Here is a 122,612-nt window from a genome sequence, read left to right as displayed (position 1 = left end):
TCCTCTCTCATGCCCGCCCCTCATGAACTTAAAGTACCTGGGTTGTTACTTATAGTTTGTTACAATGGCGAGCAGGAAAACTCTTTTCACGCACATGCTGGTATGCAAAGGGGAGAACACTTAACCCGTCTTGTTTGCTACAGAGGGAAAGAGGAAGTTGGTTGACTTTAATATGTCTGGAGCTCCACTTAGCATTAAACTGCCCCCTGTAGGACTCATTACAACATCACCTGATTTAATATCTTCAGAAGGTGTCAAAAGAAGATGCTGTTGGCATTTGTTGGAGGATTCTCTGGGTTGTCACATGCACGAATTCTTAAACCTAAACATGACCCTATTTCCAACCCCAATGGAGAAAAATGTGCAACAGAAATTATTTTCTAGTTGTGCATTTTATCGTCAGAGTACTGACTCAGTAAGCACAGTTTTAAAATGACTTCCCAGAGCAGTAAACATAGGAGCAGAGCAGATATTCCCAAACAAATCGACATAGCAGGGTAGTCCGAGTGGCGGCCATCTTTGTGATTGCTGTTGTTATAGCGGGCTAACGTCTGTTTAAACTAAACCTCACCTCAGCGAGTCGCGTACTCACTGAGGTGAGGTTTCGCAGTGACCATTTAAAACAGTAACATTACACTATTTTTATTAATTTTTTTGGAAACACTGTAGCATTAAAGCATGATAGAGTTGACTAGCTAACTAGCGAGTAGCTGGTTTGTTGGCTAGCTTGCTAATTTCCCCATGTTTTAATGCGACACTGGTTCCAGTAAGCGTCCTCTCTCTCTCTCTTCCCAGCGAGCTGCGACAACACTTTGCGGCCCCACTTATGTGTGTTGTCACTTACCAATTTACAACAGTCGCCATTTTCTTTTGCACAAATGTGTACAGCCTCAATGTAGGAATTACAGGGTCCTGTGTTTAATGTCCAGGATAATGCTGCTGTACCTACGATTATAGACTATAGATTACATTACATTACATTAGATTTAGCTGACGCTTTTATCCAAAGAAAGTACAATTTCTTCAATAGACTATTATAGACTTTCCAATTAAGGGTCTACTTTTGCCCTTTACCCTGCTGTTGAAATACCTTGTCTATAACACACAAGCATTTACAGACACATGTACAGCATCCTATTAAAAAGCCTGGCTGCTGCCTTAACAAACATGAAGGCTGCTGCTACTGCACCCAGGAAACTCCACACAAAGTAAGTCAAATGGATTTTAAAGAACCATTCGGCCGGACACGCTGTTTGCGGTTTCGGGATTCGACATCTTTTGTGCGATATTCAGATTGTAATAATTGTAGAAGCTTAATTTCACAGCTCACCAGTACTAAAGATTGAATTTAGTGTGTGCTGATTTATTGAAACAGATAGTCCGGGACCCATCCGATATTTCCATAATTTTTCCTCGATGCTCTTATTCCGCCGTCGTTAGGAAACTCGCACACACGGTACACCATTGTGACGAATAAACGTAATCATGTTTCCTTACAGAAAATGACACACAATAGTCTTTTATTCATCAGCAGGGTGGAAAACGGCGACGACAGCGATGCCCTTTTTCTTTTTTTCCTCCTGATCCAGGGATGTTTTTGCTGACTTGGTTTATACTGCAGGTTTGCCATTTAACTTTCTTTTTGGGGATGCAGGGGCGAGGTATTAATTATTTAGATTAGACATTCTGAACAATAGTGAGGAGAGTGGGTTCGTATCAGGCAGTTAGAGAGGCTCTCTGCTGTCTTGACCGGAATCCTTCGGGGAACTGCTGTTGATAGATTAGCTGACTGAATCCGGGGCCCCCTCCTTGTCTCCACTACCCTCAATCCAGACCTTTTGAATTCGCCCACTCAATCTCGCTGATAATTCTCTCATATCGGCCAGTGTCTCCACAGAAACAGACAAAAGAATCATATCCGTGTAAATGTAATGCACTGTATATAGTACAGCCTTGTTTTTACACATTCCGGTTTAATCCGCATTGAGGCTGCGTCTGCACAGCGGCATTAATTCTGTTGTTCTCAAGAAGCCTAAAGAAGTGTGAAGAATACGTTCTTGTGCCTTGAGGTGTAATTTTAAACTCATGTTAAGTGTCGCTCTGTGAATTCCCACCTATATTCAGCTCCTGTGGGGAATTACCGGCACTTCTCATGAAGTGTACTCTTTTTGTTTCTTTTTTTTTACATCGCCCTTCTCTACTGAAAAAGGAAACGATCTAACAAAGTCATTAATGCTTAATCAAATTGCATTTTATTTAATTGTGTAAGTGTAGACCTATTCTTTTCAGGTAAGACTGTTGAACTCTTATAACAGGTGCTAAGAGGAAAGACAAAGGGAGAACGTTACACTGGAGTATGAGTGTGGTGTTTCTGGATGAGAAGTCACAGTGTGCAGTCGAGGGTCCGCACATTAAGGGGACGGAGGGTGAGGGAACCTCCACCGCAGAATGGCTCCGTCGGCGCTGGTGCTGAGCAAGGTGCGGTTATTGGAGCAGATCTTGATGCTGGTGATGCTGCCACTGTGAGCTATTCCTACGTGGGTTACCGCGCCTGCCATGTAGTCCCACACCTTCACCAGCTTGTCATCTCCACCTGTCACGGAGAGGTGAAAAACATGCCAATAACCTCAGAGACGTTTGAGCAGAGCGTGCATTGTAGTGTCAGTGGAGATGAAAACGACGGCTGCAAAGGGACGAGAACACTGTCGACTATATATGAGAGTGAAACAACAAACAAAAAAACAACAAACAAAAAAACAAATGGAAAGTCACACTAGAATGCCACGACCGATACAAATCTAAAGCATTTCATGATACAGTTTTGTGAGAAATTGTCATAATTAGCTTCATGAATTCTTGAGCAAAAACGTGTTTTGTGAGGTCATGGTGACCTTGACTTTTGACCACCAAATTCTAATCAGTTCATGTTTATGTCCAAGTGGACGTTTCTGCCAGATGTAATAAAATGCTCTCAGTGTTCATGAGAATAAGACGGACAGACTAATGCGTTCACTAGAATGGGACGGATGTGAGATCACAGTGACATTTGACCCCCGAATCAAATCAGTTCATCCTTGAGTGGACGTTCATGCCGAAATTGAAGAAATTCCCTCCAAGCGTTCCTGAGTTGTTGCTTTCACGACAATAGGACGGATGGACTTGTGTAAAATGTATATATCGATCGCTCATGCGCGTCGAGACCTTTCAGATGTGGACTTTCTACATTCTCGCTTGCACATAAAACAAGCAGAGGGGGCCACACCTGTCACAAAGTGCCGGCCGTCCTGCGAGATGTGCATGCCGTTGATGGCCCCGGACTGCGAGCCCTCCAGTTCTCTGATGGCGGCGCCGTCGAACACGTCCCAGTAGGCCACCTGAGAAGGAAGTTAACACATTACATGATATTAGCTCATCACCGGCAGCGTAAATGTGAGACCCCCCCCACCCTCGTGTCCAACAGGGGAGGGTTATATTGTGGGAGTCTCTTTTCCTCATCATGAATGACACATCGCCTTGTGATCTCTTTGCTGCTGTTTGAATTATAGTAGTGATTGCTTTTGAAGATTGAAGCGGGCGGACTATTGACTCATGCAGATGATGCCGGCAACGGCATCTCTTTGTAGTTGTGCTATTATTCCTTTACATTATCATTATATTTCCTATTATGGTGAGATATATATATATATATATATGGCAATATTCTGTATGGAAATGAATAAGTCTGTGGTGAGATTCCATCACACACAGACACACACACACACACACACATCGATTGAAACCATGCGTGCTGATCTAAATGAGATTTAATAACCCCCTCCAGAGCTTTATATCTGTCAAAGTATCAAGTCTCACAAAAGGAATTTGTTAGCCGAAGTTATTTATAGCGTGGGCGGCAAAAAAAAACATCACAGTACCGCACGACAACAAGGGTCCTTTCTTGTTATTTATATGATTATATGAGCGAGCTGATTACGTCTTTAAAAGTTAAGCACTGTAAATGAGAGGCCGAGTGGATTTGATCGTGGGCTGAACCGATTGCGCCTCAAAGTCAATCAAGTGTTCAAGGCACTGAGAATCTGTGCACATTGTTGCCGTAATGCTGCTAATGAACAATACACAGATTATTGACTAAATTAAATTAAATCAAGTCATGCGCAGCGGTGCGCAGGGAGGGCTGTTTGTAAAAGGAAAATTCCCTGTTGCACGGAGCTGCGCAGAATAAGCCCAACACTTATGAAAATAGCCTCTGAGATAGGATTTCATTTCTCTGCACAAGACCGTGCCCGCAATGCATTACAGGAGGGGAAATGCAATCTAACACACGGACATATCAGGAGGCTGTTGGTTATTATGGAACGAAGGAGGAACAAAAGGCCTGGACTTATTTATAGTTTCAGGACTACAGAGTGATTCTCAAAGCAATAAGCTGCCCTTACGAGTCACAGGAACATTTTGTGTGTGTGTGTGTGTGTGTGTGTGTGTGTGTGTGTGTGTGTGGGGGGGGGGGGGGGGGGGGGGGGGGGAGGGGGGAGGGGGGGATGCAGATTGCCTCACTCAGACGGAAATGGCTTGCTGATATTAATATTCCTACAAAGTATTTTCGCAAAATCGGAGGGGGAAACGCTTCATTGTAAGCACGAACACCAAGTGAGGTGTGTGTTTCTGATGTGACATAACAGCAAACAAAGCAGTACAGCGCTAGATACCACTAATGTTCATACACCTTTCTGTATGAGATCAAAGTTAATGTGACGCTCCTCCTTTTTCTCCTCCCCCCCTTTCATTGCTTCCTCCGTTGCCACCGTCTTGACCTCTCCCTCTGTCATGATCTCATTTCGGCAGCTTATTAGAGACTCACACCTGTGTGAGTTGTCTCAGCCCATCTGTGTCCCCTCCACCTCAGCCTGCATTGGGAAACTTGCTCATAGCCACCACACATGAATCAAGTGCAGCAAGCAGGGTCAGTGGGAAACGTCAGGCCTACTGCTGGAAATGCTCCCGGTATAACCAGGAAAGACCTCGTGGGAGGGACGGGGTTAAAGGGGAGACATTAAACCAAAACATTGTTTTCTCTTTTTCTCCTAAATTCACCAGAAGTTAGAATTAGCTACTACCCTCATTTGTATATTCGAACACACCATTTCTAGAAAAGGTGTAATACAAAATAAGTTATTGTCTTAATGTAACCGGGAAGTTTCATGGTGATACATGTCATTTAATTTATCGACCCGTTCACCTGTCCTGGCTTTAAAATAAATTCTATGACACATCTATAAAGGCCATTTTCTCAAAATAAGTTTTTTCCTCATACTGTGAGCCAGAAGTCTACACTTCACAGAGGGGTTTGTTCATATATTTCATTAATATATCCATGCCCTCAAAACCTCCGACTTGACTACTGCAACAGCATCCTCTATGGCTCTCCCAACAAAATCCTCAATAAACTCCAATATGTCCAAAACTCTGCCGCTCGACTGCTCACCTCCACCTGCCGCTATGAACATATCAGCCCGGTCCTACGCAACCTCCACTGGCTCCCGGTCAAGTACAGGATAGACTTTAAATTATTACTCACCACCTACAAAGCCCTTAACAACCTGGCCCCTCCCTAACCCTCCACGCCCCAACCCGTTGCCTCAGGTCCGCCGGTACAAACACTCTGAAGACCAAGAGCTGGACCTGGGGTGACAGGGCCTTCTCTCTGCTGCACCCTCTGGAACGCCCTCCCCATCCACATCCGTCAGGCTCCCACCCTATCATCATTCAAGCAAGCCCTCAAAATACACCTCTTCAAACTCGCCTTCACCTGCTAACCCCTGCAACCTTCCCTCCACTACATGACTCATTCCACACAGCTTCTCCAGTTTTTTTTTGTTTGTTTTTACCAAAAATGTTCTCTTTGTTTGTTTTGTTTGCGTCTTTCTTTTTTTATTTTGTTCTGTTTGTCTCAATGTAAAGTGTCTTTGGGTATTATTATTATAATAGATCATTCATAGCCTGATTTATTGAATATTACATTTCTAAAAACATGGCTAAAATAGATTTGCTTTATGGATGTTGACAATATTTTTTGATCGTATGGAGTGAAACAAAGACATATCCAAAATACCCTCAAATAAAACCTCAACAAAATGAAACAAGAATTTTTAACCTGGCTTCATCCAATGTATGAATGTTCTGAAATGAGCACATATTTAATAAGGAAATGCCTTATCTGCATATTTAAACATTGATTTCAGAAAAACTTGTAATACAAAAAAGTATTGTCTTAATGTAGGTAGTAATCAACTGGGGAAGGCTCATAATTATATCTGTTCAACTATTTATTTTTAAACCTTATTCACCTGTAGTGTCTCCCCTTAAAAGTGCATATCATGTAATCCAACTTTCCCATTGTGCTGCAAAAGTACTATCCCATTTCAATAATGTGAGGCATCGAGGCTGCACCCTCTCATTACACGGCAACGTTAACCGGACCAAATATACAAGACCCTCCACACGCCCCGTCTAGTTTAATTTTCTTCTTCTTTCTCTTGACCACTGTCTTTCTCTCCACGCCTTTTCCTCACTTCCATTGGTTTCCATTGATTTTTACCCACCGAGGCATGCCGGGACACGATGAAGGGTCAGAGTGAGGAGAGGAGAAGAGAGGAGAGGGAGCGAGAGAGAGAGAGAAAGTGCGTCGGTATTTCTTCCCCCAGACAGAGCGCCTGTGTCTTGGGATGAGCAGATGGTGGATCTGGCTGGCACTTGGGTGGCACAGGCACATCCGCAGGAAGCCACGGACTCCACAGCGCTCCCCTCTCTCGATCTCTTCCTTCTCTCTGCCTTTTCCCCTGAATCCCTCCCTCCTCTTTTTCTCTCTCCCTTTCTCTCTGCTCACTCAGCACATCCACAGCGCTGCGTTAATCAACACAACTTGTGCTCGCCTCTCTGCCCCGCAGGGTGTGGGGGGGGGGGGGGGGGGGGCACTGACATGGGTCTAGTGTGCGGCCGAGGGGTTCAAGGGGTGCGGATGAAGCGCTCAATCAAAGGAAACGAGCATTCCATTCTGCCGCCGTGAACTTCTGACCCGTGTAAATAAGCGGTCGACGAGTTAATCCAAATGACTCACGAAATCACAGACTCGAAGGGCTGAGTACCTTTGTCTCTGCGACTAGTGGCCAATGCAAAGGCTTAATTACGTTCAGCTGAGAAACAAATTACAAGCTTTTCAAACTAATCAGTAGACATGCGAGCATGTGTGTGTGTGTGTGTGTGTGTGTGTGTGTGTGTGTGTGTGTGACTGTGGAAGTCCTCTCTATGCTGATCTTACCAGAGCGGTGGGCCTTTTTCCTCTCATGCGCACTGAGTGGAGATTATAATAACAATAACAGCACAATTAACATCTACATTATGACTGCGTGAGTTCCCGTCTCTTCCCACCCTGAGGGATTTTCAATCATTACAATCATTCTGTTTTTTTTCTTCTTCTTTCCCCTGTGAGGTGTGACTGCTGAGTCGTGTCCCAGGGAATTCTTTGTTAACCCACTCTTACATACCAGCGCAAATAAAACCAACCAAAACAAGTCGTAAAGATACCTGAACAGACATCAGCAATAGGATATGCTGTACTGGTTGGGATATACATTAAGTAAATAATATATATATTTAAATGTCTACTGGAATTGTCTTAAAATGCATCCATACTTTAAATGAAGTGCCGTACTTCAGTCGAAATCAGAGGTACTATTTTGAGATTTCCATTTTATGCAACTTTATACTTCTCAACTTTATAGGTTGGTACCATTCTCCTTCTTCTTAAACACAAAAAAACTACTCAAAAGTAAATTTAGCAGATAATACTAATACCAATCATTTTCCCAATGTGATATTAGCACTTGCACTTCTGAATAATTCTTCCACCACTGACGCACCTTTCTGTCAGTCCCGCTGGTGATGAGCTGGTATTCCTCTGGGTGGTAGCACACCGTCCGGAACAGTGTGTTGGCAATCACCATCTGAAGACTCACAAACCGCCTGCAGCAGGAAGATGCAGACGATGGTCCAGAAGATGAAAGGGAAGAAGAAGAAGAAGAAGAAGAAGAAGAAGAAGAAGAAGAAGAAGAAGAAGAAGAAGAAGAAGAAGAAACAAGAGGCGAGAGAAGGCTTTCGCTAGTGCAGCAGTGGTGTAGAAAAGGTCAAACGTGGTGAAAGTGCTCTCACATTGCGAGCTGCCAAGTGCAGTTTTTAAAGAGAGACAGCAGCGAAGATCTATTTGCTCTGTGAAGACACAGCGGAGTTATTTCCCTCTCCCTCTGTGTGTGTGTGTGCTTTGTTTACGTGGCGCGTCCAGCAACGCGCTCCGGTGTGTGGTTCGCTAATCACGAACCACGACACCATCGGTTTCCCTCAGGTGCAAGCTGTAAGCTCTGTTAGCTCTGTCAGCACAGTTAGCTCTGTTAGCTCTGTCAGCACTGTCAGCACTGTTAGCACTGTTAGCTCTGTTAGCTCTATTAGCCCTGTTAGCCCTGTTAGCTCTGTCAGCACAGTTAGCTCTGTTAGCTCTGTCAGCACTGTCAGCATTGTTAGATATGTCAGCTATGTTAGTTCTGTTAGCACTGTTAGCACTGTTAGCTCTGTTAGCACTGTCAGCACTGTTAGCTCTGTTAGCTCTATTAGCCCTGTTAGCACTGTTAGCACTGTTAGCTCTGTTAGCACTGTCAGCACTGTTAGCTCTGTTAGCTCTATTAGCCCTGTTAGCCCTGTCAGCACTGTTAGTTCTGTTAGCACTGTCAGCACTGTTAGCTCTGTTAGCTCTATTAGCCCTGTTAGCCCTGTTAGCACTGTTAGCTCTGTCTGCACTGTTATCGTCACCTTGTTGAGAGCTGCGTATCGAGTCAGTCGCTCTGAATTTGGAATTTAGCACCTTTCTTGTGACCAAAAAATGTTTAGTTCTTTTCTGTATAGTTCAAATCTGCAAAACCAAACTGTGCATTTCAAATGAAACATGCATGAACCACTTCCTCTGGCCGGACAGGGTGCCAATCTACAATAATTAAGGCTAACGGCTCTTGTCAGACTAATATTCTCTTCAACAACAGCTTGCTATTCATCATCCAAAAAATATATCTATGCCACACTTGATGCATATAGTCTGGAAGCCTTTAATCCACAGACTTGTTCATTGAAGAGGCTAGATAGGGGAAAAACACGACGGATTTAAAAAAAGGTTTTATTCTCCTCACAGAAGAAGCCCGCAGATTAAAGGATTTGAACATTTCTTCATAAAGAATGCACTGGATTCCTTTCTATTCCCTCTGTGCCCGCCAGACGCCGATGAAGGACTTCAGCACTTCGCTCTCATTACGACGCGGACCTGAAAGCAGCACACTCTTTTTTCTGTAATTTTCTCTCTTGTGGCTGTGTATATCATTAGCTATTATGTATCGCATTATTCTATATTTTTTTACTGGATAATGTGATTAACATATCCACTAATGAGTCTTTCTTTCCACTTAGCAAAATTGAGAATTAATTCATTTCAAATGTTACTTTGTGAAGCGGCTGTGCTGTCTATGTCATTACTACGACCCAGGAACGTGTTTGGATGTGCAGGTGAGGTACTCACACTATGTCCCAGATGATGCAGGCGCCATCAGCGCTGGCAGTGACACACTCTTTGCTGTCGCTCTTGATTTTGATACAAGTGATGCTGTCTTTGTGCTCTTTCATGATCTCCAGCAGCCGATGGCCGTGTGGCTGCAGCTCCCAAACGCGGACCTGCAAAGGGTGAGCCCCAGCTCATTTATCAGTCATCAGATATGACACTTTCCTCTTTGTTTCTATGCCAACTATGGATTAAAAAAAAAAAAAAGTTGCCTTTTCCCCCCCTCTCTACATCTGTCAAACTGCAATCACGTTGTATGCCACTGTGCTCATCTGCATATAACATAACATGTGGTATGTGTATTTGCAGGGTGTGTATCATGGATGCATAATGGATTCATGTGACCATTTGCATGCAAGCATTTTTATCTTCAATTAAAATAATTCAAAGCTTCACATTTTGGAAGAAAAAACAAGACAAAAGTACAAATTCAAATTTTAAGACTTCCCTTAGGGTGTACTCATTTTCATCCTCAGATTAATTTCATCAGTTTGAGAAAGAATTCCAGAATAAATAATGGAAGTGCACAAACAGGAGGAGGAGTCTGGACATATAGCTATGGCAGGAACATTCCATTTTGAAGCATATGGCTTCTTCATTTAAAAAAAACCTGGGTCCAAAAAATGGTGAGATCCTTTCCTGCACCCGGGTCTCTGCTGTGAAGAAGACACGGCTCTGATATCTTGGGAGGTATTAGGGGGCACTGCAATTCTACAACGTGACATTGTCGCTATATATTTTTGCACCTGTCCCTCTCCTCCTCCGCTGACGATCCTCTTGCAGTCCCTGGTGCCGGCGATGGCCGCCACGCCCATCCTGTGCGCGTCGTGGATGATGAGCATGAGCCGGCCACTTTCTGGCGCGAACACGCGGATCTTGCCATCGTTCCAAGCTGGAAGAGAGTGAAAGATGCTGCACTACGGCTCATGCTCAGAAACGAAACGGCGGATTATTCTTTGTGGGGACTTGTTAGCGGATGTTTTCTCTCCCATGATTCCCACCACTGATGATGCTGTGTCCGTCGGCCATGAAGTCCAGGGAGTTGCAGGTCATGTTGGGTACGGTGATGCGCAGCAGCTCTTTGGGCTTGTCTATGTGCCACAACCTGATGTCCTCCTCAGAACAGGTTGCAAACAATTCAGATGTTCCGCTAGGAAAAAACACACACAAAGAAAAAGAAATGTGGAATTATAGTTCTCTTATAACAGAGTGCTACTTGAGTTCAAGAAACCATATGGAAACGGATACAATGTATGTTACTAAAACCTAAACTATGTCATCTTAAAACTGACATGGATGAGGCAAGCTTATGTCGCCCTCTAGTGAGCACAAAGCGGGACTGAACCTGTGCATTATGAGAGATTACAGTAATGGAGTATACTCTTGTGTGATACTTTTGGTAGCAGAGGAAATTTGTATTGTTATTACACGGATGTCAATTCATTTAAGATAAACTATATATTATTTGCCATGGCCTTTTGCCTTTTTGACCCCGGATTGCCTGTGTGCCACTCACAAACATATGGCCACGTCCTTAACGGCGCTGTTGTGGCTTGTGGAAATGAGTTCCGCTTGAAAGTCGTCATAACCGAAGCGATACATCTGAGCCGCCTCCGTCCCAACATAGAACTGCTGGCCCTCTCCTCTAATAGCGATGGAGGTCACACCCTTCTTCAGCTGGACTTTCCTAATGAAGGAGAAGAGGGCGGAAAAGAAGGAGCTAATAATGAGCACTGTGAAAGAAACACAGTAACTGTTGACATCAAAGAGGTACGCTACACATGTATTCTAATGTACAAGATATGCACACCATTACCAAATGTAAGTATCTTTTTAATGCGGATGATTCAAACGACACAGTTGTTGGGACTCACTTAAGGATTTTGAAGTTAACACTGGAACACAGAGCGAAGGTACCGGATCCAGAGCCCACAAGCAGGTTCCCGCACCTCAGAACCCTTAGGACATTGACACCCTGCGCAGTAAAGCCACGAGCACTGAGATTTAAGATATATAGTCAATACACCCGGTACCTTTTAGACAGACTCCCCGACCTACCATTCTGTATTTTTCTTTAGTTGGACCAACACTGCTCAGAAGCCCCGTCTTCAGGTTGATTTTCATGATGTCTCCACTTGTGGTGCCACAGAAAATGAACTGATCGTCCTCTGAGATCTGGGTAATATAAACATGTCAAGATGACAAAAACGCCATCTAGTATCACTGTGTACTGGTTGACTGGTTACAGCATGTTTATGGAACAATTGAAAATGTCAGGAAAACCACGGGATGATATTACATTGAGTTGCTCTCCGTGTTCACAGATCATTAGTTATCTCCCCGAATGCATCCGCTGCAACTCCTCCACCAATCATTGAGTGACTTTCAACGGTAATAGCCTTTTGGCAAAACTCAGATGGACCTTTAAAAATGGCAAGCCAGTGAAACAAACCGGGCGAACAAACCGATGTGAACCAAAGACTCTAATGGCCTCGTACCTGTACACATTTCACAATCCTCTTCAGCATGCCTTTCTGACACTCTGTGGGCCTGATCTTCCTGTTGGGGAGGTCCAGCTCCCAGACTCGCACCGTTCCGCTGACCAAAAAAAAAACACACCACCAAGGATTTTAACAGACAGAATGAAGAATAGTCAGAATGACGCTGGTTGGTTTACAGAATGCCAGCAGACGGCACTCACTCACCTCCCGGCAGAAACAAAGACGTTGTCGTTGGTGTTGGAGTACTGCACAGTGAGGCAGTGACCGGCGCTCTGCGCTGAAGCCAGGCTCCCACAGATGGCCTGCTTTGTCTCAATGTTCCACACCACTATGCTGGAGGCACACAGAAAACACCCCCCCACACACACTAAATAAATATGAATACGGAATTCATTCATTTTTTCTCTCTTATTAAAATAACTTATTTTTAGGAAAGTACTGTATTCATTAAGTGTTACTAACTGATAATGTGCCATGAGAAGAGTCTTGATTTGCACAAAGATGGCCACTGCAGTAAACATCATTTCTGAATGTTACTCCTGCTAACTGTGGAGATCGGTACGGGGATAAAATGTTTTTGTGTGTGTGGCAATTGGATTGTGTTTACTCTCACAAAAGCATTGACGTTGAAGTCATGTTGTAGGTTCAGTAAGTAACAGTTAAAAACGAGCATGGTTCACTCCGGTCCGCATCCCTCCAAACGTGATGCTTATACCTGCCATCGTCCTGACCTCCAAGGGACACCAGGTACTTTTCGTTAGGAGAGAAGGCAAGTGCCTCTACTTTGGCCTTGTGAAGCGGCAGTTGGGCATAGATTGCTCTCTGAGCATAGTCCCAGATGATAACCTCAGCCTGGGGAAAACAAATGTATACATACATGATTATAATATATATATATATATATATATATATATATATATATATATATATATATATATATATATATATATATATATATGTTGCATGTGAAATTAAACAGGTAAGTACTGGTGATATTAGAAATGACAATGCATAGCTATTGCCTACCTTAAAGCCCATAAAGGTGACCTGTCCAGAGGCAATATATGATCCACTTCTGGACACTGCAACACAGGACACATTGTTCGTGTGTCCATGCAGGAACTCCTGCTTGCCATCTTTGATCTTCTTCAGAATGACGGAGCATCCCAGCGGGTAGATCAGGTGCTCTCTGTCCGGATGGACTCTCAGACCGGCAGACACGTGCGCTGACGAGGCATATATAATAATAATAATAATAACAACAATAATAATAATAATAGGTATACATGAGCAGACAGCAATGATAATGTGCAACCTTTCCCAGTTTTAATCCAACCAAGTAGTTTTGCTAGCTAACATAGTAGGATATCATTTAACCTTGGTGATTTAACTGGTGGCTTACTTTCACGCTCACACATGCACACACATGCACACACACACACACACACACGCACATACACGCGCGCACACACACACACACACACACACACACACACACAGACTCAACATACTTACATTATTTTTCATGCTTTTCTTTCATTCTTTTGTTGTTTATCTTATGCATATTTCAATTTATGTTTGTAATTTTGTAAAATTTTAAATATTATATAGGTCGAGGCTTCAAATAAGCCCAGTTGGCTTTTTGTCTCTTCCTGCACTGTGATATTCATTTTCTGTCATGATTTTTTATTTTATTGTTTGAATTGTGCAATATAAATATATATATATATATATATATATATATATATATATATATATATATATATATATATATATATATATAGCTTATAATAATTAGCAAGATTTTGTGGTAAAAAAAGTTTAGCACAAAATGTAGTATTCACTTAAAAAAGTCAAAAAACATTTTTTGAAAAGTTTCATGTGTGCAGGTTTGCGTGCTAACGTGAGCTTAGCGAGCGGTGTGCTAGTTAGCTAACCTAGTTAGGTTAGTGGTGTTAAAGTGAGCAGGACAACTTACCATTAAACCCAATAACAGCCTCCAGTTCAAGTTGAGGCATCCCCTCTGTTTCAAGAGCCATGGCTGAAAAAACGATTTTATCCTGTAAAGTGTTAAGATAAGGGGCCGCGCTTCTTTTATCAACACATTTGCTACAATTAACCTACAAAAAAAAAAGAGAAACTGTTTTCTCCAACGTTACCTACACCAAACAAACGTTACCTAGCGACCGCTGGGATTCTATTGGTCATTGCCATTGGCCGGTGAAACGTCTTCGTTGCCTTCAGGTGCCCTCGGAAATGTTTCAGGATACTTTGAAATGAGTGCACGTACAACAATTAAGGTAAATCGGTACACCTGTTTTTTTCATGTAATCCCTAGTTAGTAATGTTGAGGGACAAATCTACAGGGAAAAAATAAATATGTTAAAATGTATAAAAACTCCATGCCATATTTTGACTGTCTTTGCCACTGGAAGAGACACATCAACTATTTATCCTGGGACCCAACATTACACTAAACATCTTGAAGGCAACATGCAGAATAATTGTTTGGTACACCGCAACAAAGGTCATATGCAATAATAAGAACAAATGTTCTAACTGCAATAGCTGTTATGAAGACAGTTTATTGGGTGACTATATTTTTGATAAAATAGCTCTCCAGAGAGACGTATGAAGCTCAAAGGAATTCACATCTCAGCGGACAACTGAAAGTACATTTTAGATAATGTGTGACACATAATATATAAAGTTGGAGAAAAAAGTATATTCATTTCAATTTTACGCTGCTCATACCAGACGAAATTGTTGCTCTTATGTTGTGAAGGTTTAAAAAAAAAAATGTTTTTTAAGATTTTGACATGAGAGTAAAAAAACAGATTTTTTTATTTTTGGCATTTCAGTTGTATTGTAATTTTAAAAACAATTTTTTGTGAGGTAGCAGAAAAAATCAGATGGACTGTTGGGGAGGCAGACGTTTACTCTGATTCAGTTAAGACTTCACACTGACGTCTCCATCGATCATACAGTCGCAGAGACGTCGCCAATATCGTTTCTGGCATCGGTTTGTTTGCATGTCAAATACAAAGTTCAGGTCTTGGACTCTACTTTGGTTGTGACACATCTTTTGGTTGATAACAAATAGGAATTCATTCCGGGACATTCTTCCACACGCGCTCCCAATCTGTCATGAAGGAAGATGTAGACAGGGCTTTACCACATACAGCAGTGGACTGAAGTAGCCACATGATCTGCCTTCACCCAATTCACAGAACAGAACTCGGATCAATAGAAATATTGAGATTAAAAAAATTTAAAAAATCTGGAGGCCTGTACTAAGAATACCTAATGGATATTTTGTGGCAAAATAAGGCAGTCAGCGAGGTGAATAGTCACAAAGCTTCAAAATGAGTTCTCAATGCGCAACAAAATACTACAAATGACTGTTTGATCTCGACTGAGGCTCGCTCGAACGATGAAATGTCCCTCAGCTCTCAGCTGCTGGGGTTCTCCGAGGGTCCTTCAAAACTCTGTCTGTCTTTTGACGTGTCCGCAGACATCTGTCTGTGTGCGTGCGTCCTCCGGTGTCTGCTGAGAGAGTGGCTCCAGGAGAACCTGCGACCGCAGGTGAGGCACAGATAGGGCCGCTCGCCCGTGTGCGTCCTCTGGTGCTTCGTCAGCGACTTGTACCGCGTGAAGGTCGCCCCGCACTCGTTGCAGATGTACTTCTCGGACTTGATGTGGACATTTTGCTCGTGCTCCTTCATGTTGCCAAGCTGCGAGAAGCCCTTGCCGCACACGGGGCAGAGGTGCGGTTTCTCCCCCGAGTGGGTCAACCCGTGAATATTCATATCCTGGCGGGAATAAAAACCCTTGGCACAGATGATGCACTTGTAGGGTCTCTCCCCCGTGTGGCTCCTCATGTGCCTTTTGAGTCCTTCGGAGCGGGAGAAGCAGCTCTCGCACAGCGTGCACCGGAAGGGCTTCTCCCCCGTGTGGGAGCGGAAGTGCCGGCGGAGCTCCGAGGCCTTGAAGAAGGACATGCCGCAGTCGGCGCAGCAGTGAGGCTTCTCCGGCTGATCCTCGTGCGTCTTCTCGTGCGCCTTGCAGTGTCCCGACTCGGAGAAGCCTTTGCCGCAGACCGAGCAGGTGAAGGGCTTCTCCCCGGTGTGCATCCGCCTGTGGCGGACGAGCTTGTTCAGCTTACTGAACGTCTTCATGCAGTACGAACACTGGTGGGGCACCTTGGGCTTCTTCGCGTGGGTGCGCTTGTGCCTCTCGAGCTTCGACGGCCTGTTGAACACCTTCCCGCAGTCGGGGCAGGGGTGCTTGTTCGTCCGGTTGTGGCAACTCTGGTGCCGGAGCAGCTTCTCGTGCTGCACGAAACTCTTGTCGCAGTGCTGACACTGGTGCAGGGTCTTGGGTTTCCTCATGTGCACAGGTCTATGCCTCTCCAGCTTCGACGGCCTGTCGAAGGTCTTGCCGCAGACGGAGCAAGGGTAACTCTTGTCCGACGCGCCACTCTCGGGCTGTTTCTCGCCATTGGAACTCGATTCCGAGATCTCCCTCGCGCCGGCTTCTCCGGGACCTGAGGGACAGTCACATCAAATAAATGACCTTTTTTTTGACCTGATATTAATAAAAATGATTAGCGAGGACTCAAATACAAAGAGGGCGCCGACACTCACTTTCCTCTGAGGACCCTGCTTTGGGGACAGACGCAGCGCCTGGGCCCATGGCGGCAGCCTATACACGTACGCAGGAGGAAAAAACAGACATAAACGGAGGAATTGCAAATTGACATCGGTATTTCATGTAAAGAAATGTCATGATATATTGTTAAAACATTCTGTATGGCAATGTCCTGTTACTTATTGGCATACACAAACACTGCATCGAACCTTTTAACTTTCACGATTCATGAATGGAATTGTCATGAATACAGCAAAGTACAACTGCACACCACTTTTGATGACAGGTACTTCCCGAAACCCTGCATCTGTTTAGCAGCAACGCAACAATGTATCTTTCACGACCGAGATCACAACTTTTTAACACGTCTCCGACCACAGACCCGAGAGCTGCTGTCACGTGACGAAGATGTGTAAACATGCACGAGCACATGATGAAAGCAGGAGAGATAACAAGATGTTCAATGTATGGCTGGGTCAAGCAGTGATGGGCTTTATCATTCAAATGTAGCTGCCAGCTGACGTGTAATCAACTAGAAGCTTCTCCTTCTTTACCCAGCACTCCCTGAAGCAGGGTTAAGATATCACCATGGTCTCATTGTTGGGCTTATTATTTGTTTTATTGCACCATCGTTTGACGAGACTATATTTATACAGCATTAACCTACTGACCAGCTTTATAGCTTATATATCAGCGCTGATTCAAGGGGAAACACCACACCTGTATGGGATGGATGCAACATCTGGAAACATGCATGCAGGGCAACGAACGCAGAGCCTAAATGTTTTTTAAATGAGTTTAGCAAGAGCCCGTGTCATGACCCCAGCACACACGCACGCTCGCGCGCATGCTCGCGCACACACATCCATGGTTAGCCCAAACTATTTTATTGCTTTAGTGGCTGTATGAAAAAAAAAAGACTTTGGGTGGTTGTTTATCTGGGACACACATGCGCACACGCACGCACACACAAAAGTCAACGTTAGCTGTCGGCTAACTTAGCCGAAAGCTAACGTTGTTGCCGCGTCGGCTAGCATAACAACGGCGGCTACGGTTCAGCAGGGGGCATACAAGATCGAGTCCCACCTCTCTAATAATCCTCACAACCGCAGGTGGGTCGCATCTTTGTCTCCGCGACGTTTTAAAGTCAACCCACTTCACATTTAAAGGCAGCTCGTCGCCACAGCTTGCAGAACAAGCTGTAGCACTGGCGGGGCTGTTGATGCCCGCAGCCCGGTCCTTGCGCGATGCCTTCAAAAGCCGGACGTAAAAGTCGGAAGTTGAACGATTATTGTCAATTCATTATTTTGGTTTCACTGCTCGTGCGCCTCGTAGGCCACCTGCTTTGTGCTGTGGCGTCGGAATGATGAGATGATAGTATGCATCGTGTGCAGCGTAACGTTTTATTTAAAAGAGAAACGTGTCAACTGAGGTGAAGCAAGTTTACAGGCGATTAATCATGCACTGGTGTACAACGGAATCCAAACCAACGGGTTGTTTACATCGTTTTTATTGTCCGGTCAATATGTGGTATTGTCTTTTATTGCAGAAACAAACAAACAAACAAACAATCCCAAAAACCCCAGTTCATATCAGGTTCAGCTGTATCATTTTACCACTTAACGATAGTTTCAGCAGCACTAGAACGCAGCACGTGTCTCATCTTATTTCTGGTAGATGAGACCAGGTGCCCATCGCCCAAGGCTAGTCTAATTTGGTGCACTATTGTACAAGTTATTTTTACTGTAAAGGATATTATAAACCCTTCAGCTTATTTTAACAGCAAATAAGCAAGCATACCCCCCTACACACACATATGTATATACCTCCTCCCCTTATTGGTAATAGCCTTCATATGTTGACAACTCAGAACTCAAACAGGTTAAACAGAAAGTAAAAAAAGAAAAAATACAAATTCAGTATGAAACGCATTTGCTTTTGACCCCATTACACCGTAAAAAAAGTTCACAATAGGTCAATATCTGAATAAGTTATTAGACATAGATAAAGTCACTGATCACAACATGTGTAAAAAGGGCATGAAGTTTAATTGTGTATCAAACGCAATTAAACAGCTAAATAAAATTTAAAAGTATATACATCTTAGTAAAGTACTTCATTACAGCATTCATTACAGCAGATGGCGTTGCATGCTATAGCTTTCGTAGCTACACTGTGATAAGATGAGTACGTTTTTGTTTTTCGCTTGGATATTTTCCTTATGTTTTACGAGAGCTTCCCTGTGAGAGGAACCATTATTTATTTGAGCTTGTAAAGCCAAATAAGCATGACTTGACACGTGGACATCAAACTCAAGTAAATTATCCATCAATTGCTTCACAATATGCCACATGCACACATGTGCATTTCGCAAAAGAAATATTGAAAAATGTACATACAAATTTGTGTTTGTACCAAAAATGTCTCTCTCTCCCCCATTAGTCTACTGAGAGGGAAAGCATTCAGAAAAGGAAATAGAGTTCTGGATGCCCCACACTTCCAGGGCCTGGATCTTGAAATGCCCCTTGCAGAGTTGGGAGCTCTTGAATGTGTCACAAGGCTCTGAGCGCCCCACCTCCAGGTCTTCCTGTAGGTAGAGTGCGTGGCCCCCGTCACCACCTAAGAGAGGACATACATCAGCACTGCATACGAACCAGAACATTTTATGACACAACAAATAAGACCTGACAATGTGTTCCCCTGCCGTACCAATGATGAGCTGACTGTCGCTGCCTGCGATGAACATGGACGCTTCCTGTTCCTTGGGTCTCCTCGGCTCTTTGACTGTCGTGGGCTCCTCTGATGGGACGGTGTAGGGGATCGTCAGGTAGCTGGGGTCCTGCGGGGTTCCAGCGGGACAGGTCAGAGTGGTCGGGGAGCAGCCGCTGTTGGACACCGGAGAGGAGGCGAAGCCGCCGTCTCGAGCCTGCTGAGGGGAAGCTGCTCTGGTCATTATGTTGACCATAGCCTGCTGGTAGCGCTCCATGCTGGGACGCAGCTGATGTGGGATGGGGAAAGACAAACGTCTGGTTTATTGAACGGTAATGAAGCAAAGTTGACACAAAATCCGACCCGATAAGGCATGTTGCAGAAATATGGCAGGAATATGTCTCACCGTAAAAACAAAACATTCCCCGGTTCCAAAGTATGTGAGTCCGTCCGAGTTGTGCTTTTTCCTTTGTATCATGTCTGTTGACAGGAAGGCACCGAAGACCTGGGAAATGAGAATGATTTCAGTACAAAATCCATAAACTAAGTATTTTCAGTAGTGGCTTTAAGACACATTGGGTTCAAATCTATGAAATAAAAAAAGAAAAGCATATGGAGCAAAATATCCCACTATTCATCGTCTATTACCTCTTCACACATAGTTTTGATAATCAAGACCGCTGGTTCGTGTCCCTCCACATGTGAATAGAATCTACAGAGAGAGAAAGAAAAAACATGATTTAGTGTTGTTTTTAATATCTATATCCCGACACTTCTTAAAATAACAGACTGGTCGTTTCAACTGAAGGTATTTCTTTCGTAAACAGCGTGAACTGAACTGTGAGTCGCTTGACTTTCACACTCAAAGCAAACATGTTGATAGTGAAAACACGCCGGCCTCTTTCTGTTATGTAACTAGACCTGAGAATCAGCTTTTCACTGCTGGCACATGGTGCTCAGCAGTTATTGATCCATGATGACCTCATTTAAAGAGACAGTTCACCCCAGAGTCAAAACAATACACATATTTAAGGTTGATATCTCTAAAACTATAGGTTACTCACACTAAAACTAACTAGACCCATACCCATAGAGGAAAAATATGTGTTTTTTATTTTACTGTGCCTTTAATAGTACAAGTATAAGGAGACAGAATTAAAAGACATGACGGCTTTCGACATATGAAAGAAAGGCTTCTCGCCATAATTCATCAGTGTTTTTTTCTCGATGGCGCGTGGAACGAAGGTGACTCACGAAGCGAGGCTTCTTCCGTGTTCCGCCGTGCTGAACAGCCTGATGGGGCTGAAAAGGGAGAAGCGCTCAGGTATCCAGGCCCAGACGACTCTCATCTCGGTCCTAGTCACAACACTGGAGGCGAAGTTGCTGAAGTTCACCGTCTCGACCGACTGCCTTTAGGGACATAAAAATGATGAGAATATGAAACTGAAACAAGATAAATGTGGGCATTTCTTTCCAGCACTTACACATAATGAAAAGTATTTTTTCTTACTATGAACATATTCCTTTTGTTCTAAATCAAACCTCTGACCTCTGACTTACCTCTTCTGGTGCGTGCCGACGCCTTTTTGCATGAGGGCGTCCTTGTTGGCATTGAACAGGAGGTTGAGCTCCCTCCGCGTGGCCATCGGGATCATGAAGGCCCTCTCCAGGAGGTTCTCAGCCGTGCAGTGGCGAGCCACACTCTGCACGAAGCGCTTCATGTCCGTGCGGAAGTCCTCCACGTCTGCAACTCTGGACGACACCGACACCTTGTAGAGGCTGAGCAGAGCCAGCGCCACCCTACGCAAAGAAGGACACGGTTACGCCGTCGCTCCAGAAGTAACGGCCATGTGGTGAGAAATCACCCGCTCAAAGACTGTTGTTTCCATGTGAAGCGCCAACAAACCTGTAGAGGACCTTGTAGCCTTCCAGGATGTAGACATCCAGCACTCTGATGGCGTACGTGAACGGGAGGTCGGCGAATATCCACATGATCCAGTCGGAGTAGAACTCAAAGAGGTTCTGGTGAGAGCTGGCGATCAGCTTGCGGATGCCTCTGCAGCACCGGTTGGCGAGGTCTCCGAAGGTCATGCAGGAGGCGCGGTAGGTGAGGAAGGTCTGGTCGATGTAGCGCTTGTTGGGGTCGGTGTAGCAGATGAGCCGGGACACGCTGTGGAAGCACTCGGCCTCGTCCTCACTGAAGTGGAGAATGAGGGAGACCAGTTCCGGCAGGATGGGGCAGAAGTTCATGTCCGGGAAGCATTTGCCGAGGCATATGAGAATCTTTTTCACAGAGTTCAGGCCCGCTTTGTTGAGACAGTATCTGGATAAGGAGAAGATGAAGAACAGGATTTACTTGGGGGTACTTTAATGTAAAAGTGCGCATGCTAACTCAACATTTAAAGCAGTCTTGCATCACATCTTTTTTTTTCCAGGTAAAAGCCAACATTTTACATCCACCAGAGGTCACTCAAAAACTTGACCAAATGAACTGACATGCTTAAAGCTACTCAGTAATGTATCTGGTTCTCCTGTCTATGACACATGATCCAACATTATCCCACAAAAGTACCTGGGTATTTCCCCTGCCTCCATGTACTCTGGGACCGGGTGGGTGCTGATTTTCTGTTCTCCAAAGTGCTGCTTGGTCAGTTCATAGTGGGCATTTCTGTCTGGAGTGACGCACCTGCTGCAGATTTGAACAGCAATGCATTTGGATTTAGATTAAAAAGCACGCTCAGATTTTGCAAACAGATCAATGCACGTGTGCTCCATGACATCGTTCAAAAAATTCAATGTGACAATCTTAACCTGGAGTTGATGCTGTGGATGATGTGGTAGTAGGCTTTGGCCCTGAGCGTGTGCGGCATAGCCCAGAATCCCTCTCGGCCCATGGTTTTCAGCTGCTGGTGGTCACTCTGCAGGATCTGCTGGTATCGTCTCGCAGCTTCGGGGTCAATCTTCTCCCAGTCCACAAACTGCCCATACTTCATCCCCGAGCAGGAGTTAATCTCCCACTTGTCAGACTCAGAGATGGTCATCATGAGATTGCCTTTACTGCCTGAGCAAAGCAAACACACACACATTTAAGTTTACATTTATGCAAATAGACTTTGAAAGAAGAATACATGCTGTTATGAAGAGAAAAGAAAGAAGCATAATTTCAGTACCGTTATGTTCTCTTGTTTGTGAGTGCTTGCTTCGTTTAGACTTGGACTTCTTGGAGCTGACTCGAACACCGGCCCCATCCCCTTCTCTCTTTTCCTTTTTGTTCACTTGATACTGGAGGAGGGAGCTCGCCCTCTGCCTCAGCGGATCGGACCGTAAGAAGTTTGATGCATCAAATTCGGAGTTTATCTCTGTCGTCTCACAATTGTAAAAGGACCTGGAAAGCAGGGGAATCAGTATTAACTCTGTGTTCAGTCATGATTATGACCCTTTTTTTCTTGTGTTTTCCCACAATATTCAAACCCAAATCCACAAACGTATAGGTGCCTGATCATTAAAAAAAGCAGCACATACCTGGAGCGAGGCCTGAGGAAGGCCTCCTCTGTCTGCGCGCCGTGGTTCTTGCTTTCCTCTGGATCGTAGTAGGAGTGAGACCTTTGCCGACCTCTGCCCCCGGCCACGGCTCCCAGGTCCTGGTCTGAGGTTGCGTCGCACACCGAGATGGAATTCATGTTTCCGCAGTTGGAGAACTCCGGCGTTCTTGAAATGTCGATCATCGTCTCAGGTCGTGTGATGCGATCCGGAGAGTTAAAGTGCCACTAAGCTACACGTTTCCGAGGGCCGGGGCGTTATATACAGGCCTGTGGGCTGCGGTCATGTGAGACAGGTGGTAGGGTTTGTTTGTGGTGACTCCAGCCGGTGAAAAACAAAAACAAACAACTGTGCAGATTTTCCTGTTTCACTACTAGCAACGTGCAGTGTGTCATTCTGAGAAGTGATTAGTCCGACTGGAATGTCCCCTCGGTGCCCCCAAAATCAGAAGCGTCACCCTTAAGGAATTAAATCCTCCAGATCACATGACATCGCATGACATAACACACTTTAATTCCACTCACGCCTCAAGAGATCTTTCGTCGCTTTTGCAATTGTTACAGATGAGCTTTTAATAGTATTCGTTTATCGGGAAACCTGTCGAAGAATTAAAAAAGCATAATAAGGTCATCAGAAACAGGAGGGTGGTCATGTTCCTTTCTCTGAAACTGCCTTGTGTCTAATGTCAAGTCGAGTCTATTCCAAGAAGTCCTCCAAAGGTTATTATTCCACACAACAGATGTATGTTTTGATCCAAACACAACTACTGTTTGGCCATGACACATAAAACCTCGACGAGTACTTATCTCACATGTGGGCTCCACATGTAACCCAGTTGAAAAACAAACTCTCCGGCCCCCGCGGGGCGGAGAAAGGCACGCTGTCGGCCCTTCGTGTCAATTTCCATGAAGGCTGGCATACTAGCACGTCATGCTTGTAAGAATTTGGGGGCAATGTGACTGAGTGAACAACACACTCGTCATTCAGCCTGCATACTATCCAGTCTATGGAAACCCATATTGTCACAAGGGCCGTGCTGTTTACGTCTCTTTAGGTCGTCTCTTTAGGTCCATGTGAACGTACGTATGTGAACGCACATACGTGAATAACATGTACAGAATGCACAATGCAGATGGGAAGGGGGGTTGTTTTTGGGTACCAACACTCAGTGTGTGTCAGTAAAAGAAATGTGGCAAAATACATCTGGAGAAGAAAAGAAGGGGGAGTGTTGTATTATGCAACACAGAAAACAATGTAAAAAGCAAATATTATCACCAGGTTAACAATAAAAAGTTGGCTCCTCAGCATTTAATTAATTTGTGGGATGAAAACTGAATGAATGTTGTTGTTTTTTTAAGATGTATTTATGTATTATTCAAGATGTAAACTCACAGGATAAGGGAACGGTGAAGAAGTGAACACACGTTCCCTTCCCTCTCTGCTAAACAGCATTATTCTGCATTCGAAAAATAATACAAAACAACCAAGAGCTATAAGGCAGACAGATTTTGTCAGAAAAAGAAGAAAGAAGCCTCTCCAGTCTGCACGATTGTTAAAAATCAAATATAATATATCTATTATACAAAGAATTGTATTAACAACACTAAAAACAGGGAGCTTTCAAAAGAAAAAGTATTTGTATACGCTTGTATGTTGTTGTATGTTGTTGTATGTTGCTGTATACTGTGTGTTTCCGGCGTTGTATACATCGCACTGGGCATTGGTGTTCACAGTGTCTGTCCTGTATCTTGTGGGCTGGCTTTCTTTGGGATCATCACAGAGTAAATCTTATGAAGTCAACGTAATGCTCCAATTCGCACATATTCTGTTGCACTACATAGTTCACTTTGATTTGGCAATCACAGTTTAATTCATTACTACATGACATGATTAGCTCAGTGAGCTCAGAGAAGACAATGCTTTGTAGTAAACAACTAAATCACAGTTGAGGTGCATAATAGAATCACAAATAACATAAATGTAGTCGCAGATGCCAACAAGCGGAGAGCTTCAATTTCTCGGTCTAGTGCATTGCAGTCAATCATTTTCCCCATTAGATTAAATAACACATTCTTAGGTATCTTAAGATTTCTCACTCAATATAGAGTTATAATGCACAGGAAGTGCATTGATGTTGATGTTGTATGCAAAAGGTTTTTCTCTGCAATAATAATTTCAGTTAAACCACAAGGCTGTCTGGATGTCTGCAGTGCACTTTGTAGAAGTGTCTGTAGCCATCATGGTGATCCAAAGGAGCGTATCTGATTGCACACTCAATGTCTTTTATTCTTAATGGGTCTCAGAATATACCTATAAATGATGTGTAATTTGCTATATTTGGGATTGTACATAATCTATCTGAGGATTTATATATTGACTGCTGACTTCTGAATGTGATAATGATATATTTATTGATATTATGCACATGTACTATAATTATATTTTAATTGATCTAACTATCTATCTATACTTATTGTCAATATGGCCTCTCTGTTTTACGTTTTTCCACATTGTTCGATATCATCCATTTTTTTAAGCTTGTCCCTCGCAGCGTGCCGTCGTGACGTCACACCAAAACAAGGAAGCGTTTGCTGGTGATTACTGCCGGATGGTTCAAACTAAGTGGATTTTCTCGTCGTAGCTAACTGTTATCACAATGTCGCAGGACCCGTGGTAAGCAATGTGTTCGGAGGCGACCGTAAATGATCTCAAATGTATTATTAACTACAACAAAAGGTTTTATTATCATAACTCAGCTCGGTTGCTCTCTGCATCGCTACCCTCTGCTAGCTAAACGGGTCGCGAGCTCTTCCCTGTCAAGATGAATGTTGAACAAATACAACACTCACACTTCTTCAATAAGCCATTAAGACGAGTTATGGACTGAATGTAACGTCAGTGTGAAAGTGTCTTTTTTTTAAGCAATATACCTGAATTTAGTATTCAGACGGAAGCTTGGTCCCGTCAACAGAACCGAAAGAGGAAAAAGGCAATGCTAAACAATGTCACATGATGAATGCGGCTGTGTGTTGGGCTCATTCTCGGACGTTTTACCCCATAATACTAAACGTTAATGACTATAACACACTACAGTGCAATGCATTTGCTCTGTATTGAATACTGTCAGTCAGTCAGTCAGTCAGTGGTGCTTCATCCTTTTCGGTCATATTTGCAACAACATTAAAAAGTCCAGCATCAAAAACAACTAACGAGTTCCACGCAGCCCTGCGGCAGTCTGAGAGCTGGATATCATGAGCTAGAAAAAGGCCAAAGTAGCTCGTGTTAGACTGCACTTTATTGAAATACATATTTGTCGTAGGTTGCACAACATTAGGAAACAGACAAGTCAATTGTCTTCACCCTGTCCACATCCAATGATCGGTGATTGACCATTTAGTTTTTTTACATCACACATAACTCATGTGGCTCTGTCATTTATCTATATTTATTCCAGGTCAATTTACACGTTTTCCTAATTTTTTTTAGGTGCAGATGTCAGCCATATTCTCTGCCGTGTTTACATTCCTTATGATGCAAATCAAAAAAATGCACTACAGGAATGCACAACTGTTTTTGTTTTGTTTTGTTTGCCATGTATTATAAATGAGCTTCAACTGGATTTGGTTGTGGATCCCTGTGTTGAATGATTAGAATAAATGATCCTCGTATGACATCTCTATCCCGCTCATTGATCTACAGGTTACAGAATTATGACGCCACTTGTCGATTGGCACAGGAAACGGCAGAAAACATTCATGAGCGCAACAGGCAGCAGAGAACAGGGGGGAACCCTGCAAAGGTACGTTGTTACGTTCACAAACAAAGATGCATCTCCAGATAGTCAGGTTTCTCTGGTAGTGAGTCGGTGTGAATATCTTCTGTCTTTTCAGATGAACATGACGCTGCGGGCATCACTGCAGAAGCTCAAGCAGAATATTGCCCAGCTTAAGGAGGGTTTGTTGCGAGCATCATCAAGCCGGCGCCTGTATCCTTTCTTTTGAGAATGTTCCACGCAGTGGGAGTCATGCGCTTGAGATTACATTTTTGTGCTGGAGGGTTCCCCTTGCTTGCAGTAGCAGTTGTCTTCCCATAGAGGGCGGTAGAGTGTTACGTAAAAGCTCTGCCCCGACTTAGAAAATTAAACGGTTTCTGTGCTCATGGGTTAATTCCAAACTCGACCAACGAAAAGTGTCAGGGGCATCCAAGGTGATTTTAGGGATGTTGACCTTTGTGCATGACCTTGACATGGCTTCATCAGAATGCAGTCCGAAGCTGATAGGAGGCAGAACCTTATCGACGACCTGCTAACCAGAGAGAAGCAGCTCAATGCCACCTTCAAGGGAGACTTCATGGAACCTGAATCTTCCAGGTACTTAAGATTCCCTCTGTACACTGGGCAAGCTATAATAATACAAGGTTACACAGATATTCTTCTATATTTCTCACATCAAATTTTCACAGACAAGTTTACTAGATTTTGGGTGAATACACTTTGGCAACACACGTTTCTCACTGGTTTCCCCTCGGTTTCGTTGTTGTCTGTTCTTACACTCATAGCTCTGTCGATTGGCTGAAGTCCCTGTCGCACTGGGAAGCATTTATGCTTTTCACAATAGTTGTGCAGAACAACAACAAAAAAGCCTTGATAAGCAAAGGAAGATCCTTCGTTTTGTGCCCGTCGGCCTCCTCAAAGCCGTAAACCGGGACTTTAAACATCCGCTCCTGAGAGCTCATAATGCCGCTGGACACAACAACAGCTTGCTTCCTTCACATGTCGGCCGTAGTAGAATAATTAAATGCAGAATAGTTTGAATGTAGCCGAAGACAATCAGCCAATTAGATCCACATTTCAAAGGTTTGGGTGAATCTAAACACATCTTTGACCAATGTAGTGATTTTGTGGTGCCTTTTAGCGCACATTCATTTTGAAAAATATTCCGGGACGGCCAGCTTGTTGCTTAAGTAGTTCAAGAAAATTGCGGGATATTTCTCCACCCTGAGTCTCCGTCAGTCAGTGTCAGAAGGCTGGACGCCCAATTAAAAATAATGAATCCTCGTTCTCTTGTCTGTGTCCTTGACCAGAGAGGTCATGGGCTCTGTTCTCCGCTTTGATGAGACGTCACCGGTCACTGACTCTCTCCGAGAGTCTTTGTACATCCGGTGCCGTGACCTCTCTCTGTGCTATCACTCGGAAGGAAGTCCGTCTGTCTGCCATTTTGACAGGCCGCTTAACTTCACGCCTAATTCTTTTTCATGAAGAGAAATATCTCGCTTCGCACTGCTGATCACACCTCCTGAGACGGACACACACACACACACACATACTCAGAGGAATGCACGTGTGGGTCTTGATGAACAAAGACGGACGGAGCGGGTTTACGGTCTCAAACTCCCCGCTGAGCATCTTCCGTCATGTCAACATGACAGCGGTCATTACTTTGGTTAATGTCTGACCTGGTCTGGTCCGCGTGATATTTGTTTGGACAGGAAGAGGAAACTGTGTCACGTTGTTCACATCCCGGCAGCTTCTCGCGGCTGCCTCGTAAATGTGTGTTTTCTGGAATGCTGTTTTTACGTCGTACAGTGCAGCGTGTCTACTTTGTGCGAGGACTTTTGATGGGCGGCCGAAACGAGTGTTGAATGAAACCAACCGTCACCGTTCCATTAGATCAGTGGAACCAGATTAGAAAAAAACCTTTCACTTGACGATAAAACTGCCTTTTCCCAGATAACTCTCACAAGCTTTGGGTTTTTGGGGATTGATCTACTTGGCGGTGCTTTGCACGCGCTTTCATCTTTTCAACAGACCACACACCCAATTACATAAAAGGCCCAGTAAAAAAAAAAAAGAAATCTCGAATGACATTAGCTAATATATATTAGCTCTGCAAAATGCAATCATGTGGTCATATGTTTAAAAAAAATGTTTTTCCCTCAGGACCTAATTTTAATAGTGATATGTGGTAGGTAATTTGGATTTGTGGGTCGGACCCTTTCCCACTGTGTGGTCCCCGAGGACGGAGTGAGGGAGGGGGTGGATTGGCCATGCTTGGATAATCTAAGCCGCTCTTTTTTTATGTGAGAACTTTGGGTAGAAGAAAAGGGATAGAGGTTACAGAGGAGACTTTAATCTATCCCTGAAACAATACATTCTCAGCATCTCCATTTCAGACGAGGCAAAAGAAGGACATGGCGCCTACGTTTGAAGGCTCTGTTCGCCCTGTCACCCACCTCTCCATCATTGTTCACTAACCTTTCCTTCGCATCTGATTGCACTGGAAATAGTTGCAATTAGTTAAATCTCCCCTGTCCAAGTCATTCAAGTCAGGACCCGGGTGCTCGGGCCCCGGTGGCGGCAGTCTTAGGGCCTCGCGGCTGCCAAGAGATGTGCCCGACTGATTTCGGCGCTCCCCCACCGGCTGGTTAATTGGATCTTCACACACTGGGCACTTTTTTTTTTGCGAGAGGAAGTGGCTGGCTGGCACATAGGAGACGCATTGTAATCAAACATGTCGGAGAGATTAGACCAGATGCCATGCCGTGTCTCACCTACGCCCCTGATGGTATCGAGCTCTGAGCTAGCTAGCGTTGTGAATGGTCTGACGATGCTGTACAACGTGAGATGTACACGTTGAGAGGGGGGGATAAAAGTATGCAGTGCACGTGCACAGAAAATAAAAGAATTGTAGAGATTAACCGAAACGGCTTTCACTTTTGAATTTGAAAGATTGGGTTCAACTGAGCCAACAAAAGACGTAATTATGTCTCGCACAGTTCAGCAGTGGCACGACATGTGGCTCAGGTCACTTTTCCCGAGCTTAGCCAGCAGGCCACTTGCTCCCAGCGTACGTGGTTAAATCCGACCTCACGCAGAGATTGTGAACCCCGTCACGGCACGACGGGTTGAAAGCTGAAACGCAGCTTTAAGCTATTAGCAGAAGAATAGCTTTCTAAACCGCACGGCTGTGTTGAGCACCGCATAGTACAGGACGGAGAGCTCTCGCCGGTCTGTCACTTCGTCAGGGCCAAACCTCCCCAGCAGTCCACAGTTCTGTGAAAGATTAACACGCCGGCTAACCTGGTCCTTTTCAATCATTCAAGAAACTTAAAAGACAAAGTGGGTAAATACATTCCGCTGTGATCTGAAGGGTTTCGTTGTCATAAAATGCTCAAAAGAGTAAAAGTATCGGAGAAGGAACATGCCTTGTACAGATGTGTTTGCTGCGAGAGGTTGTGCAGATGTGCTTTGCACTCCTGTCCCACCCGGCCATATTGACCGTGTTTACTTGCGCAGCTAAAAGTCGCTTATGCTCGATGAGTGTTTTGGACTTGTGTGCTAGAATGGTGATTGTCAGCAAAACAAAAGTAATTTTGTCATTTACTTTACAGGTCTTTGTTACTTTAAAAGCTGCCGCTCTGCTTTTTGGTAGGAACAATAAGTTCATAGGCACCAGAACGAATTAGAAGAAAAATCAAATACATTTTTTATTCAACCCGAAGTATTGAGTATTGTTATCATGACGTTTCCCAGGTCGACGTTGATGGGCGCCGGGGCGGGATCGAGCGCCGGCGTTGCGGCCAACCCCTGGCTGGTCAACGAATCGGAGGAGACCCAAGGGCTGACCTTCGGAGAGATCAAGCAGCAGCAACAACGGGTCATCGAAGGTAACACCTAGCTTGCCTAGCGATCTTCTACTTCTCAAAACCAGAATAAGCTCCATTGCACGACTGTATCAAGTCTGCTGTTTTTCGTTTCTTTTCAATTTAGTTGGCATCAAGACCAAATATGGGCATTGCAACCACTCATAGCAATAACTTATTCATTCCTCTCCAACAAGTACAAGTGTGTTCAAATGATAACGTTATCCTTTTAAAATATTACACAATAAAGGCGTTTGAGAGCTGTATTATGTCTTCAACTAGTACTGGCTCTGCTGGCGTGTGTTAACATATAAAAAGATGATGATCATAATTCACGTCTCGAAGACATATTGAAAGCCCACGCCTGCTTTTTCCCCCGAACGGCTCTGACGTGACTTGACATCAGTTCACCTGACTCCGAGTGACACTTCATTGCTCCGTCTCCCTCGCGGCTCTGGTTCTTGTCAATGTGGGATCACAGATTCCTCATAAGACGGTGAGAACCGAACCACATGGAGGTTGTTCTGCTCCCCCGTGGGGATTTCTGGTGGAGCTGGGTAATGGTGAGCGCCTGAACCTGCGGTCATAAAAAAAAAGCGATTCCAGTGGAAGAGAGCGTGTCAAACTAGCAGGCTAGGACTGTTCTTTGCTTTCAGCTTCAGTGTTTTTGCCCACCGCAGTTACAATAACAGGAGCACGGCTGAGTGGGGCAAAGTGCTGAATGACTCGCATGAGGCTCCGTGAGCCGAGCTGGACCCCAACAACCCGTCATTCCTATTTCCCAAATAGTTGCCTCATCATATCACAAGTGCAGTGCACTGTTATTACATGGCTCCCTTCTGTCAATTTGCCTTTTCCAAACGTTTACTTTATCGTTTGTCCTACTCCACCGCTTTCCCCCCCCTCTTGCTGCTCCTCTTTCATCGTCTTTTGTTCTAAGTTTCTATTTTCTGTCTCTGTCCTCAGTCCAGGATGCGGGCTTGGATGCGCTAGCAGCCGTCATCAGCAGACAGAAGATAATGGGCCAGGAGATTGGCAACGAGCTGGATGAACAGAATGGTAAAGTTTAATGTGCGTGTGCGTCTGTACATATTCGTCTTAAAAAAATAAATAAAAAGCATTCCATACACATGACACAGCGCTTTGTGAATCAGACATACTTGTTCTGCGACGGAATGGACGGCGATACTCCCTCACACCACCGCAACACTGACATAGTTCAAACCAAGCGCGCACATACACACGCACACACACACACACACACACACACACACACGCCCTCACACTTCCATGTGACCTCACATTCAGGTCAAGACCCATAAAGAATCTCCATGCTGCTTAAATGCATTAAAAAAACGTGTTCTGGAATCAGATCTGCTCGGAGATAATGGTGCTTTTTAGTTATTTCTGACTAAATGCTCTTCAGTCCATAAATACCTTCCATCGCAAGTAGAACGCGCCGCACAGAACGGAGTGCATTTCCTTTAACGCTCAGACAGGCGGCACTCGAGACACAAGACTTATGGGACGATCATCTGTCAACCGGTGGACAATTAGATCCTTTAATGCATCTCACCCTCAGAAGACTACACCAGTTGAAAGGCCGAGGCCCGAGAGTGTTGCCTTACTAAGAGGATGCGCACATGTATTCCTATCGTTTAACTTCTCTAATGTTTATAACAGCGAGGCGGGAAGGTGCATTAGTCTGTCAGCTTGTTGTCTGACAATCGGGGGAAAGAAACTTCACAGTTCCGGAACTGCCGGTCGATAAAAGGAGAGGGGAGTGGATGAATTAGCTCGCAGCAGTAATAAAGTAGTGGTGAGGCTGAGTGGCACTGCGGAGGAGGGATCTGTGTCTTCAGAGGGAACTCTAGACTTGATATTGCTCCATCAGCCTCAGGGCTTTGGCAATTAGTGGACTCTGCTGCTATTCGGAGAAAGACATCTCAACAGAGGGATTGTTTGGCTTGATAAAACAAATTCTGAGAGTGTTCACATCAACCTCAGAGGAGGTCCCTGACAAGCAGTTGTCTCACACACCTACAGCACAGTTATTGTCTCTTTCTACCCGGCTTCCCGGCCTCCAGTTGGGGAAAGAAGGCGTTGCACCGTCCTGTAATATCCTGTCTGAGCAGTTGTACCCAAACAAGCCCACGAGGTTGTGTAACCGATTGATCTCGGCATGGAAACAAACGACCAGCCCTTTGTGCTGGGAAGGAATGGCAGATGTTTCCGTCGACACTGATGGGGGAATGGAAGAGAAAGAAAGGGAAGGCGGCTTGTTTTAGCCCCGCTCTCCCGTTACCGTATCGAAGTAGAGACGGATCACCGCTCCAACGCCCCTGCCGGCGTGTTTTTCTTCGCGTTCTTTCAGCTTGATGTCAGTGTTTCCAATAATATGGACCTGAATGGGCGATGGGAGAGCCGTAACCGGGAATTACACTGCAAGTCAGCGAGACAAGGCAAATGGCTTTGGCCCTGGAAACAATGGCTGGTTACTGCTCCCGTGTTCAGAGCCCACATGACTCTTAAATATGAGTTTGATGGGAACTCAAGTTTTTTCGGTAATGGCCAAAAATATCGAAGCCACCTGGCTCCATTTGGTGAAATCCAAACCGTACAAATTTGTAGAAGCCCGCACAAGTTTTTTTGATTATGATATAACCATATCTATGTGTGCACGTGTGTGTGTATATATATATATATATTTACTGTACATGTACACTACGTTTTAGTTTGTTCCAAAAGACATTTGTGGCGCATGCAGTGTAACGCTCGCTGTGTCCACCAGACTCTTGATAAAGTGTAGGCGTAGAGTTTCCTCGCAGTCTCGCCACAATTTATGGTCAAACTTCAGGTTCACGAGGCTCGCTGACACCAGCCAATGATTAACAGGGCCTACAGCTCTGGCCTTCCACAGATTGTCTTTACCTCCCTCTGCTTCTTCCCGTTTGTGGGACCTTTGCTGCCCCTCCATCTCTCATCTCACTCCCCGCTCTCCCGTGCCTCTTTTCAACAGTCCCTTGTTTTATAAACCCCTTTCCCGCTTCTCCCATCTCCGTGTCTCTTCTGCATCCTCTCATGCTGAGTTATGGGAGACGTTCCTTCTTGTTTCTCTGGCTGGAGAGTGATATATCGCACGTGTAGATGAGGAGCTAGTGACCTCTGGTGTAGTCCTTAAGCCTGATTTAGGGTTCTTTGGAGTAACTCGCACGTTTTGATGAAGGAGAGCGACGAACTTTGCACACACTCTAAAATACTTTAGTGTATTTATTCCTGTGTTTTTAAGAAGTTTTTACTGACAAAGTACTGACTCGTCTTGACAGAATGCTGCACCCATGTGTGAGTACATTGTGTTAGTGTTTAACTCTGCATGTTATCAGTCCAACAGTATGATCATCCCCTCACCAAATAAGAAAACGGCAAACTAGAAACCGAATTATTTTTATTTCTTGAGCGCACCGCATCATTCTCTGAAGACCACGGCCACCCGAGGAAAAAAATTATGCCAACATATGCAACTAAGGGCTTAAACGCTAACAAAAAATGTCTGTAGCTAGCTAAAAAAAAACATCACAATTTAGCATATCAAAGGATTATATTAGCGCACGACAACTTCCAGGGGTGCAGCGGATAACCAACAATGGGGATGGACAAGTTAGTAAGTTACTGCGATTAGCAAACTTTGCAGACACAATCGTGCATTGCTTTTCTGATATATGTCATACTGTCAAGATGCTTTAACTTAACCTACAGGAATAAAGTTAGCCTAAAATCAGCATTTGGACCGAATGCTTTCCTCACAAATCCTCCGGCTGTAGCCTCACGTCTAATTGCCTTTTCCCTCCGTTTTTCAGTTTGGCAGCCTATAAATACGTTGTTCTGGGTTCTTCACGCTGTTGGCATCCCACCACACAGCAGCTTTTAGGCGTGTTTCTGTTGTTTGACTTGCAGACGGAAAGTGACAAGGAGGCGGCCTCGCACAATACAAGGTCAACGGACAGCGATGGATTGTTTTCCCCTCTGGTGTTGGCGGGACTTGAATGCGCTCTGTCTCTATTCCTACTGGGCATACCAAGTTACTGTGTAGTAGTACTGTTGCTATAGCAGTTGTATTTATTGCATATAATTCAAGTATGAAGAGAGGGTGCTGTGGCTTCTCCGTTGAACGCCTTCAGGCGAGGCCATAAAGACGCAGCGCTCCAGCTCTCTCTTTCTCCGGTAGTTAATCGAGTATGTGAGGAACGTGGCTTTTGTATTCTTAGGTTTTATGTCCTTGTTATTACAGCATTAACTCTGCATAGATTCAAATGTAAGTGCGGCCTGTCCCAAGTGTGTTTTTTTTTCCTAATGTGAGACATTGAATCGCATCAATTCACATTTTCTGCATTCAACAGAAATTAAAAATGACTGTTTTTCTTCGAGACTTAGTGCCTAAACGAGTTGTTAATATTATTGCATGAGACAGCTTTGTGGGTGCTGCATTTCTTACTCGTATTAAATGTCAAAATCGACAATGTCAAAGGTAATGGGATAGTTTAATGTTTTCGGAGAGGCAGGGAAAATAGATTTAAGTTATAAAGCAGGGGAATGGCACGGCCCCTTGTTGATCTTGACAGTTGGCGCGTAACCTTGGCGTCCGACTGTCTTTCTGTCTCGCAGGGTTCCTTTCCCCCTGATCACTGTACTGTAGCAGTGTTTTCCTATAAATAGATTAAGCTCTTTGTAGTTTGGCTCCCTCAAGTTTAGCTCATGACCCAAGTGCAGTGGAGGTTGCAGTCATTTCCTTTTTCGGGAAGCAAATCCGGCCGAGGTCAGCGAGGAAGATGACCCTTTTCAGAGGTTTAGCGATGAACCCAAAGCCCCCAGTCACTCTCGTCCCAGTCTCATCTGGGTCAGAACGGGCTGAGACGTAGAAAACCAGGAAGCAGGCCGATTACCTCCATCTCGGTCTGCTTTTATGGCTGAAGATTTTCCCAATTTTACTCGCCAGTCATAACAACGAGAGAAATTCCGTCATGATTGTTAGTGTGTTCAAAAGAAAATGAGTTAAATGATGTGCGGCCATCAAGTGAGAAATTGTATCTTCATATTTCTTACCAAACATAGTATATTTTCATTTCCAAATTAAATGTTGCAGAAAATAGTCCGCCGCCACCAGCTGCTTGCCTCGGCAGTCGTCTCCCTTCCCACCCGAGAGAGATCAACATCTATTTCACTTTACTGGTGTTGATATTTCTCCGATTGTGTGCGGGAACAATTACCTCAGTCCACGTCGATGTCTTGCGCTTTTGAGTGACAGCCGGTGGCCAGCTTATTAAAAGTACCGTTGTTGTTTTTTTAACTGGGTGGCTGGAGTTCGAGGCTTCTTCTTGATTGGTCACTGTTTGTGGTGAGGTGCTGCAGCTGTGACGTCCTCCATGTACTGTGAAAACCTCCAATCTGCGGTATCCGTTTTCAGGTGTGTCTCTGCGCTCACGGCTCCATCAAGACCATGCGTCACTGCACACTAGACCAATCGCATGAACGATGAGTTCATCTGTTTTCCACCACCTCTCGGCGCGTCCGAAGGAGTTTCCAGCAAAACAAAATCCGCTCCTCAGAGTTCACCACACACGAAGCACTCAAACGAATCAAGCTCGTTCCGTGTGTTTGTCTCCACAACCAGGCTTTATTTTTTAATAGTCCTCAAGACCCCTGACAGCTCTAGCAGATGTGTTCTCGCATTAACGATCGCACATTATTCAGACTGCTTGGTATTACTCCTATCTATACGGAGAACCCAGTAATAGCCACAAAGTGTACAGTGTATCCGGTGACAGACAGACCCTCATTTGGATGGAGACCTTCTGGAACACATTTTAGATAGAGCCTTTGCTTATTTAACAACTTTACCTTTCACTCACTCGCCTTTCTCTATTATCCAGAGGGATCTAGCATGGAATTAACTTTTACCATAAGTCCACAAAACCCTGTAAATACTACAGCCCGCAACAACTACTCTCCTCTTATAAAAATCGTGAATTCTGGGATCTCATCTGAGGACCGATACCAGGACAGTGATGTCGTCCCACTCGTACTCTTGTAAAACTGTTCCGATACAACCGCACCCGATACCACCGCCTGCATCGGCGTGGTCGCGTGCAGCCACTCTCCCAGTGAGCCAGCACCACATCAATTAGCTTAGCTGTGAGGTGGTCAGCTGTGTGCCTGCCAGACATAATCGGTCAGGGTTTAGCCCCGCAGCTAGCGACGACAACGGCAGCGGGCCAGGCTCACTTGGTCTGACCTTTTCATGGCGGAGCAGCTGTAGTCCTTTACGTGACAAGCTTTTCTAATAATAATTGTTAAGTACTTGTATCAGTACTTGGCATTGGCAGGCACCTATTTGTAAGTACTTGTACTTGGTCTGAAAGAAGTGGCATTGTGCATCCCGAGTAAATGCATTTACTTTTTGTAAAAAAAGACACAGTAGATTCAACAAATGTAAATGATGTATGGATTTATTATCACCTTTTTCTATAGGGAATATAATGCGGTTCGGCAACCAAGGTTACAAACAGTTACTGCAAAAAAAAACCTATTATCTATTTGCAATATTACATAGTGTCAGTAAAGCATATATAATCAACTCTTTTATAATGGGTTGAAAATGTTTGTCACTGCCAATGGGAGCTTTTTGTTGCAAAAAAAAGTACAAAGCACAATCTGTTACTTTATTAAGCTAAAGTTGTTTCCATTATTATGCACCATTGAGGGATTTAATATAATTCATGGGACCCTTAAACAGAACATATGGCTGCTGCAGTGACCTTTTTGTAATGGGAGTGTTTCTAAAGCACTTTGTCCTCCATTTATTCTCAAGGTAAAAGTTTGTTACCTGCCAAGCGTCCTCTCTGTTAGTGAGCCAGCCGCTTAAGAAAGGCTTAGCTCCAATGATGGACTCCTTGCTAATAATTAGATCACCGATTTTTGCGTCAGCAGAGCACGTATCGGGCCCAGGCTGGGCGGCACTAATGACTTCCAAATAAACAGTCGGGCGAGAGACGAGAGAGGCACTCGCTGCTGCAGCACGGTGACATCAGCCACCAGAGAACGCAGCCCCTGCGCTCGCTTCTGCTTTTAGAAACAGCTCGGTGAGCAAATAAACCACACTAATGATGGCACTGGGCAGAAAGTCGGCGTGGTTAGAGTTGCAGATTGATTTATTGTTTGTTTGATTCGCTCCGTTTGAAAGTGAGGCTGGTAGTAGTGAGTAGTGTTTTCCAGACGGCATGGAAATGCGCAGGATCGTGATGTGATGTTCGAAAGAGTGTTGTCATCGGAGGAATGTCAAGCTTGCAATGAGCCGCGAAAGAGGGCATCATTTTGTGTCACCACCAGGTCGGCTGGCTGGTGTTTGACTTTGGGAGTTATTGAGAACCATACGTGATGGAGGGATAACACATTTTACATCAGAACATGCCAACTTCAGGCTGCTCTCGACATGCCGCTGAGAATATCCTTTTTTTTTTGCCTTATGCTACAATTTTTATGTCAGGCTGCAACTAAGGATCTTTGTGCATATTTTTGTATTCTAATTTTATTGATTCATTCATAATTTATTCTAAATATACCAAAAGATGGTGACAAATGCCCATGATCAAGTAATCAAAGTCCAACAACCAATTGCTAATTTTTGCAAATCAAAAGTAAAAAAAATAAAACGTAACTCAATACAAAGGTAAATCTTTTCAATACTGTTATAGGTATACATATGGATATGAACATTTACTTGATGCCGTGCCTTTAATTGACCCTCTGCTAGTTCCCGCCCTTGAACACAGACCGGCTCCTCATAGCGTAGCATTGACCAGCTCTGCCCTGTGCTTTTGCTTCCTAAAAATTGCAACCTACCCGGCTTTACAGGAACAGTGTTGTTCCTTTATTTCATTGTCTTCCGTCTCAGTCGCCAGGTGACGTAGTAATTCACTTTTACAATGTGATCTGTAGGCTTTAGCTTCTATCTTTATCTTTCTAACCTATTTTCCCTCTTGAATCAGTTTGACATTGTGGTTTTATCCTTCAAAAGCATATTGTAGAGCTTTCTGTCTGCTTCTCCCTGAAATTGCTTTTTTCGTTTTCCCCCCAAAAAATTAGATAACATTAATTCAGCAAGTGCAGTTAGTGACAGTGTGGGCTCCATGGTAACGTAGCTCTGACAGCTTGATGGAGTAGCGGCGGGGGGGACTCCATCCTATTCTGTTGAATCCCATCGTGTGCAGCATATTTTTATTCCCCTCATTTCCATTGTGGGACATGTCCACTGGTATCGATATTATAAAGCCACAAGTTCGGTTCTCTATGATTTTCTGAGCAGGTAAATAACAACAAGTTTCCAATTTGTTCTGGGATGTTTCCAGATGCAACTACTTGTGGATTTAAGGAATGCATAAAGTAGCGTTTTAACCAGATAATGATATACTACAATCTATCGCATAGATCAAATTGTTTTATATTTATACTCGTTGAAGATTCAATCTGTTTTCAGAGGGTTTGGGATTCCCAAAAGGCAAGGAGTTGGAAAGATGGCCAAATGAAGAGTCACCAGGCCAAGCCTCCTGTGCCACGCATCCCAACCAGGCTACAATCAATCATGAGCCCTTGTGTCCTCATTTCTCTATCTATCCATCCCGGCATCCATCTCTGTCTGGGGCCTGTTGGTGTCTCACTGATAGAGTTGCGAAGAAGAGGGAGCTAACAATGAGATGAGGGACTTGGGTCACATCAGCCACAGCCAAGTGATGAATAATCCCGTTTAGCAAAGAAATTAACATTTTTGGACGCCAAAGAAAAACATCTTAAGACATTTCATCAATCACGCCTTCTTTTGTCCCCCTCAGTGGATTGATGCCCCCTTTTTATCACTCAGAAAGTGTGATTTTAGACTTTGTGTTTCTTCATTGTCTGAAAATGCAACCTGTTGTACCTTTTTTAATGCCCCTGATTGGTTTCAGGAGTCAGAAAAAAAGAGATTCTTTAGCGATTCCACTGGCTTTCATTGTGCAGGATTTCTTCGTGGTCATGTAATGGTACCACAATCAGTCACTGATCTGAATGTGAACGTCTTTGGTGGATTGAGTGAAAAATCCATACATAAAACAGTTGTCTGAATGTTTCCTGATGTGGTTTTTCTGACAAAGTGTCTCAGTGCCAGGAGCTTATTTTCCATCACACTCACTTCTGATTTTAAAAGAAATGTTATTCAGTGACAATGGAGAGAACGTAGTCTTTCCTGGCTTTGATTATTAAAGCAACCCCATATGTTATAAGCATTAGGTCTCATTTTTGACATAGTTGTTGCCTGTGTAAAGCATTTCACAGTCACTCAAGATATCACTGATATTTTCCGTGCCTGTATCATAGAGGGAAAGCTTGTACACCGTGTTTGCCCAGGAAGCAGCAGCAATTTACAATACCCCTATCTCTAGCAAACGCTTTAACATAGTTTTGAATATAGATACATTCATCTTTACATTTTGTATTTTCAAGCTTAACTAACTATTATAACACAAAGCTGGAGTACTTTAATGTGTACTTTGTGTGCTTCCAGTAAAATATTTGCCTCTCAACAGAGAACTAAGAATGGGTTCGTCATTCTTATGTCATTTGTTATTAATAGATGCCAACATGTAGGAGGCATTCGCACTAGGAGGTTTCCCTCCTTCATGCTTTCTGCTTTACAAGCTGAAAGCTTTGTTGCCGTATGAAGGCTTTGATTTATCTTGATCCATCTGGAACAAATGTGTGCTGGTAACAGTCGTATGCAGGAAAGGCCCCATATTAAAAAGCCAGTGGCAGAAAGTCTCAGACTACAGGAATAGAAAACTGTCTGGGAATGGGGCAGTAGTCCTCGCTGGTTGTGTGTCCCTAACAACTGTTGCATTATTGATTTATTTAATGAATGATATCAACCAAAGCTTAACAAGCTCCTTAAGAACTGATATTTTGTTTAGGTAAATCCTGGTTATTTGGGGCCCAATAGATGACAGATTAAAGCAAGGAGTGTGGAAAGAATAGAAAATATTGGAATGTGGCCCATGCCATCGCGTTGGAGAATACTCCACCAACGTTTATCACATTTCTGGATGTTTCTCTGTACTGTTGTGTAAGGGATTCTTTAGTACATTATGACCTATCCACCCCACAGCTCTATGGATCAAATGATCCTGACTCAGCATGTTTATCGTAGCTAATGTTTCTTTGTTTTATTATTATTTTGAATTGGCAAGGAGAAATCTCTCATTTGCCTCTATTAAACTCAAGTGTTGCCTGTTTAGCTCTGGTTCCAACACACTCCTCTCACAAACAATTTAAAATGCAGTCTGTCCTGCTAACATAGATCTTTCTTGTTCAGCAAATAAATTAGACAAATTATAGCTTTGAATTCGGTTTCGAGTAAAGTCGTCAGCGTCAGCTTTCAGAATATGTGCTGCGGAGTAGGAGCATGGAAATAGAACAGGAGCCGGACAGACATTCCCATTCAAAGCAACTTTGCAGGATGCCTCAGAGCGGCGGCCATTTTTACGTGTCCCCTAACCTGCGTATGAACTAAACCGACATGCATTGACATTAGTGACGCGAGGATTTGCCATAACGACTAAACAACCTAATGCTTCATTCTCTCACTCTTGGTGAGTGACAGATGAGTGACTTTGTTCGGCTCATTCCCTGTAAGCAGTGTAGCATCAAAGCACGGTGGATTTACCAAGCCGGCTAGCTTACTAGTGGACAGCTGGCGCGTTAGCTAGCTCGCTAATTCCACCATGCTTTACTGCTACACGGGTTACAGAAAACTAGTCTGCTGGTCAGCAGCAGCGCAGAACAATCTACCTAGCTAGCGTGTGTTGTCACCATAACAACAAACCACTACCGCCATTTTCTTTTGAACCAGTCAAATGACCTCTGAAAACAGGTCAAAGACCGTTCCACGCTGATTCTATTTCTGTGGGTCGAAGATTACCTTGCCTTCTCTTTTTCTCTCTCACCTGCACACGCGCATATGTTCGCACACCACAGTCATTACGTATATAATGGAGAGAGGCACCTAGAGAAGCCCAATTAACGGTATGACGCAGGAATGAGGTGTGGCCGGTTCTGCTCAGCTCATCTGCAGACACGGATCACAACCAGATGTCCACCAACGGGCTCGTACATAGACTGGGCGAGGTTGTTTCCCCTTCTCCTCCCTACTCCATCCATCCTTCACAGCACGCACAGCCACCATGCTGGCAGCTGCGAGCTTTCTCACAAACTATCACTTGTCTCAGAAAACACATACGCTAATAAGGAAGGGAAAAAAAGGAATCCAGGACGGTATGATTTCACCGGTTCTTTCCCATCACCATCTTTAAAAGCAGATGATGACACAACACTTGGAAACAAACACCTATTAGGCTGTGTGTGTGTTCTTTGAAGGGCTTGGTCTCATTACCATGTCTTTGTGTAGTCCGTCTTTTTAATACTGTCTTAGTGGACATTAGAGAGGATTTAGCTGGCATTATGGGTTTTATTGTAATGCTAATACTGTGATTCTGCAATCTTTATGCCGTAATTTATTATATAAATGTATTAACCATGCATGATTTCATTCGTCATAAACAGGTTATGTTCAATAACCTTTTTACCATTTTACTTACTATTATTTAAAGGGAACCTTTGCTGGTAGTGAGGAGAAGTCCTGCCCCTTCTGGTGGTCTGCCATGGGACCGTATTTGATGAGACAAATATTTGTTTTGATCTCGGTTGAATTACACATAAGATGATTTATCATCCATAATAATTTAGCAAGTCTAGAAGTTGCAGTTTGTCTTAAAACTGGATAAGATAATACGTTATTATTAGACAATACAGTTCATTCATTTGGAGAGGCTGAGTTGGGCGGCAGCCTCACTGCACTGAAGCAACGGGAGGGGACTGCGAACCATCAATCACCTTTAAATTATTGCTCTGAAGCTTTTCCAAAACAAAATAAATATCAATGTTCCATACAGGTGTCAGCATATAAGCAAACTTGAACGTACCTTGTTTTTTTGCTATGATGCTGCGCTGTTAATATTGTCCTCCATAAGAATAATCTGGAAAACCCCACAATATAACTGTGAAAGGGATAAGAACTTTCTTTCTTTTTTGCTTTATTTATTCAAGAAAGCTTCACCGAGAGGAATCCTCTCTGTTGCAGGAACGCCCTGATCATATTTGCACACACACACAGACACACACACACACACACACACACACACACCTTAGCCATCGGCCATCACTGTGTACCGCTGAATGTGTGGTAATACATCAATCATAATATGAAGAACATGAAGTCATCATTATGTGGATATTACTGGATTACCTGCTCAAAAGGATTTGCCCGCGTTATGTTTGCACAGCCAAGACACTGCTATGTTTAGTTTTGTGTGGTTGGGGGTGCAGAGCCTAGTGCGTGTGGTATGTGTACAATTTAACGGCAAACTGATGTTGATGCTTTGCTGTAATTTTTCCCTGGAGAGCTCTTGCGGGCGGATTGTCCAGGGGAAGCACATTAGCCGTATGTGTTGGTGGTATTGGTGGTTGGGAGCCTCTGCTGAATTTCTGCTGCCAGTTCCTTTGGCTCTGGGCGAAGGATTCCCTGCCATTTAACGGTACCTTAGACTGACTCGGGCTTGGCCCAGCAGGTTCCCTTTTTGGCGAACGCAAGTGACAGTGGGAACAAATCCTCCTCTTCTGTTTATTTAATTGCTAACCGCTCCGGTTTGGAGGCCACGTTCAAAGGGGCCGGCGAGCCGAGAGCCGCCTTCGCGTTCTCCTCAGCCTCGGGGAAGCATGGGTCATCCCACATAATGAGTGGAAGGACTTACTTTACCGGGGTCTGCCTCGACCCAAAGCCAGCACGTGGTTCCCATTTAAGCACAAGGTGGGGTGGGAAGGGTGGGGGGGGGACTGCACCTTCATCTGCTGGGCATTTTTATGTGTTTATGTGTGTGTATACATCTGTTCTTCAGCACTCGGCGTGTGTGTGTGTGTGTGTGTGTGTGTGTGTTTGAGAGTTGTAAGTGCCTCGTCTGAGTGTGAGGTCATTGTGTTTGTGTGTTGAAAGTCGACACCACATGTCCAGCACATTGTCGGGGTTGATGCTGGCACACAGACCACATGTGCCACCGGCCGGCCCGAGATGGGATGGGGTCTGAGGTAGCCCTCGCACACGAGCACACAGACGCACACACAGACGCGCACACACACACACACACACACACACACACACACACACACACGGCGTGCGGTAGAGAGCAGGGTGGGCTAATCTTCTAGTTGCACTGTGCAAAGACGGGAAGACTGAGAGTGAGGGGGCGAGATGGAAGGAGGGCGATGTAGAAAAACAAATGCTAAGGAGAGCGTAAGAAATGGAGAGAGCAAAAAAGAAAGTAAGACACTTAGAGAAATTATTCTTTAAAAGGCAAACTTGTGAGGAACTGATTTCAAGTTTTTATTATCATAAGTATTGCAACGTTAAAAAAAAGGTATGTACTCAGTATTTTACTGATAATTTGCACTGAAATATCAGCACAACGTAACATAGACATAACATTACTGCTCTGTTATTGCATACGAGAGGTATTTGACGAGAGGTACATTTAAGCGATGGCTATCGCCTCACCTTCAAAGCGATACTGTTATCTGTCCCATTAGACACCGTTGCAAGTCTTTGCAACGACAACAAAAGTCACCTTCCTAGAACAACACCTTTCAAGTGGGAAGCACCTTTCATCCGTTTCATGTTTTATCTGATAACCCCGCATGTGTGCCGTCAGACACAATCTACAGGCCATGCTGCGGATGAGAATGCCCCCGCTTAGACAAAAGATGAAAAACTAAGTGTGCCTCACAATTTAAATAAGAGGCCCTTTATTGGTCTCTATTTTTCGCGTAAAATGTTGACGTCCGTTTACCGTGTTATGAACACTTCACAGAGCTGTGCCGCTCGAGCGAGCAAGGCCCCCTAGAAAAAGAAAAAGGCTTTTGATCTGTTATCTAATCATTCTCATCTGTTTCCAAGCTGCTGTTGTTACACATTCGAGACTGTAAGTGTTTTAGTGTGGGCATAAACCTGCACTGTCCAAACTAAAGAGGACAAACCTACACGCAAAAAACACGTTCAACTTCTTTTTGGGAATTACTAGTCTAGTTTGTTATAACTAAACCGTTTTAATACAGTGTTCCAAGGCAATCCACAAGTAAAACACTTATTATTATTCAGTATTTATTTTTGTTATTGTTTCGATTTGACATATTAAACTATTTGTTGGCCTTAAAATAAGTATTTAAATTAGTTGTAAAACTGTAAGCTTTCCATACAATTTCTGAACCCCAAAAATGTGTCCTGTGGCCTACAAATATAGTATATATACATACATTTGTAGTGATTAGAAAAAACATAATAATCTTAATGCTGCTGTTGAGTCATTTCAACTTTCAAATGAGATTAAAATGGAAAGAGACAATCATGAGCCATCCGTCTCTGCTCCCTCGTGGACCCACTAGTGGGCAGTAGAGGCGGCGGCCCACAGTTCTAGTCCTGGTTCTGGTGTGGAGGGATTCACGGCTCTGTGCTTTCCCCTCCGTGGGATGGAAGTGTTTCTGGGCGGACGCGGAGGGTAGTCACAGAATCTCGCACAGGATTTGCTCTTTAGTTTAATTCCTCCTCCGAGGTTTCATCTCCTCCTCTCTTTCAGCTCGGAGGAGCTGGGTAGTTCCACGGCAGCTGTAGGTGCAGCTGTTTGAACGGCTGCAGCTATTATTTCCCAGAAGGACCTCAGAGCCACTGGACGACGACGACGACGACGACAACGGGACACCGTGCCGTTCATTAATGTGTGTCATTCATCCATGGGTCTCGTGTGCGACGTGGTTTTGCCTCCATGTCTTCACTGTCTGTGCATCCAGCCGCGGTCTCGTTGCGTCATGTATTTTCTTGTCTGCTTGCTCAGTGCCCCACTCCGCTCCTGTGCACTATGTGGGAAGCTGTTTCCTCTCTGGATGGGAAGTTGTTCCAGCCGCGCTGTTGGCCAAACATTTACTCTGGCCTCCACGAGGGCGCAATTACCCAAAATCCATCGCATACTCGCTATGATTTTCAGCAATTACGTGCATCTGATGTGCCACCCACTGGTATGCCTATAGCACTGCCTCTGTCAGGTCCAGAGTCACGCACACACACAGCTATTAGTATCAGCGTGTTAAAGCGCAGTACGTCGGGTTGTCTGCGTCATGTAAGGCCCTCGTCAGTTTGAATTTAACTTTGTTTGTCTTTGGTTCCCGTCCTCATGTGGCCACGTTGTGTTTTGTCCCCCGTCCTGCACCTGTTGTACTTCAGGGAGTGTCTCCCTCGTCTCCCTCGTCTCCCTCGTTTTCTCTCACCTCTAAATGATGTGCTCCCCCTCCATTTCCCACCACGCTCTCACTCTCTCACTCTCTCACTCTCTCCCTCTCTCTCTCTCTCTCTCTCTCTCTCGCCTCTGATTGTTTTCGAGCCACCGGTGGACTCCCCTATCAGAAGCGCCACTTATTAGGACTTTGAACCTAAGATCCATATTGAAAGATGCTCACGCACAGTGCACGCTCCAAAGTAAAGTCCACCGATCCCGTCCTTATCTGAGAGTATTTCAGGCCGAACAACAACTCTGTGATGTTTCATGTTCCGCGCTCCCCATTGATCTTTAGCCGATAAACACCAACTGGCCCTGAACGGTCTTTTCCACAGTAAAACATCTCTATCAGGGGTGATAGAGCTCTGTGTTTCTCTCCGCTCCCGTTCTCCCTCTGAACGAGATGACTCCTCTTCCTTCCGGGGACGGGAAAGTTTGTCGGAAGCGTGTCACGTCCGGGAAGTTGAAGTCTGTATGCTGCTCATAGACCAGTGCGCACACACACACACAAACACACACACACACACACACGTGTTTGTGTCAGCGTCTGTGCATGGGAGCACATGTGTCTCCATGCGTGTGAGTGCATTATGAGTGAAACGGGGTCTGGCATTGAGATCAAAGTCCCTCCATAACTCCTCAGTCGGTCGGTCGGTCGGCCAGCCGACGTATTGCCAGGAAGCTCCACTCACCGCGGGGGATGTTGAGTTATTAGACTCAGATCATTTCAATTACAACACCGTTGTTCAGCCAGTGAGAAACTCTCTCTCTCTCTTTTGTCTTTTTCTTACTTTGTTTACAACTCGGTCATGATTAGGACAACTACTATGGCTCGTTTTTGGGGAAGAAAACCACTTGGAGACTTTTCAGAAATGTCAGCAGAAGTTGTTTTATTTGTTTCTTTATTTGCACATGTGTACATATATAAAAAGACAGTAAACATTAAACAAGTTCAAATGCTGTGCAGGATGGGTTGGAAGCCAGAAATGGCTAATGAAGGTACCTCTCCTGTTAAATAGCAATACTTGAAAAGAGGATAAAGGATGAAGTGCCATTCCACTTTGAACCTTGCCAAGCCTCCATTGTAGATAGTTTATATTTCTTTTCCAATTTCTAGCTTACAAATCATAACACGTCACTGCCCAACAAACAACACATTCATCTCGTAGTTTATCCAAGGCTCCGGACTGCGACCAAAATAGTGGCACATGCATTTGTGAGCGTGCAAGTTAAGACTTCACGGGGTCACATTCATGCAAGTGCATGATGATCATTATCATTGGTCATCCGGCAATTGGCGGCCTACGTACAGCGTCACCTGTGTCTCGCAGCGGCAAATACCGCATGATGTACAAGGACACAAGGACACACATGGACACACAGGACTCGACCAAACAATCCATTGAACTGTTGTCGGTTCCAAATGTAAAACTGTCTGTAGCTGTTAAAAAAAGAAGAAGCTGCGAAACAAGGAAGGAGAGACAGCGAGAGGTTTGGACTTCGACGCCACTGAAGGCGAAAGTGGTGTCAGGGAGCGACCGGTCAGACCGGCCTCATACTGCGCTGTACCAGGAAAAACGAAAAAGGGTGCTGCTGCGACCAATGGAGAAACTTTGTAGCACCGGTACTACCAGTGGAAAAGTTAGTCTGGAGCCCGCAGTTAATCAAAAGTATGCAACCTTCAAATAACCCACACTGTCATCAATCATTAGGATTACCTAATATTACAAATACACAAGTATTTCATTTGCGTTCATAATATCTACTGGTTTGCTTCATCCAATCAAACCTATTCCGTTTCATTCAAGCTCAATATACCCCCCCCCCCCCCCCCCCCCCCCCCCCTCCTCCTGGGTGTCCTTGCTAATGAAGTGTGACGGTAGTGATGAAGTGTAACAGCGGCTGGTTTGGAGGTGCTGTGCCAGTGACAGGGTGGTCCCTGCCTCACGCTGCCGCCGCTGCCGCTGCTGCTGCTGCTGCTGCTGCTGCTGCTGCTGCTGCTGCTGCTGCTGCTGCTGGCACCCTCATGCTCATCATGCAAACATTGTTCGGTGGCACCTGGCCATAAGAGGGGTGTTGGCGTAAAGCCTGGTAATGATCAGACTTCTCCTCCATGCTGTCGGTCTTTGAATGTGTTCTGAATGTGTACATCCTTGTTTCCCATTAATCCTAAAATGACGGAGCCGATCACGTGCGTGTTAATCGTATGCAACGCACCGGTCGCCTCAATTCATTGTCGTTGCATTCACCGCCCGCCCAAATAAGATGAGGGATGCTGGTGAATCTGGCAGCCCTACACAGAAATAGTTGAGCGTGAAAGGCTGATAAAGTGGTCCAAGTTCTCCTCGTTGCTCTTACGCCTTTTTTTTTTACGCTCTGTTTATTTTTTTGATCTGTGGATGACATTATGGGTTTGATCTTAATTCATTACATGCATTATATAGATGGTTTCCAGCTGTCTTGGACAGCCCAAGCTCCGAATTGTTAAAAACTAATTTCAGCCAACGACACTTGCCCGACATCTCTTATTCTGCCTCCGAGGTTTTGTTTTTATTCAGCCGGTATCCTAAAATGACGGCATGACTAAACTTGTTTTATGTTTTGTTCATGTGCACAGTGCTGATCATTTCCAGTTTCCTGGAGTGCTATTCTAGTCATGCGATGCACCTGAAAAGGCCCAGATATCCGAATCCTGTCTGAAGGCAGCAGTGCGTTGGAGCGTCATAGGATGGGCAACTGTTGGAAGGAAGGAAACGCATGTTGAGAGAATGAATGAAGATGGAAGGAATCTTAAATGTCATAATAGTTGTACAAATGCTGCAAAGTGATGAATGAATATGTACAAGCCTATCACCCTAACTCGCCTGACCAACGTCCTAACTTTGGTGACATGCTTAAGATAGCAATAGCATGAGAAACCTGATGTTCTCCTCGCACATAACTTTGGTGCGTTCCCATAATTCACACGGACTTTGTCTTTGGAGTCGAGCACGCACAAACCCAATGGTCTGTGCGTGCTAAAACTGAACTAGTGCCGAGGCTTTTTCTCAATTTATGTGCCTTTTTTTTTTTTTTCTTCTTTTGAAGTGTGCTCTTTCAAATGGAGGTTCAACTCCGAGAAATTCATTCATCAGCGGGTCGTTCGTTTTTTCGGCGTCCATCATGTGCGCTGATGGATCTCGGGGTGAACCCAGCAGGGTCAGGGAGGTGAAACTGTCCGTGGACACACAGCCGGTTTCAGTTTCAAACTGGCACACAAGTGGTTGGGATTAAGGCTGGAAATGTGGAGGCCACATATGTAATGGTTGTCAAAGTGGTGGGTCACTGCTGATCCAGGCTTTTGGTTTATTGGTACCGCTTTCCACCCTCTTCAGATTCAGTTTGGATTTTAAAAATGTTTTGTCATTTGAAAAAAACAAGAACAAGTCCTCGTTGGACTACATGAGTGTCTTCACAATGTGCCAGTGGCTCTCTTTATACCGTTGTCATGAGAATACTTGATTCTGATTCATTGGAGAGCGCTCCACTGTTTGAAGTGAATATTTAGAGGTCATTGGGCTACAACCTCGCCTGTTGGAGTAGTGAAGTTACATTTATTCCAAGGTTGACAAAGACGGTTCCAACACAAAGTTTTCATTGAAAGAGCGTGCTGCCCCACAACATGAATAAACAACGCTGTGTTTTGATCACTGGCAACTGAGGCCGTGGCTGCTTGAGCTGCTTGAAGCAAGACGTTTATCATCACTCAGCTTGCCAATGCCCTAAACGGGGGGGAAAGAAAGTCTAATGATGCAATAAAGGATATGTTACCCCCAAAAGTGTTGACCGGGGGAGCCTGTCAGTCCTTTTGGAGGGACTCAGAGATTCATTGGGGCCGGGGGCCGTGATGATATCCAGCAGTGAGACTAATCTGTACACATGTGGCCCGGCACTTCAGAAGGCCAGATGTTGAAAGGGCGAATTGTTTGCATGGCGATGCCCTCAGAAGCCCCACCAACATATGTGTACCAGTCCGTTCAGAAAGACACTAAAACAGGGTAGATACTAAACAGAGTGGAGTTACCGCAATCTAAATAAGTGCATGCGTTCTGTTCCCACCTGAGGACATCGGCTCTTTTGGGGATTTATTAAAGGCGGGCAAAATAAATCAGCGCAGCGCCGGCCATTCTCGTGAACGCGATATCTCAGGAAAACCTGGATGGGAGGTTCTTTTAAATTTGGCACAAATGTCCACCTACACTCCAGGATGAACTGATTTGAATTTGGAGGTCAAAGGTCACTACGAACTCAAGTCCATCCCATTTATTGAATGCGATATATTCGGAACGCCTCGAGGGAATTTCTTCAAATTTGGCACAAGCGTCCACTTGGACTCGAGGATGAACTGATTCCCTGATTCTAGGTACATGTACAGAATGTCCCTTGTAGTAGCCTGCATTGTTTTTCACAGCAATAATATCGCTCATATCCTAAATATCATTTATTTCCCATCTTTGTTGCTCAAGTGGGAAGTTCTTTGCATCATATTTCAGAGAAATGTTACTTAATATTCATTGGTTTTTGATGTGTTGGCCCCCGGGTGAAAAATGTCGTGGCTTTTTCCTAAAACCGCAGATATCAAGTCATTAACTATCCATCACCAGTGTGAATATGTATACAATAATGAAAAGCCCATTACATATAAATACACTGGCTTTTTTATTGTCATGCTAGGGGATTTTTAGGAAAAGAAAGTGGCTGTGTTTATGAGTCCTCGCTTCTCACGTGTCACATTTTTAGGATTATTTCTATACCACGGCTCATCTTTGCACATTTCGGCCTTTTTTTCGTTCTTTTTTTTTCTTTTGTTGGCCGGCATTCAAATGATTTGTTGGGGTTTAAAACTAGTAAAACTGAGGTTTTGAGTGAAACTCCCCCTAATCCTCACTCCCCACAGATCCTCAGGGTGAGTTTGTTTACAATAAGCAGCCGAGAGAAAGAGAGAACGAGAGAGAGAGAGAGAGAGAGAGAGCGAGAGAGAGAGGAAGAAAAAAAAAGGGAGAAGTTGAAAGAAACTCTTCCAAGACTGTGCAACTTCTTGTAAATACCATAATTGCCCTGAGTTGTATCATCATGCTGAGTGCCCCGTGTGTGCCAAGTGAAGTTCCAGTTACATCCAGGGGTGTGTGTGTGTGTGTGTGTGTGTGTGTGTGTGTGTGTGTGTGTGTGTGTGTGTGTGTGTGTGTGTGTGTGTGTGTGTTGGCAACGAAGCACTACTCTCTATACACAGTCAGTCACACCAGGGCCAATTGGTAACAGTTGTGGTCAGACCCCCTTGCTCTACAACAAGGGATACAAGAGGAGGGGTTGAATGGGGGGAGAAAACTAAACCTGCTTCACTTCCCTCTTTCTCCTTATCCTCAGGAGAAATCATCTCCTGAATAAGCACAACAGAATTAGCCCCACTGAGTCAGATTGCGTTTTAAATCGGTGAGAGAAAACAAACCTTTTCTCTGTGCGCTGTGCCCTCTCTGGGAACGAGTCCTACAATAACACACAGAGTTAATACAGCACATCCTGGAGCCACGCTGGGGTGTCACTGTTTATGGCAGTACACACACACACACACACACGCACACGCACCAAAACCACTACTGCTTTCGCCTCTGCGAAGATGAGTCAGCAACAATTTCCCGAGGTTCGGGCCGAGGATAGATCTGCGATGCAGGAATTTGATCATTAAAATAGAGAGTGTCACCCACGCTTCTCACCACGCTCCTGCGTGTGAGTGTCATATTTGCCGTCTGACTTGAATTAGGCTTTGTGATATCATGCGGTGATTGTTTTTGAAATGGATGTTTAGGCTTTGCATCCACCCAGTGTGATATCCAATGACTTTCCGTGCAGCACTGGGTGAGGATCCTTAACTGTCTTGATTGCGTACTCGCGGTCCTCGCAGTGCTACATGACTCGGGGTTCTGGCAGAGTCACATCCTACAAGATGTGACCTGAGGAAATTCCACACAGGATGCTACATTTCCGAATCCCTGCCCTTAAACCTAAAGTGCACACACGAGTACTGTAAATCTCTCTGATCTGTCCTTTTCCCCATCTCTGCTTCTTTTGAGATGTTCAGAACGACTAATTTCCCGGATGCTTAAAATTGAAGTTTAAACTCAGACGAGTCGACTCGTCTAAAAGTAAGAAAACAGTCAAAATTGAGCATGATTTAATCCACAAGGCTAAACATTGTGAATCACATTCTTCTATAACCAAGTCCAGCCCAGTATTTATAATGCTGCTGAAATCAATATGTCCCCGGTGTCTGCTCCGTTGACCCAGTTAGGAATGTTATTTGATGAAACGCTAGCGGGGACTGTGGTCAAAGAAGACTCATGTTTGGCATCAGTTGTGCCATTAATTTGTATGTTAGCGTGCAAGTTTTTATTACCTTCCACCTTTTCTACACTTCTTTCTTTCCCTCTCAAACATACACGCAGCTAGTGACGCGCTGCTCAGCCCTCGCCTCTGTAACGTCGATCGTCTCAGTCCAAAAGTCAAAATGTATTAAAAATGATGGATATAAAAATGTCACGACCTGTTTTTATCGAACAAACCATTCTGCTTCAATCCTCATGTGTTGGTGTTTAGCCTTTAAAAAACTAGATTTTAACTGAATCAGAATACTGTTTACTCTCTCGCCTGTGTTAACGGGTAGTTTAATCTAACCGCTTCAGAGATTATATTAATGTAACCAAAATAACACACAATTAGTTTTCTTGTTAAGGTGATACACGCCCCAAAATGTGACCACAGATATTTAAAGCTTCGTTAGAAGACCTCACTCATAGCTTTGCATGTAAGGAGCGGCGGTGACTTTCCACAGTAACGACCACCGCAGTCAATATGTCATTTTAATCTGGACATTAATAAAATAGTTATAATTTTAAACCCTCAAGTATTTCTGGGCCCGACCACAAGCAACGTTTAACCGACTAGTCAACTAATCACGCACATCCATATCTTCTTTGAATGTTTCCCACTCTCTGCAATAATCTCTGTGAACAATAATCAAGATCGAATGAGCAACATTCTTTTGCAAGTGGTATCTTGGCCTGCTTGTTGTCCGTGCTTTGGCTTGACAATTATTTTCCTGTCATCCCGTATTTTTTTCCCTTGCCCCCCCCCCCAGTTGCCTTTGCAGGTCTGGGTAATGTATCACAGCTCTGCAGTTCTTTAGTGAACTTGCATCTGGGTGGCTTTGTTGTTAAGTTGAATCAAACGGTCCACTAATTGCTCGGTGAGTTGGTGTATCATCATTTTGGGTTCTGTTGAAAGAACTTGGCTGCCGGATTCGGGCGTACTCCTGCAGGAGAGTTCAGCTGGTTAGCGCCGTCAAGTCAGGCCGTGTTTCTCCCCTTTGGTCTGGAAGTGAGTCACTGTCCTACGAGAAGGAAGTATCTTGGGGTCACGTTGAGGTCAGCAGCTGGACTGTCATCGGGAAAAGCTCCAGATTTACTGCTTGATCTACGTCCAATCCTCAGGCATCGTCATGAGCTTTGGTACCAAGTGTCCAAAAGGAATTTCCTCCTCAAGGTGTTTGGGACCACCCTGTAGAGGTGGCGTAAGAAGCTCAGACATCCGGAAGGCCCCGCTGGTCCTTTGCATTGAAGGGAGTCAGTTGAGGTGGTCCGGGCCTCTGATGTGGATGCCTCTTGTAGAGGTGTCCCAAGCACAGGCAGCAGAACTGGAGAATTAGCTTGATAGAAGGAAGTATGGGCTACCTCACCAATGTGACCTGGACCCAAATAAGAGGGCAAAAGATGGACATTTCCAGTTTGAAAATGCTGTTGGACCAATGTCCACCATTGTCCTGCGAGTGATCCTTCGACGGGGCAGCAGTAGCTGAGGACCGCCTCTAGGCCCACAGAGTCGAAACTTCACTCATTGAAGATGGAGCCCAGTTCCAAAGTGCAAGTAATTATAAATCCAAACCAGGTTTATATGGAGTCTCTCTACTTTTGCTACACTATTCTGGACTATTTGTAACTGAGTCACAGCCTCTTAAATAGATTGCAAGAGGTCAGCTCAGAGAACACAACAAGCTGGAGGGGTTTATTGTGACTCCCTCCGTCAACTCAGTGATGGGCGGATGTGCTGTAAACACCCAGGAATGAAGTGGCAACGCTACATCTTCCCTGTGCACTGGGACTGGTGGTATACTTCAACTAGAAGAGACTTGGCCCTCGAAGCATTCCCCCTTCAGTTCGTGCCTTGGCCACATAATCATTTAGCACAGGGTGACCAGCAGCAGCCAATCCTGAGAATAGTAGGTGTCCGTGGTGGATTCCAGATGACGCTGACAGCCGTGGTAGAAACAGACCTGTTAACTAGTTAGCCCCCAGAGGGCGGGATGTCCACAGCGAGAGGCTGTTTATATATAAAAGCTGCCGAGCACTGGAACAGAGACGTAATGGCGTTGAGATTGCGCAGAGAGTCGGCAGCACAAGGGAGCGGGTGACGTCATGCGAGGGCCGCATCTGTCTCCTATTGGTCTGTGTGCTCCAGGGCCCTCGTGCCGCCACACAGAAGGGCCAGATTCTACGTACATTGTTTTTTTTTGTGTGAATAAAAAAAAGCACTGATGGTAGCAGAGGAACAGAGAAGAGAGCTGGCATTCCTGTCGCTTTCAGCCGAAGTATTTAGACGTGACTGCAGGCTCACAGGCTCCCGCAACATCTGTCTTTTTTATGCTAATTGTTGCATATTTACAATGTAATCAACCTGGGTACTTTACGTTGTAAATTACCGGTTACTTTAAGTGTTTTTTTTAATTTATTTTTGTATTCAACGTTATACACCAACTGAGGTAATACACACCATATGTGGAATCTATATTCTAAGCCTCATTTTATGCAGCAGCACCTGCAGAGGGCTCTAAAAATGTTGCTGAATGTCTCACTGATTTCTAAAAGGGAGAAAGCCTCTTCCATGTTTTAAGGTGGCTGCTAACAATAGTTCCTCATATTGACAAGAAATAGTTGTCAGTCAATATATTGATATTATATATTCTCTGCAGCCAAACCATTGTTCCCGTTTTAACAATGACTGTTCACATAACCATCACATGTCTGTATATATATTGTGAAAAGAGCACAACAGAGACGAGTGATGAGTCCCGGATGGCCTCTTGTTGTACATATAAATCAAAAAAGGGCATAATTGAGCATTCCCACAGTGAAAAGAAATGATGATCACAATGCAATTCAAAGTTTCTCTGTATGGACACTAATTCATCTCCAAGTAGTGGATCACTTACGCAGTGATTGTTTTGTGTAAAGTTGTATATTTTTCTTAATTTGATTACATCACTTTGGGGGGGGGGGGGGGGGTTGTTATAGGTTCTAAATTCAATATTCAGAGCAACAACTATTTGGCTCTGGAAACGTTTCAAGGAGTAATGTCTGCTTGAGCAGAGAATGCAGTCGCTCTCCCTCTGTGCGCTGCTGTCCCAGCTTTGTTGACGTGGCCGTGAGCGTGAGCCTCACTGGATGGCTCGCGGCCGCCGCTCTGCACAGCGCTCATGTGGCGGTGATTGCTGGTAACTGCATCCCGACAGAGGTGCAATATGTAGCGCCCACCAGTCAGGTAAAGGCTGTTTGCTCCGTTAGCACTTTTGCTGTAGTTTCCATGTTGAGAGGAAATAGAGATGCTCCCGATCTCGTATATAGAACCTTTAAATACATAATATACTTCAGCATCGCCTATAGGATTAACTTCAATCCAGATCCATTTCCAAATGATCTGAGGTACAGCATTTATGAATATTGGCTTAAAGGTTATTGCACACTGTCCATTGGGCTTTAGTGGCTAAACAAGCATAAATGAATGCGTCTTAAAGCAACTGCCGTTTGTGTTCGGGCCATGCGCTCCCACTCTGCGGCTTTGGAGGTTTATCCAGTGGGAAAGCGTTCGCAACTAACGAGCCTGGCCTGAAACAGGGTTTTCTTTGTGGTCTGGCACATCCAAGTCGCGGCCAGCAGCTGTCATAGCGCACATGGAAGCAAAAGTCACACAAGGAAATTGAGAATGACGTGGTTAGAAACGTGACTTGATAACAGGGCCGAGTTGAAGGGATATGCACGTGAAAAGCTCGCACCTTGAAAGTTCGAGTCGAAGGTCACGGGTCGAGAATCCATCGATGGATTGAGACGTTCTTGCAGAGGCCAGAAGTGAATCAGGAATCTTGGCAGCGGCGAACCCAAAACATCCTTTATGAGCAGTCGGAGTGGCACGCGGCACGAATGGTTACCCCCCTCCACCCCCCCCTCTCCAAATTGTTGCCTGATGCGGCGGCGATGATGTGGCCGTCCCCGGGGACACTGTGCATGCGGCGCCCTCACGTCTCCCGTCTCCTCGGCCTTGCCCCCCCCTTCACGCTCTGGCCCCTCCAGAACTGTCATGCTTCTTTTTTTTTTTACTTTCCTTCCTTGAATTATCGGTGCAACTTAATTATCTGATGTCAGCCCCAAAAAAAAAAAAACGAAACGCAGACCGTCTTGTCAAGCCGTGATTGCTCCTCGGAGGAAAACGTGTTCTCTCACCAATCAGAGCTGAAGACGAATGCTGCAGATGACCCTGAGCACTCACCTGCGGGAATTTGGTCACGGTTTGAGAAAAACAAGAGAAAAAAGAAGCTTAGATCGCACTGACTGTAGTAGTATTTTTCCATATTGCAACAGCAGCAGCAGCAATAAAAAGGTAGTTCCCTCCCTGGAAGGGTTAGTCTGTTTAACTTGGCACTGGACTGTGGTTTGAGGATGAGTCTAGCTTCCCATTCCTGTAAAACCTCCATTTATCAGAGGCTCATGCAAGTCTGTGACGACCTTCCCTTTCTTCCAGTCGACCTTGGTTTCTGTTTTCTTTACTTTCATCCACGTGTGTTCTGTTTTTACTGTTGGAGAGGACACGTCTAGATCACCATGTACACGGGTGTAAGTTGCAACGGCCGATTTGAGTTCTGTTTATTTCTAACGATTTCTAATGAAGGATATGGGCCGTGTTGTTTTCAGTGTTTTTGCTCACATATTTCTTAAAGGAGACTTATTGCGCTCATTTCAAAGTCAGCTTTATTGTCAATTCTGTGCAAACATACTGAAGAGTTGTAAAAACGTTTCTCTCCTGTCCAACATATAAAGTGAATACAGATAATAATAATAATAATAAAGTGGAAATAGATTAAAAAAAGAACATTGAGACCACATATATATTTCCGCATTGTTTCATTTTTGCGTTTCCACCAACAGTTTACATGCTTTAATGTTCATGAAACTCTTCATCTTTCTTTTCATCTGTGCAACCGGAGGGAAACCGGACAGACCTTTATACAGACCTGCTTTATGATGAAAAATATATGAGGACTATGTGGGACCTTTAATGTATTTATTCATAGTGTTGTTATTGTGGCAGTTGGAATAATGAGAGAGACCTGAAACAGGACGAGAAGATGTTCCTCTGCAGATTAGATCTGAAGTTATACTTTGTATTTGTTTCAGCCACTTTAAGGCAGTCGTGGGTCCCCTCTAAGTTAACATCATCTCTAACCAGTGTCTCATTGCAATGCCTAACCGTAACAAATCAAGAATCTGGAAATATTTCAGCAGTTATCTGTTTTTGTTGTTGGGCCGGACCCTCTGGAGATGCCATGTCAACACTCTTGACAAATCACACAGGCTTCCATCTGGACGGCCTTCGAGTCAGGAACTCCTACCGAAGGACCCGAGCCGCGCTGCCAAACACACGCACGCACACACACGGAACACACTCGCTCTTTGGACGCCCAGGCATGGTCCCTGAAGCCCGGGCCTACGTCTTTAAAACTCGTGAACAATGAGCGCCTGATTGAATCCAGAAAGGATTCAGGAAGTAGTGAAAGCGTTTGAAAGCGCTCACACAGCCCGCCCCCTCCATCACCGCCACGCACGGCTGTGCGTTGGCAGCCTCGGACGGTTTTGAGGTTGTTGACTACTCTGATGTCAAGTTCCTCAGAACCTGTCACTTTTTCATTTCGGGTAATTTCTTTTATGACACTAAACATATTGGGAGGTCTTTTGTGTAATGAAAAGAGAGAAAGAAAAAAGAAAAACGCTATAAAGTCTTTGAAATTGCAGATAGCAACATAATACGAAGCCAAAATTGACTTTATTGACCTTCTCGCCTCTCCTTTTTCTCTCTCTGTCTCCGTCTCTCAGAAATCATTGACGACCTCTCGCATCTTGTGGACAAGACGGACGACAGGATTCGTAACGAGACCCGAAGGGTGAAGCTCGTGGAGACGAAGTCAGCCTCCTGTGGTGAGCCGTCCTTTGTTTTCCTTCGCTGGGGAGCATCTCGGCCCAAAGCGGGCCCGATATCTGATCTGTGTCCTTGAAAACAAATCACAATTAATCTGTTTATTTATATGAACGAGTGCTCGGCTTCAGGTTTCTCCTGTTTTTTCCCCTCTTCATGCAGTTCACAGAGCAGATGTCGAACAGACTAGAGCTTTTATAGAGTTGGACTAAATAATAACACACGTAATATAATTTGACAACATTTTAAATACACAGTTTTCATCTTCAGCATTCAGGAACTGAGCAAAGTCGGCCTTCGTCTCCAGAAAGAATTAAAATCTCTGAATGAAAATCCCTCTGAGCTGGTGAACGGTCGCTGGAGGCGACGTAGCCGCACTTCAACTCTTATTTCCTTCTGTTTTTTTACGTGCATCGCTAAAGCGATTGTGTTTGTGTCGGTGGGATTTGCGGCCTCCAACTCAATACTGTGCCTGAATGCGTCCCGGGTCGACGCACGCGGAGCCTGGAGGCCGTAAACGCGCCGCCGCGTAGACGCTACTTCTGTTGTCTCAGCTCCAGATTTGGACGAGTCCTTGTGAGTGCTCGGCCCTCCCCGTGGCGTCGCCGTTACCTCGGATCTGCTTCACGTTGTTCAACCTTTGTTTCGCCAAATACTTTTGTATTTTCTCAGCCAATAATGCTTTTTCAGAGGGAACCGGCGGCCATGAGAGGTGTGTCGGCTGGCTGAAGCCGGTCCGTGGAATGCGAGCGCTTCAGTTTGCCCAGAGAAAAAGTTGTGTGTCAAAAGGGCTGCATTGTTGCGTGCTGGGAGACGCGGCCAACGGGCGGTCGCAGACAGGAGCCGAGCCGGCAGAAGGGAGGTCAGCCCTTCGGGATGCCTCGTTCTGTGGGCCGTGTCCCCATGGTGCCCGAGCGCCCGTTTGTTTGAAGATCCCAGAGCTCATATTGTGTTAGAATCAGGACTCTTTTCTTTCCGCCTTTCCATTTGTTTATCTTGTTCTTTTCGCCACCCCAAACTCCCTCCTCCCTCTCCTCCGTTCCAGGCTGAAGAATATGCATGGGTGTGTGTGTGTGTGTGTGTGTGTGTGCATATTGCATGTTCATATGCATTGCATGGTGCGTACGGTGTATATTTTTCTGGAATGCACTGGAAAGTGTGTGCAACTGTATTTTTCAATGTATGTTAGTGTGTGTGTGTGTGTGTGTGTGTGTGTGTGTGTGTCTTCTCTGTGAATGGAAAATTCCCCCATGTCTTCTTCCCTCTCACCTCAACGCTCTCTTTCTTTTTTCTCTTTTCTCTTCTTTGCCCCATTCCTCTCTGTCATCCCCCTGTTCGTCTCCAGAGTTGTTTGACACTCGTCTTTGTGTCAAGCCGAGAAAGAATTGAAAATACCACATGCCACAAATTGTTTGGAGGGTTTTCCCTCTCTCTCTCTCGCTCTCTCTCTCTCTCTCTCTCTTTCTCTCTCTATGTAAGTGTGTTTATAATTCCTCAGCTCTAAGGCTTTATTTATTTTTCAAACCACCTCTCATCCAAAGCCGGCGTTCGGGTGTTATGTCTCAGCCGAGTCCTTGTAGAGCTGCAAGCGTCTGGCTCTGACAGGCGGGAGCATGCTTAACATAACTGTTGGGACGACCTCGTTGTCAAAGAAGCATCTTTGTTTTGCAGCGGAAAAAGTTGCGCGAAGAGCTGGAGACATTTCAAGAAATTTGTTCTTCACTTTAGGATTATCAAAAGAAATCAGCAGACATTTGCACCCAGTTAGGGAGAGGGGGGAGGGGAGGGGAGGCATCCACCATAGATCTCCAAAAAGCAGCTGAAAACTGAGCTATGGGACGGGTCATCTCACACAAAATAAAATAAAAGAGAAGCACCCACATTTTGCTCGGGCTTGGTTCTTGTGGCAGACAAGTGCATGAAGTGTTGTGAAACATTCTGGATTCTTCCACAGCACGTCTCCTGAATGTACTCAAGATTTAGACTTCATTTCAACACTTTAGAGCGCTTCCCAAGTTGAAACACGTCATTTCTGAGGAGGCACGTTTATTAACTGTGGTATTTAAAAAGTTCACATGGAAATGCCGTACTAATTCAAATCAGTTTACTAATTGGAAACTGTATTTTTATTAAAACTAAAAACAATAAATCAAACACTTTTGTGAATTCTGTTATTTTGTTACACTCATAAAAGGAATTTGATCATAGAAATACAATTATATTCTATAAGTCAGTGGAAAAAACTGATTGTATTAGAGCTGAAACTCAGATATCAATTGGCAGTTGGCACAAAGACAATGGCTGTCTGTAAATACCTTCTTTCTTTAGCACTGGTCCAAGGCTGTCACTTAAAGGAGCTAAGCCTGATTCACAGAGTCATTACCACTTGTTTTAGATGATGTTGGTGGGAATTGAGGAGTGGAGGCTTTGAGTTTGCTTGGATTAGTGTGGCAGATTAGTCCACGGGACCAAAGGCGCTCTTGCAGAGCGGTGTGCGTTCCCCCCAGAGCTTAGGCATCTCCGTCGGGCAGCACCAGGGCCTCGGAGGCCCTTCATAACGCGGCTAATCCACAGTGTGCTGAGGGCCACTTCTGCAACGCCGGGACTCCCGCAGGTGGCTCGCATCTCAAGTAGGTTTGCACTGTTTGGACTAGAGGGGCTGCCTGAGGAGGCTGTGGGTGAGGGGCGCCGTTTGACAGCGTTGGAAGAAGAGCATGTCTGTAGTTGTCAAGGAAACACTCATTTTGGTCAATAGGGAGGTCCGACTTTTAAAACGCCTCCTTTAATCAGCTCCATCTTTCTTTCCAGCGCTTGGTCCTTCCATTGTCCCAACATGGTAAACTGTTGGAAACTAGAAATGGCAATTGAATATGTTTCACTATAACATTGCAGGACTGGGCTCATTTGAAGCCTCCACCTATATAATATTACAATTTCCCAATATTATAGAGAACATACAATTAATATGCATAATATATGACACAAGCCCACGCAATATTTTTGTTAAAACATATTGCGTGGGCTTGTGTCATATATTATGTCATATATTATTATGCATATTAATTGGGCTTGTGTTTATATCATATAAACCCTAAAACAGGGAAAACATGGACAGTAATACGTAAAGAAAGCCATTACAAAACAGCAATTAAATTGTCTTTTAAACATCCTTTAAAACATTTTATAGAGTTGTTTGTTAAGTGGGGAAAGCATTCCATAAATATAAGGTTCCCCTAAATCTTATTGATAATGGACCCCTCGTAAGTCATTTAGGAGGATGAAGATCTGAAGATTGACGAGTGGAGTAAGAGTGAACCTGTGAATTGGTCTTGAAATGTTCAGGAATATTCCCTTCACTGGAAAGTATCTTATAAATACAAACACAATATTGATATAAATAGTAACAATCTGAAGTTTCTGAAATAGGAGCAGATGAGATGTGTGACTCTGTCTAATGAGATGTTTCTTAGCGAGTGGCAAGTCAAAGTAAACTTCCCTCTGGAAAGCTCATTAATGTATATTCCCTCAACAGTGAGGCAAAACGCATGGCTGCAAGACAGTATTCTAAAACAAAAAATACATGAATGTTATCAAAGTAGACTCTAAAGCAATGTTAGCGCCGCGCCAAGTGGAATCACACCTGACTTTTGATTTGCCGTCATCAACGGATCAAATGTTTTTATTTGCTGTCAATCAAACCCCGGTGAGGACCGAAACAGAAAACATGTACTCAAACCATCCAACCATCAGGATGTATCAATAGCAGATATGTGACTTTTTAGCCTGATCTCAAAAGCTAAACTACCAATAAATCATCTGCGTTCTTATAATTGATGTGTATTTAAGGCCTGATGTTGTCGCTGATTAATAGCTCAAAAGCTGTTCTCCATTAAGAAGTGTGTGACAGCGATCCCAGAGTAATAACCCCAGATGTTCGCATCTGGAAGCGCGGAAAGGAGCTTTTGAACAGCCGTGTTTCTACCATTGTTCAGCCCAACATGTGGTCCTTACTGCAGTTTAAAGATACGCATAATGAGCTACTGATCAAAAAGCATAAACATCGGAAGCATTCAAATGTTGCTGAAAACTTCAGTTGCTGGAATTTAATTTCCTCACATGAGTCCTGATGACTGTCAGTCCATCTAGCTTCATGTTTATTCCCTTTGGTGTGCTCGTAAAAAAGGCTGAAGTCATCTACAGGTGTGTTAAAGCCCCTTAGATCTCATTAAGTTCAGACTCATTCTCGCACTATTTCTGTTGTTGCATCAGAAACACTCATAAAATACATGTTTCATGTTTCATAGATGTGTATCCAACACTTGAAGTGTCAAGTTTTTGTCCTCTATTGTGCGGCGGGAAAAACGATGAGCATCACCCTGATCTTGTTAACACAAACGATTCCCCTTTTCCCCTCTCTATAGGTCACCCTCGGCCTTTCGTGGCCCAAAAAGATCTTTGAACCATAAGCGGGGGGCGTTCGGGGGAGCTCTCGCCAATTATTATTCGTCTCACCGATTTGCGTCTGAAAAATCGTCCAAGATGGGTATGAACCCAGACTTGGGGGGGAGGGGCCTCCCGGACCCTCCTGGGTGGTCAGTCTATCAGCAGGCAGCGACTATCTCCCTCAGCATCAGTGTCACGCCGGAGCCCTAATCTATTTGGCAAGCAAACGCCATTATTGTCATTAGTCTGCGGAGGCCTCCCCGGGGGTCAGGAGCAGCTTGTTTAGGCAGACGGGGCCAGTCCGAGGGGAGCGCGAGGGCGAGGGTCATCGCGGGTGTCTCAACGCGGCTTTATGACATTCGGAGGGGTGTGAGAGCCTCGGCGTATAACACACGCACATTATGCGTGTGTTATACGCCCTTTATCGCTATTGTTGCTGCGGCGGCGGCAAACGGAGTCACTGACAGATGTTGGACACGGCTGAATGAAATTCTGACGTCTGAATCTCACGTGGACTGGTTGTCGTTTACAACCAAACAAAGATTGTGTGTGTGTGTGTGTGTGTGTGTGTGTGTGTGTGTGTGTGTTTGTGTGTATTTCCTTTTAAGCACGAGGCTTTTAAAAAGCCATTGCGGAAAAAAACATGCGTGTGTTTCTCACTTTTCCCGTTTCATACTTTACGCTCACATGTGCAAGTTATCAGGAGGAGTTATCCCGCCTGGCCCGCTGCTAACTTCTGACACGCACGCCCCGCGGACCTTCACGCGGACACCCCGCCCCTCGAGGGGGAACGCACAAAGAATGAGCTCTGCGGAGAAAGAGTCTATCCGCCATAAATACCTAAAGGAAACAAAGGAATGGCACAATGAGTCAAAGACATCTGGACCCCTTGCAGCCACAACCCCGGCTGCTGGCGAAGAAACCATCGTCGGCCTTGCATTTCATCAGACCACCACCACCTCCACCACCACTACCACGCCGCCGCCGCCGCTACCACCACCACCGCGAGCAATTAGTTCAGCATGGCTTATATCTCGGCCCGTCTCTCTCTCCCTGTGGGAATGACGGCCAATTAGGCCGCGCAGGGGGAACGCGGGAGCAGAGAGCCAAAGAATGAGAGCAATGTAAACCCAAAGGGAAAGGCCGGGGGGGAAACACCAGCCCGGCGCTCCGAAACAATGGACGGGTTGAGTCGGGGAAGAAGGGGACCGGCGGGCGGAGCAGCCGGAGAAGCAGTTGTTTAAGATCTTCACTGCCGTCCCACTCTGGATGGGACGAACGGGGGGAGGAGAGAGAAGAGTGTGGGACCGCACCCTCAGAGAAAGTTCCCCGTGTGTGTGTGTGTGTGTGTGTGTGTGTGTGTGTGTGATAGATGAAAGAGTACATGTAATATGCTCCACTGAGTGCTCGTCCACCACATCCTAAAAGACATTCACGCGTTTACGAAGCGCACGATGGAAGCCGCCACTTCTCTTTTATTTCCCCGAGAAAACTTCTTTCAGATTTTAATATATTTGACCGAGCCCGCTCTGTAAAACCCCATAAATGCCGCGGTATCGTCACCGTGACAGATGTTACCAAGACAAGTTTTTAGGGTTTTGGTTTCCATAGCTACTTCTGTTTTTAAGATTCAGTATAAAAGCCCGACCAATATTGGATTTTCTTTTTTAGAGATTGGTATCCGAGAGTTGAAAATAACCTGGTAACAATATATTCGCTGATTTTGATTTCCCTTGAAGGGGAAAAACATTTTTGAAACGGATAAAAAAGACAAATGCACTGAGCCAACATTTACAATCAAAGGAGTCTATTGTAGACACTAATTAAAAATATTTGGCATTTCTCTACTAGATTTACGTGTTGCTTATTGGCCTCTAAGATACTGATATAACTAATATATATATATATAAATAAATAATTAATATCGGCCAAAAAGATCAGCGATTTATCGGTTGGACTCTAGCTTCACTTCACCAAATTGGTAACATTATTAACCATAAAAGGTGTTCTCAAAAGACAATTACTCTTTTATATATAAAGAGAATGGACATTCCACCTGTAATTGTGTTTTTTTTTTAACAACAGAAAGTTTTTTGTATTTTTTTGGGTGGTGGCTATCATAAAAACGTGTAATATTTTCATGTCCTGGGGGTAAAGTGCTTTGATGAAGTGTGAGTGAGCGTTTGCACATTTCTTCTCTGCTTCCATGGTATCAGTGAAAAACAATGATTATCCTCTCCGGGCGGAATCAGAAACATATGCCTATCACAGTGTGCAATCTGTGGCAATAAAGGTTTTTTTTCTTCTCCTCGTGGCTGTTGAACGCATGTAAATTGCATTAAGTCATCAGGAGAAGAATGGCGACACGCTGCGAGGGCATAAGCACTTGGGACTTGCGTCAGATCAAGGATGTTGGAAATGAGTGGTGAGGTATGTCGGCCTCTACCTCTTCCAAGTGTATTCCCTTGAGTCTACTGCATTCCCTTCCTCCTCCTCCTCCTCCTCCTCTTCCTCGTCTCTGAGATCTTTCTCACGTCATGTTTGGAGTTCCTCAGCTGCTCCACTGTTTGAATTCTCAACAAGTTAGAGTGGATTGTTGGAAACCGCAAAGGTTTTATCACAGTGAAGTAAATCTCAGAATTTAAATAGTCAGAATTTGTATTTTGTTTTTGTTTCTGGGCACTGCACTTTTTTAGCAAATTAGACTCAAACATGAGTAGGTCGTGTACATTTGTACATAATACACATTTGGTGCTCCAGTGCAGTTTCCCAAATTTATATTCTGGGGACCCACTTTAAAAAAATGACTAACATCTTATCTATGAATGGACATCCGGACTTGTATTGCCATTTCCACATCACCTTATATTATCTTGAAAAGGTCAACCAGCCATTTAGAAGGGATATACGTTTAATAAAAGCCAGCTTTGTTTTAGGCACGCGTCATTGAAAACATGTCAATATGAAATAATCTGTAAAGGAGACGAATCACATGCGTTGAGATGCAATCAACAGGCTACCTGGTCCTTTTCATCTCCTCTCACATATATATGTAACAAGTGGGCTGCGACTATCAGAGCGGCGCTAACAGCCGGGCTTCCTCATGTGGCTGAAAGTAGTACTGCAACTTTAAACGTTAGATTAAAAAAAACAAGACAATGGAAGAAATTCTGCAAACTTTATTTGGCGACCCAAGTAAAACCCCCGTGCGGCCCTCCTGTGGGTCCCGCCCCCCGTCTTTAGCAGCGGCCGTTGTGGTGCGCATCTCCAGAGGAGAACAGTGGCCACGTTCATGGCGTTGAATGAACCTGTCACCCAGTGTGCAACAAGTGTGACACATTGACAACAATGCGGCTCTGTTGCAGCGCAGAGTGAGCTGTATCGCGCTTTGGATACATTTTACTTTGTTAGCGGGATCAACTCATTGTTGTGTTTTGTGTGTTTTTTTTTTTAACTGGTTCTGCCTTTGTCCTCTGATGCCCCTTGTTTCTCTCCCGTTGCTCCTCCAGGGATGCTGGTGGTGATCGTGCTGCTCCTCATAGCCATCATCGTGATCGCCGTGTGGCCCGTGTAGCTTCGAGGAGCCGCTGAGACCTTTCTGCATCAAGTACAGCCGCATAAACACGCCCAACTAGCCAATGTGAAATGAAGACTTTTTTAATAGAATATTTGCTTGTTCTGTTTAACAGTTGTTAATTAAAGTGTCTGTCTCGCTAAACTCGCAGTGTATCAAACGGTTAAATTATTTTGGGGGTTTGTCAGCACATTGAAAACATGTTCTCCTCCCGGACTGCGGCAGCAGGACGTCCTGCAGGAGCCTCGCTCTGAACGCTGCATGTTCCCAATGCGTCGCCGTAGCAGCTGCAGTGTTATCGCTTGTCTCGGGGTTTTATAACGTTCAGCCGAACGAGTCGGCTGCTTTTCCTTCCTTGTAAATCAACTCTCCTTGTAATTTCTAATAAATGGCGTTTCCAGTTAACGGCCCCCAGACTCCTGTCTGTCTGTTGAGGCTCTGGGCTCGGCCCGGAGGATCGCCGTGGTTTGTCACATGATATTTAGACGAACACTCGTACCACGCTGCCCTTGTTTCCATTGCGAAATCCGCTCACTATTTTGTCTCCTGTACTTGTAGTGTTACGAGCAGGCAGCCAGTAAATGGAGAAAAGACGACTCACAAATAAAACATAATCATTAAACTCAACAGCAAATGTTTTTTCCATGTAACAAGAGTTTATTTCAACTGAAAATCTGAATGTAGTTCTACCAGGTTGGTGTGTTCAGTAGTTATTATTTCCTTCTTTAGTGGCAACAATCTAAACAACCACAAACAAGTAAAAAAAAAAAAAAAAAGTTGAAAAAGACAATAAAATCCACAATGTCTTGTGTCATTAAATATATTCATATATAATAACCATAATATATTAGTACGCATTGTAAAACAACATTGCAAAAAAAAAAAAGAAGGAAAAAGTCTTGGCAATGGTAACAACATTTACAATTTCATAGTATGAACACAAAGCAATGCTTTGACAGGTGTGTGTGAAGCGTTTCATCAGGAAGCTTGTCAGAACCATCGCCCCGGGAGACGGATGTAAAATGTACAGCATGAGGCCGCCGAGACCAGAGAGGCGGGATTACAGGTTATTACAATGTGCAGAACGGAGACACAAACACACACATGGAGGGTTACGTCGTGGGGTTAACAATGAGCGGCGGGAACATGTGAATACACCGTGTGTGTGTGTGTGTGTGTTGTCGTCGGTACAATCCCAATCAGCTGATTGATTGTACATTAAAAAACTAAAAACTCTCCATCAAACCCTTAATGTAAATACTGAGACGTACTCCAGCAGCAGTCTGTTCATCTAGTGTTACCGCTGAGCCCAGGTGACTTTGATTTCTCGTGGTTTTAAAAAGCCTTCCAGGAGGCATTGGAGTCAAATCAGAAAGATTCCTGAACAAGTGAGATCTTGGAGTCAGAAACTGTTACCGTCTTGAACAGAGGACGTATAAATCCATGAGAGTAAAACCACCTGTCTTCAAATGATCTCAAACAGTTACTTTGGAGCGCATTAAAAGCATTAAAAGGTGCTAAATGTGATTTTGTGACCCAACAAATACTTTGGGCAACGGGAAACATGTTGCTCAAGGTGTTTTGGGATGGATGGACTAAAAGGAACTCCAGTTTATGATACGTCAAACACACCGTGTGTGTGTGTGTGTGTGTGTTGTTTTTTTGTTTCTTACCAAACCGGACTGCGCTCCTCGCTCCTTGCTACTCCGAAATGGAGCAGCGAGGAGCGATAGTAACTCCCCGTTCCTCCCTGTGCTCCAAGAGAATGTGAAGCGGGCCGACGGGAGGCGGTGGCTTCTGACGGGTCGCACAGTGAATGTACAGTCAGGCATTGTGTTTGCAAAAGAGAGCGTTGGACAGAAATCCATCCCACCACCCAGAATGTTTCATCTTTTCCTTTTTTCAAGGTGCAGTCTGCACTGAAGTGTTTTTCTGCTCCTGGGTTAAAGTTACGGTAAGGACACTGTTTTCCTTTCTTTATGCCCTTTTACATTACATCGCATTCTAATGTCTGCATCAGTTGAGTTTAATCGGATATTTTACCAGTATAATCTGACAACATCCACTTACTAAACACATGTAATGAGTTCAAACTTAACCACAAAAAAATGATCTTTTAACTGAACGACTCCTGATTCATGTGAACGGGCCAAGTTATTGAATTGAACATTAATGTTAATGGTCTGAGATGCATTCACATGCAGGTTTGTACAAATACTGAACCACCAACATGTAACCAGTAGGGGAGAAAAAAATACTGTGTTTTATACCTTGTTCCTCTTCGATGGGGGTCGAATGTTTAATGCATTTCTGTGGCTTTTTTTTATTTTTATGGCACAATTCTGAACAGAGGAAATATTATTACCCCTCAATCATTTCCGTGAAGACTTTTGATGAAACAAGCTCGCCTCTTCGCCAAGAATACAACAAGGAAACCATGCAGAGGCAGTGGCGTTTTTTTTTTTTTGCTTTTTGTTTTCTGTCATTTTTGCACCAGCAGGAAATGTCCATCAAATTTAAACATAAAATATAATGATTTCATACTCGGATAAAAAAAAAAAAAAAAGGGAAAACAAACACAAATAACTTTATATGCTGGTAATAGGTGCAAATTCGGCAAATCCACAAGAGAGAAATCTCAAAGTAAAAAAACCATAAAAACCAAATCTGCGAGGTGAGCTCCTTCAACAAAAGTTCACTAGAAAAGAAACAAATCATCCTAAATAATTCTCTTCATGCTTCTACACGAAAGGAAAAAAAAGCAGCGACATAAACAGTCTTTTGTCTGTCCGTGGTCCTCCGTCTGCCTCTCTTTTTTATTTTTTTAACTTGTATTTAACTTTTTTAATCGCCCGCTCAGCTCTCCTCTTGAATTCCTCTCCTCTCCGGCATCCTCTCCATCTTTTTTCTTTTCTTTTTCCCCGCGCCTATGGCTTCTTGCACTTGCCTTTCTTCTCGCGCTGCTGGAACTTCCTGAGGCGGCGCGCCCACGTGTCCCTCCACTGGATAACCAGGCTGCCCTTGTCCGCCACCACGCCGCTCTGGCCGGGGGAGTCCTCGTCGTTGCCCAGCAGCAGGTACTTCTTCCCGGGTTTGATCTTGGGACACTTGCAGGCCACGTCCTTGGCGCGGACCCACAGGAACTGGTCGCCGCGGCGGATGCGGCTCTCGCCCTGCTTGTAGACGGAGATGATGTTGACGGTGAACTTCCACCACTCGTCGGCCTTGTCCGCCTTCAGGATGTGCACCTGGACCGCTGAAGAGTGAAGAAAGAGATGACGCGTTACGCAAACATACAAAGTGGAAAATAACCGCTTCAGCACACGGCTACAGCCCAGCTTTACGGCCCTTTTAAGGGATCAGCCAATCTGAAGGTGACTAATCAGTGCTGTAAATCCATTTATCTTTGTGTTGACTTGTTTAGTTTAGTCACTGAGGCTAGCCAATAATTTACCGCAACTTCGCCATCAGGTCTTGGTTGCTTGGTAACAGCAGGCGCAACAGGAGCGCAAACCTCCCAAACACCTTGGGGTAAAAACCTAAAGCGGCATGGCTGGTGTCTTCCATTTTTTCCCATTTTTAGACGCAAGAGTTGTAGACGCAAAAGCAGGCGGGTCAGATTGAGCTGCAGCTGTCCTTTATATATATATCAGATACATATTGAACTAACATTAAAGTAAATGTACCTAATAAACATGAGATTATGAAAACAACTTGGATGAAGGCATCCCTACAAGTTGGATGTTTTTAACAGCGCTTTCATTGTGATGTATAGACGGCATTATTATAATCAACAAAATAAACATCCAGCCCTTGTTTGTCATCATTTTTTAACATCTAGTTAGTATGAGCTGCATTGACAGATCAACCGGCGACTAATGAAGTGATAAATAAGAGAAGTGCTAAACACAGATACACCTTTAGTGAACGAGCCCTCCTGTACTGTAAACCCCAATAATAACTTGTGCTATGAATACCATCTGGTCTAAGGTCTGGTCTATGGTCTGGTCTATGGTCTGGTCTATGGTCTGGTCTATAATACACAGCCACACATGCATTATGCCCATTACTACTGGCAGAGCAGTGTGATTTGTAATGTGATTAGGAGGCCGGGTCGGGCTATTAGAGACGTGAGCCGGAAAGACACTCAGTGATATCACATGATGAATCAACCGGTATGTCCTCGGAGAGAGGGAGGGAACCTAACCCGGCATGTATCGATATGTAATACATTGACCAGAGCTCTATTAACTTCCACTATACTTCTCCCGTCCTCATGGGACAGCTTTTGAAATGTGTTACAGAGTCACTGGTTTCCCTTTCAGTGTTGAGCGAATGGAGCTGATGTAAACTGCACGTGTTGGATCGCCGCCTTGGGAGCTCAGACTGTGTCGAAGACGTGGACTGCTGTTTAGAAGCCTTGAGTTTGACATTTTGGCGTTCACCATCTTGGTTTTTGGACGTTGTCATTTGGGCTGTTAGCAGAACGCTGGATAAAACATTAATAGGCGACCAAAAATGACACAATTAACTTTCATTAGGTGAAAACTCACTGAAAGGGTTAAAGTTGTAAGACATGTCCAACTCCCAGACCGGACAACGACGTGGTAGCGACCTGTCAATCACAAGGTAGCCCCGCCCTAAAGTATACACCCTGCTTTATGGTCTCTTTTACTCTAAATGGGATCATACTTTACTAAATGAACATCATCCTGTGTTGAAGAAACTAGCAATTAAGACCATAACCAGGTGAGAAGTTGAGTCATTTTTTAATATATATTTAATTTGTGTAAAGCACATTTGGTGATTAGAACAGTTTGACCAGCCGCACAGTTCAAAATACTACACTACCCATGAGCCATTTCAGATAGTTTTTTTCCTTTTTCTTTAGTATCCATCCAACCACCACCAGCATTTCTTTTCTTTTTTACAGTTGAGACGTTTTTCCCCCCCAAAATGCATCATGGGAAATCATGCTCACATGGGGTGGCCATGTTGATCAGTGAGGCCCCTGAGGCCCGTGTCAACGGAGACTCGGTCTGCCGCGACCCGCCAGTGACCCCGGCACCACCTTGCTCCACCGGCTGGTCCCTCTGTTTGTGTTTAGTCAACAATCACAGCTGAAACTGTTCTCCCCGAGATGTTTCTGCTCATCAGACATGTCCGCCCCCTCCCCTCCGCTCCCCTCCGCGATTCTTTATGTGCGGCTGTATTTCGACCGCAGGATCTTGTGGCGGCGTTTCCCTCCGCAGCGTGGAGCCCCGCTCCCCTGCTGATCTTTTCAAAAGGACCCAAAGCTGCGGCTCTCGCTCAGCTTCTACTGTAGATTCACATTGTGTTTGACTTGTGGATCCGCTGAGCTGAGCTCATGTGGTGAATACTGTACAGGGACCCCGTTCTGGTTACGGAGCTTTGAGTCTGCTGCCGCGAGCTAAGGACAAATACAACAAGCGGGTTAATGGTTCTCATGTACAAAGCGCCTTTGTCATGTTTGAACAATAACCTGATTAAAAAAAACAACTTTAAAAACCTGCAAAGCTTATTTGGAGAACATCAACCTAATTATCGTTTGCTCTTTTCTATATGAATACATAAAATGTGTTTTATGTATATACTTACATAAAACACATCCTGTGTCCTCACTGCTACATGTTGCACAAGAGGAAACTGCCTGTATTCTGCTTGTTGTTATCTCATCAGCACCAGCAGATCCCCGACATGCCAAACCAGTCGGGGAGCTCTACTGGCTCTGGCAACGTGATGACTGGTTTCTCCATCCCGACGTCTCTCTCTCACTCAGTGCATGCTGCCTGCCGTTACCACGGCATTGTTAGGTATATGGTCTCCAGACAAAATCAATTCGTCATCTCTAACTTCACAATTTAAACTACAAACCTGATTTTGAAAAGGCTGACAGCATCGCTATTTGGGCCAAAGAAAAGCAAACTGCCGTGAAGCTGACCCACGTATCCTCATACAACGCATGACGCGTGATGTTTGTACATATGTACATTACCGCTTGTTACATGCCTACGGTCTTTTCAAAATAAACTTCTGCCTTAATGGGAAACTCAGTCAGGTTTAGGCCACAAACCTTCTAAGTTGGGTTGAGGCATAGATCGATCACAGTATGTCTCGATACTTCGTTCACGATTACGTGGACAGCCTACGAAGAAGATTTTGTGGGATATCTATTATTTTTTATTGCTGGTTGCTGGTCGAGGCCGGCCTGAGCGGACACGTTCGTGGATGAAGGGACGCATGCTTCGGAGGCGAGGCGAGGCTCTTCTCACGACACGTTGGCGGGCGAGGTAGGCACTGGTGGAAGAGGAGGTGTCTATAAGCCGCCCCCTCCCCCTCCCCCTAACTCCTCCAAATCCCTGCGGAACAAAGCCCCCCGGGGCCCTGTCTGTCAAGCTGCCGAGGTATGCCGCAGGATGCCGCTGCTTGCTTGACCGGTTCAGCGGGCCGACTTCAATCGAGGGAGGGGACGGAGGGAGAGGGGGAAAAGGGGAGAGGTCATACGTCTTATCCACACCTTGAATGGCGTGGCGGACGGGCGGCCACAGGAATGCAGCGGGAATGGCGTCGGCCGTGGGGGAAGTGGGCTGCCTTAATGAGGATCTCTGGGAGAGAAGCGCCCACTGTCCGTCACACTGTCTTTGCTTTATCCGCTCGGGTCTTAAATGCCCGCTCGGAGACGACACCCCCCCACACACACACACACACACCTCTGCCTAATTCTTCATCCTGCCCTTTCTCTCTGTCTGTTTGTCCCTCGCTTCTCTCTTCCTCCTTGAAGATCTGCTGCCGTCCGTTTGATCCTTTGTCTCTGTGCTCAGAGAGCTGGAGTAAGCCATCAGTGGAAAGGCCTCCCCTGTAAACTACAGCAGCTCCCCAGCAACGTGCTGGACTGGGATGTATGGGATGGACACACTATCTGTTCCTGCAGAATAAGAACGCTTTTTCTTTTCTTTTTCTAGTCCAGGGCCAGACCAGTGAAAAAGGCAACGGTGTGTTTCTTCCATCAGAGCACCTGTTTTAAAGCTTTCCTCTAGAAGTGAACGTGGAGCCAAGTCATGAAATGCTCTGTTGATTTACCGTAGTCTTTCTTGCAGTACTTCTTCATGTTGATCTTCAGCTTGCCTTTCGACGCTTTGCAGTAAGAGTCACAGTCTGCAGGAATGAGAAGGGAGAACATACGGTTAGGAGGCCGGAGGGGGAAAACAAACATTTGATGTAGTAATGGAGGGAGAGACTTCTGTGAATATCTTAAGAATTCATCATTGCGGGGAGGGAGAAAAAAATCTCATAATAAGCAACTTTCAGAACATAGGGGAAAAAGGAATTGTGGGCCTACAAAGTCTCACTATAGCATTACTCATTTTAACTTCAATTTTCATGTAAAATTATCAAATACATTTTGGTCAAAAGTGAATTAAGTGAAATCCAAATGAAATGTTTATTTCAAACGGAGAAATTGGATTGAAACACTTGTTAAATGTAATAATAATGTATTATTCATACTCAGTGACTCAACCAATTAACAACAATAATACAATAATAATACTATAATTTAACTTTGACTTTATAATACTATTTTTGATCAACTTAAAACATTTGTTTTACATCTGTAAAAATGATGAAATGAAAACAGATGAGCTTAATTAGCACTTAAAATCTATGATTATCTTTATAATTTCCACTAGATTGAAATGTAAGACATATTTTCTTTTGTTGGACCTACATTTACAGGTATACTTTCACAGCTGCTTTAGCACCGCCTTTCGTCCAATTTCTGTTTATTCATGCATTTCTGGTTGTGGACCAGAAGGCCGTCTCAGTAAAGAAAGAGAGAACACAAAAACAAGCCCTTTCGGCCTTTTGGGAAGAAAGAGGACGTGCGGTTCCCTTAAAACACCTTTTGTCTGACGGGACTGCAGTGTCGATGCCACGGCTGGAATCATGAAGTGTGTGTGTGTGTGTGTGTGTGTGTGTGTGTGTGTGTGTTTGGTTTGTGGTGGGGGATTTAACCTTCTCACCAACCTCCATGTGGGATGGCGAGGCCCACTGAATGCTGGTACCAGCAGCGGTGAAGAGAACTCACTGCTGCCAGCCACCCGCTCACTTCCCCGTCAGCCTGTGGGAATGAATGAGTCGGGCCTCACCCCCTCTACCCCTCCACCACCACCACCTCCCTCCCTCCAAAATCTCACCTCGCTTGTCACCTCAGTTCTCGACCTCCCGGGAAAAAAAAATAACCCCTGGGATCACATCAAGGCCCCACCGAGGACCATGTCAAGCTTTTGCATTTATTGCAGTGTGGACGTGAGGGGGGGGGGGGGGGGGCTGAACGAGGGCTGGCAGCTATTTGAGGGAGTAGAAGGTGGGGGTGTGAAAGGGGGTCAATGCCACACAAAGGGAGGTCAGGAAGGGAAAATTAGCCATCCATGAAGCGTTAGGCAGAGGACCCCTTTTTTTTTGGGTGGGAGCAGGGAGGGGGGGGTCCACTCTGGAGCCGTGAACAAATAAATACCTCACGCAGGCAGAGGGGTCACCCAAATCTCCTCACGGCTCACTCGTACGTGTATGTGCACGCTCTCCGTGGTAGCTTAAAGCTTAAAGCGTATTCCAGCTTGATTCATCATCTGGATAACAACCTCAAAACTAAACTATTTCCATGTGCGAGATGATATTTGAAAAAGAAAAAAATCTAGAAATCACGTAGGCAGGGGAACTCAGACAGTCCTGGATCTCCAAATTGGTTGTTTTTAATTATCGGAAGTATGCCAACCAAGCCTGCTCCCTGTCCATATGGATCCATAAGGACATACATATGCTGTATACCTTTTATGATCGATTGCCTGGAGGTGAAGGAGGCAACAGCAGAGGCCTCCCTCCACCTTGCCCCAGCCATCCAGAGCGTACACACGAGTGATTGCCCCCTGCCTTGCTGTCACGCTGACGGCCGCATAGCGTGTGACGTGAGGTCATATCAGAGAGAAAAAACAACTTGTTTCACTTTCTTTTTGGCCGCTTTAGCGTAAATTGGATCCAGAGTATATACCGATTTGGGTAACACTTCAGTGCTGCGAGTCGTAATGAGCGTAGTGAGAGAAAATAAAGGGGAGGAAGAGGTGGATGGACGGTGAGCTGTAGTGGAGGAAAAGTGATGGCGGAGGAAGGACCGGAGCTTTCAGGCGGCCTGAATATGAACAAACTTCATTGTTGTGAGCAGATCTTTGCCCCATGCCTTTACTCTCCTTTATGCTCCGCTTGAATGAGGTTGCCTGGGGAACACCGCGACAAGAAAAAATGCAGGGAGGGAGGAGGGAGAATGGATACTTGTGGAGAGCGAAGGGGTGGAGAGGTTGACAAAAAAATAAAGAACAAAGACAGGAGTGAAGTTTATCTTGGGGGTTGGAGGAAGAAGATGAGGAGGAGGACCAGGGATTTGAAGCGAAATCCCCAAATCAGCAAAAATTCCAAACCCGGTTGCCTCCCAAGCTGCTTGTTAGTAAATAGAGAGTAACGGAAAATAGGCAAAGTAAATGAAACAGAGGAGTCTATATGAGCTGCAGCTGATTACCATGTAAATGATGGAAGGGGGAGCTGTGGAAAGGAAGCTTTGTTTTCTCATAACCCCCCTTGATGCCATCATGATACTTCCCTTTGATAGCCTTTCGTTCCCCATTAGTGGACCCCTGAGACACAGCTCCGGGCCCCGCTGAGAGCACCCCGAGATCCCCATTTAGGGCCAGGCAGCCCCCTACCGTGAGGACAAATGTTCCCTTTGTGCGCGCGTTACAAGCAGGGGAAGTGGGAGCAGTCCTGTAGCACTGAGCTAAAATGTGCTTTGGGTGTTCTGAGTAGATGTAGTTACTACAGCGCTTTGTCTCCTGCCTTTCAGGGGCACTGAGAAGTGCGTAACTGAGAGGTGGACCTTTGCCCCCTTCCATCAAAGTGCTGTACAGCCCTTTAAGCTAATCGTTTTCATTTGGGATGCCTCTTACTGAAGCTGCTTTAGGACAGAACACAGTGCTGTACAGTTCTGTGTGTTTCAGCCAAAGCTGTACGGTGGCGATGGAAGCTAACCAGCCGGGGTTTGGTTCTGCAGCCAGTCTTAGGAAGTGTTAGGAAGCACATGCCCAAAATATAACAATTGGGAGGAGTGCGTGCTTTGGTATACCCACTGCAACTTTGTTTACTGACGCTGAACAATATTCACAATCAAAACCCAACAGCGGTGACAGTAAAAGGATGAAGGACAACTGAAGAGGCTGATTGAAGCCAATGTGAAGATGCATGAAAACAAAAGTGGAAAAAAGGGAAACAAGACAAGTCTGCAGGGCAAACGAAGCAAACATGATTTTACATAACTGAAGGTAACAGTTCAACATTCAGCCCAGCAAGCTGTCCACACTGCAAACTCTGGAGTGTTTTGTCCTTTAGTTAAAGGAACAGTGCGAAGCATTTAGGGGGATTTATTGGCAGATATGGACTATAATAGTAATAATTAGTCTTCTTTTGCGTATTATCACCTGGAAATAAGTTAATAAATCATTAATACATAATCATTTGTGATGGCATTATTTTAGTTGTTGGTATCTAGCTTTCTACAGTAGCCCAGAATGGACAAACCAAACACTGGCTTGAAATAGGGCCCTTTGCAATTTCATGTTTTTTAAGTGTAGTGTGACCGCGTATACAGTGGACTTATAGAGCGAGCTAACTAGCCTGCTGCTTAGCTAGCTCACTCGCTAATTCCACCACGCTTTCATGTCACGCTTGATTACAGGTGATTTTTGAAAATACGTTGAAGTTCCATGTTTCAAAACAACCAGCCCCACGTCTGCAGGGTGTCTGAGCACTCATTTATTTGGTGGCTGTACAGATAACATCGAATGTACCGAGGCAAGTGAAATCTGCCCTCAAGAGGTCTCTCAAAGCCAAGGCCAGGTGTGAACAGCCCTTCTAAACCAACCGGACCTCGGGACACTCTGGATGCATGTCTATATCCTCAGTGTGAACGAGGCCACAGAGGCACGGCGGCATCAGAGGTGCCACAGCAGCGAGACCAGGAGGTGTAACTGACGGCCCAGGAGGAGGGCTTTCTCTGTGCGCCAGACTGATTGAGAAACAAATTGCGGCAAATAAAGCATGTAATTAGATTACGGAGCCCAGTGTGCTGCCCCTGCTCTGTTCTCCTCCCTCTCACACAAGAGCCGTGAGTTTGGATCGCGTCCAGCAAGGACGAGGAGAGAAAGGAGAAGGAGTCCCCCGCTTCTTCTTCTCTTTTTTTTCTCTCTCTCTCATTGTATCGTCAGAGAGAAAAAAAAGACGGTTTGTCTTCTGGGAAGACAACAGCCGGCGAAGAGGCTGTTAGAGGTCCTGACCTGATTCTCGGTTTCCGGGTGGCGTGCAATCAGTTCTGATGAGTTGCTTCGTCCTCTGTTACTGTTCAGATGAGTCAACGGGGACTCGAGTTGGTTATCGCCCAAAAAGCGTGGACACGGGGAGAGGAAAGAACCCTGCCACGGTTGTCATGTCATTAAAAATAACAGTTCTGAGCCACGCAAATTAAAATTTGATATTGATCACCAGAATCCGTTTTTTTCTCTCTTCTATCTCCATTATTTCTTCCACAATTAAGCGGCGTAATAAGATCCCACGCTGACAGGACGCGGTGGAGTGGACGAGTGCTGAACAGGGTGTGTGAAGCGAGACTCACGTCCAAAGAATCCAAGGAGGGGTCCGCCACAGATCTGATCACTTCCAGCCTCGAACAAGACACGCACACACACACACACACATAATAAGACTGAAACCCGTTACCCTCACGCGCCTCATCGTCATCGCTCCGATTCTCCTCATCATCATCATCATCATCATTAGTCACTTTCACATCTTCCCATCCTGACAGGCCCGGGTTGCGGCCATCGCAGGTCATCAGCGGTTAATCTGCTCCACATTTCGCTGCCGCGCAGACGTCTCTGTCACGACCCGTGGGAGTGGCGACTCACACCATCCGTGACCTACCAGCACAATGTGTGTTTTGTCTGGGCCACACCATCGGAGGTATTCTCCATGCATTCCAGCCCTCCGTGTGGCCGAGAGGGGGAGAGCCCTGCTTGCGGGAGACAAATTAATATCCACTCTATTTTCCCTCATGCTCTCCATTCACCCCCTCCAAAAAAATACCCCCCTCCTCCTCCTCCTCCTCCTCCTCTTCGTTCGACTGAGGCGCAACAAGGCACCTGCCTCACAGCTGTCAGCCCATCACCCCCTGGTATCACACACTCACTCACTCACACACACAATCCCATGGACACTTTTTCCACATATGTATCTTGACAGATCCTAAAAGTCTTCCTCAGTTCTTCATCATCTTCTTTCTTTTTCTTACCCGATCCATATTCTTTTCTTCTTCCCCTCCATTTACTCATTATTCTTTCTCTTTTAGTTTTTTTATTCTTCTCTTTGATGAATCTAATTTTCCGTCTTCATACTTTTCTTTTTCTATGACTCCACCTCCCCCAGCCACTTAACAACTTCTGCTACTATTAATGATGAGAATAATAATACTATTACTACTAATACTGATAATAATAATAATAATGATATTCATGCTATTCATAACAATAATGATAATAATTTTGTAATTCAAAAATAATATATTATTCTGGTGCAGGTATTCGTGGGGTGGCAAATATTGTCCGATGCTCTGATGAAATCCTCTCATCTGTTTTGCGATCCCATATTAGGTGAGATTACAGCCGTTTGAATACCAGACTGCTCTGCATCCTTCTGAGGACGCTCAGAGGTTTATGTATTCGTCCTCTGGGCCTCGAGCCCGGGTGGTCCGGCCGGACCCTCCTACTGCTCACGATGGCGACGCAGGCCGACGCAGGACGTCCATCAAGGTGTTCCAGTTCAACCTCTCCGGGCTGAGCAGCCGCATGGCCATTATACACGTGAGAGGGAATTCCCAGAAGTCTCTGTCGTGATTTGATTATCTTTATAGCTACACGGTCGAGGTCATTACGGTCTCCTTCAGGCTGTGTTTACATTAAATCCATCACATGGTTTAATCAATGAGAGTATAAGATGATTTTAGCCACAGGCAAAGCATTCACACGATGACAGCGAATTGGAGGGAGAGGTATGTTTTCATCCCCAAAAAAAAAAAAAAAAATATCCAAACCCAATATTTAGTTTATGGATGTGGAAATGCCAAACAAAAAAAGCAATCAATTTGCTGAACAACTTTGCATTGAGTGGAGTTGATGAAGTAACACGGGGTCTCCTCCCACGTAGCCAGTGAGCCCTGACTGAGGTAGAGGGAAAATCTCCTCCAGCCCAAAAGCGGACAGATTCCTGACATGGGGGCCCGGAGAAACTCCAGATACTCCAGCTCGGCACCACCCACAGCGTTATGTGAAGACAAAGCGTGAAACAGAGAGAGACCAAGGAGGTGGAGGAGAGCGAAAAAGAGACTGAAAGAGAGAAGAAAGGAGGCGGAGGAGGGCTGGGGGGACCGGCGCTATCCCGACGGCGCCGTCAATCCAAGCTGTCCGGGGAACGTCAGGGCCCAACAACAGTGCTGCAGGAGCCCCATACACACACACATACACACACACAATATATATGTATACCTGAGGCCTCCTGCAACTGGGCGAGACGGAGCAAACATGCCGTGAGCCGGAAGAACTTTTTCCACCACGAGGGGCCAGAAGACAAAAAGCCCTTTGGGAACGAGTCTCCGCATTTTGAGTTCTCGTGTGTTTATGTTTGAGGAACAAGATGCAACTTTTTGTGCCACATCACATATTGAGTTACCGTTATATAACGCTATAAGGCTCTATAGTGTTCCAAGTTCACTCATATCACAATTTGCTATAAAAAAAAAGGAGATCCCATGTAAGTCAAGTGAAAATAGCTCCAACAACCACTAACATGTAACACATGAGTGCTTCCTTCAGCGCAGTCAGTCCTTCCTGCATCAGACTGGGAATGAGGGAGTTTGGAGAGATGAAATATCGTCAAATCAAACAAACGGGCCCGTCCCGTGTGCTGCGGACCAACACCCCACTGTGCCGCAGTTAGACTGATTAATTGTGAAAGTGTGAGAGATTAAAGGAGGCACATCCCAGGGAGGCTGCTAATGGGTTTGATATTCATGAACCCCCCTGAATAAGGAGGGGGAAGGCAAGAGGGATCCAATTTATCCTGCAGGCTGTTTATTTTATGGAAAAATATTGTGGTGAGAAGTGAAACTGTTGGGAAATCCCTGAACATACTTCCACATCCCTCCCTCAAGGCCAGGTGCTTGTATGGATGCGTAGCAGCATATGGATGAATATAAATAAATAAACAAATAAAGTAAATGTTGACTCACCTGATGGCTCCTCTGTGCTGCTGGACGGGGTTGTAGGAGGTGCAACTGGAATCTCTACTCCCGGAGAAAACATGACATTGACACAAAGAGAGATCACTTTCATTATTACGTGATACACAAAGGTTTGTGTGCATGCATGTTGGTAAATCAGTGGGTAAAAAACAACAATCTCACGTTTAATGTGACCATTAGCAGAGTATATATAATGCTCTAAGCATTCAATTCTTGAAGTAAACAGTTTTTCTGCATGCCTCCACAGTGGTGATGGATCTGCAAACACTTCAGACTCGTCTGGACTCATGCAGGGCACATGCGCAAACTTGAACCCACGTGTTTGGGAGATAGACTTTGGGTTGTACTTGTAAATATTGATACAGTTTTGCAGCTGTTTCGTTTCCGGACGTTTTGGGGGGGGAGGATTCACCTGGAGGCATGCGAGAGAAACACATGTTTCCTTCAAGAAGTAAAGCTGACTCGGGGTGAGTAACTGACGTGCAAATGGTCCTTTACATGGTGAAGTGTTCGGCCACAAGTTTCCTCAAAGCTCCGTGTTTGTTTGTTTTCAGCAGACAAGCTTTTCGTGTCGGCTAAATGAGCAACCAGCGGATAGCAGTAACGCCTTAAGACAGGGAGCGTCTTAAGGCAAAAACTCCACGTTCTATGGGGCCAAACCATCAGATATTAGTCAAACATATTGTTCCAATGTGGCATTTTAGAAATAAATAGTGTATTTTTTCCTGTACCTGGCTGCTGTGAATAAAAGTACAACAGAGCTGTATGATTGTCCAAAGACTTGATTCTCAGCCCTCCTCCATGCTCGTGTATCCACCAGCTGGGAGGAAGTTGACGCTCAGAGAAACCATGCATGAAGAACGGCACTCTAATCTCCAAAAGGAGCAGGATGGCAATGTAATATAACAAATGTGGCCTTTTTGTGTGTGATTGGGGGCAGAACGGGACAGAAGGGACTCATCAAAAAGTCTGCACGCAGCAGCAGCAGCGGTGGTGGGGGTGAGGGGTGTGTATCAAAGACGCATGCAAAGGAAGAAGAGGTGCACAACAGAGGTGGTTTCAGCCGGGGGAAGGTGAAGAATCAAGTCTTTTTGATCGAGTCAAATCGGATCTCCCGCTTGCTACATGGTGTTTATGTCGCCATAAATCAAGATCTGCCTGTTTGTTTGACTTGTGGACACGACGAGCCCCTCTCCCGTGACGAATGGGTCTGCCTAATGACAAGAAAAACAATTGCTGCCATAAACGACGGCGCCTCAGGGAGCCCCTCGGTTGTTGTTGATGATCAGACATCTTCCATCAGCATTCAGCCGCCGGTTTTAAATAATGAGCCCGCTTCTCGTAATTGACCCGCGTATAGATTTATGGCTGATGGTGCTGTACTCAAATATCAAGATACACCGGGACTCGGTATCAAAATGAAACTTGGCAAAACGTTTGACTGACAGAGGTCAAAGACTTCAACTACAGGCTGCATAAAGAGAGGGACTTTATTTCCATCTCTCGGGGATCGCTACATGTTCGACACCTCAGCTCTCACTTCGTGATCCCATGAACCTCGGCCGTGCACGTGGAGATTTATCCCTCGTAAGCGCTTAATTCCCGGCGTCTAATTACAAGGGCAAGAGCGCCAATTAAGCTGTCCGCGCAGCTTTAAGGCTTCCCTCAGGCGATGCCGTGTTTTCTCATCATCTTCAACTGTGATACGAGGCTTTGTTTTGGCTCGTAGAAGGATGCTGAGAACAAGACAGATTCTGTAATTCAACCCCTCCGAGGCACTTTAGGGCTCAGGAGGCGGCGGTGTTAACGGCTCCGCGGCGTCTTTACTCCAATTCATGGCGACCGAGAAACAAGCCGGCGCCGTGACCTTGAGGCCCAGTTTTACCGCTGTGTTTACTTAAGCCAAAGAAGATTTACTGGTAAAAAAAGACCGGATAAGTCGGGACAGCGAGCGCTTGTCTGGAGAAAAGAGTGTGTGTTTTGCAGCATACTGTGTGTGTGTGTGACTTTTATGAATATGCACATGTGTGTGTCATCACCAGTCTTGGTGGGTCCCTCCCCCTTTTTCTTTCTTAAATGTGTGCAGCAGACCTGAGGCAAGAGGCCACAGGGTGTCCTACAGTGAGGCAGACATGGTAAAGACTTGGGTTCCACGTACTTATGCAGGGGGCAATGGGCGAGCGGCTCTGCTGGTAGCCTTTAGCGCAGCGGTTGCACGTGATACCGGTCACGCCGTCTTTACAGGGACATTGTCCTGTGGTTTGGTTACAGGTTTTGCCAGCAGCGCCCACGGGATGGCAATCACATGCTGTGAGGAAACAAAGGAAGAAAGAGAGGCACAGTGAGTGGTCTCGCACACACACACACACACACACACACACACACACACACGCACACACACGCACACACACACACACGCACACACACAAACATGTGGGGTGATACAAACTTGTGCTATCTACAGAGAGTGCAGGTGGTGCACACAGCAGTGGAGGCCACACTAATAAGAGTGGGTGAGAGACAGGTGGAGGCGTGCACACAGAGAGGCGGGACTTACTCGGGAGGAGGAGGTGGAGGAGGGGGGGGAGGGGTCCCGACGCCACGGCGCTCATTATTTGAAGCGAGCGTGGCGCCGCGACTAAAGAGAGCCTCACATCCTTCTGTCTCCGCAGACACGTTGGCACCGTTTTGCTAATTAGCGTGCACACATCAGGTGTCATCCGAATGAATCGGAAAAACCTGCCAGGATACGGCATCGCCGCCATCTCCCCAAGTCATACAAAATGTGTCTGTTTGGCCTCGGCGCCGCAGAGCATGTCTCCCAAATGATATAATAATGGAGGATAATCCTAATTCCCTGGTTCTGATTAATGGCGGGCTTTGAACGCGCGCCCAGGACGTCTGTCACACTTCCTCCCAAACTTGGGGGGTCTATTGAACACACATGCTGCAGGAATGTAATCATTTTTCCACCGATGCAGACCCTTTAATTCATTTCACAGCCTGTCAAGTTCGTAAATCGGCGTTGAATGAAAGTTATCTGCGAGTTCCAATCCCGACCGGAGCAGCCTTGATAATCTTTCAACATTTTCCACCACCGTACTCGAAAAAACCTGCAAAGCCTAAAACATTTGTCATCAAACCCCTACCACTATATCCCTCACCCCGTGGGTGTTATCATTTCTGTTTTATTTCCTATGGAAAAGCCGTGATGTGCAGTGGTTGGCTCGGCCTCTGCTCCTTTGTCTCCCCACCCTGAAGGTTTTTTTCCTGCGTTGTGTCACTTGTCGTCTGAAAAGCCTTCAAAGGGCGTATAGCTGAATTATGTACTTTGAGGTTTGGCTTTAGTGGTTTGGCCTGTTTTTGTTTTTAACCGCACGGTCTGCTTTCAGCCTCTAAACAATCCGTCTGTTTCGGGCCCCAGTCGCATCGAAGTCGGCGTCTCGTATGAACAAATGTCAAAACAAGTTTTAATTAATAGCGACGCTTATGCACACAATCAAAACCCGCAGGCTTCTGCTGTGCATTCATTCAAAAGATTAAATTATGTACTGCAATCCGCCTGCATGGCACAGATGTCATTTGATTGGCTTTTTTTTTCTTCTTTCTTTCTGTTTTGAATTTATGTCTTTTATGCGTTTAAAAAAAGCTAAAGTTTCAGCTCCAATGTCAGGTGTTCTTCGACCTGGAGCGCCGATACGGTTGTTATTCATTCAGGCTGTCCGACAGGCGCGCTCTCTGGGAGAGCCGCATTACAGCGGGGCCTCGGGGGGGAGAACCCTGCCGTAAAGTGGTAATGCAATACAGAATCTGTACTCTTCATGATCGACCTCGGGCTCCTGGAAAACGACACAGTTGTTGTTGTTTCAGTGATTAGAAGAGCTCCTACTGAAGAAGCACTGCAGGGGCGAAGTCCATCATTTAGGTTTCAGCAGGCTCTCTCTCCTCTCTATCACACTCTGCCGCTTTTATCTCTACCTGTTTCCTGTGATTCAGCTTCTGTTGAGGCTCTTATCTCTCCTCCTCCTCCGTGTGTGTGTGTGTGTGTGTGTGTGTGTGCTGTGCACCCTCCTTATCAGACTGAGCGAAGCCTCCTTGTGTATCTATTTGTACCAATCTGTCACCGCTTTCATTGCTTGGTTGTGTCTAGCTCGGTGGAGAGGAACAGCACACACACACACACACACACACACACACACACACACACACACACACACACACACACACACACACACGCGCATCAGGGAGCCCAATAAACAGCGTGGAGGCCGGTGCAGCACGTCTTCGGGCCTGTAAATTCTGGAGTGTGTCAGAGCCGGTCGAGGCGCAGGAGGGCAAAGTGCGCCTCTGGTTCGGAGCTTCAGAGAGCTCCGGTTATATTTATAGAGCGTCTTCCTGGTAACCGCAGCTCTCAGAGCCTCCAGCTCGCCAGTAAATCAAGTCGCGCAGCACATGGCCTACAGGTGGGGAAACGCTCTCCTCCTCCTCCTCCTCCTCTTCCTCCTGCATTTGGTCCCTCGTAAGGCTGACTGTTTTGCCTCTTAGCTGCTTTTTTCCCCCCTGGCTGGATGACTAATTGTCCGACTCCTCGGCTTGGACGGCCCACCTGTTGGCTGAAGGGCCCGCTCACTCTGTAGGGTGCGAGTGAGAGTATTTTTTAGGGTTTTTTAAGTGTTTGTCCACTTAACGGTTAAGTGGCTGCCGGCACTCTGCACCGTGGCTGCCACAGATGGCTCAGGGAGATACGGGAGGAGGGCAGTGAGGGGAGCTGGGTTTCTGCCTGTGTGACGAAGTGGAAGTGGAGGAGCGCGTAGCCGAGCTGAATCTCAGGGATCAGCCCCGTGGTAACTGTCGGGTTTCTCGATGAAGACGGAATTCTCCAACGCCGAAAGAAGAAAGAAGCTCTTGCCGCCGGGAGTATAAAAGAATGAAAAATGCTCTTCGTTGACTGGAGGAAGAGTGGATTTCAAAGGCACCCTCAGTCGAAGATTGCACAATGTGATAATTTTGAACTCTGCCAATCGCTTTCCATGAAGCTGCCGTTTGAAGTCTGAACCCACCGCCACCCCACCACCCATTTGGTTTGGGCTAATAAGAATAATTTGTCGGCCCTGGAGTGAAGCCAAGCTCCCCGAGTCTGTGCTCTGTTATAATTAGGTTTCCGCTCCTCCAAAAGTATCTCCAGAGAGCAGGAAGAGAGAGATGGAATTATCGGGTGGTTGCACCAAACATAAACGTCTCCGTGAAGGTTCATCTGAAAGAGGGTGTGTGCGTCTCGCTTGTTGTCTTGTTTGACGTTGTATTGATTGCGGGCCCCAAATTGTCGGACGTGAGCTTCTTCCCGTGAACGATGTTTGAAGCACATGTGCGTCGCTCCTAATTGAAAACACAGATGTCCCGTGTGTCCCCTCCCCGGACGGAAATCCAAAGCTAAAAGTGAAGTCGTGAAAAACTATATTTTTTCTAATCCCAAGCAGGAAACATTTTATATGCGGTCAATAAAAAAAAAAAGACCTTACTGTGTCAATGGAAGACGTATGTTGTTAAAAAAACTCTGATTGAAACAGAGCATCCCTTAATAAAAAGCCTAATTTCCTTCTATATGCAAAATATGTTCCTCATCATCCCTTCGGCAGATGCAATTACATGATGGTTGATGTTGGGATCCCATCCGTCCCGGAACCAACGGCGACCTGCCTGAGCTTGATTTGTATTGAGAGTAGACGGTCCTCTGAGGAGCACTAATCCGGAGCAGGGCTCAGTACTTGGACCGGACCACTGGAGTAGTTATCGATGTCGAAACGCTGTCGACTCCACATCAAGAAGGGTTGGTAAAGGGAGACACTACTGGGGGAGACACGGTAACTAACAGATACCACCATGAAACCTCTCCCATGTGATTACTTACATTAAGACAATTGTTTTTTGTATTACACGTTGTATGTCAATGTATGTTTGAGTTGTTTTATCTCCAGAACAGACATTTGAACATTGGATGAAGCCAGGTTCAGAATTATTGTCTCATTTTGTTGAAAGTGTTTTACAGATGGAATTCTTGGATATCTCTTCGTATCACTCCATAAATCCCAAAATACCTTTAACAGCCATAAAAAAACCCTCCATTTTTAGGAATAAAATGTTCACGCTATGAATGATATATGAACACATCTGTTCAGAATATAAATGGGAATGAAACTGGAAAGTTTGGTGTTTGCAAGTGCTACTAAAGCGGAGATTTCTGGCTCAAATTTATTTGGAGAAAAGATTGTAAAATAGCTTTTTAGAGACACTGCTGGAGTCTCCAAATATCACCATGAAACGTCCACAGTTGGTTACCTACATTTAGACAATTATCTTTTGTATTAAGTTTTCTGAAAAGTTATGTTTGATTTTCTTAAATGAGGCATTATCTAATGTTTACTTTTAGAGAATTTAGGAGTAAAAAATAGTCAAATAAACCACTAAATGTGTATAGTTTATGTTTTTTGTGTGTGTATTTTTGATATTTTTTGTGTATATTTTGATGTTTTTTTTTGTGTATTCTCGATGTTTTTGTGTGTATTTTTTGATGTTTTGGATGGTTTTTTTTTTATGAAAGCAAAATGGGTGAAAATGTTCAATGTTCCTGTCTGCAATGTCTTCCTCCCTTCAGGACAAACGACTGTTTAACCTTTAACAATCAGTAACTGGGTGACAGACGGCTGAGTCAACGTACCTCCGTTATACGAGGCGTTGAAAGACCACCCAGGGGGCTTTTTAAGTTCACGCACTTCTTTGTCAGAAAACGCTCCGTGTGTTTTACTCGGAGGCTTCAAACAGCGAAAGACACAAGCAAGAGCTGCTTGAAGCGCACGCTGTGTTTACACTCCCGCTCAATGAGGGGTGAAGTTATAAATTTCGCCGTGTCAGCCTGGCCGCCGGGCGCGGCTCGCTCTCTTTTGACTCGCGATGGCCTCCCGTGGAAACGAGCTCGAGGAGCGGACAGAAAATGTGTTCTGCGGTTTGAGTTTCGGCGAATTATCGTGAGTTACGATGTTTCGAAGCGAAGAGACTTTTGACAGCACGCATGGGTGTTTGACGGGGTTTAGGTTTACAGCCTTTAGGTTTACTAACAGAGAGGGCATGAAATACAATGACACACATCTTTAAATGCCTCATCTGTAACTTTGCAAATATAGTTTGCGAAAATGTTTGAATTGGCGGAAAAGAACCAGCGCATGCTCTGTATCATTTGTCAGCTCGGGGAGGTAATTACCACAGATCCTTTATTGTGAATCTGGGTTGATGTAACCGAATACCTCGGTCCAACTTGGACAGCATTTTCTTACAATCACACAGAGGCAAGAGAGGCGGGAAACGTGCACAGACTCTGGCAAATTTCACGGATGGAATCGAACAAAAGAAGAAAAAAGCTGACAATTTCATACGTGGTGATGAAACGTGTTTACGTTGCGGTTCGGCTGGAGGCAGTGAGTTGATTTGCTATTTACTAGCTTGGAGACGGATGTAATGAGTCGATGACATGCCTGCACTCCTGCTGCGAGCCTGCGGGACTATAATTATCTTACAGTAATAATACAATTATAGATCGGATTGAATTGTTTAGGGAGCCAAAACAAAGCGCCCTCATGCTGTACTTTTTTGGGCTTTAAATTAACAACGGTGAAATTGTGCGTGACTGGGCTGATGATCAGAACAATGATTACAGCTGTAACTAATGCTTATTTAAATAACTATTAACATGTCAATTATTTATAATGGATTCATATGTTGTTATAAAATGTAAAACAAATTTGAAATTATTGCCATTGCAATGCTCTCAGTGTCATAATGTTGTTGTTTTTTAAGACAACATTTTGCAAGTACATATTATGTACATATGTACATATTAGCAGCAGGAGAGTGAGAGAACCATGCAGAGTCAGACTTAAACATGTGTAGAGGACAGATGAAGATGAAGGTGAAGGTGAAGATGAAGATGAAGGAGGCAGAGTTCCTGACCAGCAGCACTAGATATCAAAATGCTCTACGCAGACATAACATCCAGAGCCAGACCAGTTCTGTCCCATATGCCAGAGGTCCCCACCTGGTGCATTTTTCACCTTTTTTATTTCGTGACTCGTGTATCCAAAGTTTTCGACCATCAAATTAGTCACGGTCGTGAGGAGAGCAGATTGCCACATGAGTAGAAAACTGGTTCATCTCAATACAGGCCGGCTGATATCTAGTTACGTTAAAAACGTATATATTTAAATATTTAAACTGAGGTTTAATTTGTTTCTCCAGCAAAAGTGTTGTGGATCTGTTCTCCTCTCCTTTTTGGTGGAGAGCAAACTGACCAGAGTAGGCAATGAAAGTGAGCCTGTAGTCAACAGAAATATGATGGATTAATCATTTGTTTGCTGACCAAAATATTTGACAATCTGAAACGTGTAAGGCATTAGAGAAAATTGTGGTATCATTAAAAAACTATACAGTTAATTACACTAATTTAAATATGATTTTATTATTTCTCAGACTAGGTTGAAAATGTGCTCTCTTTTTTTTGGCACAAATCCTTTTTAATTATGCTTTCATGCTCTGCATTAGTATTTAGTCTTCTGTATATTGTAAACTATCTTTTGTCAAGTAAACCGTTCCAACAGCTCTTAATAACTCTGGTGAAACGCTCAGCAGGACCTGGAGGCGTCCGACTCTCCGGTACGAGGAACGAACCCCCATGAAAGTGAGTTATGGGACGCCGAAAGAATGACGCCTCTTGACACATGAGAAGGGATGCAAGAACAACAACATGGAAGAGAAAGAAAAGAAAGAGGTTAAATCTCCACAATTAGCCGGCCTGGCAGAGGATAGGGGTTAATGACACACAACGTCTCCGCCGTGATGAATCGTGTGTTTGCATTCCTGCCCGACAGGAGAATGGGCCCAAAGCCACGGAAGGTGTTAGTGTCAGTGGAGGAACAGAGCTCATGAGCGGAGAGACAAATGGATGCTTTTCTTCCAGAGGGGGAGCTTTGTTATGAAGTAGAGGCGTTCATGCCGGAGGAGCGGCGAGCGGCCGCTGGATGTTTAATCAAGCCATGTGAAAATGACATCATCGACTGCGTTGGTCAAATACACCTTTACATATAGTCTCGCCCGATTCACCCGACCTGCGGTCCGTGAATCTGACTGACCGGTCAGTTTGTTTATTTACTCCGCGGTGAAGTGAATGAGGTGAGACGACTCGGCGGGCTTCAACTGTCAGCAGGCGGCTAATGTTTCCTCTTTGGAAGTGAGCGCCCTGAAACCCTGGAACAGGTGTGTGTGTGTGTGTGTGTGTGTGTGTGTGTGTGTGTGTGTGTGTGTGTGTGTGTGTGTGTGCAAGCTGTATCTCTACTCTGAGGTGTCTCTGGGCTTGTTTGCACATGGATTCAGCTCCTGTTGTCTCTCCCTGCAGCTATAGAGGAGGTGAGAAAAATCTCCTCCTCCTCCCCCTCCTCCTCTTCCTCCTCGCTTCCTTTGACCCTTATTAGCTACGGTGAGGGGTGATGGCGGGCGAAGCACACCTGTGTGGGGGTGTGTTCCTCTTCCTTTCCCTCCTTCTTTCCCTCCCATCTTTCACTCTCTTACCGCCCCTCTCTTTTGCTTTATCCCTCCTCCCCCACTCCCCGTCCTTCCACCGATGTTCCTCAGGTTCTCGCTCGTCTTTGACCTGCACCGTGTATCACTTCACACCTCCGTTCTGTTTGTTTTGCTTGTCCTGTCATCCCCCTCACCCTCCACCCCCATCCCCACCACCACCAGAACGAAGCCAAATAACTCAACCGTCGATGAGGGAGCGGCCCTCCCTTTACCGCCACGACCTCCACAAATCCCAACAGACCCCCAGCTCATCTCCGCTGACAGAGGGAGATGAGGGCGAGACGAGCTCAGGAATGAGAAGACTGCCGCCCCACACACACACACACACACACGCACACGCGCACACACACTTCCTGTAATTCATCTAGAACTGTTTCCTACCAGAACGAAACAATCTCACTGCCGCATATAAAAAAGGAAGAAGGTTTTGATGAAATTGCCGAAACTTTTTCGACAAACTTTCCCTGTCCAGAAAAAAAGAAAGAAAAGAAGAAAAGAAAAGAAGCGCTGTACCTTTGCAGGCTTTCCTGTGTGAGATGGGTTTGGACAGGTCTCTGTAGTAGCCCTCCTTGCAGTAGTGGCAGTGGCGTCCCGCTGTGTTGTGGCGACAGTTGAGGCAGACTCCGCCGCTCTTCCTCCCCGACAGCTTGTACAGCTCCATGTTGAAGCGGCACCTCCGGGCGTGGAGGTTACAGTTGCAGGCTGCGGAGGGAAGGAGAGGTTGAATTGCTGAGAAACCAATGGGTCAGCTGTGATGCTAATTTAAACAATGGCAACATGTTTGTGCATAAACTTTTCTTTTTTTTAAAGCAAGGTGATGAGGAGCATTGGGGACGACATATCTGACATTGTGTTTGGCTACAAACATCCCACTGCTGGAGTCGTGCGTACTCATAAAAAGGTCAATATCTGGTTGGTTACAGCAACCAGATATTGACCTTTTTCTGAGTCAGATTCAGAACCAGAACCATTTATTGCCATGTATGTTTTCACATATAAGGAATTTGTCCTGGCGGGAGGTGCATAACATTTAACATTTAATAATAAACAGAGTGCAATAAATGGGAGCATGGATATCAAATTAAAGTTCAAATAAACTGCACAGAATTATTGTTTGCATAAAATATTCAATGACAAGTGTAATGATAAAGTGGCGAGTGTATTTAAATATGAGGTATGGAGGGATGTGCAGGGGAGTGACCTTGATTGCAGTGAACAAAGTCCTGACACGCAAAAATAATGACCTTGGCGGTGGGAGTAAGTTCACTTTCATACTTATTCAAAGTCAGTTGAAGTCATGATGAGGTTAAACTACCTAATAACTCAGCAGGAAGCAGAACTAGCCTGTGCACTACTTCATATAGGTGGCATCCCTTTTCCCCACCTCTCTCCAGCTGCCTCTAATACTCATCACTCCCCTTTACATTCCTCTAGCTCTTCCCTCCAGAGTCCACGCCGCACTGAACAGAGTGAAGCGCAGGGCCCGGTATAAATCTATCGTTCCTCCCCGTTCCCCGTGAGCGTGCACGTGAGACCCCCTTTCGCCGCGAGCTTGTTTACCGACGAGTGCAGTCGCCGGCACTAAGTTTAATTAGCCCGCCCGATGTTTATTCATGACTCTCTGGCAGCGAGAGCGAGGCGGACACGCCCGACTTCATTAGGTCCTCCCACCACCGCAGGCGCGCTCATGCATTATTAACGCCAGCGCTTCTGATACAGATGTGTGCGGGTGCATGCTGTCAGGGTCGACACGTGTGTGGGTACCCGGGTATTCTCCTGCAGCACCTGTTTATCATCTGCTCCCTATGATGGAGAACCCTTACTTCTCCTTTACCATCCCTCAATATGGCTTCTCACAGGCGTGTGTGTGTGTGTGTCTATTTGGGACACCCCCACCCCCCTCGAGTTCTCCTCTCCACTCCAAGGACCTAATTACAATATATTTTCTAAAGTACATACACACACATACACACACACACACACACTTGCATTAGCAGCTCTGCTTTTATCAGTGGTGACTTGTGTCTTTCCTGCAGGACGGCGAGGGTTTAATTAGTAGATCCGTCTCTGCTTTTAATGCCATGACACCTCCGTTCCATATCTGCGTGTCCTGTGAACGCCCCTGACTGCATTTACACCTGTCTTTCCTCTTAAAGCGACACAGGTCCGATGTTTCCATTGTCTTCTTTAGCGCTACATTTACACCTGTGAGTGACTGGCCTTGCTTCCTGCGGCTCCACTCGGTGAAGCCCACCGATAGCCACAACCGGACAGCGGGCATCTCTTCTGTGATTCAGAGATATTTTGTGACTAAAGCCGGTGGAGGATCAGTACGTGGTCTCAGACCTGCGGACTCTGTTACACTTCAAAGATCGCGTCACACCCTTTTCCTAAAGGAAGACGGGGGAATTCAAGCCCTGTGCGGACTACGCGGTGAGAATAATGCCGCCGGACACTGAAGAAGAGACGGCATACAAGCTGAAGGTGTGGGGGCCGAGGGGCCACATTGTGGTGGACGGTGTCGTGCTTCATGAGGTGTTGTTGCCGGATAATGGGGGACGAGTGAGAAGCACTTCATCTAAACTCACTGACACTGGGCTCGCTCACACAATGCCCGTTTACACCTTGAGAAGAAAACAAATAAATCGGAATGTCGGAATGTCGGAATCCATGTTATTACTGGTGTTTCGTGAGCCAAGACTCTTTCTAAAAATGGCATCATCACACGCGTGACAGCATTTCTCCAAATTTAAAAACAATTGAAGAATAGCGAGCCAACATGCGGGAGTCTGGAGCTTATCGTTATGAAATAACCGTGTTAGTGGTCCTCCTCATCTTCTGAATGTATTTGCATCGAATGTTAATGTATGTATTGATCACTCTGAGATAACTAATTCTCTTGTGTGTAATGATTAGAAATCGTATGATTGGTCGACTGAATTTGAACAAGACCTGTTTGGGTTGGCCAACGACCACCATTGCATCACTTTAGTATGATTACATTACATTTCATTTAGCTGACACTTTTATCCAAAGCGACTTACAATAAGTGCATTCAACCATGATGCTTCTGATTTTCACGTTTTGTCAAGCAAAAGAGAACAAAAGCAGGAAATTTCTTCATATTTGGAGCAAACGCCCACTTGGACTAGAGACTGAATTGATTATATTGTGGTGGTCAAAAGTCACCGGGACCTCACAAAACAAACTTTTGGCGAACCCTAGGAATTAACACGCTAATTAGGACAATTTCACAACTGGTTGGCAGAGGTATGCAAGGTGGAAACCCTATTCTCTTGGAGGTAAAGCAGAATAAAAAACGGACCATACCAAGCATGAAATATATCAAGCAGGAGGTGAGATCATTCCTGCTACCCTCTAAAAAAATAGATATTTATTTAAAAACTGGTCCATAACTTCTTTTATTAACTAAATAGGTGACCCATGCAACAACAAAAACACACAGCAGAATATTGGCCCCACAACTGTAAGTGTAAGGATTTTTCCCAAAAGACATCAGGACACATTGGGAGTGAACCCTCTCTGCTGCTCAAATACCTGCATCAAGAGGACCAAATAATAGCATTGCTGTGCACACACACACACACACACACACACACACACACACACACACACACACACACACACACACACACACACACACACACACACACACGGCAATCCTCACACCTGCTCTTTACAACCATCAGGGTTTCATAGGAGACACAAAAGCTGAGCTGTAGTTTATTTCAGCCAAGGAATCAGCTCACACACCTTCACACAGCAAACAAAAGCTACTGCAACCTTTCACACACTCACACACACACACACACACACACACACACACACACACACACACACACGCACAGGCACAATCATGCCGAGTGCACCAGGTGCACTTCAAAACATTTTGCCTCCTGCGATTCAACGTTTCTTCTGTGTTGTTGATGAGCACAATACATACTGCCTGAGAATCATCTGTAAATCGAAGACATTTTGCTTTTACAAGACCTTTCATATAATATTTTCCTAATATCACAATTTGAGTAGCTTTGTAAATGATGTGCTAAAACTTTTTGGATAATTCCTTTTGACAACAGCCACAATTACATTTTTCTGGGCCCCCTTCAATCGTTTGGTCTGTTTCCCATCAGGTTAACTGCTTCAGGCTGGATTAGCGAGTCTCCCTCCAGGTCAGCAGTAAAAATAAGTGTGAACCGATACCTTTTAAAACAAGAGTAATTGAATTAGATGGATAAAGCTAAGCTCACCCAGACAACACCTCCTGTAATGTGCACCACGACTAAATCTGAAATTGGCGAGCGCCGCGTTGGAGACTCGCAGCTGCAGAATTCGACAGGAAACTGATTTTGTTTATCGGGCGCTGCTGCTTTCCCCCCGCACATCCTGGGAAAACACGTGGCCCCCCGAGCATGCGTCTGAGTGTGTTTTGGGAAAAGCCGGCCAATTAGTGTCTTCGAGTCGGTTCCCAGCACCCATCAGCTGACCTCAGTCTCGTAGCGGCACAGAGAAAGAGGCCTTCCCCTCGGCTAATTAGAGAGGGGAAATTCACGCCGCAGAGCTGGGGGAGGTTAAACCCGCCGTTCTTACGATAAGCACGGTAATTGAGTGACGTCGGCCTCGGCGTGTTGTGAAGAGACGCTTGAGCAACTGATCTCTGCCACTTTCGCTCTGAATCCGCGTGCTTCTGGCTGCTCCAATGGAGACGCTCAAGAAGCTCATTGTATTTTGTGCCATGCGAGATGTCAAATAGAAATAAGCAGCGTGTTCGGAGGTCTGGGGAGGTCGCAGGCTCCGACAAAGATTTCGCCGGGCCAGGACAGAAAACCCCAAAACCCAACACCAGCGACCGCGAGCGAGCGAGGGGGAGCAGCAGGAGCTCTGCTATTCTGCTTTTAAACAAACACCGAGGGGAGGCTACACATGAACAGTTTACTTTTAATCCGGTGGGCGCCCCCCAAAAGTAATCTGATTAACTTCTAAAGCCCCCTCGAGAGAAAATGAAAAAAACTAAAATGTCCTCTGAGAGAAAGTTTTTAAAGTAGTATATATATTCACAATGACTTATTTTTGCAAATGTTTTCATAAACTGTGCCCCAAAGTATCTGGAACAGCTTGATACCCCCCTAAACTGTATGGTGCATTACATTAAATCAAGGCAGGCTGTAAAGCGCCCCTCTTTCTACCCCCTCACAGGGCGCATGGAGGCAGAGAGGCTCCTCAAATACATCTGACTGAAATGGTTTTAAAGCAACAAAGTTGTGAAGGACATTTTCTTGCAGGACCCTCTGATTTCTTTCTGTAGTTGTCAAGCAATTGACTTTACTCAAGTAAAAGTAGCAACACCGCACTTTAAAGACTCTGCGTCACAAGAAAAGGAAAAGAGAAATAATCTTATCACAAGTGAGGGTAAAAAACAAGTGAGGGTAAAAAACACTCCATTACAAGTAAACAATAAACTAACTCCTATACGAGTAAAAGTATATAAAATACTCCAATACAAGAAAAGGTATATCAAAATACTTCACGACAAGTAAAGATATATACAGTATATAAAACAATTATAAAACATACTCCATTACTAGAAAAGGTAAGTCTCAAATCTTAAATTGAGTGATGTTTTAATTCTTGCAATGTCATGCTTGCAGTAATAAAATAAATAAATAAAAAATCGACTGTCCAGGTATGAATGGTGGTAAATGAGAGGGACAAAGAATAACAGTCGGTATTTTCCTTTAACGTCTTGGATTTCTCCTCGACATCACAAACAATCATTTTGTGGCCGAGTTAAATCTGCGTTGATTGAGGTGTGATTTAAAAAACGCCGGCGCCAGAGCCTCCATTCAGACTGAATCCACGCCAGTGATGAAGATGATGGAATTTGACTTTGGAGAAATGATCGGCCATCGCTAATAATGACTGTTTCTCCCAAAATAAAGCCTCCATAATAACTGTTGAACCGAAACAGATTGATGTGAACTTGCAAAAATATGTTCACTCGGTAACCGCAGCATATTTAGCAACCAATATATATTGTCTCTTATTAATTCGAAAGCCTTTTTATTGTGCGTTTGTTGATCCAGACACTGGCGCTATAAAGGCGAGAATTACCAAAATAAAAGCGCTAATTGAGGACATTTGAGGGATTGAGATGTTGTGTTTGATGTTCTCTTTCGATGCAATTATGGCTCTATATAAATGTACTTTATTACCAGCATGAGTAATCTTTCCAGACAAGCAACTCATTGTCTTTCATTAGTTGTTGCCACAATATGTGTAATTGTTGTATGAATTGCTATAAATTATCCTCACACTGAGCCTTTCATTTATTTTATTTGATACGCAATGAGCTTTCAAAAATGCTGTTCAGACACTTTCTTCAGCCGACACTTCTTGTTCTTGTTTGAAGAAGAAACAAAGCTTTGTCACGCAAATAAATCTTGCAACATTAATAATCAAAAATGAAAAAATATTCTGCAATTAGTGGGCTTTTTAAAATTATTTTCCACCAATTATCGCAAGATTTTTGCGATTAGGATAAACAGACAAACAAACTGTCAAAAGCAAACCCTCTGCTTTTTGTGATGGCAATATGAAAACGTATGAATTTTGAAACAGGATTCCAAAAGGTCGAAACACCTTTCACAATGTAACACTTTCGCAATCCACGAACAGTTGGGCAACAATTTCATTTTGGCCCCTCATTTCTGCTGAAAAACCCGACGCACGGAGAGTTTTCTGAAAAACTCTGAGAGTAAACAAAGAAAAAAGAAAAAGAGTGTGAGAGCGAGATTATGCTGGTGTTGTGGAGGATGTAGGACGTGTGTGTGTGTGTGTGTGTGTGTGTGTGTGTTAAGGTCAGCGGCGCTCAGTTTGTATCGGGGAGCACCCTGGGAATGCTGTAAAACAGTGGTGCAATGGTGAGTGGGAAGAGACGAGGATGAGGCGCCCGCTGCAGAGATTATATCAGGCTAATTTAATTCCTTTATTGCAGCCAATTAGCCGCAGCGCTTTGGCCCCCTGTGAGCCCTCTTCCCTCTTCACGCTCTCTAATGACCTCGGCTAAACTCTGGATCTCAGCCGCTCCCAAAGAAGGAGTAATAAGCAGTTCGCTACAGACACTGTACCAAGGATGAGAGAAAGAAAGAGAGGAAGGGAAATTAATAATAAAAAAGCTGGGGAAAAGAAAAGACGAGGTGGACAGAGGAAGGGAGGGAGATCGGCCTCCTGCTTGTTAAATCCCAGGCCAGACTGGAGGAGACTCGGCTAATTGAGATCAAGTCACACAGAATATTCATCAGTCCTGCAGGGTTATCAAAGGCAGATTAAACATGCGGTGAGGACTGATTTCCAGTGGACGGATTCCTTTACGCGCTCGTCTGACCCTTTTTTTTCCTTTTTCGCATCAAGTCGAGCTGTTTATCTATTTCTCCTTTTCTTTATTTCATAATTTAACACTCGGATGTTTTCTCATATTTGGTGAAATTATGCAACTCCCCAGCGCAGGCGGGGAGTCTGCGGCTGCTTGTGCTGTCAGCGGGGTGATAAAATGTGTCTGATTTATTAAAGAGCTGTGAGAACCGCCTCGCCTCGGTGCGAGCGGGGATCCCTCATGAAGCTATTAGCGGCGGAGCGAAGGTTAATGTTAAGCAACGGATTTACAGTAGACGGCAGAGTAAACACCAGCAGAGCGCGGCTCAAATCCCCATCTCTGCAGCACGGCTATATGCAGCTTTCATCCAAAAGCATGAGAACAATCATACGGATAGAGCGCAACGGAAACATGCATTTCATGAAGTACAGAAAAACATATATTTGCAGCAATAATACCAACATTAATCAAATGTTTTTCATTATGTACTGCTATTATCTCTTCCACATTTTACATTGTTTCCCCTCTTCATAAGCCTGCACTCATAACTGGGATTTATGTCGTAAGAGTGAGTCAAACAAAGGCCCTCTCATAACTGTCTTCATAAAAATCCCTGCACTGTCAATGATTTCCTGTCACTGCAACTAAAAGAGGACGTGTGTCCATGTACGGACATGTGTAAAAGGCCTCAATCTATTCTGGCCTCGGATACACAAAATGAACAGACTTGGAAATGTCCTGTATGTCCTGTGTGAATAGTGGAAAAATATCTTAAAAAAATATAACTTTGATAGAAATACATGGGATGCACTGTTTTAAACGCTAAACGTGCTGCATGGTATTTGGTAGACGCTGACGTTGTTTATGCCCGGTAGAGAAAAAAGAAATCCCTGAAAAGAGTATTTCCCTACTGTCCTCCCAGCTCGCAAACGTCTCCAAACACATTGAAACCACTAAAGCGCTTGTAAAGCCGTTGACACATTAACACCATGTCAGATGTACATTACGCTCACGTGCACACGGCCTTACAATCGTGCAGCCGCCTCCAGCAGCAGGCCGGCCTGCCCCACGCTGAGCTAAACGGCCCGTATATTCACTCCGGCTTCATGTGGGGGCTAATAAGGCCTTTCCCTTTTTCAAGAGTCTAACTAGCCACACAGAGGCACCGACAACAAAGAGCGGCCTAATGGCCTCCAATTTCCCGCATTAGTGCCCATTTAATGGCTGACCTGCCCTCTCGTTAGGCGGCGCAGCATGGGAGCACTTCTCAGCCTCACACACACACACACACACACACACACAGTCCTTGAAGCCCTCCACAGCCACTCCGCCTCGGGGCCCTGCAACACTTCCACCCCACGCTGAGACGGCATAATAGGCCAGTTTGTAAAAAGGGCTGGCCTGTGATCAGCGGTGCATCCATTTGCTGAGTAATCAAGGGTCTTTTGTCTGACTAGTGTGTGTGTGTGTGTGTGTAAAAGTGTGTGCACCTGCATAAGGGAGAGAGAGAGGGAGGGAGGGAGATTCTCTCTGCCCATCTGTCTTTATTTGCGCGCCCGTCGCTCTCAGAGTGCGTGTCTCCATGTGAGTGTTTGCGTGAGTAATTCCAAGATAAAGTGGCTCTGCCTGGAGAAAAAGATCTCCCCCGATTCATGTCTATGGGAACACAACCAACTGACATACAGTGCGGGAATAAAGGGGGCCCGGCCCGGGGCCGCTGACGCGAGTGCGTTGTCTGTATGTCAGCTGTGCCATAAAAATGCCATGGCTGGAGGATGACATTGGCAGGTCCCATTCAGGGCGACAGCACTGAAAAGCCCTTTAGGGTGAAAAAAAAACACACAAAAAAAGATTCCTCAGGCCTGTCAGTGTCCCCCGTAGCTCCCCGCCGAACAATACCCACTAAGAGCAGCTGTCTTAATAGCGTGAGGGACTGACAGCTTTAGGGCCGATGCGATGCTCCGAGCAGCATCCGCGCAAACTTCAGCCCCCTGGAACAACGCTCCGCTGTGTGACAACATAATGCAGCCAACGGGAGCGTTTGCCAGAGCCTGAACGCACCCCTTTACGTTTCTATCGCACGCGGTCCTGAGCTGACAGGGTTGGCGGGGCCCGCGGCGTTCGGGAGCGGATGCCGTGGCCCGATGGCGAACGATGCTTCCCGTGAAGCGCGATGACGATTGGAACCAAGTGGATTTACAGTTTCCTTCAGCAGGAAAAGGCCAAAACATTCCTCTCGCTCGAAAAGTCTCGGCTCGGGCCATGCGAGTGGGAACGGCGTGTGAACGCATTGTGTTTGACTGATGGAGCAATGTTTCCTTTGCAGAGCAAAGGCGGATTACTGGAGTGGCTGACGTTTCTTTCTTTCCGCCATCAGCGTCTGATCTGATAATCACAGTGTGAACGTTTTTAGACTCCTCCTCCTCCTCCTGCTGCTCCTCAAGTATTAGCCGTCATCAACCTGGCTGTCAAAGCCAAACACAATAAGCTCTGTGCGCTCTATTGTTTTACATCCAGCCATTACCTAACCCCGTCTCCTCCAGCCTCGAGCCTCGCACGTCCACAAAGCACCGCTCTTTCGCGCATCGGAAACACGCTAGACAGATCTCTAAATCTCCCCGAAACAAGAGCTCTCCCCGCCGATCATGTCAACCTCCAGTCTATTTACTGCGCCAGTTTGGTTTCTATGGGACCGGCGGAGCCGCAGTGTTTTGGGTTCCCATAACTCCTGGCAGGCCGGATCGCACGTCGCTGGCCCCCGAGGCGGACAGGGATGGGCCGCCGCTGTCAGAGCGAGACAACGAGACAGAGAGCGCACACAGGGCCAAGTCGCCCGCTCCATAGCCGTGATTCATGCTAATCCCACAGCCTCTGCAATTAAGGCAATCACTCTGCCCCGGCAATGCTAACGCATTATAGCCGAACGCAGTCCTGCCAGCACTGATTGGCGGCTGTGAGCTGAGAAAATAAACGGTGTTTGTAGATCTCGATGATGGGAAGATTAGATGAGTTAATTTGGCCCTTCGGGCAGGAAAATTAAGTCGGGGAGCGTTTCCTCCTGCGTGAAGACGCTGGGTGTCTCCATCGAGCATCATCAGGGCTCATCTTTTTCTTTTATTTCTTGCTTGTTGTTTTTTTCATCTCAAACACATTTCCTAGCAGCAGGATGTGAAGAAGAAGAAGAAGAAGAAGAAGCCAGTGGGAGAAGGCGCTCCCTATACCTCGCTTTGGAAAGTTTTCCCATTTTGAAGTGACTCAGCCTTGAGGATAAGCAGATGAGTCTTTGGATTAGGGATGAGATCGGAATGCTCGCCTGGATTTCTTTCTTCTGGCTACACGTTTATGGTTTTCCTCTCCCTCATAAAATGCACATCAGTCGATCTGGACACATCCTGTTTGCTAAGTGTCTGGAATACGGCCAATTATTGATACGTGGGAATCGTCGGAAGATTTTTCCCTTTTAACTTTTTTAGTTCATGAAGCAGCAGTTGAGATACATCTCACGAAAGGTCCACTAGGTAGCTGTTCTGGAGCTTTCGGTCGAACCACATGACCCTTCCTGGGCAGATGGAGCTGCCTAGATGTTTCAATTTCAGCTTCACCTTTTTGGTTTAAACCTTAAACCATATTTATTCTATTCATTCAAGCCATCATTGACCAAATTAAAATCTGTGACAAGTTTGACATGTCTTAACGGCTTGTGGACCCTGTGGACTACCCGAACAGAAGTTAATTAACTACCCTCGTTCTTAAATACCACACCATTGTGAACGTAATGGAGTTAAACATTTTTGTGTGTAATCCCCGTCATTAGTTCAAACGCTCACAAAACGTCGGGATGGTCAAAGAGAAACAAAAGAAACTTCGTCCACAGAAACGCCACGGCTTCTCCTCACCGGGCGGTGAATGCCTAATTTTTATTGTAGGCTCATTAGCGACCGCGGCACCGTGGCCATGCGGAGCAGGTGGGGAACCTTTGACCTTCACACACACACACACACACACACACACACACACACACACCATACATTCCTTTGTCAAGTCCCCATTACTAAGTTACCACTCCTCCGAAATGGGCCGTGACCCTGCTCCTCCTCCTCCTCCTCCTCCTCCTCCTCCTCTCGCATGGGGAAAACCTTCTCCTGCTGCAGATGCTGCAGTGTATCCGGACAATTGAGACAAATTTCTCTGTAAAATGTATAAGCCATGAAAGCGGCTTCATTTGGGCGGACAAACAAGAGGACAGGAGGGGAGATTGGACCCTCTGAAACAGGTTCATGGAGGAAAAGAAATAAATCTAATTTAGACTGAATTGAATTATTTCCTCCTACCCGCCATCCCTCTGTTTTTCCCCTCCTGGTGAAACTCAAAATGAATACAATTCCACTACTTTTCGTCTCACTTTTACAACCTGCCAATCCATTAACTGTCAGGCGGAGCGGCAGCTTTGGCTCGAGAGTCGCAATGAAAACGAACCCTGACTGATTACTGCGAGCACCGGAGCTCCTTGTGGAAACGGCGGTGAGTTTAGAGTCTGTGTAGCAGTGGTGTTCCTCGGCGTCTTTACCGCCTGGTTAAAAAAGATCCCGAGCTTTTTAATGAACACATACACACAGTCGAAGGCAAACTGTGGGTACGTGGATAGTAAATGTCCCGGATGAATAGAGATCAGGAAACAGCACCACCACATTGTGTGCTAAACAGGAGCATGATTATCCAGCTGGAGCGTAAACGCACGCCGAGGCCGGGTTTTGAGCTGAGCCCGGGGTCACTAATCGTATCGGTTCATATCGCACTCTTTTGCTGCATCTGGCCTGAAGGGCAGCCTGTGTTCAGACAGCAGCATGCGTGGGAATGATGAGGGAAGTGTACTTAAAGAGGTGTGTGTGTGTGTGTGTGTGTGTGTGTGTGTGTGTGTGTGTGTGTGTGTGTGTGTACATTTTTGACTTCTTGCCACCGAGCCAAGCTCAGTCTCCCATCCAGAGGAGGGAGTGAGCGGGAAGCCGCTGAAAGCCATAAATCTGAAACCCCCACGGCGCAGTTCCTTCACTCCTGTGACACATTTATTGTCCTCCTTTCATTTCCCCCCTTCTCCTTATATTGTCCTCGGCTCTCATGCAGTTTTTATTTTTAAACTGCAAACTCTTAAACTTAAACTTGAATTCCTCCACGCACTGCATTAATAAAAACATTTTTTAAAATTGAAAACCCGTCAGTGTTAAGCTGTGTTTGAGGGTGGGGGGCGTTCAAGACTTCACAGTCCGCTCCGTCTAGATGCTCTGGTTACCGTGGTCACGACTGTGAAGCCAGCAGCAGGCCTTGCATCCGTCACAGCTCAGGCAGTTTTTTGATTTGAATTTTGTTTGTTCGTCTTGGAAGATTCAGAGTGTAGCTGCACAAGTAGAAATAGATGTAGTAGAAGTTGGAATCAGATCATTTAGATAAAAATGATGTGATTAATCGATTATCAAATGAGTTGCCAAATTTAGTAGCTCACAACTATTGATCCAAATGATTTCTCACAGACACACTCACACATTTCAAGATTCAAAATGCTTATTTTGCTGGGTCCTCCTAACACACAGAATTAGAATAAACTTAATAATAAACTAAAAATAAAAAAGATAATAAGAATAAGAATCATGTGCTCAAGATAAATATGGTTGCTTTGTAAAAATATGGGCAAAGTGAACCGTTCCAATATTAGCTGGGAGCAAAGAGGCCACATGGTGCAGCACATTTCCGAGGGAAGGAGAGGATCAGATATTATCAAAATGAGGCGCATGCATCTGCGTCGCTCTTATGACACGTGTTGTCTTCGGACGAGCTAATAGAAGTCTTTCCGCCTCGGCTCTCCCGAGTCATGATCCAAGACCATCCGGAAGATGTTGCTGTGTATTTAAAACAGACGCATTTGGTTTTTCAGAGCAGTTCGCGGCCATTTTTGTTATCCTTTCTTAGTGAGTCCATTGTTAAGGCCAGTGAGAGGTGACTCGTGTCGCGCTCTGCCGTTGTGCACACGGAAAAAGTCGCAACAAGGACGACAGAAGTACGGAGAGGAAAAGCAAGGCATTGTGGGTGGTCTCTGCTGGTGCGTTCACATTGGATGACGAGAAGATAATGTTGGACTCTGATGTCGTTATTTATCTCACAGGCATTTTCTGATTTTGGACCGACTGAATGAATCGCAACTGACTGACAATAACTCATTAAAGTTTTTGTTCATTTTAATCAGAAGAGCTTGTATTTTCAGCCAATTAAGGTGAAATAAAAGCAATACCCTTTTGATCTTCCTACATTTATTTAAAAAAACACTTTGACTTAATACCAACCACAATTTATTTGATAAACAATAATCAAAGCCGAATTAGGAAAATGCCGTGACAATAAATAAAGGGTGTTTCTCAAAGTAAAGGAAGGATCCTTAAACGGCCGGATGGATTTCAAGGACGCTACGCCTTCAAATACCGTGACCGTAACGTATCCGCTGAGCAGCTTCCTTTAAATATAACAAAGTACAATAATACTTTTTGGTGGAGCTTTGGGCCGAGCGGAGGTTTCCTCCTCATTGGCGGCTGGGTTGATCCACGCAGATCGTTTCTGACACTGATGGAGCGGAGATGTTTTTACTGTACCGGCTCCAGAACCACATTTTACTGCACTCCTCTGCTGTGGCACGGTGCCTATACGGCTCGCTACCAATTAGGCCCTCGAGCACACACACACACACACACACACACACACACACACACACACACACACACACACACACACACACACACACACACACACACATTTGCATACTTCCACTGCTCTAATTGCAATCTTGGAACAGTAGCCCTTCAAGGTTGTTTTTTTAATTCAATTTCTTCATAAAAATCGCAGCACTTCATATCGTCTGTAACCAAGTGTGACACTCGTGACTCAGGCAGGAAGGATACAGTTGGGGAAGGGGAGGAAGAGGAGGGGGAGGAGGAAAAGAGACCCCTCTGACCCAGAAACCCAAAACCTCATTGTAATTTAGTCATCGGTAGAAGGCAATTAGCGAGGGAAGGACTGGACTTTGCCAGAGCAAGCAGAGGGCTGACACACGCTGAGGGTAAACGCTGCTTTGCCGCCAATAACGTGACAACAGACGACGGTTCCTTTTTTATATTTTTATAATAGCAAGTGCACGTTTTAAAACGTAGAAAGCAAAGAACAAAAGAAGGGTTTTTACTTTATCTTGAATAAAAGCAAAGCAAACAGGAGGTTAGCTTAATTTTCCCGAAGAGAAAGACAGCGACGCTCGTCGAGGATTTATTGATGCCCCCTCTCACGCAGAAGATTAAAGGCAGGAGGTGGAACGCCTCTCTGTTTGTCTCACGTCTCATTTCAAATGAGGATTTATTCGGAGAGGGCTGGGCCAAAAGTTCAAAACGTATTCGCTGCAGCCAGAATTTGGAGCGCCATACGATAAAACCTCCCGAGTGATAAATAACACCTTTTGGCCCGGCTTATCTCTGCGGTTCCCTTTATGAAGAACATACATGTGACGCAGCTACTATGGAAGCGTTGCGTGGCAATTGTGATTCAAGCAGACGTTATTTATTTTTTATAGAAGATCTGCACGTGGCAACAAAGATTGCGGTTGTGGCAAATACATTATGTTTAAGGTATGTTTAGGGTTTATAGCTAGGGTTAGGGTTCAGAGAAGATTACGCTAATAAGACTCAAAAGGGCACACTGTTTCCTCCGTGGGACTAATTATGAGGTGCAGATATCAGGCTGGAGGAGGAGGAGGGTTTCAAAAAGCTAGACAGATTATCAGTTTAAGGCTTCCGAGGAAAGAGAGGCCACTTCCTGTGTCAGCTCGTGGGTTTCCAGCCCAATGCTGCCACTATTGTGAGCCCCGCTGGCCGATGAACTTCTGCGCTTTCCAGGGAAACGCTAAGTGGTTGTGTGTAATTTGTGTCAAGAATAACATTATCACCCCCAGTGCGTTATTGATTCTGTAGATATTCCTTAATATTTGCTCTGGCAAAGGAGGTCGACTCTACAGGATGATTGCGCTGCTCAGCGGACCAGGAAAATTGACCATAATTATCAAATAGGCCACTTTATCTAATGAAAATGACTTCAGAAAATAGTTTGACCTTTATAGTTGTTTTTTTTGTCTTCGCATCTTGCAGCTGATAAAAGAGAGAAACCCCAAACAGAGGGCTCCTCCTCCAGCATTTGATATGGATCAACTTGATCATGTTTTCCAAAAACACTTGTTTCAAATATCTATTTTGCCATCTGTGCAAACATCCCCCTGTCAACACATTCACAACCTTCCATTGTGCTGTAATCTACACTAAAATATGAAATCCACTGCGTTGGCAAGACAGGTGTCGTTTCCGATGAGGTCATCGGCCGAGGCAGCAACCCAAACTCTAACCGCTGTTATTCTTCTCTTTTAAATCCCGCTTTTTTCTTTTTCCACTCTATCTTTTGTGATCGCCTCGTTCTTTTATATTTTCACTGACCTTGAATGTTATTGGGGCTCAAAGTTCAACTGGTTTTTAAAAGCTGTTTTTCAAGCAGTTGGTCCGGATATTTTAAACCACCATTAACTGCTGCTACTGTCTACTGGCCTTTACCCCTAACATGCCACTGTTCACCCCCTCTTAAAGAATCCCTCGGTTTTAAAGGGACAGTTCACCCCAAAATGCTAAATACACATTTTTCCTTTTACCCGTAGTGCTATTTATCAATCTAGATGGTTTTGGTGCGAGTTGCCTCGTGTTGGCCTTCTCTCCAATATAATGGGACTATTGCGCTCGGCTCGTTCTGCTCAAAGAGGCAAAACATACATTTGAAGGGCAGGCTAGGGGACAGCAGTATTATCTCATTGTGAAACTGCACCGGAAGCAACCCCTTAGGAACAAGTCAAATAAGACTGAATACTTGTTAGCATAAGTATGTTTTTGATGGGTATTAAAAAGGCAAGAGTAGGCCCTGTCTCCTAGAAATGACATTTGGTTTATGGCTACGTTCAGACACCCACAGTGATGTGTTAAAGTGTGGGAAAGACTGTGGTTTTGGTTAAATAAGTGATGTGAAGCACAACACAGGACGTGTGCACTTCATTATTGTTTAACCGGAACCACAATCGTACCCAAACCCCAACCAAAGTGCTTTTGATGCCTAAACCCAACCGCAAGCCAAACTCAGGATGCATGAAAAGTCCCGCACTTAGTCTGACCAGCATCCACCCCGACCCCCTCTCAACGACTGGCGTGCTGCACACAGTGAGTGCAAAATAACAATATTGCCAGAGAACATAATCCAGGCAGAAATTATATTTTCACTCAAAACAAAATTGGAAGACAGAGTATATCAATCTAATTTGGCGGAGACGGGGTTGCGAGACTGAAGGCCAAATAAACAACGGGAAAAATGCAAAACATTTGGCTGCAAATATTCTGCATCAAAACTATTCATAAGGGCCCTGGGATAGTCTGGCTAGTCCAGGATGTACCCGGCCGTCGCCCAATGTCAGCTGGGATCTGCTCCATATTCACGTCCAATTGCACAAAAAAAAAAAAGTGCATTTAAAAATTCTACCCAGTCACAAATGACTGACAGGAACAGGGTCTGCATCAGCTACTGTTATTACTCGCACAGCACTCTGACCGACCCGGGGAAGGAGGAGAGCGTTGGGAGCGAGCCACACCTCCGCGGCTGCCGATCGATCTACCTCTCTCTTCACCCCGCCAAAGACTCTGGGAGACGGGAGCATCATCTCGCATCGGCTATCCCTCACGCTCTCCATCTCCACTTTCATCTCCAGCCAAAGGCCTGTCCTGCCCGGGCAGGGAAGAAAATACGAGGAAGAAAAATCCAACCAAAACAAGGGCGGCGAGCTTGAAGACAAAAAGAAGGCCGAAACGCATTCTCCGGGATTTTTTTTATCGTCAGATGGACATCTGGATTCCCACAGAGACCTGGAGCATAATCATTTCAATATCTGCAAGTGTCTCTGGCGGCTGGAGAGCAGGAGATAGACAGCGGGAACTGAGGCTGAGGCCAAGTTTCTTTTCCTCCCCGTGTCATACAAGTCCGGGTCTCCGCTTCAAAGAAAACAGAGGGGCCCCATTTGGAAATACATTTTTTTCGCCACAAACTATCATCTCATAACACAAATATTACCATTAATGACTCCATTTCCGCAAAATTTCCTTATCGACCCTCTCCTAATTAGGCCCGTTTGTTTGCTTTGTCATCCTCCAGTGATAGGGGGCCTTTTTGTTATTACAAGCAGAAACGGGGACCCGTGTGGGAACCTGCTGGAGGAGGAGGAGGCGGAGGAGTGGGGACCCCACAGCTGCCGAGGAGCCTTCTGCAACACACACTACGACTTTAGAGGAGCCCTCATCCTGCAACACCAAATAGCACTTAAGGTAGCACGGCGAGTCAAGAGCCTCTCTGTCTTTATCTCACTTCCCCTATCTTTGTCCTCACCCTCCCTCACTTTCTCACCACGTATCCCGCCGTCACCCCTGTACTCTTCTCTCTCTCTCTCTCTCTCCCTCAATGGGCCTTCTGGAGCTAAATCAGCTGAGGCCAGCGCTTCTCTCTGCTGGACACAGAGCCTAATTAATTGGCCACATGGTCCCAGAGGGAGAAGAGCCAGCAAGCGGCTGGCCTCTTCCTTTCTCAAAGACAGAGAGGGAACATGTGTGCGCTTGTGTCTGAGGTGACTGTGATGGGAAGGGAAACTGAGGGAAAGTGTGGACTGGCAGCCCCTCCCCCCCCAAATGAGTCTTATCTGCGAGAGCTAATGAGTGATGGATTAACCCGGGATCACCCCTGGCAAATTGAGATGACCCCTGCAAACTTAGCCCAAGTGCCCCCTCCTAGAAGTCCGCATTCCACTTCACACAACCAAACAAACACACACACACACACACACATACACGCACACACCGACCGTTGGTGCTATTTTCTCTCAGGGAAATGGCATCCTCTTTAGAAGTTGGGATCTGCGTTTTTGACGCAGATCCCAACTTGTAGAGTTCACCAGCGGCATCAATTATTAGGCATCTGGAATTCTGGAGGCATGATCCCAACAATGAACTATGAACTTTTATTTAGAAGTCACACACATCAGATCTTAAGAAGTTAATTGTAAATCTGTCTACTTTGTGCTGACCTCTGCAGAATGAGATCTCTTTGTGCCACCGAGTCAACCTGCAGCCAGAAAAATTAAGCGTCGTTTTCCGGCTCGTTTGGCCGAACAGGCTGCCATCTTTTTTTTTTAACGGAAGAAGAAGAAAAAAGCTCCCTGTGGTACTGTTGGTTATACAGACAGTCATCACAGGCCCACACACACACACACACACACACACACACACACACACACACACAACTGTGACTCGAAGACATCCATGACGACCGGGCTGCTACAAACCACTGGCTGCTGCCACACACACACACACACACACACACACACACACACACACACAGCTTGCGCCGTGACTTATATGGGAAAGACAAAGACGTTGGTGATAAATCACTGTAAGCTATTCAACCTCAACACACACACACACACACACACACACATTCCAGGCAAGATTTTTTTTCTTTCCTTGTGGCAGTGTGTGAGCACGTTTGACGCAAAATGAAATTGTTTGACTCCGCTTGATCTGTCACAGGAGTGTGTGTAAGAGACGCGTTAAAAAAAGATAAAAGAGCAGACTAACCCAGAAATGTTCAGTTTGCATAAAACAAATAGCAATAAAGGGCAATTTTGCATCAAAACTCTACAGTTTCAACATTTACGACGTAATTAACCAGCTCAGAGGAGGCGGCTCACAGTTCACTCAGATGACGACAGCATGGTGGGGGGCTCTGATTAGTCATCTGTGGCTGTGAGTGTTGGGGACGCCGGCTTCGGGCTCCATGTGCTAACGCTCGTGCTAGGTGGTCCTGTCGGCGAGCGGCGCTACTGCTGCCAGAGAGTTTTTTTTTTTGCCAGGGCTTTTACCTTGAATCAAACGGCGGGCCTCCTGCAAACACAAAGCAAGAGTCTGTTTTTTATTTGCTGTTGTTGACGCTGTTAGGGCCCCATCAGCTACAGGGAGATTTCGGGGGATTTGTAACAAGCCGCGCCAAGGCCTTTTCATCTTGAAGTGTGAACAGGCTCAGATAAGCATAGCGCAACAACACATGCTGCACCGGCTTCAGTGCTTGTTCAGATGTGTTGATTCTACCTGAAAGCACACGGAGGAATGCAGCATGAGGGGGTTTGAAATCAGTCTCATTAATATAGTATTTACTAATCACCGCAAGGCACAGCGCGGGAGAACTTGCTCTCTCTCTCTCTCTCTCTCTCTCTCTCTCTTTCTCTGCTGTTGCCTCCAGCCCACCATTGCACAATGCAAACACTCTCCCTCCTGTCGGTAACCGTGCAGTAACCTGCTGCCACACGGAGGTGCTGAGGTCATCAACCCTGATCCTCTGCAGCACATCGGGACCAGGTCTCTCACACACACACACACGCAAACGCTTTTTAATTCTAAAATGCTGCCAATGCCTTTGCATACATCATCTCACACACAAGCACAGAACCTCTCTCTCTCTCTCTCTCTCTCTCTCTCTCTCTCTCTCTCTTGCTCACCAGAGATCTGTAGGCGCTCCTCAAGGCTACATTAGCCACTGCTAGGATAACAGATCCAAACTCTGCGACTGTAAGCTGTCAAGAAGCATTGAGGGTATCCTGGATTTTGACATATTGATAGCAACAATGAGTAAAGCTCTGCATGGTGTCTATGCAAAGATCAAGTCCAGCTGTTGCATCGAAACGGAATAAAACGTTTTTGATCAGATATCCCCGACGGGGAGCTGCAGCCGGATTGGCCTCTGTCCCCACTGTGTGACAGCGTATACAATAAATATTGTTGAAGACCTTCCAAGAGGCAGGCTGTAATTCACGGAGCTGATGAGTGTGGCATTGTGTCTAATGTGTGAACACATGCTGATGATGTTTGGTGCAGCTTTTAATTACCCCTAATCATCTGGTAATCGCTCGACCCGAACCTTTCCATTACACACAAACACCTCTGTCTCTCTTCTGCTCACACACACACACACACACACACACACACACACACACACACACACACACACACACACACACACACACACACACACACACACACACACACACTTATCTGGCAGGTTCATGCCAAAACCCACAGCACACAAAGATCCTCCCTCGCCTAAGACAAGCTTTCACTATGGCATCAAGTCACCAATTAATTCATTAACAGATGTCTCCCCAGGCGCTGAATAGCTGCTCACATCCCGGACAGAATTACTGTTTTTGTAAACTCCCAGTGGCAGACAACCCAGATTAACACGCACACACACACACACACACACACACACACACACACACACACACACACACACACACACACACACATTGCCGGCCTCAATCTGTCTCTCTCTCTACAGCAGAAAGAGATCTACTGACTGGATAATGTCGAGGCCTCCTGGCGGCGAAGAAAGACACGTGGAAACACTCACACAAGCGTGCGCACGCACAAATATAAACAGGTAACTGGCAGACGCCAGAGACAGGTATCAACAGAGACTGAGAGCAGCATCGTGTGTCTGTCTGTCGCTGGGGGGATTAAACACGAGGAGCGACCTGTTGAGTAGCGCGTGTGTGTATATAAGTGTGTGTGTGTGTGTGTGTGTGTGTGTCTGTGTGGGAGAGGAGTGGTGTCACTATGATTTTTATACACAACCCTGCCTTATTATCTCGATACCAGTCGAAAACTGTACATAATAGAACGTAAATAATAGAAAATGAAAATACAAAATACAATATAGTAATAGTATTCATAAAAAAATTGGTATGCAGTAATCTGATGTCGCCTATGTAATCATTTGGCCACAAAATATCATATTAAACCACATTTAATAAGGATTTTTATTATCCTGCTGGTAAATCACTAACATTTTACGAGGAGTATACAATGATATGTTGCTTGTTTTTTTAAACATAGTTCACCTGATACAGATCCCAATGCATCATCAAAACACTGCCCCGCTGCCTCACATTGACGCAGGAATATCCTTATTAAAACTAATAAAAAAAGGAGAATCGGATCATTTTTTTACAACAGGGTATTGCATACCGTGCTCCACGATGAGTGTTGGAGTTGCTCGTATGCCTTGTGTCCATCAAACACCTTTTCTCCAACAGCGAGCAGCACTTTTGCAGATGCTTGGGAGCCATCCTAGTCATGTTTGAACACTGTTTTTCCTGGTGATTTTGTAATGCATTTAACTTTTTGCACCTCGGGCGACGAGCTACGATCGAGCGCTTGGCGCTGTCAAAGAGTCTAATAAAAATAATGAAGCAGCTGCCATCGCTGTAAAGAAAACCCACTTCATGTCTGTGGTTTTTCGAAAAAGATTAATCAGATTGTTGAAAATCTTTAGTGTGCATGTACGCCCAGATCTCTCTCTACCTGACAGCGTAAAAACACAGCACGGAAGTGTGTGTATATGAGCGACTTCTGCAGAGTGCAGCGAATATTAGAGTGCTGTGTTTAAAGGGTGGAAAGAGGAGGAAAAGATCCATTTGGATCTCATCGGCCGGACCAATTATCGCCAGCTGCTGCTGGAAGAGTGAACCCGCAGGTCGGATGGAAACATTTTAAATGCAAGACACACACAGAGCATGTTTTCACCCACAGGCATGCAGCAATATTTCTGATCCTAAGTACGAGAATGATGATGATGATGATAGGGACAATCTGAGTCCCTGGCCCGGCTGGATGTTGTGATTAACCAGCCGCAGTCCTCGGTGAGGTCAAGCACCAGCGAGGGCGACAAGAGGAAGTGAGTGCAGGCCAGAAGCCAACGCAGTGACACAATGTGGCTTCCGACCAAACCGTTTTTCAAAAAGTAAGGTCGAGACTCCGTTCCCGGTACGAGCTCGGCTCGCTCACACTGGCTAGAAATGCGGACTCCCACCGTGAGCGGGATCTGTGCTGCATTACTGTATGTGTCGTAGCCAAAGCAGTGAAACCAAAACCACAACCGTTGAAATGTTCAATTCGCCCAGAGGACCCTGAATTCAACGACGGGCACGCAGGGCTTGGAAATTTCAGAACGGATTTAGTCTTTTCTGACAAGTGAACACATTCCTTCAAACCAAGCAGTGCGACCTGAGCTTCGTCAAAGGCCGTAAAATGGATTGTAATGAAAATGATCTTTTTCCACTTGAGGCTACACCACACAACACGCAGATAGCTCTGGTAAAACACAGTTACTAATGTGTTTGGGATTTAGTTTCATGAGTGGTGGCAGCCTTCCTTGTACTTCTCTCTCGGCCCAAACTGACACAAATGCTTTCTAATTACCGTTTTGTGTGTTGTTTTTATCTGAATGTTGTGCTCAGACAGACTTTTTGATATAAACCTATTCCCACTCTTCAAAGGCCTGTCAGAGTTTATTATCCGCAGTCAAACTCAGATTGTTTCTCAAACAGGCCTCATGACAAGCAACAACTAGCTCCAAAATTCCAGCTCCAAAGGGCTGCTGCCAAACACTGACATTAATAGCTTCAAGATCGTCCATGCTTCAACATACTCCGCGGCATCAGCGTTATTTGTCACATCTACTGCTTCCATTTGAGCCTAAAGTATTGTGATTATAAATGATCTCACACATGTATGGTCTCTGGCTACTCAAGTGCTCAAAGTAGCAGCTTTATAAAAGTCTGTAGATGGTAATGGCTTTATTTCATCATCATCATTATTGTTTAATATAAATACTTTGTGATATAAATTCTGGAGCCAGACGTCGTAATTATCCCTGAAGAACAAAATTGATCTACTCTTGTCTTCTTTTGACCCAGTCCGGGTGGCTAGTTTTGCTCCAAAAAGGAACCAAATGTATCGCCTGTCACTAAACATGATCAATCTATCTAAAAATCTATTTAAAATAAATGTATTTACAGATCACAAGGTTAAAAAAAAAACACTTTAACATACATCCATAATCAGGGGGAGCTGCAGCGCTGTATCTCACATTATATTCTTGAAGGTTTTATCAATACATCTACTCAGTGTCGGCTATGTACCATTACTTTAATCCGGCTCCAGCCCTGTGACAGCCTTCAACGGCTGTCTTCTGAACTTCCAGTTGCATAGATTTAAAATGCAACCACCTTTTAAATACCTGGCATAGATTCTCAAGCCTCTTACTCACTTTTTAAGTGAGCTACAATGTCAGCCAAATGTTTCAAAAATGGAGAGGATGTTGCAAATTGTTTGCCCAAGCCTTCTGCTAACCTCAGCTGTCACGGCTGCTGCTGAATTATCAGAGCGATCGAGAGAAATGTTGCTAATAGGCTAAACTATTAGTAACTATTACTATACTATATAAAGAGCTGGCCTGCTGTTGGGCTTAGCAATTAGCAAGCTAACTAGTGGACAGCTGGCTACTTAGCTTGCTAATTCTGCCATGCTTTTATGCAACACTTGTGACAGAAAATGATCAAAACAAAGTCGCTACTTAACTGGTGATAGCAATGTGCTTTCCTCCACTGTGACAAGAGTGTCTAGACGAAGAATTAATTCGCTACATTTGTTAACTTGTTGAGCAGCTGGCTAGATAGCTAGCTAACTTGCTAATTCCACCATGCTTTTATGACACACTGGTTAGAGAAAAGATGCCCAGCGACTTTGCTGGATCTAACGGTCCCTCTGCCTCAATCCTCCACGCTAGCAAACTACTTAGCCGCTAGGAGGGTAGGCGGGAGCTTCAGAGGCTAACTAGCTAACTAGCCAGCACTGGAGATGGACAAGCTAGCTAGCTAACTAGCCAGCGTTAACCAATGTGCTCAGAGAATTATTCTGTCTCCACCTACGCCCCCCCCCACAAAAACACGTCACTGTGTTTCCGAACCGAAACAGAGTCTATTGGCAGCAAATTATAATTTACAACACATACATGCAGAGCCACAGTGTCTCCTGTGCTCCCAAAAAATGCTGCAGAAAATGTGTCATTATTACTACCGTCCCACGGCGTGTGTGTGTGTGTATCTTTTTTGTCTTTTTTTGTGTTTGGTTACAGCTACTTGATATACCGTACAGTCAGGCTTGCTTACAGTGCTGGCTCAGAGGCCATGTTTCTGTCTGCCTGAGAGATACAACAGGCCTCAAAATCTAAAACAGAAGGGTGAGCCGGTCGTCTGGACCATGAGCGACTTTTTTTTGCAGCGGTTTACAAAACGAGCCATAAACACAGATAAGAGCTCCGGCAAAAGAGATTCTTGAAGCGAGAGAGAGGCCATTCCCCTCTGTTTGAACTAGCGGCTTAAGACCTGAAGAAAACTGTGTGTGTGTGTGTGTGTGTGTGTGTGTGTGTGTGTGTGTGTGTGTGTGTGTGTGTGTGTGTGTGTGTGTGTGTGCGTGCCTACAGGTGTGTGCATGTCGGTAGAATGAGACGAGTGCTGACTGAAGAAGTGAAGGTGAGGACTAGTAGGACAGTGCAAAGTGCAAAGCTACTCTGTCAGTTTATTCCCAGCTTTGTTTGCTGCCAGCGGGACTAACGACGCATCCCGCCGCCACCTTTGAAGATGAAGGATGCCGGTTTCATAAAGGTGCGCGGCGAGCTGCTCAAACATTAACCAGACCTTCGGTGTTGTCTGAAAGGTAGCGAAGGAACATGACGGCAATGGAGACGTCTGAAGGGAAAAACATACTTTGTTCCTCGACTGACTTGATGCATTTTAAGTGAAAAAGCATTGCTTCTATGTGCAAACAAATGTGGAACTGACTGTGTCTGACTGATGTCATTCTTACTGGTTTACAGTTTGAATCTCATGATCAGATACGTGCAAGACGACTGTAAACACCTCACCTAAGCGATCTCAATGGTCAGGTATATCAATAGTCTGTGATATTTGATGGTTTTTAGTCCCTTTGATGGTTTATTTCTTACAACGTTGGATCCATTGTACATTGAGGCATCGCTATGGTCAGGGCAACTATTATTTCAAGCACAAATACAATATTTTTCTGACCAACTGTTTGCAAAAAGCTCTTTCTTTATTATTATGTCGGGGGGGAACTGCACTAAATCCAGAAATTGATTGTTGCTGATGGCGTCACTGGAAAGGTTTCTGTTATCAAAATCCGCTGTAGCTGTTTCTGGAATTATCTTCGACCTCATTAAGGTTTTGGGCCGCCATCCATGGAAGTTAGGAAAACACACCACCAAGCATCAGTATGCGCACAGCTGTTTTTAAGTGTTTACTTATGCTCGCCTGAACATTTTGTTGGAGGTAATACTCACATCTAGTCGAGGCACTCAGAGGACCTGTTTAAGAATTTTTTTTATGTACGATTTTTATTTTTATTTTTTCAGAGACTGCTTGTGTGCAAACAGGCGTCAATCTCAGCTAGGATGGAGAGAATCTCCTCTAAATCACTGATATACTATGTATCAATGCCGCAACGAAGAAAAAAAGCAGCCTTTGTATTCCTATTGGCCCAATAAGGGGCGCCTGCACAGGCCATGGAAACGTCACTCTACCTCCCCTTTATTTCCTCTCACACATTTTCCTTACATCTGTCTCTTTCATATCCACTATTGTCGTCCTGCTCCACCTCCTCCTGTCACTCTGTCATTCTGCATACCTTCAAGCTGTTTTTCTTTTCTTCTTTCTAATCTGCCTGAATTATTTAAGACACCCTTAAACTCAAAGTGTAAAATAAACTGCACAAAACTTAATTTGAAAATGTAAACTCTACAAATGAACAGCTAATTTGCACCCCTGCTGCGGTTGCTGCGAACCCATATTAACGCGTCCAAACTGAGATTAAAGCATGTCCCTGTTTTGCCTGCGGTGCTGGCTATCGAACCCGCCCCTTTTGCTGCGATGAGTCAATAACCCAAATGGATGGAGGCGCACACTCAGGAGATCCTGAGATCCTGATGGGAGTAATCAGCAAAGTGCACTTCAGGAGAAACACAACCGTTTGTGTTTTTGTGTCTTTTTTTCTTTTTCTTTTCTTTTTGTAGTCAACAGCTTACATCAGTTCCGACACCACCACACGGTGCCGGAGCTTTTTTAAATTATTTTTTACTGCACACAGAAACACTTCTGTGCTAACTAGATCCTCATGAGGGCCCAGCGACGCTCCCGGTGTCGTCATTAAGGATTAAGGGGAGTGCAACGACAAAAACTCTCTGATTTCGGTGCGATCACAAGCGTTGCCCCACTGAATACAACACACCTCAACAGGCCTCCTCTTGTTGTTCTCTGCCTTCACAGAGGTGGGATTTCTCCCTCTCCTCCAGGTTCAAACACACGTTTCCTTCACGATGTCGAAAAGTAAATAGCTTGCTGACAACGTGATGGATGCAGTAATCGACAGGCTTTTATGGCCCCTTGTTATACAGGGAAAAAATAGAGCGTCGAGGATGTTGACTGACGGAAACAATTCATTTGTGTGAGTTTATTATGAGCTGTGCCAACATTGATTATTGTTTTTCACGCATGTCAATGTAAATCAGGCAGATATTTGAAAGCTGTAAAATAAAAAAAATATCCCTCTTTGTATTGGATGCATTTGAATGTTGCATTGCTGATTGCTGAGATATTTGAGCATTATCTGAATGCTTTTTCACGGCGGCAATCTTTCTCACTGACTGCCTCCTATACCAAATATGAATTTTATGTTGTTTGTGCTGCTGGACTCGGTGAGATGGATTCTTCAGTAGAATGAAGACACTTTTTTGTTTTTAAGTGACACATGTGAAACATATAAAGCATAACTGATAATGAATTGAGGGCGCTGTTCACCTGACTGTGACTTGTAATTCAAGGAGTATAAAATCAACTTCACGTATTCCTTTTACACATCAAGTGCTATTTCGAGTGCAGAATGTGGACATTTCCACTAAACTGCGCCTGTTGATTTAGCCACATCTGCCAGCGAGGATGGGTTGGAGCTTTAGCAACGGACAACGCCAGCAAACAAAAAACTTTTAAACATCTGCTACGCGTCAAAGTGGCTGACATGTGCCGTGACCGTCAAGCAGTGCAGACTGGGAAATATAAAAGGGATTCACTCTGAGGTTTCAGTCTCTATCAGCAACATTTTTCTCCATTAGTTTCTCGATCTGTCCCTCCTCATCCTCTTCATCCTCCTCACTGTACCCCTCATCAGCAGGAGCCAGTAATTACAATTAAATTAAATGAATCGAAATACAACAACGACAAAAAAAACAGCAAAATTTCTCTTGGAATATCACTTGGAATACATAATTTAGTAATTTCATCCAACAATCTTCCGAATACTCTTCATCTTCTCTTACTATATGCAGCTTAGTAGTACAGAACCTAAATTGGAAAAATTAATAATAAAACCTTGCCAGTATTCTGCAGTATCTAAAACTCCAGGTTATACATGTGTCTGTGCCAGGTTGTAATAAAACTACTGTAACCGATCAGTCAGCAGCTGATGAAACATGTCGGCTGTCAGACACAAAGAGCAGCAGAACAGATAAGAGCAGGGATTTGCTTCTTTTGTTGTTGTTTTTACACCTGCTTTCCTTTAGGGAAGGAAAAGACTGTGTTATACGGGGGTATATTATATTTTCTCAGGTGGTTTTTCAGTGAATAATGTCAAATATAATTAGGAAAATATCCAAATTAAATGAATTCTCACTTTTTTCTTAACTAAATTTAAAGCATAGAATACAATGCAATACAACTAGGGACAATAAGCTTTTTTTCAAATATACATTTAGGAAAACGATTTGATTATATAGAATGTAATTATTATTATTTATACATTGGTAATGATAGATGTATTTATACTCAACCGCAACACCTGACATTTTAAATTAAGCCACATCGGATGGATTTGGATTTTAATTATATGATTATAACAGCAACAACAACAAAAAGCTGCGTTCAATTACCCCTGCGGTGAGTTAGTTGCAGGATCCTTGAGATGAATTAAAAGGCGTCTCTTTATTGCAGCGGTAAAGTCGAGCATGTGAGTAATGTTCCTGTGGACGATGAAAAAAAAAAAAAGCCCCGCTGTGGCCTGCAGTGAGCTAAATGGACTTTCAAATTGCATTTAAACACATTTGTTATGCTTGTTAGCGAACGCCACAATATGGTTTTGTTGATGCTTGGTTTTAATTAAGTTAAGCTGTAAAATGAGTCGTGTATTACAATATAATACAATTTATTATTATTTAAAAGACCCTAAAAAAAATCACTTATTTCAAATATATTCGTCTAATATTTTTTTTTCTTCGTGAAATATTCCCACTGTAGGCCCAATCTTAAAACCACAGCAGTCCGTCCAGCCACCACACACACACACACACACACACACACACACACACACACACACACACACACACACACACACACACACGCGCGCGCGCAACCCACCCCGCACACGGATCAGCCAGAAGCCGCTCCGGGATGCATGGAGCTCGGCGGGGGGACTTACCGACGCACTCGTTGGCCTCCCTGGCCGTGGCTCTCTGCCACGGTCTGTCGTAGTGGAAGGGCTTGCACCTGTCGCACTCCGGCCCGGCGGCGTTGTGCTTGCACTCGCACACCAGACCCCCGTCCCGGTCCTTTACGCACCGGGACGCGTGCCCGTTGCACTTGCACCTCCCGCCGACCTGCAGGTCCGACACGGCGTAGAAGTACGAGTCCCGCGCCAGCTCCGAGTCGTCCTCGTTCTCGTCGCCGAACGTGTGCAGCCGGCTGAAGACGACTTTGATGTCGGTGGCCGTCACCCAGTCCTGCAGCACGGGCGAGTTGTCGAAGTCGTGCGCAGACGGCCGGCCGTCCAGCGTGCTGAAGGCGATGAGCCCGCCGGTCAGAGGGTACATGTCGGTGTGCGAGTCCGTGCAGACCGCCTCCTGCTCGTTCTGCTTCGTTATCACGGCCCGGTTCGGCTTGTTGTACATCTTCCTGCACTGGGTCGAGTATAACTGAAAGGGCACCCATGTTTTGCCGTAGTCCATGGACTTGTAGATCACCATGGACTCGGGCCGGGGAGAGCAGAACTGCAGGCTCACGTAGGTGACCTCGAACTTCTTGCCGAGCGACAGCGTCAGCGTGACGTTGAGCGGGTACTGCACGAAGTTCTCCGACTGCCAGCAGGTGAGGTTGTGCGGGTTGTTGAGGTCCGTCAGGTAGGCCGGCGGGCGGCACTTCTTGGGGTCCGAGGCGTCGCAGGTGTGACAGTTCCTCGTCCGCTCGTCGCCCTTCTCCGCCGCCGTCACCACGCAGTAGCGGCCGGGCGCCTTGCCGCAGGTGCTGGACACCTTCACCTCCTTGCCGAAGGCGGAGTTGACGAAGTCCGGGATGCAGCGGCGCGGGTTGCCGTGCTCGTCGTAGCAAGGGTCCGGGGGCGAGGTCTGCGCCGCGAACAGGCTCACCCCGTAGCCGCCGAGGACGCTCCGGCACGACAGGGACGCGGCGAGCAGCACAGTCAGCGCAATGTCCACCGCCCTTTGCATGGTAGGTCCCTCGGTCCCCAAGTGTCTCCGCCGGCTGAGGGGGGGAGACGGCGGGAAAGCAGCGAGCGCGAGGGAAGAGAGAGAGAGAGCAGGAGAGAGAGAGAGAGAGAGCAAGAGAAAGAGAGAGAGAGAGAGAGTTAAGTTTGGCGATGCAGCAAACACCCCCCACCCCCCCAAAACACCCCCAAAAACCCAGCAATAATGGGGCAAGAATTTGACAATGATGTAAAAGTAAAATGTTAAGTTTTTTTTTATGTGTGCAAAATGTCTAGAAGAGCTCACTTTACCTGAGAATTATGTAAAGTAGAACAGGGAGAGAAAGAGAGAAGGAGAGAGAGAGATGAAAAAAGATGTGAGGCTACTTTTCTCTAACGGGCTTCAGTCACAGCTTCTCCCGCGTTCTTGTTTGGTTTCTTCAACAAAAAATAAATCTCCTGCGTAAAACCAGAGGAGCGGCTGGATTTAAGAGTCGCTGGTGTCCTTATAGCAAGTCCCTCTCCTCCTGCCGTTCTTTTCACAATCTCTCTCTCTCCCCTCCCCTCCCTCTCCCTCGCTCTCTCTCTCCCTCCCTCACACTCTCTCTCTCTCTTTCTCTCGGATCGGATCTAGCTTGGCACAGCTTTTTGGTCAGCTCATCTCGAAGAGGGAGGGGGAAGGGGGGGGGGCACCGGGCGGAACCACGACGTCCCCGGGTCAGAGGACACGGGCTTGCGCGGAGACGCCAATTGCCGCAGAGGGAAAGCTTCATCCGGACGTCACCTGGGTCGTGTGGGGAGATCACCGGGATGTGCAGTAAAGAACACAACTATTGTTCTGTCTCTATACCGCGAATTACACTCAACTGATCATTACGTAAAAAAACTAAAAACATTTAAGATCATCACTTATATTAAATTAAAATTGTCCATGTCGAATATTTAAAGAGATTCCTTAAAAAGAACTAAAAACATCCACTCATAATGTGGACGTTTGCTTGATTTACGTTTACCTTTTCTTTGCATGGGGTCCTGCGGCCTTCTGGTATTTCTTTAGATGACTGTGTCGCAGTTTAGTCTCCAGCACTGAAAAACCAAAGTGCTGACCCCCGGTCAGTTTACAGATACAGCCTCGGGTCCATCGCGACACAAATTTACACAAAAAAAAGCCCCTGCTTACACGCGAATGAAGAAAAAAAAACAGTGTTATTATTATTATTATTATTATTATTTTTATTTTGTGCTGCATACATCCTTCCTGTTTGGTGCCTCGCTCGTGCGGTCCGAGCTGGTGTCGCGTCGCTGGACCTGTTGAATATTGGCATTAGTGGCAACAGCGCCATCTTGCGCCCGCAGAGAGAAACAGCAGTCCGGCCCGACGCTGCAGCCCGCGGTGGCCTCTGCGTTTCCCAGGCGGTGGAGGCACAACACCAGCTGCATGCGCGCGGAGGTGATTGGCTGCTTCCGGTCCGAGGTAGACACTGTACCACTACGGGAGGCTCCTGCAGGTCCCCTGAGATACTTTTACTTTTATAATCAACACATTAAGGAGTCATTTAGATCAAGTTCAATATATTATTATTAATAATAACAATATTATTATCATTATGCTCATGAAATAAGAATATAAAGTAAGGATCATATGAGTTGGCTTATAATACTGCCAAATATTTTTGTTTACAATGAAGCTAACATCTGATTCGGATATATGTGATCTTAAAACAACTTAAACTTTATTACGTTCGTCATATTACATATTTCTACAGACATACATGACATTTGGTCTCTGCATAACCCATCCAGTGATTTTAGGAGTAGTGAGCAGCTGAGAAGCTGTTGTTATAATACAAATTATTATTTAACTAGGAAGTATTTTTTTTTTCATGGTAGTATAAATTCAAAGTTATTATGTAAATAATTAACTACAGAAAAAAAGTTTTATAGCATTTCATAAAATGTGTGAGCAAAACAGTGGAGAGTCACATTTAGTTTCACTCTTCCAAACGCCACAGGATGACCATGTTATTAGCTGTTTGCTTTATATCTCTTGCTCTTGCTTGGAAAGAAGAATATAAACAATCACATAGCATCTCTGTCAGTTCAGATCCGCGGTGAAGACGCACTGCTGGAAATGATCAGAGCCTGTCAGATGTTTGACAGCTGC

The 122,612-nt window shown here is 45.1% G+C and overlaps 4 protein-coding genes across 4 annotated transcripts; 1 reads left to right on the top strand and 3 right to left on the bottom strand.

Moving 5' to 3' along the window:
* Nucleotides 1-2,411: 2,411 nt before the first annotated feature.
* cfap52 (cilia and flagella associated protein 52) lies at nucleotides 2,412-14,189 on the bottom strand (the record flags this gene model as incomplete). The annotated part of the gene is made up of 14 exons (XM_079220203.1): nucleotides 2,412-2,593; nucleotides 3,263-3,374; nucleotides 7,917-8,019; nucleotides 9,611-9,762; nucleotides 10,396-10,541; nucleotides 10,651-10,799; nucleotides 11,166-11,336; nucleotides 11,524-11,624; nucleotides 11,708-11,824; nucleotides 12,148-12,247; nucleotides 12,355-12,483; nucleotides 12,866-13,002; nucleotides 13,177-13,376; nucleotides 14,129-14,189. 14 exons carry the CDS (start codon nucleotides 14,187-14,189, stop codon nucleotides 2,412-2,414), a joined length of 1,860 nt encoding a protein of 619 aa, XP_079076329.1.
* Nucleotides 14,190-19,243: 5,054 nt separating this feature from the next.
* Nucleotides 19,244-23,234, bottom strand: LOC306737592 (TBC1 domain family member 24-like; the record flags this gene model as incomplete). The annotated part of the gene is made up of 11 exons (XM_079219335.1): nucleotides 19,244-19,419; nucleotides 19,510-19,798; nucleotides 19,916-20,014; nucleotides 20,158-20,221; nucleotides 20,764-20,919; nucleotides 21,070-21,309; nucleotides 21,416-21,832; nucleotides 22,082-22,198; nucleotides 22,321-22,570; nucleotides 22,680-22,894; nucleotides 23,032-23,234. The coding sequence occupies 11 exons, from the start codon at nucleotides 23,232-23,234 to the stop codon at nucleotides 19,244-19,246; spliced, it is 2,226 nt and encodes a 741-aa protein (XP_079075461.1).
* A 2,375-nt stretch (nucleotides 23,235-25,609) lies between these two features.
* On the top strand, nucleotides 25,610-66,896 carry stx8 (syntaxin 8). The gene is made up of 8 exons (XM_079219715.1): nucleotides 25,610-25,722; nucleotides 26,749-26,848; nucleotides 26,940-27,034; nucleotides 27,308-27,418; nucleotides 30,581-30,714; nucleotides 31,657-31,749; nucleotides 58,376-58,477; nucleotides 66,428-66,896. Exons 1-8 carry the CDS (start codon nucleotides 25,706-25,708, stop codon nucleotides 66,490-66,492), a joined length of 717 nt encoding a protein of 238 aa, XP_079075841.1. The 5' UTR covers nucleotides 25,610-25,705; the 3' UTR covers nucleotides 66,493-66,896.
* A 2,196-nt stretch (nucleotides 66,897-69,092) lies between these two features.
* ntn1a (netrin 1a) lies at nucleotides 69,093-120,473 on the bottom strand (the record flags this gene model as incomplete). The annotated part of the gene is made up of 6 exons (XM_079219714.1): nucleotides 69,093-69,748; nucleotides 73,594-73,668; nucleotides 80,891-80,944; nucleotides 83,061-83,210; nucleotides 91,040-91,228; nucleotides 119,450-120,473. 6 exons carry the CDS (start codon nucleotides 120,471-120,473, stop codon nucleotides 69,420-69,422), a joined length of 1,821 nt encoding a protein of 606 aa, XP_079075840.1. The 3' UTR covers nucleotides 69,093-69,419.
* Between the last annotated feature and the right edge of the window lie 2,139 nt (nucleotides 120,474-122,612).

This window comes from Taurulus bubalis, assembly GCF_910589615.1.
Source record: "Taurulus bubalis genome assembly, chromosome: 6".
Classification (NCBI taxonomy): domain Eukaryota; kingdom Metazoa; phylum Chordata; class Actinopteri; order Perciformes; family Cottidae; genus Taurulus; species Taurulus bubalis.
The sequence above is the reverse complement of the archived record's forward strand: the minus strand, read 5'-3'. Positions and strand labels throughout refer to the sequence as shown.

Excerpts from the sequence above, each read along its gene's own strand:
- stx8 (XM_079219715.1), top strand. Across the intron at positions 27,035-27,307 it reads GCATCATCAAGCCGGCGCCT|AATGCAGTCCGAAGCTGATA; the intron begins GTATCCTTTCTT and ends TGGCTTCATCAG. Across the intron at positions 31,750-58,375 it reads CGAGCTGGATGAACAGAATG|AAATCATTGACGACCTCTCG; the intron begins GTAAAGTTTAAT and ends TCCGTCTCTCAG.